This window comes from Cupressus sempervirens, chromosome 5 (assembly GCF_028749045.1).
Source record: "Cupressus sempervirens isolate cs-2001-9-10 chromosome 5, ASM2874904v1, whole genome shotgun sequence".
Classification (NCBI taxonomy): Eukaryota; Viridiplantae; Streptophyta; class Pinopsida; order Cupressales; family Cupressaceae; genus Cupressus; species Cupressus sempervirens.
This window is the reverse complement of record NC_143122.1, coordinates 640,218,170-640,362,348: the sequence shown is the minus strand read 5'-3', so window position 1 is coordinate 640,362,348 and position 144,179 is coordinate 640,218,170. Positions and strand designations below refer to the sequence as shown.

General features: G+C 34.9%; 1 pseudogene; it reads left to right on the top strand.

Annotated features, from left to right (window-relative positions):
• The first annotated feature begins 68,094 nt into the window (after positions 1-68,094).
• On the top strand, positions 68,095-114,568 carry LOC149557536 (polyadenylate-binding protein 2-like; annotated as a pseudogene).
• The last annotated feature ends 29,611 nt before the right edge of the window (positions 114,569-144,179 follow it).

Below are 144,179 nucleotides of genomic sequence, written 5' to 3'. Positions count from 1 at the left end.
GGGTCCTAGGACCACTAGGGACATATTAGAATTTTTCATATAGGTCTAAGGGGGTCATAGGTTGACCTATGACCCCTTTCGACCCATTATATGATGACATATGTCCTTAGGGGTCCTAGGACCCGTAGGGACATATTAAAATCATTAATATGGATCAAAGAGGGTCATAGGTTGACCTATGACCCCCTTCGACCCATTAAATGATGACATATGTTCTTAGGGGTCTTAAGACCCCTTTGGACATATTAGAATCATTTGTATGGGTCAAAGGGAGTCATAGGTTGACCTATACCACCTTCGACACATTACATGATAACATATGTCCCTAGGGGTCCTAAAACCCTTAGGGACATATTAGAATGCTTCATATGGGTCAAACGAGGTCACATGATGACCTATGACCTCCTTTTACCCATTAAATGACAAGATATGTCCCTAGGGGTCCTAGGATCCCTAGGGACATATTTGAATTGTTCTTATGGGTCAAAGGATGACCTATGACCCCCTTCGAACCATTACATGATGACATATGTCCTTAGGGATCCTAGGACCCCTGTGGACATATTAGAATGCTTCATATGGGTCAAACGGGGTCACAGGTTGATCTATGACCCCCTTCGACCCATTAAATGATGACATATGTCCCTAGGGACATATTAAAATTGTTCTTATGGGTCAAATGGGGTCATAGGTTGACTTACAACCCCCTTCCACCAATTACATGACGACATATGTCCCTCAGGGTCCTAGGACCCTAAAGAAGATATTAGAATCATTCTTATGGGTCAAAGGGGGTCATAGGGTGACCTATGACTCCCATCAACCCATTATATGAGGACATATGTCCCTATGGATCCTAAGACACTTAGGGACATATTATTATGCTTCATATGGGTCAAAGGGTTTCATAGGTTGACCTATGACCCCCTTCAACCCATTAAATGATGACATATATCCCTAGGGGTCCTAGCACCCCTAGGGACATATTAGAATCATTCCTATGGGTCAAAGGGGGTCATACATTGACCTATGACCCCCTTCGACCTATTACATGATGACATATGTCCCTAGGACCCCTAGAGACATATTAGAATCATTTTTATGGGTCAAAGGGGGTTATAGGATGACTTATGACCCCATTTGACCCATTAAATGATGACATATGTCCCTAGGTGTCTTAGGACTCCTAGGGACATATTATAATTTTTTTTATGGTTCAAAGGAACCTATGACCCCCTTCGACCCATTAAATGATCACATATATCCCTAAGGGTCCTAGGACCCCTAGAGACATATTAGAACTATTCTTATGGATCGAAGGGAGTCATAGGTTGATCTATGATCCCTTTCGACCCATTACATGATGACATATGTCCCTAGGGGTCCTAAGACGCCAAGGGACATATTAGAATCCTTTTAATAGGTCAAACAGGGTCATAGCATTACCTATGACCCCCTTCGACCCATTACGTAACGACATATGTTCATAGGGGTCCTAGGACCCTTGGGGACATATTAGAATGCTTCATATGGGTCAAAGGAGTTCATAAGTTGATCTATGACCTCGTTCGACCCATTAAATGATAACATATCTTCCTAAGGGTCCTAAGACCCCTTGCGACATATTAGAATCATTATTATGGTTCAAAGGGGGTCATATGTTAACCTATGACACCCTTCACCATATTACATGATCACATATGTCCCTAGGGTCCTAGAAACCCTAGGAACATATTAGATTAATTCATATAGGTCAAAGGGGGTCATAGGTTGACCTCTGACCCCCTTCAACCCATTACATGACAACATATGTCCCTAGGGGTCCTAGTACCCCTACAGACATATTAGAATCATTCTTGTGGGTCAAAGGAGGTCATAGGTTGACTTATGACCCACTTCAACACATTACATGATGACATATGTCCCTAGGGGTCGTAGGACACCTAGGGACATATTAAAATGCTTCATATGGGTCAAAGGGTGTCATAGGTTGACCTATGACCCGCTTAGACCCATTAAATGATGACATATATAGCTAAGGGTCCTAGGACCCCTAGGGACATATTACAATCATTATTATGGATCAAAGGGGGTCATAGGTTGACCAATAAACCCCTCTGACCCATTACATGATGACATATGTCCCTAGGGGTCCTCAGACCCGTAGGGACATATTAGAATACTTCATATGGGTCAAAGGGGGTCATAGGTTGATCTATGACATCATTTGACCCATTAAATGATGACATATCTCCCTAAGGGTCTTAGGACCCCTAGGGACATATTAAAATCATTTTTATGGCTCAAAGGGGGTCATATGTTAACCTATGACACCTTTCGACATATTACATGATGACATATGTCCCTAGAGGTCCTAGGACCGCTAGGAACATATTAAATTTATTCATATGCGTCAAAAGGGGTTATAGGTTGACCTATGACCTCCTTCGACCCATTACATGATGACATATGTCCCTAGGGGTCCTAGGACCCCTAGGAACATATTAGAATCATTCTTATGGGTCAAAGGAGGTCATAGGTTGTCTTATGACCCACTTCGACACATTACATGATGACATATGTTCCTAGGCATCCTAGGACACGTAGGGACATATTAGAATGCTTCATATGGGTCAAAGGGTGACGACATATGTTCCTAGGGGTCCTAGGACACCTAGGGACATATTAGAATGCTTCATATGGGTCAAAGGGTGTCAGAGGTTGACCTATGAACTCGTTCGACCCATTAAATGATGACATATATAGCTAGGGGTCCTAGGACCCCTAGGGACATATTACAATCGTTCTTATGGGTCAAAGGGGGTCATAGGTTGACCTATAACCCCCTCTGACCCATTAAATGATGACATATGTCCCTAGGACCCCTAAGGACATATTAAAATACTTCATATGGGTCAAAGGGGGTCATAGGTTGACCTAAGACCCCCTTCAACCCATTAAATGATAACATATATCCCTAGGGGTCCTAGGACCCTTAGGAACATATTAAAATCTTCAACCCATTAGATGATGACATATGTCCCCAAGGGTTCCAAGATCCCTCGGGACATATTAGAATAATTCATATGGGTTAAAAGGGCTCATAGGTTGACCTATGGGCCCGTTCTACCCATTACATGATGATATATGTCCCCAGGGGTCCTAGGATCCCTAGGGACATATTAATGGTATATATGGGTCAAATGGGGTCCTAATAAGTCCCTAGGGGTCCTAGGGACTTATTAGAATCATTCTTATGGGTCAAAGTGGGTCATAGTTTGACCTATGACCCCCTTGGACACATTACATGACGACATATGTCCCTAGGGGTCCTAGAACCCTTAGGGACATATTAGAATAGTTCTTATGGGTCAAAGGGGCTGATAAGGTGACCTATGACCCCCTTCAACCCATTACATGATGACATATGTCCTAGCGATATATTAGAATCGTTCTTATGGGTGTAAGGGGGTCATAGGTTGACTTATGACTCACTTTGACACATTAAATGATGACATATGTCCCTAAGAATCCTAAGACCCTTAGGGACATATTAGAATGCTTCATATGGGTCAAAGGTTGTCATAGGTTGACCTATGACCTCCTTCAACCCATTAAATGATGACATATGTACATAGCGGTCCTAAGACCCCTAGGGACATAACATAATCATTCTTATGGGTTAAAGGGGGTCATAGGTTGTCCTATGACCCCCTTTGACCCTTTAAATGATGACATATGTCCCTAGCGGTCCTAGGACCCCTAGAGACATATTAGAATCATTCTTATTGGTTCAAGGGGGTCATAGGTTGAACTATGACCCCTATGATCCCCTTCGACATATTACATGATGACATATGTCCCTAAGTGTCCTAGGACCCTTAGGGACATATTAAAATTATTCACATGGGTCAAATGGGGTCCTAAGACCTCTAGGGACATATGTCATTATGTAATGGGTTGAATGGGATCATAAGTCAACCTATGACCCCCTTCGACTCATATCAATGATTTTAATATGTTCCTAGGGGTGCTAGGACTCCTAGGGACATATGTCATCATGTAATAGCTCAAAGGGGGTCATAAGTCAACCTATGATGCCCTTTGACCCATATGAATGATTCTAATATGTCCCTAGGGGTCCTAGGACCCCTAGAGACATATGTCATCATTTAATAGGTCAAAGGGGGTCATACGTTAACCTATGACCCCCTTTGACCCATAAGAATGATTATAATATGTCTTTAGGGGTCTTAAGACCCTTTTGGACATATTTTTTTATGTAATGTATCGAAGGGGGTCATAGGTCAACCTATCGCCCCCTTTGACCCATAGGAAGCATTCTAAAATGTCCCTAAGGGGTTGTATGATTCCTATGGACATATGTCATCATGTAATGGGTTAAAGGACATATGACCCCCTTAGACCTATAAGAACTATTCTAATATTTTTCTAAAGTTTTGAGGACCCTTAGGGACATATGTCATCATGTAATGGGTCGAAGCAGGTCATAGGTCAACCTATGACCACCTTTGACCCATAAGAATGATTTTAATATTTCATCATGTAATGCGTCTAAGGGGTTCATAGGTCAATCTATGGCTCCCTTTGTCCCATAAGAATGATTCTCATATGTCCTTAGGGGTCGTAGGACCCCTAGGAACAAATATTATAATTTAATGGGTCAAAAGGGATCATAAGTCAACCTATGACCCCCTTCGACCCATATGAATGATTCTAATATGTCTCTATGGGTCCTAGGACCCCTAGGGACATATGTCCTCATGTAATGTGTCGAAGGGGATTGCAGGTCAACCTATGACACTCTTTGACCCATAAGAACTATTCTCATATGTCCCTAGGGGTCCTAGGGACATATGTCATCATGTAATTGGTCAAAAGTGTTCAAAGGTCAACCTATGACCCCCTTTGACCCATATGAATAGTTCTAATATGTCCCTAGCGGTCCTAGGACCTCTAGGGACATATGTCATCATTTAATAGGTCGAAGAGGGTTATAGGTCAACCTATGACCTCTTTTGACCCAAATGAATAATTCTAATATGTCCCTAGGGTTCCTAAGAGCCCTAGTGACATATGTCATCATTTAATGGGTCGAATGGGGTCATAGGTGAACCTATGACCCCCTTTTACCCATATGAACAATTCTAATATGTCCCTAGGTGTCCTATGACCCGTAGGGACATATGTCATTATGTAATGGGTCAAAGGGGTTCATAGGTTGACCTATGACCCCATTTGACCCATAAGAATGATTCTAATATGTCCCTAGGTCATATGTCATCATCTAATGGGTTGAAGGGTGTCATAGGTCACCTTATTACGCCCTTTGACCCATAAGAAAGATTCTAATATGTCCCTAGGGGTCCTCGGACCCCTACGAACATATGTCATCATGTAAAGGGTCAAAGGGGGTCATAGGTCAACCTATGACTCCTTTTGACCCATAAGAACAATTCTAATATGTCCCTAAGGTTTCTAAGACCCCTTTGGACATATGTCATTATGTAATTTGTTGAAGGGGGTCATAGGTCAACCTATAACCCCCTTTGACCCATAAGAAGCATTCATATGTCATCATGTAATGGGTCAAAGGGGGTCATAGGTCAACCTATGATCCCCTTTGACCCATATGAACGATTCTAATATGTCTCTAGGGGACCTAAGACTCGTAGGGACATATGTCATCATGTAATGTGTCGAAGGGGGTCATAGGTCAACCTATGATCCTGTTTGACCCATAACAATGATTTTCATATGTCCCTAGGGGTCCTCGCGACATATGTCATCATGTAATATGTCAAAGGGGGTCATAGGTCAACCTATGACCCCCTTTGACCCATATGAACAATTCTAATATGTCCCTAGGTGTCCTAGGACCTCTAGGGACATATGTCATCATTTAATGGGTCGATGCGGATCATATGTCAACCTATGACCCACTTTGATCCATATAAATAATTCTAATATGTCCCTAGGGGTCCTAGGACCCCTAGAGACATATGTTATCATTTAATAGGTTGAAAGGGTTCATAGGTCAACCTATGATCTCCTTTGATCCATATGAACAATTTAGATATGTCCCTACGGGTCCTAGGACCCCTAGAGACACATGTCATCTTTTAATAGGTTGAAGGGGGTCCTAGGCCAACCTATGACCCTCTTTGACTCATATGAACGATTCTAATATGTCCCTAGGGGTCCCAAGACCCCTAGGGACATATGTCGTCATGTAATGTGTCAAAGGGGGTCATAGGTCAATCTATGACCCCCTTCGACCCATAAGAATGATTCTAATATGTCTTAAGGGGTCCTAGGACCTCTAAGGACATATGTCATTATGTAATGGGTCGAAGGGGATCATAAGTCAACTTATGAGCCCCTTCGACCCATATGAATTATTCTAATATGTCCCTATGGATGCTAGGACCCCTAGGGACATATGTCATCATGTAATGGGTCAAAGGGGGTCATAGGTCAATGTATGATGCCCTTTGACCCATATGGACAATTCTAATATGTCCCTAGGGGTCCTAGGATCCCTATGAACATATGTCATATTTAATGGGTCGAAGGGGGTCATAGGTCAACCTATGACCCCCTTTGACCCATAAGAATGATTCTAATATGTTCCTATGGGTCCTAGACCCCTAGGGACATATGTTATCATTTAATGGGTTGAATGGGGTCATAGGTCAACCTATGACCCCCTTTGACCCATAGGAATGATTCTAATATGTCCTTAGGGGTCCTAGGACCCCTAGAGACATATGTCATCATGTAATGCATCGAAGGGGGTCATAGGTCAACCTATGACCTCCTTCGACCCATAAGAACGATTCTAATACGTCACTAGGGGTCCTAGGACCCCTAGGGACATATGTTGTTATGTAATAGGTCAAAGGGGGTCATAGGTCAACCTATGACCCCCTTTGACTCATATATATTAATAATATACATATTAATAACATACACACACACACACACACACGAACACACACATATATATATGGTTATTATATTTAATAAAAATATTATGTTATTATATATATATTAATAACATACTTATATATATATTACGTTATTATATATATATATATATATAATATTATAATACATATTTACATAGTAATATAACAAAAATAATTTATAAATCATAAGCTATAAAATATTATGTTATAATAAATATTACGTTATTATATATATTAATAACATATATATATATATATATATATATATATATATATATATATATAAGGTTATTATATTTAATAAAAATATTACGTTATTATATATCTTTAATATATTATAATACATATTTACATAGTAATATGACAAAAATAATTTATAAATCATAAGCTATAAGTCTTAAATCTAGTTTTCCCTCCAAAATGGATTGGGATTTCAAATTTCTCACCAAAATTCACCTAGCCATATCGGATATCCAATTTCAAATCGGATATCTGATTTGAAATCCGATATCCGATTTCAAATCTGATATTTGATTTGAAATTCGTTATCCGATTAGGCTTGGTATTTACCAAGCCTGTCTAGTCAACCCAAAAGACGTGTTTGAAGAGGGTTTTAGTGATACTCAAACTTCGAGTAGTCGTCTGACAATGTTATTTTGATTGAAAATGAATCAAACGAAAAAAGTTTTTTAATATCGCTCTCAAGATTCCATCAATATAATTTTTGTCAAATTCTGAGATCGATAAGTATTTATTAGTTAATTATCAATGAAGATTATCGTAAAGTGTTGGTTGCCATACTAATTGAAAAACAGCTATCATTTTCAAACGGTATAACATTTTTTAAATCTAAAAGTTGCGTCACATTCTATGCTTCGCTTAGTATAAGAAAAAAAAAAAATTTAAATTTGGTAAAATTTTCTATTAGTTAAGGTGGTCAGACACAGGACTTTTTTTTCTAACAAAGTTTTGGTAGAAAATTCATATTTAATTATTTATTTAGAATAAAAATATTAAAAAATATGCATCACATCCGGGCATGACTCTACTTTTCATATCTATAATTATATTAAAAAAATATTATCATTTGATTTTGATTAAGGTGGTCAGACATACACCTACTTTTTAGTTTTGCCCTGAAATTTTTGTAGTACTGCATTAAAATTCAAACTTTTGACCAATCAATTATTTTTTTTCTCCTAATAAGGCCTAGTAGTTTAGAAACTACATTCAATTTACTATAGATTATTTTCTTACAACTTTTTGATATAAAGTCCATAACCACTTTAAAATTATGTGTCAAGTTGACATAATCCTGATTTTTTGATTTTTCACTGCCACTTAAGGCCATAGTTTGGTACACCATGATCCTACACATACCCAAGATCTAATGAAGAAAAATAGAGACCTGTAATTAGAAAATTCAGTTGCATCTTTTTTAGGTTAATTCATTGTTTCTTTCTAGCCATTGTAGTAGTGATTCCAAATCTCCTAACAGAGTTGGTTTAACAACCATTTTTGTAAATCTTCTAACAAGGGAATAGTTAAATTGAATTGTTCTAAAAACCTCTAGCCAGGCCACTCCTAACAGGGTGATTAAATCCTCTAACGAGGTCACACCTAACAGTGTTTATTGTAACCTTTAACAGGGTTGGTTCCTAATAGGGCTCACTTTAGAAGAGTTATTATACTTGAGTTATAACACATGCCTATTGAGAATCAAACAATAGTACCCAAGTCACAAATAGTTATACTAGGGCATTAGATAGTTGTTCCCATGCACTAGATAATATAACTCAAGAAGGAAGCTAAACTCTCATCGAGCGAAGAAAATATTAAGAATCTAAGATCTAAACCTATATTAGCCAAATATGCTAGAAAGAACCATTCACCTGAACAAATAATTATAGATAGAAGTGTAGAAGTACAAACAAAGAGAAAAAGAAGATAATGTACATATCTAATAGATAATTTTAAGTCTAGATCAATTAAATTTGTATTCAATGATGATTGTTAGATTAATGTTATGAATGAGGAGATTGATCACATTGAGAAGAAGAACACTTTTATTGAGACCTAATCACAAGAAATCAATTGGAACAAAGTGGATTTTCATAAATAAGTTAAATGAGGATGGAGAAGTGGTGAGAAACAAGGCTAGATTAGTTTACAAAGGTTATGTCCGAGAAGAGGGAATTGACTATGGTGAGACTTTTACACCTTTTGTGAGTTTGGAACCAATAAGAACTCTATGGGCTTATGCTACATACAAGAAATTCGAGGTATATCAAATAGATGTTAAATCTATATTTTTGAATGGAATTCCTAAATGGGAAGTCTAGATTGAAAAACCTGAAGGATTTATTGAACGTGGAAAGAAGGATATGGTCATTAAGTTGGAAAAAAAACTATATAGACTAGAACAAGCCCCAAGAGCATGGTACGAAAGGTTACACTCTTATCTGATTAAGATAGGATTTGCTAGAACAAATAAAAATAATAAATTCTATTTGAAAAATGATGCACAAAATATAGTGTTAATTCCTAAAATATTTCTTGATCACACAATATTTGCAGAAAATGATATGTTGAGTAAGTCATTTTCTAATCAAATGAGTACTAAATTTGAGATGTCAATATTTGGAGAGATAAAAAAAATTCATTGGTTTGCAAGTTTGTCAAACACCAAAAGATATTTATGTCACTCAATCCAAGTATATCAAGGAAATCTTGAAAATATTTGGGATGGATGAGTCTAAACCATTTGGTACACCAATGGTGACTAGAGTGAAATTAACAAAGGAAGACACTACTTGTGAGATTGATCAAATATAATACATATCTATGTTAGAAAATTATAATGTGTTATACATGGTAGACCAGATATTACCCTAGTTGTTGGAATTGTTAAAAGGTTTTTATCTAATCCAAGGGAAATACACATAAGTGCTATGAAAAAGATACTCTCTCAAAGGAATTGAAGGTTATGACCTATGGTATAAGTAATAGAATAATATTGATCTTAAAGTCTATATAGATGTTGATTGGGTTGGAAATTTTGATGATAGAAAAAAACACAAGTTGAGGAGCATTATTTTTAGGAGAACAATTGATACATGAATAAGCAATAAACAAAGTTATATTTCACAATCTACTATTGAAGTTGAGTATGACACTATTGCAATCAATTGTTAAAATGTTGTATGGGTCAAACAATTTTTGGAATGAATGCAAGAGGAAGTAACCAACCCTGTCACTATTTATTATAATAAGACAAGTGATATAAATATATCAAAAAAATTGGTGATGCATACAAAGACAAAATACATATCAAGTATCATTACTTGAGGGATCAAGTTCAAGAAGAGAAAGTGAGGCTTGAATATGTAAATTCTAAGGAAAAAATAATATGTATACCAAGACATTACCTAAGGATGCTTTTGATTATCAAAGAGGTAAAATTGGGGTCTTACCCCTATCTAAAATTCACTAGGTGGAGTTGCATGTTGATTCAATTCATGACTAAATTGAAATATCTTGTGGAGTTTATGCAAAAGTGTTTATAGTTTAGGAAGTATTTTCAAAAGTTGTGAAGTTAACTATGATGAATCTAATGTAATCCATAAATGAAATGTACAAAGGTAACTACAAGGTTTTATAAGTTTCATATTAAAATTTATAATGACCTTTGGCATTATTGTCAAAAAGGCAGAAGTGTAACTAAAGAAGAGAATATATTGTATGGGGGAGAATATGATGAAAAGGGAGAATAACTAGATGGAGAGAAGATGCTAAATGGGAGAAGTATGCAAATAAATCTAAAAAAAGATATCATAATCAAAGGGGGATTAATGTTGCAGAGTTTTATTACTGCTGAAGATAAAAATCAAGTATCAGTTTAAAGAACCTAAACTACAAATTTGTGTTGTTAACAATGCATACATTTGACTATCTTATGTAATGTTTTGTATTGTAAAATATTATGCTATGTATTGCCATCAAACCAAAGAGGGAGATTGTTATCCCCAACCAATATTTTAATAGATGTTGAGGAGATTTTTAGGCTATAATACTACTAATGTATGTAAATGACTTATATCAATTGTTATATTATTATTGATGCCAAAGTCTTAATTAGCTAGACATTATGCTAACTTAGAAAAGTACAAGATCATTTGATTGATGAAGAGGATTTGAAGAAAGTATGATGAAGTTAGATTTGATTTTTAAGGTATTCAATTAGTACTTATATGAGTTGGACAAAGATTATGTAATATTGGTTTCATTATTTGATGATCATAGATTATTGTAATGTATTAAAGTTTGCAAGTTTAATTTTGTCACGAGGTTAAGGGACAATGTATTCACTGAGTGGCTACAATGTTTCATGAGAGATTGCAAAAAAGATGAAGAATATAGGCTTACCCAAGTTAGTAATTATTATCCAAGGTATATGTTTCACGAGTAAATATAATGTTTACCAAGTGAAAGCTAGATGAATAGGATTGAGAAATTGGAATATGAGGCTAACTTTTGATAGATATTTGGAAAGTTTGAGAAGGTATAAAGTGAGACTGTTTTTTGCAAGATCAATGATGGAGAATATTCAAGAAGGATATGCCAAAGGAAATTGAAGAAGGATAAGGATGAACACAAAGTTCTATGTAAATTTATATTTTCTATTTGTCTAAGTTCATTGTATGAAGTAATCTAGTTGTAAGCCTAAGATCAATGCTCATTAGCAGAAAAAATGGTTGGAGGATATAAAAGAATTTAGAAATATATTGGAGGAGAAAAAGATAGTTTAAGTTGTTGAGTGAATTTTGAAAGGTTGAGGAAATTATTTCATGTTGCTAGCTAGAAGGGGATCATTGTAGAGTGTTAAAAGTTACTATGAAGAATGAATTTTTTGAAGGAGAAGAAAGAAGTGTTGAGCCAAGTGAAATGAGAAGAGCATATAGAAGAGAAGAAGAAGATTTTGTGGAAGAAAAAATTAGATGAGTGATTAAAAGATGGAGAAGGAACAAGGAAAAACATTTGGACAAGAAAAGGTAGTCTCTATTCAAGTAACAGATCACTTTACATAGTTACTATTTAACTACTATAGTAGAAAATCTTAGAAGCACCGAGTGGACCTAAATATCTATGAAATCCGATATAGTAACATCAACTAGTAGTGTTTGTAGGTCTCTTAAATCATACCACTATTTTTAGTCCTCGATAAGGAGTGATAAAATATAGATGATCTTTTGGTGAAATCCTCTAACAAGGTCACTTTAACAAAGTGTATGAAGCCTATAAAAAGGTAGTATCCTAACATAAATCACTTGAGTGAAATTTTTGGGTTGCCAGTCCCAAGTGGTTTCCTTTAATAGGGTTTCTTCATTAAACATTGGTCATGTCAAAAGTATGTAAATTTTATTTGTGTTACAAGTTGATTTACATGATTTATAGTTTACTGCAACTCAATAATAGCTAGATATCACTAGGTAATTACTAGAAATTTATTAATAATCATTAATGCAAGGAACAAATTGATAATTGTTTAGAAAGAATGTGATGTATGAGTTAAGTTTTATGTTGGATATGTCTACTTAGTGATTGTATGTATAAAAATTATTTTTGTTGATGTTTATGTTTCCTTGATGGTGATGAAAAGTTTGAAGGGAGTGTGAGATAATTGGACATAATTGATTCACCCCCAACCTCTTAGTTATCTAATAGAAAAAACCCAATTATACTAAGGAAGTATGCAAGCATGTCATTTTTAAGGTAATGTTAATTAACTTTAAGATTTTTAAATTTAACTAAATTAAATTGATTAGTCAATTTACCTACGGTTAATAAATTCAAACACATTTATAGTCCTAATGAAATAAGATATAAGGTCTAATATGAACAACCTTGAAAAGAAATAACATAAAACACATTTCTTCTTTAGACACTAAAAATCCAAAATCATGATAGAGAAATGACTATGGATATGAGATTAGGACATAAATCCTAACCATAGAAACTATAGATCTTTAGGTCAGATTGACCTAGTCAACCTTTAGAGGTATATGTTTGACCTAATGATCATGTTCCTAGAAGAAAAGAGTATAGTCAACCTTAGTCCTCTAGATAGATCGTAACAATTGGTTTAATGATCTGAATTGACAATTCTGATAACTTATTCATGCACAAAAGAAAATTTGAGTTTTGTTAGGAGGAATGGGATTTCCTTTGTCAAGACCTTATTCAAGAATTAAATATGAATTAGAATGATATGTACAACATATAAGGAGGCAAGAAAAATTATAAATAATTTACCCTTCTTGGTGAAATTCTTCTCAATAAGGATGTTGCAATGCTTGAATGTTGTTGATGTTGAATATTCCATTGGAACATAGGAAATATCCACAAATTCAATAGATATATAATGAATACTAAATCATGGATCCATGAATGTGTATGTACATAAAGGAAGAATAATATTAATCCCAAAATTTTATCTCCTCCCTTGATGGCCTACAAAATGCTAGATCTTGAAGAAGTAATGCTCATAATGGATCGTTGAATCTTGAGAGCACCTTGAATGCTTAATAAAATTCCTTGAAAACTTTATTATTGCCTTAAATTTTATTTATTAAGTGTCATCCCTACACGTATATATGTCATATGATATAAAAAAGAGGTTCCCAAGCTTCATTATATGTTATTTTCTAGGACCAAAAACAAAGAAACATCACGAGGTGACCAAATTATATAAATTAAACCCTTAAGACAAAATTGGACCTAACACTAAAATAGGTTAGGGTACAAGTGAACCTAGTCAAACTATATGAGTATGAGCTGACTAGGTTACATATTCTATGTATAGGTCAACTTGACCAACCCATACAAGGATTATTTCGAGAGATAATCTTGAGTTCTTGAAAACTACATAGACAAAAAAAAATTGAAAGAGTGGTAGTATTTTTTTTTGGAGAAAAAATTGCATTCATGGACCATAATATTTCTAAAGGGGGGGATCTAATAGTTCTTAAATGATTAGTGATTCCATTTTAATATGGTACAAGATAATAATAAAAATAGAACTCCTAGACCATATTACTTTCTAATTGATTTATTTCAAGAGATGTGTGATGCTCTCCATGAGGGTCTACTGGATATTATACAATAATTATAGGGTGTGTGCACCAAGTTGGTGTACAAAAACATGGAGGCCCCCAAAGAAAAAGATTTTTTTAAGATAGCCTGATTGGGCTTTCAATAACCTAATCGGGTTATTTAAAATTGAAATGTCAACCAGGCTTGGTATGAAGCCTGGCTATTATACTTTTAAAAACTTGATCACGCTATTGAAATTCCAATCAATTTATTAAATAATATAATTCAAAAACTCAGATCAAAACCCAATGAAATTTTTTGAATTATCTAAGTTAATAGCCTGATCAAGTTTTGTAAACTATATATTCTAACTGTTGTGCACGTATGAGGGTATTTTATACCCTAAAACAATAGCAATAGTATGGATTGCTAAGGAGAACACCAAAACCCAAATGGGTTTAGCATAAAAAACTATTTTTGATTGCATTCCCATCCATGGTGCCCTAGAAATGAAGTAAGTCTTCATTCTATTCGTAGTTTATGTATTTTTTAACCAAATTTTATATTGTGGTTTTGTAATTTATAAATTTTGTAATTTTTTTTTAATTTTTTTAATATAGATGCATCAAGGAATCCAAGAAAATGAGGGAGAGAAGAAAGACCACCTCCTACAGAATGAAACCCTCCACCTATCGTGACACAACCACAAAACACTCCACCCATTGTGATACAACCACAAAACACTCCACCCATAGGACCTCATAAACTACCTGCTATAAACCCTCTATGCATACAATTACATCATTTAACTACTATAGAAGAGGACCTCATAAACCACCTCTCACAAAAATAGTGCTAAAATTACTAAAATATTTAATATGTTGTGGCTATCTACACTTTCCCACCACTCAACCCTAGCAAATACACTTAACAAATGACCCAAAATTCAAATGAGGTGTCTAGGGATGTTATGAAATGGGGTACATGGAGGGTAAGTTTCATAGATTTTATGCCAATGGGTTATTATATCAGCAAGTGAAAGATAAAGACATAAACAAAGGTACTATATGTTCTCTTTTCATTAATCCTATATCTAGAAACTCCCTATTACACACAACCAAAAAATTTACTATTCATTGGTGCTCATGCTAGGATGAGATCATGTTTTTGGGATAGGTGGTATGTGGTATTTGACCTACCACGATGTAATAATTATGAAGTGCCTCTATGTTTTTTGAGAAAGCTATAGTGTGAGTTCATCCTTAGTGAAAAGCCAAATTACTTTGACATCCATCAATTCTAGAGTAGAGGGAGAGGCTCTGCATAGGATAGACCTAGGGCTCATAAGGTGGTACCAAAACATCAGAGGATATGTATAGCATGATAAACCATGCCTCATGTTGTGCTCCCATCAATTACAAAGGAGTCTTTTGATTTACAAACTCTTCATGCGGCTGCATCATTGAAAAATGTTATCATTGAGCATGGCTCACAATTAGGTGGTATTCCTTCACCTATGGCACCCTAAGCACCATCAGATTCACCTTTAGGGTTATCACAACATGTAACAGCTCCATCATCATTACCTATGGAACCAAGTTCATTACAATGCAATAGTTCCATCATCATCACCTATAGCACCAAGGTCATCACACACCCTCATCATCACCCATGAAACCTTAGTCATCATAGCCTACAAAAGCTCCATTAGCATAACCTACACCACCAGTGTCATCTCCTCTTGTGTCACCTATGCCACTAGTTTCATCTCAACTTTTGTCACCTGCACCACTAGTGTTATCCTCACTTGTGCCAACTACATCATCATCACATGCATCATTACAATCTTCGAGGCCCAATCAACATTTTTGTTTTAGCTATCAACACATGTGTTATGAGATAGATATGGAGGTGTCTAAGGATGGAGTGTCATCTCATCCATGTGTACATTATGGGCATACTTGTTATTCATATGAAGGTGGGGATTTTAGACTCATCGATAATTTGATGGCGATGGTCTTTGATGGAAAAAATACACAAGTCTATTTGTTTTCTTTTTGACATGATATTATTTCATCACCTACATATTGTACAAGTTTAAAAAAATATTTTATAGATAATTCTAGATTGATATGTGAACAATTTGCAATGTGGGTGTAGGAAGTAGTACGAGAACACCACAGAGTACTCATTCTACTAGAGGTGTGAGGCTAGGAGCAAGAACACCCGAGGTAAATTTTTTTAAATATTTTTAAAAGTATAATAATACATTGGCTTTAAAATATTTTTTCTTAATTGGTATGACACTAACAACCTGTTTATATAACCTCTTCCATCTCCTACCATCATTGAAACCCTCCCATTCATCAAATCCATCCAATTCCCATTCACATCTCTTGCTCCTAGCATTACCCAACCCCATCTAATGAACCTCATGAGTTTTGACATGATATTATTTAATCACCTAAATATTTTAAAAGTAAATATTTATTTTATTTTATAGGGAACTTTAGATTGATATGTTCAAACAATATGCAATGCATGATGCATCAAGCGGTACAAGAACACCACATAGTACTTGTTCTACTAGAGGTGTAGGGCTAGGAGCAAGAACACTCAAGGTAAAGTTTTTTAAATATTCTTATAAGTACAATAATACATTGGATTTTAAATATTGTTTCTTAATTGGTATTCTTATAAGTACAATGATACCTTTCATCTCCTACCATTATTGAAACCCTCCCAAATTTATCAAATCCATCCAATTCCCATCCACATATCTTGCTCCTAGCATACATGAACTCCATATAATGAGCCTAATGATTGTATCTTCCATATACCCATCTACATCAAAGAACCTCCATATCACATAGTGTGTCATCTAGGAGTGTGGATATCATGAATCTCCACTTTTATTTCTTAACAAAGGTGACAAAAGTTCATTTGCATCTACCTTTTCCTTCTCGGTCTCTTTTTTTTCAATTTAGGCCTTGTAGTCTTTTTGAGCCCCAATTTTCCCTATATTTCAACTATCCTTCCAATATCATCCTTCAATTCCTTCCTATGTCGTCTTTCCCTCCTATGATCTTCTTGTTGTTATCATGTCTTCTTTCCACTTACAACATTATGTCATATTTATAACAATACTTTTTACTATTTTATAGGGCTTGTCAAGGGCTAAAATTTCTCAAATTGATGATGTCATGCTTTTTGCCATTCACTTTGGCCTTGAGAACTATGCGGTATCATAGCTTGCACACCTATCAAGTTTAAGACTTGAGTTGAACACATGATGTGTCTTATTGATTCCTCTTATATTAGATTTGTTTCTTCTTTAGGGTACTCCACATAGCTCGAGGTCTGGAGGAAAGAGAAGGAAATCAACAAGAACACCGAAACAAAAAAAGGTATTAAATACATGTCAAGTTTATATTTTGAAATTTATTATGAATGAATGTATATACATGTACTCAATATTGATGAATACATGTTGACTTGTTTGTTGTATATATGTAGAAATAATTTAGTTTTGTAGAGTTGATGAATGCACCTAAGACTGTCAGTGCTGAGGCAATGGAAGAGGTAAAATTTCATATTTTCCTTCTCATAAATTTTAGGTTATAGTATGCATTTGTTCTATATACATATTAAAAAAATGTATTTACAAATGGGCACATGTTATTTTTTCAATTTTATAGTAATTATCAACAATTGTTCTTATTAACATGTGTTATTTATCTTTTACCTATTACAACACTCTTTGAGCCTTTGTGCAAATCATTTCCCATTTCATTTTGTTAGGAGTCCCAAGCATCAAAGATGGGGTCAAACACAAAAAAGGCCAGAGTTATGTATGTAGAGTCTTAGTTGAAGCCATATTGTGATCTCAATTTGTATTGCTTGTGTGTGTGATAGAAATCCCTAATGGCTACTCTATAATTCTAACATTTTATCACTTATCATGTAGGTCGTGCCTCATACTAGCATTGATTCATCAGTGGTTGTACCTCCTATTAGCACAAGAGATCTAGCTTAGGTTGTAGTATGTTTTTTTGTTTATCTACTCTATTTGGAATCCTTAATGCCAACATTTAATCACTTACCATACAGGTTGTGCCTTATACCAACACTAATTCATCAGTGCTTCTACCTCCTGCTAGCATGGAAGATCTAGCTCAGGGTGTAGTCTTCTTTTTTTTGTACTCTATTTGGAATCCCTAATGCCTACTCTACAATTCTAACATTTTATCGCTTACTATGTAGGTTGTGCCTCATACCAACATTGATTCATAAGTGGTTGTACCGCTTGCTAGCACAGGAGATCTAGCTCAGGCTGTAGTATAATTTTTTATTTTTTACTCTAGTTTGAATCCCTAATGCCACTCTATAATGCTAACATTTTATTGCTTAACATACAAGTTCTGCCTCATACCAACACTGCTTCATAAGTGATTGTACCTCTTGCTAACATAGGAGATCTATCTTACGTTATAGTACATTTTTTTTCCTTTTTACTCTATTTGGAATCCCTAATGCCACTCTATAATACTAACATTTTATTGCTTACCATATAGCTTTTTGCCTCATACCAGCACTAATTAATTAGTGGTTATGTTTCCCATGAACAATGATTCATTGATAGTTGTGTCTCCCATCATCACTCTACCTCATCATTTTGTTAGGAGTCCCACCCATCGACGAAGGAGCCCATTAATATTATCATTTAGTCTAGCTATGGGACAAAGGGATGAGGTAATGAACAACTCAAATATCCACAATATAGAACCAAATTTCTAGTTATTTTCATATTACTTATACATAAGATATTTGATAGCATATTTTAATTTTTCTTCTACAAACACCTACTGAGCCACAAACAACACCAAAGAGACTCAATTTTGATGATCTCGCATAGTCATAGATATTGATAGTGATATACATATGTAGTTGTGGTCATCACATGACATTGACACATATTCAACTTTTGTATTGTATATATTTGATATTTGTATTGTGCACATTTGATATTTTTATTATACACATTCTACATTTGTCAAGTATTCGACTCAATTGTATTGTATATATTTGATATTTATATTGCGCACATTTGAAATTTCTATTGTACACACTCGACATTTTTTAGGTATTTGACTTTTGTATTTTACTAATAAGACATAACATCTTTTTTTCACTATATGATTAATATGACATAATATATTATTCATTTTGATATATATTAAACTTGGATTTCCATCCAACTTGTTCAATGTTTGCATAAAAAGTTGTATTTAAGCTTACTTTCTTGCAATTAATCAAACACATAAAGTTCATTATTTTATATGGAAAATGTGACATGTTTACCAAATTCATTATAACATGTAATCATATGTCACTTATTTTGATGTAATAAGACATGAAATGTAAAATATGTGATCATTTTTGTATTTGTGTCAAAGATCATAGCCCAATAGTGCTTAGTTAGGGACACTTCCATTCAGTGTGGTCACTACTATCAGAGGGACATTGTGGCTAAAATGAGGTTGGTCCTAGGCCAAACTTGACGATTTGGTCAGGGGATAAACCATTTGAAATATATAGAACCTTGTTCATTTTAACTAAGCAACATTGCAAATTTTTGCAATAGGTGAAATATAGATGCCAAATCCAAAAAAAAATGAATCTCTAAAAATAGAGATAAGTTGTTATAGGCCTAGATAATGGGATCCTTAAACATCTAACAATTTATCAACACTACACACAAGCTCAAATAAATGCCCAATCAAATATCATAGTTTGATGGTGCCTAGAGACCCTTAGGAATGATTCCATTTGGTGTGGTTGATAACATCAGAGGGACATTGTGGCTGAAATGAGATTGGTCCTAGCCTAAAATTTACCAACCAAAGCTAATGGAGAAGATGATTCGATCCTAGGACCATTAGTTTGAAATATACACAACCTTGCTCATTTTAACTAAGCAACATTGCAACTTTTGGCAATAGGTGAGATACAGATGCCAAATCCAAATAAAGTCAAATATGTAAAAAATAAGATAGGTCGTAGGCCTAGATAACATGATCATGTAGCACTTGATAGTTCATTGATACCTCCCACGAGCTCAAAGAAATGCTCAATCAAATATTACAGCCTAATGGTGCTTAGAGACCCTTAGGGATGCATTTTTTTAGTGTGGTTGATAGAATTGGAGAGACAGTGTTGCTTAAATGAGGTTAGTCCTAGACTAAACTTGAACAACCAAAGGTAACACAGTAGTTATCGATTGCTAGGAAAAGGAAAAATTACTCATTAGGTCCTAAGTTAGTCAAAACTTGCTCAATGAGCCAAAAGTTTCTCGATAGGTTATAAGTTGTTGGGGATGGCTGAATAAGGTGTTAGGTTACTTAATATGTCTTAGGAATCTTAACTAGGGTCCTAGAATAGTCCTAGATGGACCCATTTGACCAAAAGATGTCAAGAGCAAAAATTGCTCAAAAGTTGCAAAGTTGCTTAAGCAACTTTTTCAATTTTTGCAAAAAGTTGCAAATGGAGGTTTTGGAAGTTGTAACTACCCATTCTTGGGTATATGAGTGTGGGGAACAAATTTGGGAAGGATAGAAGGTTTCCAATTAGATTTCACACCTATTGGAGAGATTGAAGGGTGTTGGGTTGGTTGGTTTGAAGGCAACCATAGAGCATGGGGCATCGTTGAATGCATGGATATGGAGATGAGGAAGAGGATTGAGATTTTGGAGTCTAGTCAGGGTATAAAATGATGAAATTGACCACTGATAGGTCTATAGTATTGGTTGAGGGCCTAGAGTTTATTCTTTTGGAAGGAAGAGTAATGTGTTGTTACAAAACAAAACAAAACATTAGCAATCTCCTAAGAAGATTTTGAAAATCCTCCTTTAGCCTCTGCATCATGATCTCCAACACATATACACTCCTCTAGGTCATTTGGTCATTCCCCAACCAAATTTTTCACTTGGTTGTTCATTCTTGACAACTTTTGCAAGAAATCGCAAAAATTGCACTTTTGTAACATTTGCACTTTGTAGCTTTTGAACAACTTTTTTGCACTATTATGCAATTTTGATCTTCTCATACTTTAGATAGCATGGTTGGACGGTTAGTAACCCTTTAGGAATCCTCTTCAATTCTTTGCAAGTTTCTTACCAAAAGTTGCTCAAGCAACTTTTGAAAGTTGCAAAGTTGCACAATGCAACTTCTACATTTTTTTGCAACTTTTCACCAATTTGGTCAAATGACCTTCCTATTATCTCAAACTTAACCATAAACCTTACCTATGGTAAAAACCTAACTCTAACTCTTTGTAGACCCTATTGACCTCATGATGATGTCATTATCATGCCTTGTGCCAATTAGAAGGTTATTTTAAGCCTAAAAGGGGTAACATAGTGTAATAACAAGGACACGGTACAAAACAACACTATCCAAGCTTTGCATATGTTTTAGAGAAGCCAAATGGGTATCCAAATATATAATTTATTTTTTTGGATGTTTTGGAAATTTGGGATGAAATGCAAGAGAACAACCATCTTAATCCATATAAGTTGAAGAGTAAGGATATCATCAAACCCACAAAAAGAATTCAAGAGACAAATTTATAACAAATTTATAATAGTAATGCAAAATATTTACATCACTTATCAGTTTTATATACAAAATCTAGCATCTAAATATGTACATGTTTGACATCTCTTATTGGATATTTATACAAAATATGGCATCTAAATATGCACATGTTACATGTCTTCTCTTTTTTTTATATAAAATTTGGCATCTAAATATGCACATGTGACATCTCTTATTGGATTTTTATTAAAAAAATATGACATATAAATATCCACATGTTACATGTCTTATCAGTTTTATATACAAAATTTGGCATCTAAATATGCACATGTGACATCTCTTATCGAATTTATATATAAAATTTGGCATCTACATATGCACATCACTTGCAAAGTTGCAACATTTTGCACAACATATATACAAAATTTTCAAAATCCATATGTAGAATGATTCAACTATATAGCACACAATCAATCAAGGGAACCTTTTGGATCAACTCTAACCCTTATTGTATCTGATGAAGGGTGTTCCCCTTAATACCATAACACATGTAGAAATAAATAACAACAACAAATGTGAGAACAAAATATGGACTTCTTATTATCACTACAAATGTAGAATTATAGAATTTACAAGTAAAATATGCTAACCCACATGGGCACCTTCATGATAGTAATCTGCATGATAATGTTTCGAACTATCACCCATAGCTATCTTAGACAATATTTGGGTCTTTCTTAAATAGGCAATTTTATGCTAGCTAGGAAGGTTCTCGACATTGAAACTCAATACCTAGGGAAGACAAACCCTAACAATATATAAAGAGTCAACCAAATACGTCTTTGACATTTATTTTGAAAATTTTGGGTATCCCAACTTTAGAAGGCTGTAACTCTCAAACCATTACTCTAATTGGCTATTATAGCCACTTTTTTGAAATTCTAGCTGTTGATCTATAGGCTCAAAATCATGGTAGCACCCTTACGTTGAGTTTTTGGACCTCATCATCGCACTCTATGACATCCAATGGTGAGCCTAAAGATTTTTCTCCAAAAAATTCCATTGAAAATCCGCAATAACTTCTCTAATACTTAAGCTAGAGCAATGAGATTTTTATGGTAGGCTTATAAGTTTAAAATGAACTTACATGTAGAAAATTAGAACATTGTGAGCACGTATGAAAAACTTGCTAATAACAAAAAGTTCCCAAAAATAGTAACCCCCTATCTACTAGTCCTTAGATGCTCTTGCATTAGGCACCTAGGGTAATTTGAGAAGTTACTCTATCACATCTCAGGTGTTCAGAGGAAAAACAAGATGGTTAATCTCCTCCCTTGCTAGCCATGATGAATCCTCTACTATCCTCCCTTTGCATTTGGCCAAGTATTCCTCATAAGTTTTGTTCCTTATAATTTTTCCAACACAACTTTCTAGTATCTCCTTAATCTCCTTTGTAGTTGAACTAGTTGCTAGAATACTCCACCATGCTTCTGCAACTTCATCTCCATCACCTCCTTCATAATACTTTGTCAAATATTAAATATTAAATACCGGTGAAAGATTCAATTCAGCAAGCAACTCCACTTCATAAGCATTTTTAGAATTGTGCCTTTTCACTATCTTGCATGGTCCAAACTTCTTCATCTTCATCTTATTATATGTACCCACTAGAAAAAACTCCTTTCTCAAATGAACCATGAATTCATCTCCAATCTAAGATTCCTTATACCTCCTTTTCACATCTACCTTAGACTTATATTGTGTATTCATCTTTATGATGTGCTTCCTCACCTCCTCATGGATATTCTTCAAATGTTTAGCAAATTATTTTACTTCTATACTAGTAATCTCTCCTTTATCCAACTACATCCACTTAGAAGCATTTATGGGACTACTCTTGCAAACAATTTGGAATGATGATTTACCAGCACTCTGGTTGATAAAATTATTAAATGCAAATTTTACTTGTGGTAAAATCATATCCCATCCTTTTGGCTTGTCTCCAACCAAACACCTCAGTAAATTTTCCAAACTCTTATTCACCACTTTTGTCTATCCATCAATCTATGGATGATGTGATGAACTAAACTTCAAATCTATCTTCAACTTCTTCCACAATGTATGCTAGAAATACCCAAAAAATTTGGTATCTTGATCTGAAATTGTACTCTTTGGAAGACCATACAATCTCACCACTTCTCTGAAAAACAACTCTGCCCCATGAACAACATCACTAGTCTTCTTGCAAGGAATAAAATGTGTCATCTTTGAAAACATGTCAAACACCACAAAAATAGAATCATGCCCACATTGTGTCCTCGGTAATCCAAGAACAAAATCCATGCTGACTTCCTCCCATGACTTCTTTGGTATAGGTAATGGCTGATACAACCTTGTATTTTTCTTCACTCCTTTTTCATCTGACATAATCTAGAACTCTATACAAACTTCTTCACATCTTGTTGCAACTATGGCCAGTAATAATTCTTAGCAACCAGAGCTTTGGTTTTATCTCTGCCAAAATGTCCAACTAATTCTCCACTATGCTTCTCCTTGCTGAGAATCTCTCTCATTGAACTTTTGGGAATGCACAACTAGCTTCCTTTGAACAACATACTATCCTGGATCATGAAATCCAACCACTTCATCCTGTCAAGTGTAACAAGTTATGTACAAGCCTTACATGCTTCACCAAATTTAGGATCATATGGATACAAAGTAGTAAGTTCCTTGAACACAACCACCTCTATCTACATTTCTATCAAGAAAAGTTGTCTTCTACTAAGAGCATCTGCAACTTTGTTAGACTTCCTACTCCTATGTTTCAAAACAAATGTATAACTTTAAAAAAATTCAACCCACTTTAAATGCCTTTGGTTTAATTTTCCTTGACTATTCAAATATTGTAAAGCTTGATGATCAGTATACAAAACAAACTCCTTAGGAAGAAGATAGTGTCTCCACTTCTTCAATGCTTGAACTATAGCATAAAATTATTGATCATAAATAGAATATTTTCTTTTTAAATCATTCAATTTCTCATTGAAAAAAGCAATAGGTCTACCTTCTTGGCTCAAAATAGTTCCTATTGCAATACCACTGGCATCACAATCTACATGAAACACCTTTTTTAAATCTAGAAGTGCTAAACTAGGTTACTCAGCAACTTTCGGTTTCAACAAATTAAAACTCTCTTATCTGCTCCTATAGTCCACTTAAATTCTTTCCTATCCCCTCTCATGGTTTTAGTCAAGGGTCCACAGATACTGCTAAAGCCTCTTTTGAACTTTTTGTAAAAACTAGTCAATCCTTGAAAAGATCTTACCTCTGTCGCACTCCTTGGAGTAGGCCATTCAAGGATAGCGTTCAATTTCTCTAGGTCTTCTTCAGACCTTTTGCTAAGACTACAAATCCTAGGTACACCAACTCCTTCTTTAGAAAATTGCACTTCTTCAAGTTTATCAGCAACTTTTCTTCCCTCAACTTATCAAACACCTTTCGAATATGAATCAGGTGCTCCTCCAATGCCTTGCTATGTAGCCAAACTATAATTTTTATGAATATACATTTATCCAATTCAATATAAATTTCTTATGCACATATATATATTTATCTAACCTAATATTTACCCAATTATTATGTATATATATTTACCTAATTGCAAAATAATTGACATGTAATTTGGACTTAATCTGGTGTCAAGTTGACCCTATCAACTAATCAAATAAAGTTTACTTTCAAGTATTTCCAATGGTATTACAAAAATATATAATATAAATTAGATGTAGATTTAATTATACTTAGAGATAAATTTTTTAATAGTTGAATTTGATAATTAATTTAATCAACACTTTTTGTAAAGTATGCATTTGTACTACAAGGTGTAATGAATTATGAGTGGAAAAATTTAAATGATTAATATTATTTATTAACAATTTAATGAAATATGTCATTTTTAGTTTATGGTTTGGTGGTGCTTATAACAAGTGAAGAGATTTTAAAAGAATGGAGCACTATGCATCACAACCACCAAGCCTTTGAATGCATACCATCTATTTGTGGACACTTTTGAAGTGTCATCTTCACCTTCAAATACAAATCATTTTGTTTCACACCTCACATGAGTATAAAGTTTGAAGATTATAAATCTACATATTTGAAAAAAATAAGAAGTTAAAAGAAAGTTTCAATAATTATATTTTTAAATCTTATTCTTCTACATATACCCATGTATACATTGTTTCCATAATCAATATATGTTATTCCCACATTGATTATTCTTATATGTGGAAGAACTGCCAAGATGTTATGGCTCAAATTAGTTTTTGTATAATATTAAGATTTAAATAATACAATAAAAAATTTTAATAATTTTGAAGTATTATTATATATTTAATTAGTATGTTCTATAATATATAATATATTAAAATAATGAAGAATTTGGTAGATTTTATTAATATTTTAATATAAGAAAAATTTCTTATTTTTTAATAATAAATGAAAAATAGGATCTCATCTCAATTTGGAGTGAAATAGGCTTTCACTTTGGGGTGAAACATGCTTTTGTGCATTTGTCAAGAGTGAGAACCCAAATGTAGGAGCAAAACATAGGTTTATGCCATAGAAAGTATGGAGAAAAACTTGATCCAAATGTAGGGTTGAGCTGAATGCAGAGTTAATAAAGGTTAGCAAGATGTTGCGGTTAACAAGAGAAAAACAGTTACAAGGTACAAGGTACAAGGGTTTTGAATAACCATTTTTGTAATTTTATTTATTTTACAAGGATTTTACATGCTCCCCATATCTTGCCAAATGTATGAAGCACTTATTAATATCTGACACAAAATCATGATAATATCTTGGTAATATGGTGTTGTATGGTGCATTTGTTTCTTATGTTAGAATTTCTTTATAATAACTGAGGGGGGGGGGGGGGGCGTGAATCAGTTATTCAAGGTCCATATGTCCTATTCAAACTTTTCTCTTAATAGAGTGAACTAATCCAAGCATTCATTCTTCCAAACTTTATCTTGTCAAATTAGCAAGTTACTATAAATTAACATGCAAGTACAACACACAAGAAATCAACACATAACATAGTGATTTATGTGGAAATCCAATTTGGAAAAAACCACCAATAACGTGCTACTCAATTCTCACCCTTCTAAAGTGATGCCCTATGAAAGGCCTACCCTATTAAAGGCCTACAACACACACTATTAAATGTGACCTCATTAGAGGATTTAACCACCCTGTTAGAAGTGGGCCTGTTAAAAGGACTTTAGAACATTCACTTGGAATGCCACCGTGTTAAAGGATTTACAAATGGCTATTAGGCCAACCTAATTCCATAGGATTTTTAGATCTAATACAATTGCTAGAGAGTATTAGAAAATCTTGACCTAACTTCAACATACAACTTATCTTGCAAATTTTAGATCACTTCTCAGTTCATATCCTTGCCTAGCCTTCTATCTCTGCAACTCCTGACTGCTTGCCTTTTCTTTCAAGCTTTATCTTTTTGAGTCTCCATACTCAATGTACCAGTGCAATCATCTCTTCATGACCACTCTTATAAGCAGAGCCTCTATGCTCTTCCTTTTCCTAGATGTCTCCTTCTTGACACCCTTTCAATCACTTCATAGATTTTGGCACTTTTGTAGCAACAAGATCAGCAACACTCTGCTTCTTGGTCTATGACTTCTTAAATAGAATTCTTGGAGTTCCTTTTCCTGCTACTAGTGCTCAACACATACTATGTTACTCGGCATTAACTATGTTTTTCCTGATGCTTGGCAGCTAAAGATTACTCAGCACATACTAAAATTTTTTTGATGCTCGACACCTGATCTTTACTTGGCACTTGAAGATCACTCGATATCAACTAAGAATTTTGTTACTTAGATTCAACTGACTTGCTCAACACCTTCTAATAATCAAAGTTAAAGCTTTGCAATCAACCTTGTTACAACTCCTTCCTCCAATTTTCCTAAATGTGACCACCTCTATATCTTTGAGTTTGTCATCAATACATTAGTTGACCATTGTCTTAACTAATTCTTGTACTTTATTACAATATCATAACTCAACCTTTCCCTTAGGTTCTCTTGTTACATCTTGTTGATCAAATCCGCTTCATCAATCAACTAAGTGATAGTGCATGAATCTTGTAAGCAAATATCATCCCTACATATAGCAAGTTTGACATCAATGGTAAAACAATGATTGAAAAAAATCTTTTACAACAATCTCCCTCTTTGATCTTCAAAAAAAATGAGCTTTTCAATCAAATTTCCAACATCTTACATTACTTTCATGGAAGAATTGACTAGTGCTCTGGTATAGTTGTAGCATGTTCCTCAACCTTTGATTTTTGAGTATTCTTGGTAACTCACTAATTTGATGTTGAATCTCCATTCGATATTGGATCCTTTATGTATGCTCTTTCATTGTGATGTTACTTTTACACCATTGAATATCTATAGATGTCAAGAAAATTGCACTTTGTTTTATCAGTTGTAGGACTTTAACAATCACCAAAGGATAAATCAATGATGAGTGAATTTAAACCAAACACTAATTATAGTATGTTTAATTCATTTTGAAATCCCATAATTAATTTTTTAATTTATATATCAATCCTTAGTCTAGTTTAGAAAAATATTCTAATGGATAGAAAAAATACCAATCTCATAGGCTCGTAAGGTTCGATGAAGGTAATCATATCAACAACAATAAAATTTTCCATTTGAGGTAGAATTTTCTCCATCTAACTGGTAATTTTTGCTAATAATATTTGAAGTTGAATTGCCTCACAACTAGTTGAATGAAGAAGCTTCTACATACTCTACCAAGGTAGAAATTAATGCTTCTTATATTATTTTCTTGTTGAACTAGGATATCATACTTGACCTTAACCTGAAAGGAAATATGAAATGCTCTCTCTCATTGGTATCACTTGTTTGGTTGAAATCCACAATATCACGTAGTATTGAATCTCCATCTTTAACATACCTAATTCCATAATAAATTGTATCTTATAAGTTTGGATGAATTTACCATGGCTCGGCAATGAATTAGTTCAATTAGTTCACTTCAAATTGAGTATCATGTCTAGGTTTACCATTTTGTACAAATTTAATTCAAAATCCACACAAATCTAGATTTAGAATCATTAAAGTAGCAAGGGGCTTGCAATTAATTATTTGAAATTTCTTTAGAATATCTACTGCATGCTTCTCAACTTTTTCCTTCTCTTATACATTGACACACTGCAAGATCCCCAAAATAGCATTATGGGGGATATCATTTATGTTAAATTGGATGCCAAATCCACCTTGCACCATCCTATGAGATTCCCACTATTTAATATAAGGATCAAGTTATCCACTTAAAGGATTGAAACTAAAATATCAGGTATATCAAACAGATATTGAAGATAGTGGTTAGGTATATCTTAGATATTATGCATTGTTTAAAGATTAAGAATTCTACAAAGGTTAGTTTATTATTTACATGGTTGAGATGAATGTGAGAAGTTATAACCTATAAAAATTGACTATGTTTAAGAATTGGTTTCTTTTGTGGGTGTAGTGAAGGTGGATATTTCAATGTAATTATGAGTTTTCCCTCCTAACTATCCAAACAACCCACCTTCTTTGTGATTCACATGAAAGATGTGTCACCCTAATGGTTAGATGGTGTTTAATTTTAGTTTTAGATTTATTTTTGTTTGAGGATTTGGTAGAAATAAATTTCATAAACAAACTAAAAAGTACTTGTGATGTAATTTCAATCCTATTTTCCTGTTATTAGTTGCGAGTTTCAATGTGTTGTTACATCAAAACACCAATGCCATGATTGTATGGGGATGTCCACAAATGGTATTGTCTTTCTTAATATGTTGTCTTGTACTTGCAATATATCTAGATGGGTGAGTTTTCATATCAATCATTCATGCACCAAGAGATTATACAAATCGCTATGAGTTGGCGAGTGAACGGTGGTTAGTTGTACACATGGTACATCTTCCTGATCAAATAGTATTAGCTAACTTGAACTTTAGTATATGTAAAGCCTTAAAGGAATAATTTAGTAACTATTTATTATAATTGGAGTCTCATAAATGGATCACAATCATAGGTAGAAATAATCCTTTCGAGCATTATATCAATGTTATCCTAACCAAATGTTATTCTCATTTTATATATTTTACTTCATGTACTAATAAACTAAAATAGAAAATTGCTAATGTTAAAACTGGGGATGTTGGAATAGAAATAGCAAAGACAAATCATATAGGTGTTGCAAAAAATCTCCTATATATGAATTGCGGTTGTAGGCTGGCCATTTTGTCAAACACATCATGTGCTTCCAACATAGAGAATATGGACATGTGTTTTCTTCCCTCCAACGATGGCTTATCATTGAAACCTGCATTTTACCTTGCCTTCGATTCAAAGACTTGGATTTTGAATTCCTCAATGACCTTGAAAATTACTATAGATATTTTGTAGCATTTACCAATATAACTAGGAAGGACTTACCATGTCTCATGTTTGACATTGACTCATTCTTGAATATTGTCAGATGCATATATTGTTGATACGTATAGGTTCACAACATATCGTTATATAAAATTCTATAGTATATTATTTTTTAACCAAATTGTTAGTAAAAAAAATTAAATTGTAACTAATGTACCAAGATACCAATAGTTAAGGTGGCTTTATGGCTAGTAGCTTGAGAATTCTAGTACCAATGTTCTAAAAGTAGTACCTTATCTTGCATCACTAGTGATAGTTAATGAATCGAAGAAACCCTGTTCAAGGGAGCTTACTGCATTCCCTACATCATGGGTTTGTGAATCCAAGTTCTTGCCTTTAATAGGGTGTGTGGATAATGTGTTTGGTGACCACAATCTCATCTTCACACTTCTTCTAGCAATCAAGACAACATGTCTAAATATGAAGTCTAGGTTCATCTTAATATTAGGCTTCTATGTGTCTGAATTGTTTATAGATTGGCTTACAGTATTTTCTCTCTTGTCTTACCAGTACTTGGGAAGGTTTTTTATTCTCTACACAATAGGATTCCTATCTACTTCTCTTGGAAACTATTAGTTAAAGTACTTACCAGAGACTTGGGATCATATAAATAGGGAAAATTGAACCTAGTACAAATGTTAGGGAAATGATGATATTGGAATCACATTTATTGGAAAAGTACCATGCTATTGTGATATTTTATTGATGTGTAGAAGGTGGGCCTTCACACAATTCATAGTCATTATGGATAAGTTCTCAAACTATTTCTGAGATACAACTTCTAACAACAGCTCCCCTTACCAATGTTACTAATCTAACTCAACTTCTTGGTTCAAGTCTTGGATCCAACCAACTAGTCATGCTCCTTCAATCCTTCATGACCTATCGATGATCTATGCTATATACTTTTTCCATGATACTCAAGCCTCCAAACTCACTCCACAAATATCAAACCCTCAACCTCGATCAGGATTGATTTCACTTATTGCACTCCAATGATTTTTTTTCTTCAAAAGGCTCCATGCCTTGACTATTCACATACACTACTAGAATTATCCAATAATAATCTTCACACATTGGATCACTTTCTAGTCTTCCATACTCACTATTATCTAATTTTCAACCTTGATCAAGCCAAGTGCTAATCATCCTTCAATCTGATAACAACTTCAATATTTATTGATTCCATCCATTAAGTATATACCATTCCTAAGACTATATTAAATATTTGATCATTCATTAGGATTATACATTCCCATTAATTCTATACAGACATTATTTCTCCATTCATGGGACTTATACCATACCCAAACCCCTTTGTCCTTATACCATCTCTTTCAACACTTTGACATCATAATGTGACTATCTTCCTATATTAGTACCTTTGCACTAGGTCTATTTGCATGCTTGAGTCCTCACTTCTCTCACTATGAGAGGGCTCTACTTATGTGACATCTAACACTCACCAAACCCAATTAATATTTTTATCTACCCAATCTCACCCCATTGTTCCAATCTCTGTCCTACTATGATAATCATTCTTCATCCACAGAGATAATCACAAACTAGACTCAAACAAGATGTCCCCTACTAATGTGATATCTATGGAAACCTTCACAAACATTGTTCTAGGCATCTTGGTAGGTCTAATGGGTCTATTTTATCATCACTCAAACCCTATTCAACATTATTTTTTCAACTTTGAAAGGAGGTCATACATAACACCAAAGTTGCCTCTTTTACCCAACATGGTTCCTAGGTATTATTCTTCTTGAACTTTCTCTTGGATTTGTGGGATCTTAGTGGAGATTAGATAATGTTTCTAAAACTTTATTTTGATAAAAAATGATCAACTATAACAATCCCAAACTCCTTTTCTTACCTGATGTCAAAAATTGCTTGTTGCTCCTAGTAGCCCTTGGAATTAGTCCTCCAAACAAGGTTTTTGGACTTTAACTTACACACTTCCTTAACTCACCAATATAACTTGAATTAAAGATACTAATTTAGATGGTTTTTAGGATTTATGAGATTCCACTTTTCAACCCTATCTGTACAACAAGAACCAAAATATGAAGGGTTTTGAAGCCTTTCTTGTTTGTATGCAATAAAAGGTTTTGTAGTGAAATTTAAAGGATTCATACAAGATTCAATTTTCATATAATAATACTTGAACATTTCTCCTTCCCCTGCAAAATAAACTTTTTCAAAATCTTTCTCCTTACACATTTACCAGCCATAGTTCTTCAATGCTTTTTAGTCAAATTCATACTAAACTTGCCTAAAGTTTGTTGGAAAAATTCACAAACTAATTTTCACTAATTCCAACCTTTTTCATCTTAATTTAAAGAAATTATACTCTTGTTCCACAAGGTCTCATGATTTTTCAACCATGGAAACAACAGAAAAATTCCATTTACTCAAAACTATCCAGTTATACAATAAAATTGGCAACAATTAGCAACTTTGATGAAATATGTAAAAAAACCTATAAAAGATAATAAAACTAAATGTAGAATAATTGGAAATTGATAGATATAAGTCCTAATCACAAAGAACTTGTGCCACCAATCAAGAAAAATGTGAACAATAGGCAAGAATGCATCAAATTACTAGTGAAACTCAATTTTCTTGAATTCAATTTGCAACAACCTTGTTCTCTATTGTACAAATGCATTTGAAAAGGCTTAAATATGATTTCAAGATAATTATTTAGTTAAGGAAGGTCATAAATAATTCTTATCTCAAGTATACTACCTATTTCCTAAAGTTGCACAAAGTCGCAACATGGCAGTTTTATCAATTTTTGCAATTTTGTAAATTTTGCAAACTTGACAATTTCAATACAACTCTTGGCTTCCTTGCCACCAATGGAGGAAGAAATGAAGTATTATGATGTTTCAAGCGTCATCACATCTCACTCCACCTTATTGCATTCCTAGTGACCATGTTGTGGATGTTTGACCACCTTTGACTACCTAAGAAGCTTAGGATAGTTTAAACCAAGAAAATGCTTTTAAGAAGTAACAAAAACCAATCATCAATGTAAAACCACACATTTAGGTTATTAATATCCTTTATTCCATAATCATGACCCAAATTTGAGTCTTTCAAGCCAAAAATAGGGTGTTCCTACACCACCTACCTTTGTATCACTACGACACACTTATAACACACTAATACTCCATGTTGAACCATGAACTTCCTTCCAAATACTCCTGCATAAACACAACATCATCAAACCCTCATAACACTACTATGTAATAGTTTGAGATAGTGTTTTCTATCTTCTTCCACCCTTCTATGTGTCAAATATTTCATGGTTATTTGCAGTTATTTGGGAATGTTGTACATACCCCTCCTTCCATCAAATAGGATTTGAGGGATTATTACATGTGAATCTCATGGAATCTACATTTGAATGTGCTCACTGTATACCCTAAGAGGGTTTTTATAGTTTTAATTCAAAACAAGATATTTGTAAAAATAGTCAAAAGAAACCAACAATATTGTAAAATGTTCCCTACAACAATGTATATGGGCATTGGTGTTATAAAGTACAAATTCACAAATTCTATCACTTGTTACAAACTACCAATTCTTACCAATCATTTGGAGGCTCATAAATCCAAATTATTGTCTTTGACTAGCTCTTAGGAAAATAAAACCCATGCTTCTATCTTTTCTTTATTGAAGAAAAAAGACCTTACCACCTTTTAAATTCCCTACTACATGGACTTGGTTATTAAACCAAGTGCTCTTCTGGCTAGCGCTTCTATCTTGAAGCCATAAATTAGCTTGGGATGATAACAATGGCATACAACATCGACATCCTAAACAAAGCATTGGTGAACAAGTATCATGCTAAAAAACCACCACTAATACATACTCATACAATCCAATTCTAATCCCTAAAAATAAGATTATCTTGAATTATATAAAGCACACAGACTCTGCTACTATACATATGTGATTTGATTTCTAGGATCTAGGACTATTATAGAGAATGTTAACCAATTACATAAAATTAATTTTAAAGCTTAAATAAGTAAATTAATGTAATTGTAGATAATAAAATATAGAATGAAATGACAGAAAGAGAGATAGAGACAATAGATTTGATTTTGAAGTTCATCTGATTAGGACTACGTCTCCGGGTCCACCTCCAATAGGGGGACCGAACCAATTAAATCCAATAAATCAATACAAGTGATCTATGGCAATTCTTTTCAAGAACATGCAACAAAAATTCCTCTATGTGTAGGAAAAATCACTAAGTCTCTAAATACACAAACTCTCTCTCATCATCTGCATAATTTCTCCCTTAATTTCCATGCCTTCAAAATGGCCCCTAACCCTTCTTTTATACAAAAAAAAATGCCTTAAAATAGGGAAAAACAAAAATATTCAATAATAGGCCCTATAACAATCCCCCCTTCAAAATAAGCCTTTTGGTTAAATTTACAAATTTGTCCTCATACCCCTTTGAGGGTTAGTTTTTAACAAATGCCCTTATTTAGGCAAGGGGGAATCGACTTTGTTTTAACTTTAAATAAAACCTATGCCAATAATGGTTAAAACTATTCACATGGCACGATCGCAATAAATAATTCTAGAAGCAAGCAAGTCAAGGGTTCCAACCACCCCCATAGCCAACTTTTGTCTAAAATTAGCATTGTTAAACTTTAATTAGAATTCTGCATTGTATATGGTTAAAGACTTTTGTTGGTGTAACGACGAGTGCTTAATTTTGTTAACTAGTGGACTGGGGTTCGATTCCCCCAACCACTAGTCACTTTCCCAGTTAGTCCACTAGTGTGATGTAGAACCTGCCACGTGCACTTTTAAACCCGCCAACACTAATGTGGAAGTTGTAACATCATCCAAACATGAAGGTGCCACGTGGCTTCCTTGCCTACATGTGGCACCACTAATTTTTTTTCCTTCCAATGCCAAATCGATGACATGTGTCACCTCCATAATCTACCATGTCACCATGCTAACATCACCTATATGGATAGGCAACATCATCAGTCTTTTTGGTCAACTAACTTTGACTGGACATATCTTTTGTGTACGGAGTCCAATTTTTGATGAAATGAATGTCGTCAGAAAGCTCTCGATGAGACCTTTTATTTGGCACCGACTTTGACCAATTTTAGAAAATTTGAAATTTCACCTTTCTGATGACCTCTAACCCAAGGTTTGACCAAACTTTGACTAGCCATAACTTTTGCATACAGACTCCATTTTCACTTATTTGAATTGCATTGGGTCCAAAATTTTGAATACTTTAAACTAATGTTGATAGTTAGAGTTTTGGAGATACTTCAATTTTGACAAAATATCCCCTAGATCAAGCCTCCCCATTGAGAAGCTTTCGGACCACTGAAAGTTTGGATTACTCGAAAAGCAGGTGAGGGTATAGTTCCCTCACTTTACCAATCTCCATCCATCTTGCCTTGCTTGGATCCATCCCCTTCAATCCCACTCAGAGGTATTCACATGGTCCTCTTCATGAAGTTTTGACATTCCTATCAAGGATGACATCTTCTAGCAATTTTGTCATGTATTCTGGTGAAAGATCATCAATGGAAGGAACTTGAACATTGATGTCTTCATCTAAGATCATTGGAGGCTCATACAACTTCAAATTCTCAACATTGACAACTAATTAAATTTGCATTTATGGAGGAAGATTAAGGCAGAAGGCATTGGTACCAATCTTTTCCAAGATTTCAAAAGGACCATACCTGATAGGCTGTAGCTTCCTTCCTTCACCTTACATTCTTTCCTTAATGATATGTAACCAAACTCTATCACCTACTTGGAACTAATGATCAATGTGATACTTATCATGGCAAGCCTTGTATTTTGCTTGGCTCTACTCCAATTGTGCTTCTACTACCTGATGGATTTCTTGGACCTTCTGGATGAACTTCAAAGCCCTTTCTACATCATGGCATCCATCGATAATGTCATCCTTTCCAAAAGAAAAATCCATTGGTGTTTTTGGGAAGTAACTGAAGCAAGTCTCAAAAGGAGACCTCTTTATAGAAGAGTGCACCCCATGGTTGTAAGCATGTTGCACATAGTGAATACTTTCATCCCACAAGTTAGGATACTTACTGCAATAACTTCTAAGAAAATGAACCACTATCCTATTAACTACCTCTATCTATTCGTTAGTCTATGGATGGAAGGTTGTACTCTTCTTCAGCTTGGTGTCCATGAGTCCCCACAAAGATGACCAAAATTCCCCTAAGAATTGAGAATCTTGATCTGATACAATAGAAGTGGGTAACCCAAAATGAACCCATACATTTTCCAAGTACAAATGAGCTGTTAGTTCAGTAGTGACCTACTTTTTACAAGACATTAAAATACACATTATGCTTAACTGATCAACTACTACATACAAATAATCATGACCCTTCCTAGCCATAGGTAAACCCCCCACAAATTCCATAGACACACTTTTCCATGGATGACATGGTACAGGTAATGGTGTGTACAAACTTAATTTCCTATTACTTGGTTTACTAGTTGCACACATTACACATCCTTTTATATACGCGGTGATAGTTTCTTGCATATGAGGCTAGTAACAATATTTTTGCAATTGAGATAATGTCTTACTTACCCCAAAATGTCCTGTAATCAAAGAGGTGTGTGCTTCACAGATTACATGTGCCTGCTCATCTTTAGGAATGCATAGGTTTCCCAAGTGGTACAACAAATTGTCCTACACATAGTAATCTTTCTCTTCTACATGTTTTCCCTCGATTAAAGTTTCATAGATATCCTTAAATTTCTCATCATTACCATATTGTTCTTGAAAACTTTCATGAACCATTGAACTATTTTGAAGGATTATCAAAGCATTCTTAATAGGAGGCGTAGAGAGCATATCTGCTATTTTGTTATGGGAACCCTTCTTATACTTAATTACCAAATGAAACTGATGTAGAAAACCCATCCACCTAAAGTGCCTACTTTGTTGCAACTTAGATTGTGAGTGCAAATATTGTAGCGGCTGGTGATCAGTGTGGATTACAATTTCCTTTCCCATTAAGTAATGCTTCCACTTTCTAACACTCTAAACTAAAGCATAAAGTTCCTTATCATAAGTAGGATAGTTACTTACTACTCCTGAAAAAGTTTCAAAGTGGTAGTAGATTGGTTTACCTCCTTGCATGAGTATAGCTCCCATGGCAAACCCACTTGCGTCTGTCTCAATCTCAAATGGTTGATGTAAATTAGGTATAGCCAAAAATGGTGTAGTAGTCAACTTTTCCTTTAGAGTTTCGAAAGCTTTCTATTGTGGACCTCCCCATTGAAAAGTTTCCTTGGTACAGGTTAATGCATGCAATGGTGATGCAATATAAGAGAAATTTTCAATGAACTTTCTCCAGTACTGGAATACACCTAAGAAGCTCCTGATTTCTATGACTATACTCGGCTTAGGCCAATTTACAATACATTAGACCTTTGCAGGGTCTACTTTCAATTGACTATTTCCTACGAAATAGCCTAAGTACACTAAGGATGTCTTTGCAAATTTGCATTTAGACATCTTTACATAGAGTTTTTCTTTTCTCAATACATCAAGTAATTTTTTTAAATGAATTAAATGATCATCCCAAGACTTATTGAATACAAGAATATCAGCTAAATAGACTATGACAAAATCATCAATAAAAGGATGAAAGATATCATTCATGACTCTTATGAATGTAGCTGGTGCATTACAAAGCCTAAATGGCATAACCAACCACTCATAAAGTCCTTGTTTTCTCTTAAAAGAAATTTTCCAAATATCACTTTTTGCAATTCTTATTTGAAGATGTCTGCTACGTAAGTCTAGCTTAGTGAAATAAATTTCATGTTTCAACTGATCAAGTAAATCATCAATTCTAGGAAGAGGGTACCTATTCTTTACTATTATCTTGTTCAAAGCCCTATAGTTGATGCACATTCTCCAAGTCCCATCTTTCTTTGGAACCAACACAATAGGAGAACCACAAGGAGAAGTACTAGGATGGATAACTCCTTTCTCCACAAGCTCTTAAACTTGCTTCTTGATTTCTTCATTTTGCCAAACTGATAAATGATACAAGCCAATATTAGGAAGTGGCACATCTGGTTGCAACTAAATTTCATGGTGTATCTCTCTTTTAGGAGGCAATCCCTTTGGTTCCTGAAACAAGTCATCATAGGCAAAAACAACTTTGACCATTTCATCCTTATGTTTTAGACCACATCCCTTAAATGCCTCAGATGTTTCATCTTCTTTGGATTTTACAATCATCAACACAAAATTTTTACTAGAGTTTCCTAACCTTTTCATTTGACCAGCATTAACAAGGGCTATATCAGTCTTTATTTTATGTGCCCATACAATGTATTCAATTTTATCTTTAAACAGATGATACTTATTCTCATGCTAAAAAATCACCACTGATACATACTCATACAATCCAATTCTAATCCCTAAAAATAAGATTAGCTTGAATTATATAAAGCACACAAACTCTGCTACTATACATATTTGATCTGATTTCTAGGATGTAGGACTATTATAGAGAATGTTAACCAATTACATAAAGTTAATTTTAAAGCTTAAATAAGAAAATTAACGTAATTGTAGATAAGAAAATATAGAATGAAATGATAGAAAGAGAGATAGAGAGACAACACATTTGATTTCAGATTTCATCTGGTTAGGACTACATCCCTGGGTCTAGCTCCAATAGGGGACCACTCTAATTAACTCTAATAAATTAATACAAGTGATTTGTGGCAATTCCCTTCAAGCACATGCAACAAAAATTCCTCTATGTGCAGGAAAAATCACTAAGTCTCCAGATACACAAACTTTCTCTCATCATCTACATAATTTCTTCCTTAATTTACATGCCTTCAAAATGGCCCCTAACCCTTCTTTTATACAAAAAAAATGCCTTAAAATAGGGTAAAACAAAAATATTCAATAATAGGCCCTATAACAATCCCCCCTTCAAAATAAGGCTTTTGGTTGAATTTACAAATTTTTCCTCATACCCCTTTGAGGGTTAGTTTTTAACAAATGCCCTTATTTAGGCAAGAGGGAATCAACTTTGTTTTAACTTTAAATAAAACCCATGCCGATAATGGTTAAAGCCACTCACGTGGTGCGATGGCAATAAACAATTTTAGAAGCAAGTAGGTCAGGGGTTCCAACCACCCCTGCACTGGCTTTTGTCTAAAATTAGTGTTGTTAAACTTTAAATAGAATTTTGCGCTGTATACAGTTAAAGACATTCACTGGCATAACAGCCAACGCTTAATTTTGTTAACTAGTGGACTGGGGTTCAATTCCCCTAGTCGCAAGTCACTTGCCTAGTCAATCCGCTAGTGTGACATGGAAAATACACATGCACTTTCAAACCCGCCAATGCTGATGTGGAACCCATCACGTCATCCAAACACAAAGGTACCATGTGGCTTCCTTGCCTACATATGGCACTACCAATTTTTTTGCCTTCCAAAGCCACATCGGTGACACGTGTTGCCTTCATAATCTGCCAAATCGCCATGCTGATGTCACCTATATGGATAGGCCACATCATCAATTTTTTTGGTCAACTGACTTTGATAAGACATATCTTTTGCGTATAAAGTCCAATTCTAACAAAACTAATGTAATCAGAATGCTCTCAACGAGAGCTTTAATTTGGCGTCGACTTTGACCAATTTTGGAAAATTTGAAATTTCACCTTTCTAACAACATCTGGCCCAAGGTTTCACCAAAATTTGACTGGTCATAACTTTTTCATATGGACTCCATTTTCACTCGTTTGAATTGCATTGGGTCCAAAATTTTGAAGACTTTAAACTAATGTTGATTGTTGGAAATTTGGAGATACTTCAATTTTGACAAAAATATCCCCCAGATCATTATGTGATAGTTTTATTTTAGATGATATGTGACAAAGCATAGACTTAGTTTGGTGACATATTCACATAGTCCAATTCTATTCCCTAAAAATAATATTAGTTTGAATATATAAAGCACAAGCTCGACTTATATTCATATGCTATAATTTTAATCTAGATGATATGTGGAATAACATAAAACTTAGTAGTTTCATGAGATTTTTCCAGATAGTTTTCCCTCCATAGCATCATAACTGGTCCAGCTAGGCAATCCTAACATGACACTTAAATAAAGGTGTATCAATTGATAACATAGTTGTCTATTAGTCATTTCTAGCAAAAAAACATTGGTTCCTTGTGCATTTTTTGGTATGGGGTTCTCTATTCTAATATATGAATTAATAGAATACAATATGCCCATTTCATGGCATTTATATATTAATTCAGTATATCCTCTTGCCCTAAGTCACATGCCATATAAAAATGTTCATGCACATTATATATAACACTTTTAGTTGTTCATGATCCATTTTCACAACATCTTATACCATTGTTTTCGAAACAAGTAGAATTAAATGAAATGAAATAGAATACAAAATTCACACACAAAGATTTTCCTTAATCTCAAATCCAAGAATCAACAATATTCAAGCCACAAACTAAACATTTTTTAATAGAAGCAATCCTTGACATCCCATGGTATATGTTGGAAAAGCCAATTGGAACAAGGAACTTAAATAATGTATGCATACCAAGGATATCAAGAATAGATTGGGAAACTGCTAATCTAGACAATCCTAAATATTATTTTTTTTCTACTAGATTTAGGTCTCTTTATCTGATAACCCTTTGAATTTGTATAATTATCTCTAGGAGGCTCTTTTTTAGATTCCATGCCAATGAAAATGACCATTAAGATTGTCTTACTTGTCCACCTAAAACATATAAATTTTGAACTTTTGAAACTGTCTGAATGATCACTATATTGTGTAGATTCCAAAAGGGTAAAGATTCTAACTAGAGAATATAGTTGATATAATATATGATCATCTCATTTTTATTATCTCTCTCTCCATTATCTTCCTCTCTTTTTCAAAACTTTAAATACTATTATGCCTTATATGCTTCTACATTTTGCATATATATCTACAAAGGCATTTGCAACTATAATTATGTACATCCTTCATGCACTACGAATGGGTTCTAAGGGCCATCATAGCCTAGATAAATTTTGGGTCATCTTCCATAGTTAGATTAGAATCCTATACATGCAAACCTACCTAAAAATGAAGTCTAAAACTTTAAAATGAATACCTCTTGTAAAATAGGTCAGAAAGAGCTCCTTGACGAATCATGAATTACCCTAAAGCTAGAGAATCTTATGAAGTGGAAAGGTAGACTAATGAACCTAAATCAAGTTGATTTAACATGCTCATGCTCATGTGGGACACACCTATATGATAAGATTCAAATGCCCTTTTAGAAATCCCTTGCATGTATGTTCCAAACATGGGCTTAGGAAGACCTCCATAAAAATTAAAAATTAAAATGGGGTGCATTTATTTTGTACAATTTCAGGGAAGTGGGAATTGAGAAACATATTTTAGAGTGTGATGTTTAGAAAGACGGCAGGGTCAAATTTGTACCTATCTTAACTACTAGCTCATGATATTCAACAACAAGTAAAATTGAGAAGTTGGAAGGGCTCATTATCAACTTGCATAGAAAAATAATTGATTTAATCAAATTAGCTTGATTCTACAAGCCTTGTAGATATTAAATTTGTTAGAGTAATTATTTTGTTACACTTATTAATTAGATCATCTTGATTTAGTTAATTAAGTTATTTATTACTCTAGTTACTTAAGCTCTCTTGGGTGCATATAATTAATATTTTATATTAATTATAATGTTCAAACCTAGTTTTCTTTCCCTTTAGGGTTTTGTTCACCTTTAATGTTGAACCTTTGTACCTTTTGTTTTTAAAACTTGGAATATAATTTTTCTCTCACATTGTTGAGATTTTCCAAGCTCTACTTTTCCTCTTTTCGTTTCTCCCCAGCAATTTATTTTGCATGCAGGTAATCTTGGGCACAGTGAACTTGGTTTTCATTAACTTCTTCATGGTATTAGAGTGACCCTGCTACTTCTCTATTCAATGATTTTTGAAGCTACGATTCAAAGACATAAACCCTAGTTTATTTGTGCTTTTTTATTCAATTTGGGGGAAGAGAAAACTTTTAGGGCACTTTGGGCCTACACGGATGCTACCATTGGATTTGGAAGGCTATTTGTAGTCAAGATACATATAGAACTTGTCATTTTTGGCTTCTGCACATCTAGGAAAAAAATCTACCCCCCGAGAGGCTGCATGGACACAATTTTCAAGAAAAAAGTTTTAAAAATAAAAAAACTCAAGTTCTTTAGCCACAGCTAGGTGACCACCACCATACCACTACATGAGCACCACTGCTAAGCTCATAGGCCACCATAGTCGACCGCGCCGCCACAGGCCCAGCCACAGCCACCCGTCCACCATCCCTACCAACAGCAACATTGAAGGCCACCACCTCCACTAGCTAGGCACCTATTTCTTCTATTCTAGCACCACCACCTAGAAACCCATCACTGACGTCAAATTCTAGCGGCCTACATTAGCATTTTCTAACACTAACGTCACTTCCCGGTGACACATTATCTTTTTCTAGACGCTGATGTCATCCCTGTTGCTGACCATGCTGACGTCATTTTCTAGCAGGGTGATGTCAAATTCTGGCTGCTAATGTTAGCAAACTAGTGACTAGATTTTTTTGCTAGTGACATCCATTTTATGTCTATATGGCCGTCAAATTTTTTCCTGGGTCTGTATTTTTCATACGAGCTCCTCTTTTGGACCTACAATCAATTTTTTTCCCATAACTTGAGCATACAAAGGTATTTTTTCGATCTGAAAGAAGTGCTAAAAAGCTGATTTAGAGATAGAGACAATGTTGCTAGTTTCATTTCATTTGAGCTCCCATTTTTGGCATCAAATTAGAGGCGTCTATTTCCTCCTTCTCTACATCTAGAATCAAAGTTCTTTTCTCAGTTTTGTGTTTTTCAATAGTTGTTGCTTTAATTTTTGAGGGATATATTTATCCATTGTGGGGGAACCATTTTCTTTTCTATAATTTACTTCAGAATAAGATCCTTTTGCTTCTGTCTTCTTCTCTCAATGTTGGATCCTTCTGTGATTCGGCTCATGTCACATAACTATCACACTTGGAAGACATCGATGACTAGGCTTCTCATGTCAAGAGGCTTATAGTCATGTCTAGATGTCAACCAACCTATTCTTTAGCACCCTTTTGATGTTCTTTAGCATAGAAATAAAATGGATGAAGTAATGGGATTGATTGCACTGAACATCTTAGATAGTCTATTGTTTCACTTGGATGGTTTGACCACTCCACTGGCTATTTGGATTAAATTCCAAACTTTGTTTGGCATAGTGAATGAGTTCAAGGCACTAAAACTTGATGCAAAGTTGACTTCTTTGACACCAGCCAACTTTCCCACTATTGAAGACTTTTTGATGAAGTTCAAATCTCTACGTACAATTTGGTAGGGATTTGGGAAAACCAAAATAGATGATGAATGTATTTTTTTGATACTTTCAAAGTTATGAGGATAGTATCAGATCATCTCTTCCACTTTCTACTCCATTATGGATGCCTTGGGTACCAAACATCAGATGCCCTTATTTGAGACATTTTGTGATTGGTTGACATAGGAACAGGCAACGATCCAATAGGTGGATGCCTCTGGCTCTTCCAGCCAAGCATTGGTTGCTCAAACTTCTCAAGGGAAACCAAAATTGAAAGCCAAACCAAAGAAAGATACATTAAAAACTAATTCCAAACCTTCGGATAACCCTTCCAAGGGTAAATCTTCTTCGAAGTCTACTGAGTCTACCTCCACGACTAAGAAGAAATCAACTGAGACCTATAGTTTTTGTTAAAAGGATGGACATCTCATTTCTAGGTGTTGGAAATGTTTGGAGGCTTTAGAGGAAGCCATGCAGGAGCATCACATTTCAGCTCCTAAGTCTTCATCCCCCCCCTATAGGGAAAGGTCATGCTCTTACTGCATGAGCTATGACTTTTGGGCCTACTTCGATTCTTGATTCTGGTGCCTCAAACCATATGAAAAACATTCAGTAGTTGGTCACCTCACTTGCCCCTTGTCCTACTTCACAGATTTTTGTTGGAAACTCATCATATCTTTTAGTCATGGATTTTGGTTTTGCTACATTAGTTGGGGGCTCTCTTTAGGATATTCTTCTTGTCCCTGACATATTAATGAACCTACTATCTATTTATCATATTTTCCACTCTGGTTCTAGTAGGACAGTTTAGTTCTCACCACATGATGTGGTTATCTAGGACTTACATGATTTTGAGATGATTGTGGCTACTAGGAGTGTTGACTCTACATCTCACCTCTACAGATTTGATGGATTTTAGTCTTCTAATGACACAGGTTCATGTCTTGTTGCACGTGTAGATTTAGTAATCAGACTTTGGCATGAGCATTTCGGCCATGTCAATTACAAATATCTTTAGTAGATGAGTATACAAGCACTTTTTCTTGGGCTTCCCATATCTCCTGCACAAATGGTGTTTGTCAGGGTTGTGCTCTTAGCAAACAACATTGGGATCCTTTTCCACATGGACTAGCCACTAATGCTTTGGCATCATTGGAGTTGATTCATAGTGACCTCATGTCATTTCCCACTCATTTTTCTAGTGCCAGATATGTGCTTACTTTCATTGATGACTTCTCCAGACGTACATGGGTGTACTTTTCAAAGTACAAGTCTAATGTCTTTGACTCTTTCTGAGTCTTTAAGAAATTTGTAGAGAAGAAGTCTGGTCTTTCTATTCGGTAGATATGCATAGATAATGGGGGGGAGTATGTGAACCAACTATTTAGGGATTATTTCTCTAAACATGGTATTCTCCATCAGCTTTGGGTATCCTACACCCCTCAGCAGAATCGTGTGGCTGAGAGAAAGAATAGAACACTTTGGGAGATGGCCAATTGTATGATTTAGTCCAAGTCCATGAATTCATTTTTTTGGGTAGAGGCAGTCAATTGTGGCAACTATTTTTAGAATTAGATGCCTCACAAGATAGTTTGACATATGACTCCTAAGGAGGCTTGGTCTCATGTCAAGCCTAATGTATCTTCATTTTTGAGTTTTTGGAAGTGAAGCATGGGCATTTATACCAAATGCTCAGAGGAGAGCAATGGAGAAAAAGATTTGACACCTTATTTTTGTTGGCTACTACGAGGATGTTAAGGCCTACAATTGTTTGATCCTAATTCTAGAGAGGTCCTATTTTGACATGATGTCCAATTCGATGAGCCACTTCCTGTAGTAGATACCCTACCTCCATAGTCTACTTTACTTACCAACACTCCCTCATCCTTTCCAGTCTCTTTTCTGGATGATGAGGATGATGATCATGTTGATCCCCATTTACCTCCACCACAGGATCCTCCCCAGATGCCTAAATGGGCTCCAGCTATAGTTGAGGCTATAGGATCTCTAGCTAGTGACCCTACCACTTCCTGTCTCACCCATTCACATGTTGTGGGTTTTAGTCTTCTCAGTCATGCTATTTGTATTGATCCTCAAACATTTTCAATAGCGATAGGAAATTCTAAGTGGGACAGTGCAATAGAGGGGGAGTATTCTTCTTTGATGAAGAATCATACTTGGGATTTTTGTTCTCTTCCTAAGCGAAGAAAGGTAGTGCAATGCAAATGGCTATATCGTACTAATTTTTTTGTTGATGGTTCTATTGATAAGTACAAGGCATGTCTTGTTGTGAAGGGTTTTTCATAGGTTGAGGGTATTGATTACACTGAGACATTTTCCCATGTCGCCAAGATGAACTCTATTTTCCTTATCTTATCCCTTGCAGCTTCATAGGGATGGCCCATTTTTCATATGGATGTGAATAGTGCATTCTTGCATGGTGATCTTACTCGAGAGATTTACATAGAGAAGCCTTAGGGATTTGTACGAGATTCCTCCTTGGTTTGTAGACTCTGACACTCATTGCATGGTCTCAAATAGGCCCCTTGAGCTTGGTATGAGAAGATGGACTCCTTTCTACTTTCTACAGGCTTCACACACAGCCATTCCAATCCTACAGTCTACATTTAGCATCTTCAGGCTAAGGTTTTGATCCTTGTGCTATATGTTGATGATCTTCTTCTCACAGGGAGCTTTTCCTCTATGATTAAGGATGTTCAGAGAGCATTGTTGGACTAGTTTGAGATGACTGATCTTGGTCTGCTACACTATTTTCTTGGTCTCTAGATTGTTTAGTCCAGTTTTGGAATCTTTGTTTACCAACAAAAGTATGCTCTTGACATGCTTCGATGCTTTGACATGCTTGATTGCAAACCTACTCCTACACATTTTTAGTTGGGTGTTACTTTGTCTACCTCTTGCACTTCACCTTCAGTGGATCCCACATTATACTAGAATTTGGTTGGAAACTTGTTGTACTTAACACACACTCATCATGATCTCTCCTTTGCAGTGGGTCTTATCTCTTGGTTTTTACATGAGCCTCATGAGAGTCATTGGCAAGCTGCCAATCATATTTTGAGATACATTTTGGGCACATTGATGTATGGAATTAATTATACATCAAGGACACATCACATTGTTGGCTACACTGACTCAGATTGGGTTGGTGATGTTCATGATCAGAAGTCTACTTCTGGCTTTTTTTTCTATCTTAGCTCTGGTCCTATCACATGGTCATGCAAGAAGTAGTAGGCTCACACACTTTCATCTATAGAGACTAAGTATTGAGCCACAATCCTTGCTAGTTAGGAGATTTTATGGCTTCGGTAGTTGATGACTAAGTTTGGTTTCCCTCCTAATTGTCCCATTGTTTTATGGTGCGATAATTAGTGTGCCATTCATATTTCCCAAAACCTAGTGGAGCATCAGTGCACTAAACACATTGAGCTTCATATGTATTTCATTTTTCATCTAATCTAGGATGGGGTTCTCACTTTGGAGTATATTCCCACATATGCCTGGGTTGCGTACATCTTCACCAAGTCATTTGCATCACCTCGCTATCTTCAACTGTGGTCTATGCTTGGGATTATGGAAGTTGTGCTTGGAGGGTCTTCTTGAGGCATTCTTTCCTTCATGTTTTCTTAGCATGTTTGTTCTATCTCTTTTTGGAGAGGGGTTTTTCCCACTGGCATTTCTCCTTTGTCTCTGGTTTACAAAGATTTCCTTGTATTGGGTACCTAATCAGGCCTTGTTGTTGGGACCCATTTCCCTACTTTCATAGCTTTTCTAGGTTAGCTTCCTCCTGAGCTTCACTTAAGGGAGGGTGTTAGAGAAATTATTTTGTTACACTTATTAATTAGATCATCTTGATTTAGTTAATTAAGTTATTTATTACTCTACTTACTTAAGCTCTCTTAGGTGCATATAATTAATATTTTATATTAATTATAATGCACAAACCTAGTTTTCTTTCCCTTTAGGGTTTCATTCACCTTTAAGGTTGAACCTTTGTACTTTTTGTTTTCATAACTTGGAATATAATTTTTCTCTCACATCGCTGAGATTTTCCAAGCTCTGCTTTTCTTCTTTTGGTTTCTCATTAGTAGTTTATTTTGCATGCAGGTAATCTTGGGTACAATGAAGTTGGCTTTCATCGACTTCTTCAAAATTATCTTCTTGATCTTCCTTTTACCGTTCCTTATAGAACTCAACAACCATTTTCATCACTCTAGCCAATTTACAAATATCCTTTTATAGCACCAAAATATTTTGGTCTCTCTGGGTAGCTTTCTTACATTTTTTCATAGCTCCAAAATAGTTTCTCTCTGGCCAGGTTTCCATCATTTTTTTATAGCTCCAAAATATTTTTTCCTATCTTTGGCTAGTTTTCCAACATATCTTCATAGCTCTAGAATATTTTAGATTTATTTTTATTGGGTAAAATTGAGTTTATAGCCTTCTCTAAGCCCATTGACTTTATCATTGAGACCATTATTGGAAGGCCTCAAAGTTTTATACCCCTAGAAAAGGCCCACAACCTTTAAGCATGTTAGCCCAATGGAGGCACTCCAAATTAGTGGTTTAAAAAATGCTAGAATCTTGGTGGATGACACAATGGTATTGTGACTTGACCACTACAATGCATCCTCATCAGCAACTCCAAGTACAAAATAATTATTAGTCAAACAGAGATTTTTTTTCTAATAAGCATTCTACAATTGCAACAAGGTCTATAGGAGTTCAGCACAACCTGTGTATGAGAAACAAAATGTAGATCCACCATATAAAGAATTGGACTACGGATTTTTAAATTTTATCAATTGCCTTAATGATATCTATGTGTATATTTTACATAAATTTTTCAGGTAAACTATATCTAGGTTTTAAATAGAAACCTTCATTATGCTATTTATTTGCATTTTATTTAATTCATCTCTTTTTGTATGGAAAGAATAATAAAAAGTTAGTGGAAAATGTAAATGACTCTATAGGAGCAACATATTTTATTTCCATTCAATTAAATTAGCATATGTTGATCCTTACTATCATATTTTTATTTTGAATGTGTGTTTGATTTAATTTTTAATTGTACCATAAGAATTGGTATCATGTTGATTTGCATTGTGATATGTTTCAAGAAAATAACAACTCTCAAACAAAACTGCTAAACCACATTGCAGAGTGTCATGCTAATCTTCTAAAATTCATAGGTACCAACCTACTGGAGACAATGATGTCTAAAAGTGAGCTCCAACTTAGGAAGAGACACCAACATTTTTTGTAAAAGTTTACCTTCTAGAAGTTTCCTCTTTAATGGATTATGAACATATTTTTCTATAGTAGGGATAACTTTAAGAAACACTATCCCCGAAAAATGTATAAATTCATGGTGAATCTAGCATTACTTTCAGGGGGGGAAATTAATTTCTATTGGTGAATTTTTTTTGATGTCATGAAAAGTTTAATGTTAGATGTGAATTTTCTTTGACTATTACAAAATTTCATAAAATAGAGGCAATTTTGTCCCTTTTTATACAAAGGGTATATATTGTAAATGGCAATTTTTACCATTTGTTAGAAAAAAATTATATTGCATTAGGCGATTTTTCTTGTTTATTGGAAAAAATATATATTTGATTAGGAAATTTTTCCTTTCTATTGAAAAACATATATAATTCATTGGCAAATGTGGTTGGATGACACATATGTGGAATGTCTTATTGCATTTATGATATGGGCGAATCTATTTGAAAAAAACATTCTTTAAATTGTAGACATCCTGCTCAGTGGTTGCCTTTATTAGAAAAGTAGTTGGTTGCCAAAAATGGAACTACCTATGCAAGAGGGATTGTCAAATGAAAATCCTTAAGCCCTATTGTCAACCCAAATTTGTCTATAGAGGAGGATGAGGAACAAAGTGGTCTTTCTACTAGGCTTATTGTAGCTTTGCAAGTTTTCTCTGCTAATCTTAGGAATGTCATCAAAGAGCTCAAAAAGGAGATGGAAAAGGAAAACCTCCAAGTGATGTTTTTTGAAATGGGTCTCAACCCTACTAATTTTGAGGATCAAATTGCAGATGCAATGGAACAAAAAATTTGAAACTTCAATGCTTTTGGGATTTTTCTAAGGATAAAAGAAGTGTTATATGAAGAATCATTAGTTTATCTTTTAAAATATATTATCGAAAGTGTATGATTTTGAAATGTAATGTTATGAAGCTTTGTCACTTGCCTTTTTTAGGGAAACCACAACCGTTATTGGTATACTGTTGTGTGTGTGTGTGTGTGTGTGTGTGAAGATGAAATGTAAAGTAGATACAAAGAATATAATGCAAAGTAAAACCTTTTTTGTTGACATTTGATATTTAAATGGGCATGGTGTTTTTTTGGGCTCTAGTTATTTTATGGGTAATCGTAAATTTACTTCCTAAATTTGTGTGAATCATAATTTCACTTTCTAGTAAGTACTTACTGGTTAGTAGTAGTACACAATACATACTACACATGTCACATGTGACAAGGAATTGATATATGCAGTAATAGATTTGTGGGAAATGTTTCTAATAATATTTCATATCTCCAACATATGTGTGTAACAACTAGCATCTATTTACAAATTATCATTTATCAGATGATAATATATCAATGGTTGAAGGTTTATTTTAGGCCAAATGTCTAGAATGAAGCTTAGACCTTGTTCAAGTCTTTGGAATGGTGACATGTTTCCTTCCAACCTATACCACTTGTAATGGATAGTACATACATGCATTTGTCAATGTTAATAACAATACCTCTTTCATCGGCTTCACACACATAATAATTTTTTGGCACAAACTTTCATTTATCTTGAAGATTTGTGAAGATTTAATAGTTTAAAAAAAATGAACTGGAAGCCAGACGGATAAATATGTAGGGAGTCAGGACCATTTCTCAACCACTCGGCTTATTTATAGGCAATTGAGCTACTTCTTTCGTCATTGCTCATCACATTTTTGGTAGTTAATAGTCTGGTAATAGGTATATACTTTTAGTGCTCATTCAATTCTGGTTTGGTTTACTTGGTGGTGGTCTGGTAGAGTGGTAGGCCTTGCTCTGTAATTAAGATGGCCACTCCAATTCACCTGACATGCAAATTGGAAGAGGAATAGTAGGACTTTTTAGGTAAAGTCCCTAATGAGAACCTCTTGTGAATCTACAATGAGCTTGTTCTTGCTACAACTACTACTATGAACTTAATTATTAATGCTATGAAAATGGTTCTAGGTTTTTAGTTTTTGGAGAATGAGAATAGGTACCGTTTCAACACTGACATTACATCCCATTTTCTAGCCTCTCTACTTGACCTCAGAGTAGCAAGGGTCAACATTTTGCTACTCTTGAGGAAGAATTTTAAAGCAAAATACTTGGGTGATGACATTGATATTGTTGCTCATTTAGAATTAGGGGTGGGGATCCCTTAGGTGGGTGAAATCCATAAGCTTTTGGAACTAGCCAGAATGTGGTCCTACAACCATTTATTTTGGGCTTGACTATTAGGCAGTTAAAGCACCATAAGAAATGGGCATGAATTGGCTTGAATTTTCTTTGAAAATGGTATAACTTGGATGAAGTAACACTCGACAACCCATGGCTAGAAGAATTCACAACCTTAGTCCAATATTGTGCTTTCTATAATGACTAGTACAGTAGTACTAGCATTTTCCCCTAAAGTATAGTTTCACTTTCCATTTTTTTAATTAAATTACAATCACTATACATGCCTCTAGTATCTCTAGACTCTACTTTAGATTATAATTTTTAAGTGAAAATGAATATCAATAAAATTTCTAGAGTTCTATGTAAAATTGTATTTTATTGTTATGCTTACTTATGCAATATTTTTTCTTTGTTAAGAAAAAAAATATAACATTTAACATTGAATTATATTAACTTATTGAGGTTTCACATTGAATAATCAATTTAATCGATAGTTACTTTTACAATCAAATTTAAAGTATCATTGAAAAACTATTTCATTTTTAAAATTAGAAATATTCTAATATATTTAAGAGCTTTGTTACTAATATTATAAAGTTTAAAGGTCATGCCATGATGACGTTTGGATGAACAAAGATCAATGACTTTGGATGATTTTTGGGCCGAATTCAAAAATAGCTGACTACCTTTTCCAAAAGCCCCAAAAAGAAGACACGTGGTAAACATGATCAAATGTGAAATCACTATGCACATAGTAGCACTGTTCATAGATTCCCATCTACTTTCTATTATATATGTTTGTTCATTCAATTTCATTTATATTTTGAACATGTAAACAACATTGTAAATTACTATTAATTACTTCAATTTGATATTCATGTAATGTAGAATAGGCACCATAAATTATCAACAAAATATATTTTTTCTTACAATAGACAATAGTACACTAATATAAATATTTTTTTGAATTTCAATTAATTCAATTAAAAAAATTATTATTATTGCTTAAATATATTCGATAGAAAATTAATATAAAATTATTCACATATTTGTAAAAAATAATAATTTTATAACTGTGTAACAAATGTTTTTTATTTTTGTTAATTAGATGGTATTTTTAATATCTATTCCAAGTAATTATGTATAAATCTTAGTATTTATAGTGCTATTATTTGTGATAATTAAAATTCTCCTATTTTTCTAAGTCAAATGCTAAATTTTATATATGAAAATTAATAATTATAATTTCAACTTTATAGAAAAAGATCAATTCTATCAACCATACCCATGAAAAAATATTTCTATCATATGAGACTCTTTAAAAATAAATAAATATCAAATATTATTTTATTATCTACAATTAAAAAAAATTATATGTATCCACAAAAAAAAAATATTCTACTTTTGAAAATTGAAATTATTTTATTTGCCTTCTTCTTTTACAAAAGCTTCATTTATGTACAGATTGTCATTATCAATAGTTAAACTATGTATATATATTTAAGCTATGAGTATGTGGCAATTTGGTTTTTATTTATTAGGGTTGATAGGTAATTTACATTATATTTCTAATCTAGGATTTGATCATTTATTCTTATTAATAGAATTTGTAGACTGTTATATAATTTTTCCAAGATTTAACAATTAAAATAATTAGAAATCTTCTTCTTTCATATTCATATGAACAAATGCCTCCTTTTGGCTAATCGTTGAGTGTATATAAATGCACAACTGCTAGTTATAATTTAATATGATGATGCAAGTGTTAATATAATAAAGGGGATGCCAGTGATTCCACCATTACCATTGGATGAGAAAGGATCAATGGCTTGAGATGTATTTCGGGCCGATTTGGGCAGCACTCAAATCATTTTTCCAAATCACTCCGAAGAGAAGACATGTGGCATACACATAATACCAGTGACTATTTGATAATCATTTTCACATGGAGGGTGGATATCATACTAACACACAAGACAAGGAATCAAGCCAACCATTGTTCAATAAACTTAGATCAATGACTCCAAATGAATTTCAAGAAAATGTAAGCAACAGTTGACTTATATTCATATATTCCCTAAGAAGAGGACATGTGGCATACTTGACATAATATCTATTACAGCATCTACATCCTTTACAATGATACACATCATTTGATCAATAAAGATCAAATGGCCCTAATCATATTCTGGGCTGATTTTGGCTAGAGTATTCTTGCTTTCAAAAATGTCATGGAAAGAAGACATGTGCCATATAGGAATGGGGTCAGAAAGAAGACAATGTGGCGCTGATGTAGACCATGGTGTTAGAAATACTTTAGAATAATAGGGGGGGTGATTCAATTATTCAAGGTCTAAATGTCTTGATAAAATTGTTTACTTACTATAGTGAGCCCATTTAACTAAACATGCATCCAAGCTAGACTTTGTACTTAGCAAGTTACTAAAAATCAACATGCAAAAATAATACACGAAATATCAACACATAACATAGTGATTTACATGGAAACCTAATTTGCGAAAAACCACCAATAACATGCTACTCAATTCTTACTCTTCTAAAGTGATGCCCTATGAAAGGCTTGCCCTGTTAAAGGCTACATCACACTGTTAAACGTGACCTGGTTAAAGGATTTCAACCACCTTGTTAGAAGTGGGCCTAGTTAGAGGACTTTAGAACATTCACTTGGAATGCCACCCTATTAAAGGATTTATAAATGGTTGATAAACCAACCTAAGTCCATAGGATTTTACCCTAACTATTACAATTTTTAGAGAGTAACAATAATGGCTTTTTACTTGATACAACTCACAACTCAACTTGTAGATTTCAGATCTCAGTTCAACTCTCAAATTTGCCTAGCTTTCAATCTTTGTAGCTCTAATAGCTTATCCTCTTTTCAAGCTTCATCTCCTTGAGTCTCCATGCTCGATATACCAATGTAATCTCCTATATGACCACTTATCGAAGCAAAGTCTCTGTACTTTGTTCCTTCCTCCTCGATGCCTTCTCCTTGACACTCTTCAACAACTTTACAATTTGGCAACCCATCATCTCTTGCTTCTTGGCCTATGACTCCTTAAATAGAAGTCTAGAATATTTTTCTCACTCTTAATCTTCTTTCTTTTAATTTTAGATTGAATGGATTAGGTAGGATTCAATGAATCTACCCCATATCATGTTCCTTCTAGAAACATCATGAAAGATCCTCCTGAATTCACCTAAAAATGGTTTACCTAAAATTTTGTGCCTCCAACTCATCATCCTTATCCTCCATCTGTTCACAAAATTCAAGGTAATAGACTTGTTAGCTCAGATCTGTTGAATCTTTGACTTTTTAAATAATGCAATAGTTTGACACTATTGAAATCCCGGTGCTCAACACATACAATGTTACTCAACACCAACTATGTTTTACTGATGCTCGACACCTACTATGGATTTTCTTGACATCAATTAAGTTTTATGATGCTCAACACGTATTACTTTTCTCGACACCTAAACTTTCTCGACTCCTTTTTTTTCACTTGAAACACACTAGATTTTGCATTTTCTCAGCACTAACTAAAAATCTACTCGGCATGAACTAGCTTTCTCGACACCCACTAATGAACTTAGTCAAACTTTGCAGATAGCTTTGTTACAACTTATCCTTCTAGAGTTTCTAAGTGTGGCCAACCTCTGTATCTTCAAGTGTATTGTCAATACATGTCATTTTACTATTGTTTTAATTGATCCTTGTACTTCATTACAAAACCATAACTCGACCTTTCCTTTAGGTTCTTTTGTTACATCTTATTGATTAAATCCACTTCATCAATCAACTAAGTGATAGTACTTTGATCTTATAAGCAATTGTCATTCTAGTAAATAGTAGGTTTGACATCAGTGACAAAACAATGATTGAAAACATTCTTTAGATCAACAATCTACCTATTTGCAAACAATCTCTCTTCTTCAATAATGATCTTTTCAATTAGATTTCCTACAATCTCCCTCTTTGGCATTGATGGAAAACCAATTTGATCAACCAAGTTATCAAAATGCTAACTAAGTTAAAACAATAAGTTAAATGCCAAAAATAAATTGTGTTACCATTTTTATTTTCATCAGCTTTCACATCTTCCTCTTTGTTGATACGTTGTCTTCGTGTTTTGGTCTACTCCCTCTCTGATCTGCTATACTGATCTCTTTACTTCTTCTTCTCCTTCTTAACTTATGTTTCCTTACTCCTTCCTTTCTGCTATTTCTCTGCTAATTTTCCCTTTACATATCTGATCAATTTTTTTTCTTCCTCTTAATTGCTATTTCTCCCTCTTACTTTTTGTTCCTTTTATCATTTGCTATTTCTTCCTCTGTAGATCAGTTATGCTAATTCTCCCTTTGTCCATTTGCTCTAGTGGATTTGATCAGTTTTTGTTATTTCTCCCTCTTTGACAATAATGCCAAAGACATACTATTTCACCATCTCATCATGCAAGTGTAGCATTTGCAAGAACTTCAATTTCTCCCTCTATCACCTTGCTTGTCACTTGTTTGGAATTACAATACTTTGATTACTTCAGGAAAAATCCTAAAGTAAGTATCCTCTGCATCAATTTGTAACATTTCAATAGTCAACTTATTTGATGCAGGGCGATCTTTGTTGTTGCTTAAACAACCTTGGATAAGGGTATCACCCCTAACTTACCTCTAAGATATTCAAATGCATCTTTAGGTAATGCTTTTGTGAAGATGTCAACAATTTGCTCCTTTGAACTAACATATTTCATCTTCACTTTCTTGTCTTCCACCAATCCTCTCACATAGTGATACTTAAATGCAATGCACTTTGTTTTAGCCTCCATCACAGGATTCTTTGATATGTTGATGGCACTTGTGTTATCACAATAGAGTATCACAAGTTTAGTTATCTCTTCCTTCATACCTTGCAACAGATGTTTGATCCATACAATATTAATATAGTTGATAGCAGTAGCAACATATTCAACTTTTGTTGTGGATTGTGAGGTACAACTTTTATTTTTGCTGGTCCAAGTGTCTAATCTTTTACCTAAGAAAAGTGATCCTCCACTTATGCTTTCTCTATCATCAATATTACCTCCCCAATCTACATCAGTGTACGCTTTCAATTCAAAAAATTTAGTCCTCTTGTAATATAATCCAAAGTCATATGTTCCTTTTAGGTACCTCAATTTTTTTTTTATTGCCATAAGATGATTTTATCTTGGATTTATAGAAAATATTTCCACTATTCCTATTACCATCATTCTGATTAGCATAATCATCATTTTTGGATAACTTATGTCCTATTACCATTGGCGTACTAATTGGTTTTGAGTCTTCTAAACCCAATGTCTTGAGTATCTCCTTGATATATTTTGATTGGGTTATAAATATGCCATGCTTTAGTTGATGTACTTGCAATCCAACAAAGAATTTGATTTCTCCAAACATTGACATCTCAAACTCATGTTTCATCTGATTAGAAATTTTTTTGCATAGGGCATCTTTTCCTCCAAATATTATATCATCAACAAAGATTTTAGATATCAAAATGTCTTTACCTTTTTCTACCTTGATATAAAGGTTGTTGTTGTCAATTTTTCTATCAAATCCTATCTTTACAAGATATTTTTACAGTCTCTCATACCATGCTCTAGGTGCTTGGTTCAAACCATAGAGTGCTTTATGTAGTTTACAAACCATATCCTTGTTGTTTTCATCAAAAAATCCCTCTGGTTGTTCTATGAAGACTTCCTCTTCTAGTATACCATTTAGAAAAGTAGACTTTACATCCATTTGGTAGACTTTAAAACCTTTGTAGCTAGCATATGCAAGTAGTGTTCTCACTCTTTCCATCCTTGCAACAGGGGAAAATGTTTCCCCATAGTCCAGTCCTTCTTCTTGTGCATAACCTTTGCAAACTAATCTATCCTTATTTCTTGTGATCTCACCATTCTCATCTATCTTGTTCCTAAATACCCATTTGGTACCAATCACGTTCTTATAAGCTAGTCTTCAAACTAAGGTCCAAGTTGTGTTCTTTTCCATCTGATCTATCTCTTCTTCCATAGCTTTATTCCAATTATCATCTTGCAGTGTGTCTTTTGTTATTTTGGGCTCAATCTTTCTTAGCAAACATGATTAATACCTTAGTATATTCCTTGTAATTGGTCTAGCTTCCTTGTCTCCAATGATTTGCTCTGCAGGGTGATGTCTTCTCATATACTTGGATAGTCTTTGTGTTTTCCTTCTTTCCATGTTTGATATTTTAGCTTTAGAGTCACTATGCACATCTCTTTCTAGTATTTCATCATCTCTCTCATGTGTATTGATTTTAGAATCAGAATGTGTGTTATCTTCATTCTACAACTCAGCTTCTGAATGTAGCTCGATATTCAATGGCTGTGACTTGGCTGATACTAAAACTTGTTGTTGATTCCCAACTTGATTGGTAGCTTCTTCTTCAGTAGGCATTCCTTCATAGAAATATACAAAGGATCTATACTCTTTTGGTTTCTTGATTTCATCAACCTAGGATTTTGCATACTGATCAAAGTTTACATTTGCACTATCCACAATCTTGTTAGTGTTAATATTTAGACACTTATATGTTTTACTTCTAGTGGAGTATCCAAGGAATATGCCTTTATCACTCTTTGAGTCAAACTTACCTTTTCTAGAATCTTTAAGAATATAGCATTTATGACCAAACACTTTGAAATTTTTTACATTGGTTGAGTGACCATACCATAATTCAAAAGGTGTTGCATTTGTACCTTTCTTGACTTGAACTCTATTCAGGGTGTAGATACCAATATTAACAACTTGTCTCCAGTACTTTAGAGCAACATTTTTCTCCATCATTAGTGTTCTAGCATACTCTATCATTGATCTATTTCTTCTCTCTACAATGCCATTCCGTGGGGAAGTTCTAGGTGTTGATGTTTGTCTTTTGATTCCTTTGTCATTGCAAAATGTCTCAAACTCTTTTTATGTGAACTCTCCTCCTCTGTCTGATCTTAGGTACTTCAGACTCTTTGCAGTTTCTTTCTCAACCTTGGCCAAATACCACAAAAATTTGAAATGCATCAGATTTTTGTTTTAAGAACATGGCAGTCATCATCCTAGAGTAGTCATCCACAAACAACATTATGTATCTATCTCCTTGGTAGCTTTGCACTTCTCTTGAGCCACATAAATCTTTATGGACTAGCTCTAATACTTCTTTGGAGGTGTAGGTTTTGCTTTTGAAACTTGACTTAGTCATATTTCCTAGTTAACATTGTTTTCACATTGTATTTTTAGGCTTCTTTAGTTTAGGCAATCCTCTGACTTTCTTCATTTTGCTGATATTAATCAGATTATCAAAGTTAACATGACATAACCTTTTATGCCATAGCCACACATCATCAGGTTTTAAAATAAGATAGGTTGCATCTTCCATATCTAGATAAAATAGGTTACTCCTAGTTTGGTCTCCTTTTCCTATCAAATTTCCATCAGTGTCATAGATTTTGGCGGTTTTGTTTTTAAATTCTACTTTGCAACCTATATTGCCTAGTTGTGACACACTCAATAGATTGTAGTTCAATCCTTCAACATAATATGCATTATCACATAAAATTTTCTCTATAAGTTTAATAGAACCTTTTCCTTTGATTAGAAATCGAGCATCATTTTCAAATCTAACATTATTTCCATCATATTGAGTAAAGGTAATAAACTTACTTTTATCTCCTATAATGTGATGTGAGCATCCACTATCTATTATCCACCTATCATTTTTGTTCACATAGGTTACCAATGTTGTTGCCTCATCTTCATCTGATTCATCCTTCATGGCTACATAGACTACCTCATCATCATTTTCATCAAAATATTCTTCTTCAACAATGTAGCACTTTTTTCTTTTGTCTTTGTAAACTCTGCTATCATCTTCTCTTATGTTCTTGTTCTTGTTGCCTTCTTTGTAATTCTTTATTTGTGTGCATCTTGTAGCAATATGTCCTACTTCATTGCAATTAAAACATATGATAGGAAACTTAACTTTGAATTTATCTTTTCTTATGTGAAATCTTCTTGCCATAAATGCTTCTAATTGTTCCACATCTTCTTCATTTGTACTACTATCACTGGTTGCATATTTTGTCTTTTTCTTCTTCTTCTTTTGTTTCACTTCCTCAGCATCTTTTATTGATACCTTGGCCTTGAAAGTAGATTCAAGATTCTTAGGTTTGTAGTTATCGAAGTTGGATAACTCAAATGCAGTAAGTCTTCATACTATACCTTCAAAAGTTAGTGTGTTTCCTAGTATGCATCTTAACTCTTGTATGGTTGAAACTCTAATAGCATAGATGGGGAGCAAGGTTCTTAAGAATTTTATATCGACATTATCATCTTCTAAATGACCACCCAAACTTCTTATTGCACTTACTACTTCTTTCATTCTAGAGGCATATTGAGCAATGTTCTCACCTTCCTCCATTTTCATGTCATCAAACTTTCCTCTAAGGTTTTCTCTTTTTTCTCTTTGAATATTTTGATCTCCTCCATAAATATTAATCAAGACTTTCCAAATTTTGAATGTAGAGTCAAATACCTTGATGTCATCAAATTCAGCATAGTTGAGGGTAGAGGCAATCTCCAACATTGCTTGATTGTGTTCCTTCTTTTTCTTCATATCTTCTACAATGGGTATAGTTGGATCAACATGTTCTACTTCAATTGAAGTTTGTTCATGATCACTTATTGATCCAAGGTGCAACTTCATTAGACTTTGCCATGATGTTAAGTTATCTCTAGTAAGCTTGGGAACTTCTCTCTTGGACATATTGATCTTCCTACTTCTAGTACTTTCAAACTAAATCAACATATGGCTCTGATACCAATTGTTAGAAATGATTTAGAATAACTTAGAGGGGGGGTGAATCAATTATTCAAGGTCTAAAAGTCCTGACAAAGCCTTTTACTTACTATAATGAGCCCATTTAACTAAACATGCATCCAAGATTAACACATGAAAGATCAACACATAACATAGTGATTTACATGGAAATCCAATTTGGGAAAAACCACCAGTAACATGCTACTCAATTCTCACTCTTCTGAAGTGATGCCCTATGAAAGGCCTACCCTGTTAAAGGCTACAACACACTGTTAAATGTGACCTGGTTAAATGATTTCAACCATCCTTTTAGAAGTGGGTCTAGTTAGAGGACTTTAGAACATTCACTTGGAATGCCACTCTATTAAAGGATTTACAAATGGTTTTTAAACCAACCTAAGTCCATAGGATTTTATCCTAACTGGTATACTTGTTAGAGAGTAACAATAAGGTCTTTTGACCTTATACAACTCTTAACTCAACTTGTAGATTTCAAATCTTAGTTTAGCTCTCAAATTTTCCTGGCTTTCAATCTTTGTAGCTCTATAGTTTTTTCTCCTTTCAAGCTTTGTCTCCTTGAGTCTCCATACTTGATATACCAGTGCAATCTCCTATATGACCACTTATCAAAGCAGAGTCTCTGTACTCTATTCCTTCCTCCTTGATGCCTTCTCCTTGACACCCTTCAACAACTTTACAATTTGGAAACCTAGGATCACTTGCTTCTTAGCCTATGACTCCTTAAATAGAAGTTTCAAATACTTTTCCCACTCTTAAACTTCTTGATTTTAATTTTAGATTGAATGGATTAGGTAGGATTCAATGAATCTACCCCATATCTTGTTCCTTCTAGAAACATCATGAAAAATCCTCCTAAATTTGCCTAAAAATGGTTTACCTAAAATCCTATGCCTCTAGCTCATCATCATTATCCTCCATTTGGTTCACAAAATTCAAGCTAATAGACTTGTCAGCTCAGATCTGGCGAAACTTTGACTTTTCAAATAATGCAATAGCTTGGCACTATTGAAATTATGGTGCTCGGCACATACTGTGATACTCTGCACCAACTATGTTTTATTGATGCTCAGCACCTATTATGGATTCATTCAGCATCAACTAAGTTTTTTGATGCTCAACACCTATTACTTTTCTTGACACCTAAACTTTCTTGGCTCCTTTTGTTTCACTCGACACACACTAGATTTTGCATTTACTCAGCACTAACTAAAAAATTTCTCAGCATGAACTAGCTTTCTTGGCACCCACTAATGAACTTAGACAAGCTTTACAAACAACTTTGTTACAACTTATCCTTCTAGAGTTTCTAAGTGTGTCCAACCTTTGTATCTTCAAGTGTATTGTCAATATATCATTTTATCATTGTCTTAACTGATCCTTGTACTTCATTACAAAACCATAACTCAACCTTTTCTTTAGGTGCTTTTGTTACATCTTATTGGTTAAATTCTCTTCACCAATCAACTAAGTGATAATAATTGGATCTTATAAGCAATTTTCATTCCAACAAATAGCATGCTTGACATTAGTGACAAAAAAATGATTGAAAACATTCTTTAAATCAACAATCTACCTATTTGCAAACAATCTCTCTTCTTCAGAAATGATCTTTTCAATCAGATTTCCAACACATGGTGTAGTAATGAGACATATAAAGATCAACAAGTAACATTTTTGGAGCATCAAAGATTGATGGCTCAAGATTTATTAAGGGCCAAATTTGGCTACCTTCAATTTTGTTTCAAAATTTCCCCTAAAAAGAAGTCTTTTAGAAAGAAGTCTTCATAAATTAGAAATAACTATTAGTTTTAATCCTAAATTATAGTATAATGGTTGTACATTTATGGTTTCACGAATAATTATGATAGCAGTTGTCCACTATACAATGTACATTAGAATTAATATCGAACACATGCTTGAGTAATTTTATTTTATGCATACCGTAAGGTTTAGTTTTCATTATTCAAAATTGGATTTTTTCTATGTGCACAAATTATCAATCCAAGGAACAAGATTGAGTAAAAGCATTGGAGCTAGGAGCATCAAAAACCTTGTCTTCTTTGACAACTTGCAACATCTCAGAAAATAGTTATCAACTACAGTTTCAACTTTTTGGGTAAGAAATAAGATCCTGATTCCTAAACACATTTTTTACTAATAGTCAAGTAACTAGAGTTGGCTGTAAAATTCATGGTTTAATTTCCAATTTATCATGCATTGTAAGACTAAATTATTTACTTTTTAGGAGCTATTTATCTTGAAAAGTAAAAAATTACAAATACAATTTAGGGTTTAAATATTATTCATGTCTAAAATTGTAATTTTTTTTTGTGTATAGTTCTATAAATTTTTTAGTAATGATGAAAACATACAAAAGGAGTCACACTAGCAGTGGAACTGCAACCCAAAAGAAAATACAGGGGACCCAGAAACTAGTTTTTGACATGTACAAACTTGTTGAAACACTAGGTTTTACTAATCAATTCCATGATATTTTGGATCTTGTTATATGTGGAAGGTGTACTAAGGAAATTAGATATGAAATTAAAGATAAGTGGAATGATCCACAAAAAGAATCAAAATATATTAAATCGAACACCATGATAGGGACTATTGTAAACAAAGTTGCAATGTGGACTGGTGGAATTGCCTGCCTGGGGTTCCCTCAAGTATTCTGTTGTCCAGAATTTATAATAGTTTGTGCTAAAAATTGTGATGAAAATAGAAAGGCAATTGTAAATCAAAAAACATAGGAGGTAAATTTGTCTATCATGCAAAGTGAATTTGGTAGACTATTGGACCTAGGGTTTTAAGAACAAAATACAACCCACATTGAGCTGGAAAAACTGGTAGAAACATATGACAAGTTAGGTTTGGACTAAAAACATTATTATATCAGAGGATTAGTAGACGCATTCAATCTGCCTCATGATCATAAACCTCCTTATGAAATGGATTTTTTTGTAGTGGGTTCAAGATATTGTATCTCAGCTATCAATGTGTTTAAGTTTAGAAAGTAACAAGAAAGTGGGTGCCAGCATTTTGGAAATGATTTTTAATATTTATTGTCTAAAAAAACCTATAAGATATAATTATATTGGTCACATTATGCATCACATGAATGAACAATTGTTGATGATTAAAAGAGGGGTAGACTCACTGTCATAGAAGACATTTAGATACATGACCTACTTGTGTTATCTTCTATTATCAAAGCATCATCAAATTTTTGAAACAAACATGTTTTAGCTTAATTTTTGTAAACCAATATTTGAATGGACAACTATTATTAGGATGGGTGATCTGTAAGGGAACTACAACCACTTTGTAGACTTATTTTTGGTACTACTTTATCATAAAATTACAGGCACTTCAATGCCTAGATTGCCTGTATCTTGTAAATGATTAATTCAACTAAGAAGTCAAATTCAATTGGTTGACTAGTACTTTATGGAAGAGTGTACTATATTAAAATTTTATAGTTTAGTTGTAGAACCCTAAAAACTTCCTATAGATGTGATAGAGAGGGTATTTGTGTTTGAATATGTATGGCAGATGGAAAGCACAAATGTATTGTTTCATGGTTAGCAAAAGAAAACCATTTTTCCTTCCTTGCCTGTCAGATGCAGAGGGTTCACATTTAAGAGGAGAGCATTAAATGTGGTACAATAATTGTTCACCATTTTTAAATTTGATGTTTCCAGGCACTATTAGTATGACCCACTAAACATAATTGGTACAAAGCTTGTATAGAATGGGAACTCCGCAAGAAAATGTCAACATGAGAATGTGTCATTGATTAGAAGATTTAAAATATGGACTCATGGGAAGAGGTCAAAATAGAGATGGAAAAATGCTCTAGTGAAAAAATATTTCAATACATGAATTGTCAACACAAATTAAAGAATTGTAGAGGTAGAAAGAAAAAGTGTATCCCATGAGATCCTACAATTTCTAATAAAAAATGAATCATCCAAGTAAAAAAGTCTTCCAAACACCATAAATCATGATTGTGCGGCTGCAAAGTGGTGCTGATAAAAAATTAATGCATTTTTGGGAGATGAAGAAGAATCTCAGCTAACAAAACACCTCTATAGATTTTAAAGACTTTGTTGAGGATGAAACATTTAGAAAACTATGGGATAATGAGCATCTAGATGCAGCAGTAGCACAATGTGATGCAGCTAATGAAGGCAATGAGTATGAGGTTTGTAAGGATCCTTCATCCATAGCCATAGGCACTACCACTGGTTCCACTGAATCCATTGCTCCAAGTAGTGGTATATTTGATTCAATATCAAATGGATAATATGTTGTAGTTAATTAGCAGACAAGGGAAAAATATGGCATAGGGGAAAATATGATAGAAAAAATGGGTTATCCAAGTGATGGTGGGCTGGGCATAATAGGTCAAGAAAATTGGTATCCACTCCCAATACTAGATGTACAAAAATGTGGTCATAAAATAAACGTTGGAGATGAGTTAGATGATCCATTAGGTTCAAAAAATGGTGAACCTAATCAATTTTTTGTCCCAGGTGGATATATAACCTCCCAAGTTTCTTCCTTTGGAAAAGGTACGATGCAACAGAAATTTGACAAGATCGTTGCCCCTAGAGTTGAAGGTCACTATGCAAAGAAGCAAAAGGTTTCAGATACTAATACTAATAAAATGTCAGTCTCAACTCCCTCAACACAAAACCTTCAAAAGAATCCAAAAACACTACTTATTAGTGGCAATGGGGTAGGATTAGGAAGGGGTGATGTAATTATTATTGATAATCCTCAAAATTCAATTATTACAACCTCAGGAATTGGTGGAGACAAGTACAATGTTGCAAGTGCTCTTTCACCTTTCAAGCATCAAATTGTATCAGTAGACCCAAATTTTGAATTCAATAATTATGTATCAAAATTTCAAGAAACCACAAAGATGAATAGAAAAATAACAAGGCTTTTAAGAAGGATGTTCTTGTGGTGGTTTGATCTCAAAAACTTGCATTGAGTAGGATATTTCCAACATATAATACCAATAAAGAAATGATGGAGTTTATGATTTTTTATCCCCCATAGCTAGATAATAATCCACAAGAGAGTGACATAAATACATTAGATTTTCATGGTAGCACAGTATCTATGGATTTCTCCAAAGTACAAAATGTGGACAAAGTTAATGTAGCAAAAAAGACCAACTGTGTGGTCTAGAGTTCACTGTTCAAGGTGGAGAGAGAGAAAAAAGGGCTAGAGAAGGTAATTGAAAAGTTAAAAGTAGACCTAACAAATACAAAGGAAAAGGAGAAAGCAACAGATAGCAGGTGCACAAAAATCGAGAAAAGGATTACAAGTGCTTCCTTTCAAGGACCAAGTGCACAGCCTCAGCCAAAAAATATGGAGGTAGAAATAAAAATTCTAAAGGGACAATTGGAAGAAAGCAATAAAAAGCTATCTGATGTAAATGTGGAGAGAGAAGCACAACTCAAGATTTCGAAGGAATAATTGGAACAAAGCAGTAAGAAACTCAGTGATACTCTAAACCATGTTAATATGGAAGTCGATGAAAAACTCAAAGAACTCGAGGAAAAATTACAAGAAACAAATAAAAAACTTGACAATGAAAGACCATCTATAGTAGATACTTTCATAAAGTTGGAGTCTACTGGACATACAATTAGTAACATAAATAAGGAATTGGACAATGAGAAGGAAAAAGCAAAATAATGGGAAGAGAAAGCAAAGGAAATAAAGAAACGAACTAAAAATTAGTTGTCACAAATGGTGCAAGAGGTACAAAAGGCTAATAAAACAATCAAAACCTTAGAGAACAATTTTTCTGAGTCACATGAAAAAATTAAAAGTCAATCAAGCTAATTAAAGAAAAAATTTGGGGGGAAATTATGGAAAATAGCGATAGGTTGTGTGATTGGTTTGAATTGCATCAAAGTTTTTGAGTTGTTTATGGGAGTACCAAAGAGCAGATTGAGAAGAACAAGGACCTTTTTAAGCTTGAGAAGACTGCAAGATAGATTATACACATAATCAACACACATAGTGATAGGTATTTGGTCAGCCAAGGAGTTCATGACCATGTTAGTGTATCAGTAAAGACATCAACTATCATTCAAAAATGTCAAAGTATAAGGGAAGGAGAGGAATATTTGAACTCAATTAGGAGAAAACTCACAAATATGGATGATAGAGAAAAATTAATGATAAGTCTTGGTTTTCCTACTCCTTGCTCTAGTAATTCATCAGTGATATTCATTGGCAGGGAAGCTTACCAAAAAGAGTCGGAGACCAAAATGGTGTCTGAAGTAGTCAAGTGTTATAAAGCACCAGGGAACTTGGTTTATATTTTTTTTTTCATCTTTTTTTTTACCTACTTAGGCTATAATAAACAAACCTTGGATGAGAATTCCATGGTTTTCAAAGAAAGACACCATTTTGTATGCTTAAGGCACTTTATGCAATTTATAAGCAAAAGTTGCTTATTAGGTAAATTTGGGTTTTTTAATGTTTTTGGTCAATAAATCCTAGGACTAGTTGTTTTTAGTTTGTTTTATGTATTTTGGATTCTTTTCCAATTCCTAGAGGTGGAATCAAGTGAAAAATGTAAAAAATACACTTTTTGTGCAACGTTGCACTGTTGAAAGTTGTAAAAGTTGATCAAATTTGCAGCTTACTAGGAAAAGGTTTTATAACTATTAAAATATTCATTGTAACCATTAAAATAGGCATAGGATATATATATATATATATATATATATATATATATATATATATATATACCTCATTTTTGAGGTCTAGAGGGCATTAATGTACAGATTCAAAGAAGTTGCAAAGAAAGAAATTTAGTTTTGGAGTCATTTTTACTGTTATTTGCATGTTGCATGAACTATATAGACTATTAGACTAGATATGATGAATTTTTGATATAGAGCTTTGAATCATATTTCTTTTGCTTCTGGTCTCATCATGCTACAAGTTTTTTAACTCAACTTATTGCATTTTTAGTGAAACTAGGTTTTTAGGACAACATTTTGGTGCACACAGGAAAAATGGGCCTCTAATTGCAATTTCATGACATCTTGGGAAATGGTAGTTAGTAGGGTCCTTTTGAATATTCTAGCATTTTAAAATTGGAGGATGTGTTTTGTGATTTTTTCCAATCAAGGCCTAGGTCAAGTACCATGAAGGATTTGACCTCTTGTAGTGTGTTGATTTGTGAATGGTAGGAGTTTGGGACTTGGTGAAGGGTTGAGCATTTGGAAATAAGTTATTTTAGTTTTTCTAATAATTCTTGAGTATTTATTTCATTTCCATGTCCCTATTTCTTACTAGTTTCTTTGTAAACCAAGCCTAACTTGATCACTTAGGTCTATGTTGCTTTGTGAAGGAAAGGGAATGTTGGAGTAGGACTAGAACTTGATGCTTTGGGGTTTGAAGTAACTTTGAAAATGGTATTCAAAATCATAATTTATTTTGGTTCTTTTTTGAAATTTTGTGAAGTTAGATCCAAAAAATCCATTTTAGGAGGGCTAAAAGGGGCTCACAGGGCTACTAGGCCAAATCGGGGTTTGAGGCTTTGTGCAAGTGTATGATTCAAACCAGTGGTATAGTCTATGGTAAATAGGTGACCTAAGATAATTTAACCTCTTATAACCCTTGGGAAAAACTTATAGGTTTTTTTCCTAGTATTGACCTACTTCTGGGAGATTGGTGCAAACCCCATAAAGTGGGCAAGTTTGGTTCTTTGTCCTTGGATTCTTGGTGAAGTTGGAGAAAGGTTAAATATTTGATAGGTAGTTGGTTGATTTCAAGAGTGGGAAGCCCATTTGAAGCTTCTTAGTTGTGCTCTCTGCATCAGGTGGTATCAGAGCCACTAAGTATCTTTTAGGAAAGAAAAATGGTACACAAAGAAGATATCCCTTTGAGGATAACCAACATTGAGTTGGAAAAAATAGTGAAAGAACAAATGGATGAGAGCAGGATAGTCAGAGAGGAAAATAGAGCAATAAGAAGAGAAATTGATAAGTTGAAAGGGCAAGTACAGAGAGGAGACCATGAGGAATTTGAAGAAGAAGGAGAAGAAGGAGAAGGAGATAAATTACCTAACATGCTTGAAGAATATAAGATCATGGTAGCAGCTCTACAAAGGGTAGGAAGAAAATACAAAGGGGATTTACCTATGTTTGATGGAAAGCTAGAACCCAAGGCATGCATGGAATGGTTGGAGGCTCTTGAAAACCATTTTGAAGCAGAGGAGATACCTGCAAATAAGAGGGTGGAAGTGGAAAAATCCAAGTTGAAGGGACAAGCTCTAAGTTGGTGGAACTTTCTCCAAAATGAAAGGGTAGAAAAGGAGAAGTAACCAATTTCCACATGGAAGAGGATGATGTCATAAATCATGAAGCAATTTTTTCTAGCAGACTATGAAGTGATGCTCTACAAATGGCTGCATAATCTCAAGAAAAAGGACATGGATGTAAGTGCTTATACTCAAGAATTTCATACTTTGTCTCTTAGAGCTAAGTTGTAAGATATTAAAAAGAAAAAGCTCGCATGGTATATTATTGGGCTTAGATATACTATACAAGATGAACTAACCTTGGGACATTAGAATCAATCCACAAATGTTATCAGCCTGCTCTCAGGATTGAGGAAAAACAAAAAAGAAAAGGTCAAGATTGAGGAAACTACCCAAGAAACTAAGGGGAAGCTAGCAGCAATCAAGGGGCTGAGAATTATAGCAATAGTAGAGGTTCCTTTAGAGGAAGGAGACCTAATAAAAGATGTAGATTTGGTGGAAAGGGAATAATTTTTTTAATAAGAAGGTGTCACAATTGCAATCAAGGGGGTCACCAATCTTTTAGGTGTCTAGAGAAGCAAGGATCAGTGAGCAGCCTAAGTGAAAGAAGAATTAATTTGCTACAAGATGAAGATGTACAAAGTACAAGTTCTCATGCTAAGAAAACAGATCCAAAGATAGGAGAGTGCCTCATGCTGAAAATAACTATCTTGAAGGTACCCACTGATAAGGAGCCACCACAAAGAAGGTCATTTTTTAGAACCACATGCAAGGTAAGCGGTAAATTTTGTAAAGTTATTGTTGATGCTGGTTCAACTGATAATTTTTCATCTAAGGAGATGGTAAAAAAGTTAGGATTGCAAACAATACCTCATCCTTACTCCCATTGAGTGTCTTAGTTGAACAAGGAGTAGCATTCCTTGATTAGGGAACAAGTATGGGTAGAATTCTAGATTGGGAGTATGAAGATAAAATTTTATGTGATGTGACTGAAATGGATGCTTGCCATTAACTTTTAAGGAGGCCTTGGTAGTATGATGTAGATGCTAGGCATGATGGGAAACAAAACATTTATAGCATAACCAAGGGTGGAGAAACCTATACTATGAGGCCACTCCCTAATGATGGAAGCCATAGGGTGACTAGTGTCATGATGGTAGGAGGTAAAGATTTTTTGCAAACCATTAAAGAGGAGAAAATACCATGTTTTTTCATCATGGTCAAACCTAAGAAAGAAGTTAAAGTTATGCCCCAAGCCAAGAGCATGGAACATCAAGTAGAACCTAGAGAGGTCAAGTTGTTGGAACAATATAAGAGTGTTGTTGCAAGTAGGGAACTAGAATGTTTGCCACCAAAAAGGGAGATAAGCCATTTTATAGACTTGATACCTGGTGCTTCATTACCTAATAAGGTAGCCTACAAGCTTACCCCTAAACAAAATGCAAAATTAGCAAGACAAATTGAAGAATTGTTGGCTAAGGGCTTCATAAGGAAGAGTGTTAGTCCTTGTGTTGTACCTATTGTACTAGCTCCTAAAAAGGAAGGTACATGGAGCCTATGTATAGATTCTAGATCCATTAACAAGATAACTATCAAATATAGGTTCCCCATGTCATGAATTCAAGATCTTTTGGATTGTCTCACAGGTGCAAGTCACTATTCAAAGATGGACTTAAAGAGTGGTTACCATCAAATCAGGATAAGGGAAGGTGATGAATGGAAAATAGCCTTCAAGACAAATGAGGGACTATATGAATGGTCTATGATGCCATTTGGGCTATCTAATGTACCTATCACATTTATGAGACTTATGAATGAAGTCTTAAAGCCTTTTATTAATAGATTTTGTGTTGTTTATCTGGATGACATTCTTGTTTTTAGCAAGAGTAGGCAGGCGCACCTAAGGCATTTGGAGTTAGTCCTTGAAAAGTTACATAAGGAGCAATTGAAGATAAATTTGAAGAAGTGTTCATTTTTTCAAGAAGAGTTGGTGTTCCTTGGTTTCATCATTTCCAAAAATTAGTTAAAGATGGATCCAACCAAGGTAGAAGCAATTCTGAATTGGCCTACATATAGGACAACCACTCAGCTAAAAGGTTTTCATGGTCTTGCAAGTTTTTATAGAAAAATTTTCAAGAACTTTAGTAGTGCTTGTGCCCCCATGATTGATACTATAAAAGGGGGGAGAAAATGTAAATTTGTATGGACTAATGAGGTAGATAAGTCATTTTCATATCTTAAGAGGAGAGTTGCAGAGCAAACAATCTTAGCATTGCCTAATTTTTGCAAGGTGTTCACAGTGGAGTGTGATGCTAGTAACAAGGAAATAGGAGTGGTAAGTCAAGAAAGGAGGCCTATAGCCTTCTTTATTGAAAAGCTAAATGAAGCTAAACAAAAGTTTTCAACTTATGATTTAGAAATGTATGGTTTTTTTTAGTCCTTGAGAAAGTGGAGGCATTATCTCTTGCCCACAAATTTATCATTTTTACTGATAATCATGCTCTTAGCTTCTTGAATAGATAAGAAAATTTGAACCACGGGCACATGAAGTAGATGTAGTTCATCCATGCTTACACTTTCTCCATAAAACAAAAGAAGGGGATAGCAAACAAAGTTAAAAATTCCCTTAGTAGGAGGAATTTGACAACAAAAGAAATTCAAGTGAGTAGTATTGGTATTGAAACCATGAAGAACATGTGTGTAGTAGATGAAGACTTCAAGGAGGCATATGAGGTTTTTCAAACAATGAATGAAAGGTATCATACTGATCTTTCTTAGTTTATATTACAAAATGGATTATTATTCAAAGGTAATCAACTTTGTGTACCTAAAGGATTAGTTAGGGAGAACATTGTCAAAGAGAAACATTGTGAGAGTCTTGCAAGACACTTTGGAATTAATAAGACTTTAGAGTAGGTTAGAAGATTTTTCTATTGGTTAAAGATGTAGGCAAATATTAGGAAGTTTGTAAAATGCTACATTATTTGTCAAAAGGCTGAAGGGAGATCATCAAATGTTGGACTATATACTCTTTTACCTATACCCACTAAGCCATGGGACTCCATCAACATGGACCTTGTCATAGGGTTACCTAGGACTAAAAGTGGATTTGATAGCATATTATTGTTGCTGACAGGTTCTCTAAGATGGTTCACTTTCTACCTTGTAAAAAAACTCATGATGCTTCTTATATAGTAGGTATCTTCTTTAAGGAAGTTGTTAGACTCCATGGATTACCATTGAACATTGTGTTAGATTGGGATTCTAAATTTTTTGGACATTTCTGGAGAACATTATGGAAGAGGTTCGGCACACAACTATCATTTTCTTTAGCATACCATCCCCAATCAGATGGCCAAACTAAAGTTATCAATGGGTCATTGGCTAACCTACTGAGATGTCTAACCAAAGAACATGGAGTTGCTTGTGTTGTTGTTCTTCCACATCTTGAATTCTCATATAATGATTTAGTGAATAGAATTATAGGTTTAACTCCATTTTAGATTGTATATGGAGTCCATCCAAGAGGATTTTGGGAGTTGAGAGACTTGGGAGAAAGTCACAAGAGGAGTGCACAAGCAGAAGGTTTTGTAGAGGTTATGAATGATATCCATAAAGAAGTTAAGGATAAGTTGGACCTTTCAGCAAGCAAGTGCAAGGAACATGTTGATAAGAAGAGAAGGGACTTACATTTTTAGGTAGGGGATCTAGTAATGATTCACCTAAGGAAGGAGAGAATGCAAGGGGAGAAGTATACTAAGTTAATGATGAAGAAGAGAGGACCATTCAAAATTGTGAAGAAATGTGGCAACAATGCCTATCACATTGAATTACTTACTAATTTATGGATCTCTCCTATCTTTAATGTGGAAAATATCTATGCATTCAAGGCTCCAAAGGATAATGGGGAAGTTGATGTAGTGCAGCAGCTCAAGAAGAATTAGATTTACTACAAGAACTACCACATGTGCCTAAACCTACCATTGAAGCCATTTTTGGAAAAAGGAATACACAAAAGAAAAGGAGGAAATGATATTATGAAGATAAACTAATAGAGGATGCAAGTTTACTTTCATAGAATGACATCATCAAGATTGGGAGCAGACTTGAGGACATTTACACTCAGGAGACTTGAGTTTCTTTTCACCTAGGGAGTATGGTGCAGAGCACCAATGAAATTGGTTTATATTTTAGTTTTCATGTTTCTTTTTACCTATTTAGGCTAGAATAAATAAACCTTGGATGAAGAATCCATGGTTGTCAAAGAAAGACACCATTTTGTATGCTTAAGGCACTTTATGCAATTCATAAACAAAAGATGCTCATTAGGAAAATTTGGGTTTTATTAAATGTTTTTGGTCAAGAAAGCCTAGGATTAGGTTTTTTTAGTTGGTTTTAGGTATGTTGGAACCTTTTCCAAGTCCTAGAAGTGGAATCAAGTAAAAAATGTAAAAATTGCAATTTTTGTGCAAAGTTGCATTATTGAAAGTCATAAAAGTTGCTCGAATTTGCAACTTAGTGGGAAAAGGGTTATAACTATTAAAATATTGTTTGTAACCATTAAAATAGATAGGATATATATATATATATATATATATATATATATATATATATATATATATATATATATATATATATATATACCTCATTTTTGAGGTCTGGAGGGCATTAATGTATAGATTGGAAGAAGATGCAATGTTGTCTTCACACTAAATGAACTGTACAAACTATCAAACAAGATCTGATGGGTGTTTGAGATAGATCTTTGAATCAGATTTCTTTTTCTTTTGGTCTCATCATTCCACATGTTTTCTAACTCAAGTTATTGTATTTTTAGTGAAACTAGGTTTTTAGGACAACATTTTGGTGCACATAGGAAAGATGGGCCTGTAATTGCAATTTCCTTAGTTGGAATTTCATGCACACTTTGGAAATGGTAGTTAGTATGGTCCTTTTGAATATCCCATGGTTTCAAAATTGGAGGATGTGTTTTGTGATTTTTCCAATCAAACTCTAGGTTAAGTACCATGAAGGATTTGACCTCTTGTAGTGTGTTGATTTGTGAATGGCAAGAATTTGGGACATGGTGAAGTGTTGAGAATTTTTGAAATGAGTTATTTTAGTGTTTTTGATCATTCTTGAGCATTTATTTTGTTTCCATGACCTTGTTTCCTATAGTTTCTTTGTAAACCAAGCCTAACTTGATCACTTAGGTCTATATTGCTTTGTGAAGGAAAGGGAATGTTGGAGTGGGGCTAGAACTTGATGCTTTGGGTTTTGAAGTAACTTTGAAAAGGCTATTAAAAAATCTAATTTTTTTGGGTCTTTCTTGTAACTTTGTGAAGTTAGATCCAAAAAGCCATTTTAGGAGGGCTAAAAGGGGCTCATAGGGCTACTAGGCCAAATCGAGATTTGAGGCTTTGTGCAAGCCTATGATTTAAACTAGTGGTCTAGTCTATGGTAAATAGGTTCCTTAAGATCATTTAACCTCTTATAACCCTTCAGACAAACTTCTAGGGTGTTTTCCTAGTATTGACCTAGTTATGGGAGATTGGTTCTTTGTCCTTGGATTCTTGGTGAAGTTGAAAAGTGTGTTTCTTTGATCCATTGGAGGATTGGAGTGTGCTGAAGCCTTGTAATAAGGTTAAATATTTGATAGCTAGCTGGTTGATTTTAAGAGTCGGAAGCCCATTTGAAGGTTCTTAGTTTTGCTCTCTACGTCATCAAGTTTCATCAGGATTCAATTCCTAAAGGCATTTTGAATTGCATCAAACTAGTGGAAAATTTGAATGAACTATTGGATGTAGCATTTCTTTCAAGTAAATCTTCCAAATATAGAAGTCTCACAAAGTTAAAGGTCATCTACTATAACATAACAAATGTTAAAACACCAAATGAAGCAAACTTCAACATCCTAAAAAAGCTGACTGAATCTTTAGTCATATCATAAGACATCCATCACACATCAGAGTATGTATAATGTGACACTTGGAAAATGATTTTAATCATATATGTTTTGTTTAATATATTTCAATTTGTAATTATTTGATATGATTTTTAAGTTTGAACTTTATTTCTTAAATAGGATAAATGTAGCCGAATTAAAATATTATTTTTCTTACCAAGTAGAGGCCTATCAAATGAAAAGGAAAAAAAAGTAATTGATACTAAATTTGATGATAGTCTAAGAGTCTAAGACTCTTCCCATGAGACAAAATGACTTGAAGTTGTTGTTTCTCCCTTATTTCTATATTTTTATAGAAGGGAATTCTATTAGAAATGCTTTAGAATAATTGGTGTGGGCTGAATTAGTTATTCAAGGTCCAACATATCCAATTCAAACTTTTTCACTAAGTTTAGTGAGCCCATTCAACCATTCATTCATCCAAGCATTAACTTTCCTAATTAGCAAGTTACTGTAAATCAACATGCAAGCATAACACATAAAAGATCAACACATAACACAGTGATTTACATGGAAACCCAATTTGGGAAAAACCACCAGTAACATGCTACTCAATTCTCACTCTTCTAAAGTGATTCCCTATGAAAGGCCTACCCTGTTAAAGGCTTACAACACACTATTAAATGAGACCTTGTTAGAGGATTTATCCACCATATTAGAAGTGGGCCTGGTTAGAGGATTTTAGAACATTTACTTGGAATGCCACCCTATTAAAGGATTTGCAAATTACTATTAAACCAACCTAAGTCCAAAGGATTTCCATATCTAATACAATTGTTAGAGATTATTAAAAAATATTTGACCTGATTACAACATACAACTTAACTTGCAGATCTCAGATCACTTCTCTGCTCATACCATTGTTTGGCTTTTAGTATCTGCAACCCTTGATAGCTTGCACTCCTTTCAAGCTTAGTCTCCTTGAGTCTCCATTCTCAATGTACTAGTGCAACCATCTCTTCTTGACCACTTGTAGAAGCAGAGCCTCTGTGCTCTTCCTTTTCCTAAATGCCTTTGCCTTGACACCCTTACAACCACTTCTTAATTTAGCACTTCAGCAGTAGTAGCATTAGCAACATTTGCTTCTTGGTCTATGACTCCTTAAATAGAAGTCTTGGAGTTCCTTTCCCACTCGATTCTTCCTTCCTTTAATTTCAATTCATATGGATTAGGTAGGATTCATTATATCTAACCCATACTTTGTTTCCTCTAGAAACTTTTTTAATAATCCTTTGAATTCACCCAAAAATGGTTTACATGGAATTCTATGCCACCAGCTCATCATCCTTATCCTCCAACTAGTTCACAAAATTCAAGGCAACCACTTTGTCAACTTAGATTTGGTGAATCTTTGTCATTTAAAATAATGTAGTAGCTCGGCACTATTGAAATACTGGTGTTTGGCACCAACTGTGTTTTTACTGTTGCTCAGCACATGAAGTTCACTCGGCACCAACTAAGGTTTTCTAATACTCAGCACCTGATACTTTTCTCTACACTTGAACTTCACTCAGCACCTAAAGATCACTTGGAACACACTAAAATTTCCTTTTTCTCAGCTCCAATTGAAAATTTTCTTAGCTTCAACTGAGAATTTTCTCTACTTCAACTAGCTTGCTCGGCACCCACTAATGAACTTAGTTTAAGCTTTGTAGTCAACCTTGTTAAAACTTATACTTCTAATGTTTCTAAGTGTGACCAACCTCTATATCTTTGACTAAGTTATTAATGCATCATTTAACCATTGTCTTAACTAATCCTTGCACTTCATTACAACATCATAACTCAACCTTTCCCTTAGTTACTCTTGTTACATCTTGTTGATCAAATCCTCTTCATCAATCAACTAAGTGATAGTACTTGGATCTTATAAGAAAATTTCATTCCTATAAATAGTAGGTTTGACATCAATGACAAAACAAATGATTGAAAACATTCTATAAATAAGATTCTCCCTCTTTGGTCTTTAGTCTTCTTCTCACAATGATCTTTTCAATCAAATTTCCAACATTCTCCCTCTTTGGCATTGATGGCTAACCAAACTGATCAACCATTAGACTAAACTATTTAAGCAACTGCTAACTAGGTTAGAATAGTAAGTCAAATGCCAAAAAGTAAATTGTGTCTCACATCTCCCTCTACTATACTAATTGCTTCATTTCTACTTCTCCGTCTTAGCTATTACATCCTCTTCATTTCTTTTCTCCCTCTGTATGCATTACTCATTATATTTATGTTCAGCTTCTTCATCTTATCTTGTCAACTATTGATCATTTCTGTCTACTTCTCCCTCTATCTTAATTTGATCAGTTTCTACACTTTCTCCCTCATGTTGTTGATTAGTTTCAAGTTTACTTCTCCCTCTTTGACATCAATGCCAAAGACATACTATTTTAGCATCTTTAATATACAAGTGTAGCATTTGTAGGTTCATTCAATTTCTCCCTCTATCACTTTGCTTCTGACTTATTTGTCACTTCTACACTTTGATTACTTTAGGCATGAATCCTAAAGAAAACATCCTCTACATCAATGTGTAAAATCTTCAACACTTAGCTCATTTGATGTAGGGAAGTCTTTCTTATTCTTAAGTAGCCTTGGCTAGGGGTATAACCCCTAACTTACCTCTAAGATACTCAAAAGCATCTTTAGGTATTGCTTTTGTAAAGATGTCAATAATTTTTTCCTTTGAGCTTACATATTCCATCTTCACTTGTTTGTCTTCCACCAATTCTCTTACATAATGATACTTGATTGTAATATGCTTGGTTTTAGCTTGCATTATAGGATTCTTTGATATGTTGATAGCACTCGTATTATCAAAAAAGTTATCATAGGCTTATTCACCTCTTCCTTCACACCTTGCAACAAATGTTTGATCCATACAATATTGGTGCAGTTGATAGCAGCTGCAACATATTCAACTTCTATAGTGGACTATGAGGTAAAACTTTGCTTTTTGTTGGTCCATGTAATCAATCTTTTCCCCATAAAAGTGTTCCTCCACTGGTGCTTTTTCTGTCATCAATGTTACCTCCCCAATCTACATCAGTGTAGGCTCTTAGCTCAAACTTTTCACTTCTCTTGTAATACAAACCAAAGTTATTAGTTCCTTTTAGGTACCTCAATTTTCTCTTTACTACCATCAGGTGATTTTCTCTTGGATTTGTAGAAAATCTTGCCACTATTCCAATAACTAATGCAATGTCTGGCCTACTATGTACAACATACTACAACTTTCCAATCATTGATCTATACAATGTCTGATTCACTTCAACAAACTCATCAACCTTTAATAGCTTATGTCCAGTTGCCATTGGTGTGTTGAATGGTTTTGAGTCCTCTAGTCTAACTGTCCTGAGTATCTCCTTGATGAATTTGGATTGAGTCACAAATATGCCATGCTTCAATTGATGTACTTCTAATACAACAAAGAATTTGATTTCTCCAAACACTGCCATCTCAAATTCATGCTTCATTTGATCAGCAAAATCTTTTCATAGAATATATTTTCCTCCAAATATTATATCATCAACAAAGATTTTTGATATCAAATGTCTTTACCTTTTTCAGCCTTGATATACAAGTTGTTGTTGTCATCTATTCTCTCAAATCCAATCTTCACAAGATATTTGTGTAGTCTCTCATACCATGCTCTAGGTTCTTGCTTCAAACCATAAAGTGCTTATTGCAATTTGCAGACCATATCCTTATTTTTGTCATCAACAAAACCCTTAGGTTGTTCTATAGACTTCCTCTTCTAGTATATACCATTCTAGAAAAGAAGACTTGACATCCATCTAGTAGAATTTGAAACCTTTGTGTGCAACATATGCAAGCAGTCTTCTTACTCCTTCTTCTTGTGCATATCCTTTGCAAACTAGTCTGGCTTTGTTTCTTGTTACCTCACCATTCTCACCAAGTCTTTTCCTGAACACCCATTTGGTACCAATTACATTCTTGTTAGCTGGTCTAGGAACTAGGGTCTAGGTTTTGTTCTTCTAAATTTGATCTATCTCCTCTTCCATAGCTTTATTCTAGTCATCATCTTGTAGTGCATCCTTCACTATTTTGGGTTTAACTTTTCTCAACAAACATGATTCATTTCTAAGTCTATTCCTTGTCATTGGTCTAGCATCCTTATCACCAATGATTTGATCTATAGGGTGATGTCTTCTCACATACTTGGCTAATCTTGGTTTTATCCTTCTTTCCATGTTTGATCCTTTAGCTTCAATCATTTTGTCCTTCTTCATTTGGTACTTCATCATTTCTTTCATGTATACTATTTTCAAATTCAAATTGTACATTTTCTACATTATGCAACTCAGCTTTTGAATGTAGCTCGACATTCACTAGTTCTGACTCAGCTGATACTAAAATTTGTTGTTGATTCCCAACTTTATTTGCAGCACTATCTTCAAAAGTCATTCCTTTGTAGAAGTATACAAATGATCTTTAATTCTTTGATTTCTTAGTTCCATCAACCTAAACTTTTGGATGCTTATCAAAATTTACATTTGCACTCTCCACAATCTTATTAGTGTTAGTATTCAAACACTTATATGCCTTACTTCTAGTGGACTATCCAAGTAATATGCCTTCATCACTCTTTGCATCAAACATACCATTTCTAGTGTCTTTAAGAATATAGCATTTACAACCAAAGACTTTGAAATGTTTAACATTAGGTGAGTCACCATACCACAATTCAAAAGGTGTTGCATTTGTACCTTTCTTGACTTGGACTCTAGTCAAGGGAATGTAAACAGTAGTACTTACAACTTTTCTCTAGTACTTTATAGCAACATTTTTCTCCATCATCAAGGTTCTAACACAATCTATCACTAATCTATTTCTTCTTTTAGAAATACTATTCTATGGTGGAGTTCTTGGTGTTGATGTTTGCCTTTTGATACCTTTATCATTGCAGAATGTCGCAAATTCTTTTGATGTAAACTCACCTCCTCTATCTGATGTTAGGCATTTTAGACTCCTTGTTTCCTTCTCAACTCTGGCCACATACCACTTAAACATTTGAAATTTATTATATTTTTGCTTCAAAAACATAGCAGGCATCATCCTTGAATAGTCATCTACAAATAGCATTATGTATATATCTCCTCAGTAGCTTTGCACTTCTATTGGACCACATAAGTTTGTATGGACTAGCTCTAGCACTTCTTTGGAAGTGTATGTTTTTCTTTTGAAGCTAGACTTAGTCATCTTCCCTAGTTGACATTGTTTGCACATTGTGTTTTTAGGTTTCTTCAATTTGGGCAACCCTTTCACTTTATTCTTTTTGCTGATGCTAATCAAATTATCAAAGTTAATATGATACATTTTTTTATGCCACAACCATACATCATAAAGTCTAAAAAAAGACAAGTTACATCTTCCATATCTAGGTAAAACAAGTTACTCCTAGTTTTTTCACCTTTTCCTATTAGATTTACATCAGTGTCATAGATCTTGGCATTTTTGTTTCCAAACTCTACTTTGCAGCCTACATTGCCTAACTGGGATACACTCAACAAGTTCTAGTTCAATCCTTCAACATAGTATGCATTATCACATGAAATTTTCTCTGTGATTTTAATTGAGGCTTTTCCTCTGATTTGACATGGAGCATCATTACCAAATCTAACACTATTCTCATCATATTGAGTAAAGGTAATGAACTTACTTTTATCTCCTATCATGTGACGTGAGCATCCACTGTCTATTATCCACTTTCTATTCTTATTCACATAGGTAACCAATGTTGTTGCTTCATCTTCATCTTTATCTGATTCATCCTTCATGCCCACATAGACTACTTCATCATCATTATCATCAAAATCTTCTTCAACAATGTAACATCTTTTGTCTTTTTCTTTGTAATCTCTGCTATCATCTTCTCTCTTGTTCCTGTACTTGTTTCCTTCTTTGTAATTCTTCATCTATGTACATCTAGCAGCAATATGACCTACTTCATTGCAATTGAAAGATATGATAGGGAGCTTACCTTTGAATTTTCCTTTGCCTCTATGGAATCTCCTAGCCAATAGTGCTTCTAGTTGTTCCACATCTTCATCTTTGCTATTATCACTGGATGCATATTTTCCTTTTCTTCTCTTCTTTCTTAATGTCTCCTTCTCAATGTATTTTATTGGCATCTTGGCCTTGAAGGTAGATTCAAGGTTCTCAAGTCTGTAGTTGCCAAAGTTGGATAACTCAAATGCAGTAAGTCTTCCCACTATTCCTTCAAAGGTTGGTGTGTTCCCTTGTACACACCTGAGCTCTTGGATGACTAAAACTCTAATAGCATAGATAGGAAGTAGAGTTCTTGAGTATTTGTTGTTAACAATTTATTATTCCAATTGACCACCTAGACTTCTTATTACACTTACCACTTCTTTTAGTCTAGCAACATATTGAACAATATCTTCACCTTCATCCATTTTCATGTCATCAAACTTTCCTCTGAGCCTTTCTGTCTTTTCTCTCTGGACATTCTAATATCCTTCATGGATATTTTTTAGGGCTTTCCACATCTTGAATGCTGTATCACAATCTTTGATGTCATCATATTCTACATAGCTGAGTGTTGAGGCAATCTCCAACATTGCTTGATTGTGCTCCTCCCTTTTGGTCAAATCATCTATAGTAAGAGGTCCAACTAGGTTTACATGTTCTGTTCCAATTGATGTTTGTGCATAGTCACCTATTGATCTAAGGTACAATTTCATCAAACTTTATCATGTAGCAAAGTTGTCTTTGTTAAACTTGGGAACTTCCCTCTTGGACATCTTGATCTTCCTGCTTCTAGTACCTTGAAACTAAATCAGCAAATGGCTCTAATACCAATTGTTAGAAATGCTTTAGAATAACTGAGAAGGGGGGTGAATCAATTATTCAAGGTCCAACATGTCTAATTCAAACATTTTCACTAAGTGTAGTGAGCCCATTCAACCATTCATTCATCCAAGCATTAACTTTCCTAATCAGCAAGTTACTATAAATCAACATGCAAGCATAACACATAAAAGCAACATATAACAAAGTGATTTATGTGGAAACCCAATTTGCGAAAAACCATTAGTAACATGCTACTCCATTTTCATTATTTTGAAGTGATGCCCTATGAAAGGCGTGTCTAGTTAAAGGCTTACAACACACTATTAAATGTGACCTTGTTAGAGGATTTATCCACCCTATTAGAAGTGGGCCTGGTTAGAGGACTTTAGAACATTCACTTGGAATGCCACCTTGTTAAAGGATTTACAAATGGCTATTAAACCAACCTAAGTCTATACGATTTCCATAACTAATACAATTGTTAGAGAGTATTTTGAAATCTTTGACTTGATTACAACATACAACTTAACTTGCAAATCTTAGCTCATACCATTGCCTAGCTTTCAGTCTCTACAACCCTTGATAGCTTGCCCTCCTTTCAAGCATAGTCTCCTTGAGTCTCCATGTTCAATGTACCAGTGCAACCATCTCTTCTTGACCACTTGTAGAAGTAGATCCTTAGTGTTCTTCCTTCTCCTAGATGTCTTCACCTTGACACCCTTACAACCACTTCTCAATTTAGCACTTCAGCAGCAGCAGCATCAACAACATTTGCTTCCTAGTCTATGACTCCTTAAATAGAAGTCTTGGAGTTCCTTTCCCACTTGATTCTTGTTTCCTTTAATTTCAATTCGTATGGATTAGGTAGGATTCATTTTATTTAACCCATATTTTGTTTCCTCTAAAAACTTCTTGAATAATTATTTGAATTCACCCAAAAATGGTTTACATAGAATTTTGTGCCACCAACACATCATCCTTATCCTCCAACTAGTTCACAAAATTCAAGGCAACCACTTTGTCAGCTTGGATTTGGTGAATCTTCATCATTTAAAATAATGCAACAACATAGTACTATTGAAATACTAGTGTTTGATAGATACTATGTTTCTCAGCATCAATTGTGGTTTTACTGATGCTTAGCACATAAAGTTCACTCGGCACCAACTAAGATTTTCTAATGCTCGACACCTTATGCTTTTCTTGGCACTTGAACTTCACTCGGCACCTGAAGATCACTTGACACACACTAGAATTTCCTTTTTCTCTGCTCCAACTAAGAATTTACTCAGCTTCAACTGAGAATTTGCTTAGCTTCAATTGCTTGCTCGACACCCACTAATGAACTTTTAGCAGTTAACCTTGTTACAACTTATACTTCTAATGTTTCTAAGTTTGACCAACCTCTATATCTTTGAATAAGTTATCAATACATAATTTAACCATTGTCTTAACTAATCCTTGCACTTCATTAAAACATCATAACTCAACCTTTCCCTTAGGTACTCTTGTTACATCTTGTTGATCAAATCATTTTCATCAATCAACTAAGTGACAATACTTGGATCTTATAAGAAAATGTCATTCCTATAAATAGCAAGTTTGACATCAATGACAAAAAAATGATTGAAAACATTATGTAAAAAACATTCTCCCTCTTTGATCTTCAATCTTCTTCTCACAATGATCTTTTCAATCAGATTTCCAACAAATCCAAGGTCATTTGCTAAATGTTATAGTTGTAAATTTAGTACTTTTAACTCATGATTATGAAATTGGGCATTCAAATTTAACTTTTTCAAATTGAAATCATTCAATTTTATCATTTGATTTTCTATGTTTTCACAAAAATCATCAAGGATTGTCATTGTACCATAACAACGTATCATATGAGAATAATAATGCAATTAAAAAACAATGGTATAGTAATGGTAAAATTTGACTGAATCTTGATTCATGAATCATGTCATAAGCTAACTTAAAATGTACTTGTTTTGACATTAGATATTTTAAAATTGGTATAAGTTATTATGCATGATAGATGAATCATGATTAGATTCAGATAATAATTCAGAATTGACACACCATACCCTAACTATTAAACTTGCCACATCATCCCATCATTTGATTCTTTTGATTCCTCGGCATCAAGTTCAAATAGTCCATCATGCTCCATGTTTTCTCCAATAGGCATAGCTTCATCATCCTGATAGTAATCTTCAACTTCAACATGAATTCTACTACTACCAGTAGTAGCACCACTACTTAAGTTACTAATCTCATTGTTTGAAACATTGCCCAAACCTCTTCTTTGGCATTTCTTTGTCCATATATTTAATGCCCTTTCATAAGGAAAAGTATTGATTTCATATTTGGATGTATACAACCTCAGACAATTTTCCAAATTCTTATCTAGTTTATTTCTTAACTTTGATTTTAGGAACCCCAAAGCACTAAAAACTCTCTCATCCTCCATAGACCCCAATATCATGGTCAAACATAATTTAGCAAGCTTGAAAAATTTTGATATTAAATCTCACAACACTTCACTCTAAGCTAGAGTTGTCCAAAGTTTGGTTACTGATTCTTCTTCTTTGGGGTTCTGCATAAGATCATATTGTTCCATCATTGTATAGGAAAAATGATACGATTTCTCTCTCAAGTGAGATTCATCTAAGACTCCATTTATAATCACCCCATTGATTTCTTTTCTTTTGCAAAATTGATCTATCAAAACTATTAACTTATCTCAAAAATCTTTAGCACTTCTTAAAATCTAGTAATGGGGAAACACAAGACACATTGATTCAAGCAATTTGTGTCAAGGTAATCTTTCTCTAATTTTTGAGGAAAGATTATAAGAAATATCCTTCACAGAATTCATTATAGACTCAACATTCTATTCAAACACTTCCTTTGTAATAGTTTATTTTTGTTACGTGGGTTCCTTTCCTTTTCTCATGGATATAGGCCTTTCATAGTAGTGCATTGGTATCTCAACACCCCATATATTGGCACATAATTGCCTCTTTGCATCAATCTTTTAAAAGTTATCAGGATTATCCAAATATGTGATTCTCATCCACCCTAAAATTTTTTCATCCATAGAAAATGAATTTGAATTTCTATAGAGATTATTGAGGACCACACATGTCATTTTACGTAGTGCATTATATTCTGCAATATACATATATCTTTTTTGGATCTTCACTATATTTCACGTTTCCTCTAGCATGGGGAGAACAATTTCTAATGTTAAGAGTGTCTCTACATTACTTAACCTTTCAAGAAAATCACCATATTTCTGTTGACCAACCTAATTTTTGTGAGTTGATTCCATTGTACCAAGCAACAATAGATATTCAAAAAAACTCGATGAGCTGGTCCATCCAAAGAGATCCATTTGGTATCATTATCCTTAAGCAATTTTTTCCCATTAGTTAGGTCCTTAGCAAACTATTGAAATTCACTCAATCATTTAGGACTTTGACAAAATTTCCTATAGATTTCCTTGATTAAAACTTCAATTCAATCTATTTGTGGAGAGTTGCTAACAACTCCAAAAGCTAGATTCATTCTATGGACCATGCAATGAATGACAACAATGTAAGGTGCAACAAATTCTTTTAACTTTGTAACAAGACCATTCTTGTGGCCTTGCATTACTGAAGCTCCATCTACTCCAACACACACCAGCTTTTTGACATTTTTTATTTCACCTATACTTCCATATTCAATTAGGAATCTCTTTACTAGTTCAAATATTTTTTCTATTGTTGAATTATCCTTCATTTTAACAATAGTTAGTAGATTGGGTTTGTGGACAAAATTGTATATAGTATAAACATGTGTGTATACCTAGGAAGTATTTTCTATTGTTGTCACCTCATCTAAAGATAATGCAATCAAATTTGACTCTTTAATTTTTTCTTTGATATCTTCCTTTTCAACCTCAGCAAGACAACTTGCCAATTCCCATCCAATATTTACTAACTAGTGACTCCTCACACAATAACAAACTTTTTCAAAGTGTAATAAAGTACTCAATGATGAGTAGTCTATCATGGCATGCCCTTTTCTTAAAATATAGAAGACAACACTTAACTAAAGAACTTTACCCATTTCATGAACTCGTGTTGCTTTTCCAATAAGAGATTCCATGGAGCCCTTTACTTCAGTAGGCTTCATCTATATTTTCTCCTAAAATTCAAAGATTTTTGCATTCTTAATATGTTGACATTTCTCCTTAGTTTTCCATATTCTAATTGATTTTTCCACTCCATCTATGATTTGCTTCTCATAAACTTTACCCATATGCTTTTCTATGGTGTCAATTTTTAGCTGCAACTTTTTTTCCTTTTTATTTATCCTTGAGCATATCATACATCTACATTCTACTAGAGGCTCACCTTCTTTTGGATTGCATATAGGTTTAATGAATGGATACTTTGAGGCCCAGTCTATTTGAAAATTCCTAATTGATACATCCCAATGTCGATTTCTATTGGATTTCACACTAGTTTTTGCATTGTATTTCCTTTTTCCCTTCCCTGGTCGTGCACCATCACCATCTTTGGTATTATCATCCAAGTCTATTATATTATTTTGGCTATTGATCTATAGATATTGGCTACTCTGGCTATTTACCTAAATATCTTCTTCAAGTTCATCATGATCAGAGATATCAAGTTTGCCAACTTCTTCAATATGTGCCAGTGGAACTGGTAGCGGCTATGATTGGGAATCTTGTAAATGCACTTGTGATGATGTTGCTTCCTAATTTTTGCCACCAAAATATTATGCCAAGGTGTGAGTGCACTTGGTTGGCCTTTCTTGACTTTTTCCACATGTAGGACTCTTACCCTTGTTCATGTTCGACATCTCTTAAGAAATATAGGCTGCCATAAAATTCAAGTTATTCAAAAATTTACAATCGACTATAGTCTATTACATATATTTATCTAAATAGTATTCATTGGTTGTTACAAGACCTACACTAAAAATAATAGATGTTCTAAGTCTCCCTGGTTACTATATTGGTTCCAATTGATAAATGACCACTAACAGTCTAACTTGTATCTACTACATATAAGAATGAACTAAAACTATATAGAACAGATAGATAGGGGTTTGAGTTACTTACCTTTGGCTAAAACACAATTTTCGCACTCGTGGCTCACTTGACAATGATCTCGGCAGTATCAAAAATTGAGACTTCACAACTGAATACTAATTGGAATTGAGACAACGTACTTATCTATGAATGTATTTATACCACTCTTTTTTGGTGAAATCCCTAAGAATATTGTAGGGTGTACCAAATATTTGATGAATCCCACATAAGAAAAAATTGTATTCTAGAATTTATATGGAAAATATGGTTTTTCCATTAAATATCCTTGCATAATATAGATGGCAAAATTGAATTTGTGAGCACACACATCTGTATATTTGGGTGGTGAATGTTGTCCTCTCCTAAAACATTTTTTAAAACCAAGCGCAAATTGAGGCTGTCCAAAATATCTTGTGGGAAATCACAAGAAAAACTATTTAATTTTTCGTGTGCCAAAAATATTTATGATTGGCTATTTCATTTTGAAATGTGATCCAATGACATAAATCCTCTAGTGATGGGCCTAGGGGTTTGACTTATATTTGGTAAAATTGGGGCAACATGTCAACCTGCATATGTGTAAAAAAATTTCCAAATCGATGTTGGTCATTGGGAAACAATCAACATTTTGAAATTATTCACCACTATAGTGAACCCTGTTCTATACTCCATTCTTAATAAAATCTCAGCTCCAACTTTGAAAGAAACACCAACTTGTTCTTTTAGGAGACACCAACATTATCTGCAAAAGTTTACCTTCTAGAGGTTGCCTCTTTCTACACTCCACACTTAACAAAATCTCCTCTACTTTGATTCAAATGATAAATAATTTCTCACTCTATACTTCCAAAATAACTTCACCATTCTATACCCTGTTTGGTGTCAAAATTAATTGTATAAAACACATGGGTCAATGCTTCAATAGTAAACCATAATAATAAAATTCCTTGAATGGGCCTCCCATTACACCTCTTTCATAATAATAAAATTCCACAAATTGACCTTCAATCACCTATTTCAAAATGATAGAATTTCATGAATTAGCATGTAATTAAAGCCAATATAATAAACAATCTCTTAAAATTTGGCATCCACAACTATTTAGAGACGTACATTTTCATAGTTCATGTTGATATGCTTGAAATATCCTATAGTAAACTATATTTACACTCTCTATTACATTATCCTAATGATGGATCATAGAGTATGATCCAAGACGTAGATTCAAAAATATAAATACAGTTAAAGTTGAGAAGCCTTCCAACATATCAATAACCTTTTTTGTCAATCATAATATTTCCAACAATCTCACTATGGTATCAATGACCATATTTACAAAAATCTTCCTACTTGAACAAAGTAGACTTTAAAATCAAGGACACATCTCTAAAAGTTGCATCTTAGATGTGTAGTTAAACTTGAGGAAAATCATAATTTTATTAAAACAAATTGAATCTATGATGAGTGATATAAACATGATTAAACCAATCCACAATTGAGTGTGATTCCAAGAAATTGTAGTCACATTTAACAATTGCATTATGTTCATAATTATAAAATGGTATAAGGCATGAAAGAAGTATTGTGGGTTTGGTTCTATCTCTAAATCCTTATAAACACTAATGTCATGGATTTTCTCACAAAATTTAATCAGATCATTTTACAATGTCATGTTAAACAATAGTGCCTTTTAAAATTAGTCTTTAATTTACAGAGCAATTTTTTCTAATATTTTTTTTATAACAATTAGTTTGCATTAGTATGTTTTCAAATCTATAGATAATATGTATTGTATCCCTCACTTGTGACATTTCTGCAATCTTCAGGGTGGAGCATAGGTGCAACAGATGTTGTGCTATGTTGTAGAAGAGGCACCAGAAGAAGCAGAAAATAGATGAACATTTAAGTAAACCTCTATTGTTTTGTGTGTTTCTCCTACCATGAAGTATACTTATTTCCCTTTACTTACTTGACATAAAATATATTAATTTTAATATATATTATCTTTATTTAAGAAATTTTTGAGTTTGTTCATTTATAGGTTCCCATTCATTGCTTGTGAAATATTTAGTTGTGATATTGATGTTATACTGACGACTCTTGTAGAGGATGAGGAGGTTGGTTTCTCTTTGTATTTTTGGATACATTCTCTTACGATCTCGTTGCTACGCAATATGAGAAAGGTGACATGGTTTAGATAAAATCCTTCATTATTATATTGTAATACTATTTGAACTTTGAAGAAGTGATAAAGGATCTTTGCAATCAAAAGTCAAAGTTATTTAAAAATTTTAACATAAACTTTTAGATTTTAGCTCTTCATTTATTTATTTATTTTGGTGAATAATATAGTTAGTTTTAACTATGAAAATAATTGATGTCATGCTTAAATGATTTCTCCTATGAGAAGGAATTTTCTATAGTTGGTTGTTGTTGCCCAATTATAGAACATGTCATTGTGAGATACTAAATAATTTATTAGTTAGGTTTTAAATTTGATCTTGGCTATCTTCTGAATATGATTATTCATGTCATAGGAATTAGTGTATGTTGCTTTCCCAAATAATCTAGAGAAGAAAAGGATTTCAAAAATATTTTAAACAATGTGTAGAGCACATGTTTTGCCAAGATGGTCTTTACTTGTAAACCTTAGTGCAACACAAAAATAGGCACTCAATGTTGGAACTTGGTATTACCCTCACAAAAGTGGTTAATAGAGATAAGATATACATACTTTATGGCTTACCATACCATTTTCTTTATGGCTTACATTTTGTATTTTTTTCTTCACCTTCTACTCAATTATTGATTGTGCAATCCACCATGGTCCCAGGAAATTTACCAAAGAGGGAGTTGACTAGAATAGTATGAAAGATGGATTATTGATATCCTTTTTTACAAAAATGAAAGTTACCACACCAGTTGTTTAATACATTTGAAAACCATCTTGAATGACATTATTGGAGATTTTTTTATGCGAAGAGCAAGGGTTTCAACTCCCCATTTCAAAAATCCAACTTGAAGCCCATCAATGTCACTAGACTTACCACTTGATAGTTTATTTATTTCCCTTTTTACATCATCCATCATGAAGAGCTCTACTGGTGTGTTCACTATGGGAGGAGAATTTTTCTCATTTATCCACTCAAAAAGAAGCTTTGTGTATTCTATCCATTGGATAACTCTAATATTGTTCTTAGTTTGTTTTCTCCTCTTTTCAAGTTCCTTCTAGAAATTTTTGAAATTGTGTTTTTCAAGAGATATTGACTCCTTACATTTGTATACTCTTCTTTTTTGCTTTTATTTTCTGTATTTCTTGTTTTCTTTGCTCAAACTATTGTCCTTTTATAAATATCCTTGCTTACTTACAATCTTTGTCATACCACAAGTTTTCTAGAAAAGTATTTGCAACCCTCTTTCTTCTGCAACATCTTTTGTAAGTGCCTAATGCCTTGTGTGTTATAGGAATTAGAAAAGCACTATAAGCATGACCATCCTCCTTATTGATCTTTTCATTTGCTAAGGAATTATTTATCTCATGAAATTTTGGCTTAAGAGAGGCATTGAAGATGTCCCTATTTTCCTAATCTTAGTAGTTATTTTCTTTTGCATTTAGGGGTCATGACTATTGTGTGGCTACCTGGAGCCAAGTCCAACCAATTGCAAAATTTTGATTAAGATTAACATAGGAAAAGCCCAAGACCACAAACAGAGAACAAATGAACCTAAAATATGGTACACAACAACCTAAATGGAAAACAAAATACGTCTCACAAGGGGAGAGACAAGTAACAATGAAAACAAACTAAAAATTCTTTTGGCTAGAGCATGGAACCCAAAGAAGCCCACAAGTTTTGAGGAACAACAACGGCCAACAATAGAATCTCAAGGGGGTCTGAAACTCATCAACATCCAAGGCATCTAGATAGGGGGAGGGTAGAGAGTCAAAGGCATTACAAACTCAGTCAAAGCACTCTCAAGTACATTTGCAAGTTTTCTCTTTGACCTTACAAGGGGATTCTTTTCTCACATCAACCTTAACAAAGTAGACTCCACAATTACATTAATAGGGGAAGTTTTACTACTTGTTTTAACTTTTCCATCATTTAGAAATGGAAATTGCCTAAAACTCCAACAAAGGGTTTTGTCGGCATGTGCCCATCATTGAAACTCTGAATTTGCATTCAATAGTCATAAAATATTTATAAGATTTGGTACCTTTCAGGAGTTACTTTGAGGCATAATACTAACCTTAAAGGTATCATATGTATTAACCTGCCTAGGAGTTGCATCTTGATTTCCTCCATTAAGGTGTGTTGCATCATAGGAATGAATGTGGTAATTTACCTAATTTGAATATATCACATGTCTCTTAAGGTTTAAATTGGCATCTTTGCTTTGAATGACTCAATTACTATTTTATAGATCCATAACCAAAGCTTTTATGTATCTATTACTAAATGTTTATTATTGTAATTAACAACATACTTTCTAATGGTTAGTCACTTGATTTTTCATGTTATTAATCTCCAAAAATTGGTAACCAAGTTCCTTTCCTTGAGAACACTTAACTGCATTGATCTTTGTAGTTTGATTGTGATTTATGATAAGTTAAATAAAACTAGGTATTTTTCGCATTTGTAACTAGTCGTGCTCTGGAGATTTTAAATTATACTAGTGTTAATGATAAGCCAATGAGAATAATATTTTCCCATCATGATCAAAGCATTTGAAAGAGTAGCTCTGTAAACATCTTCATCAAGGTGAATATGTTACATCAAATTTTTAGCCTAGACTGCAAATTTTTGTTGATTTTTTTTGTTATGACATAATAGTTGAAGATTTGTGTGTTAATCTTAAAGTTATTTTTTTGTAGAATCTTGACAAAAGTATAGATAATAGAGGATTGTATGATGCATTCTCTACTTTTGGGACCAATCTTTCTTGCAAAGTGGCTACAAATAACAATGGGTAGTCCAAAGTTTATGGTTTTGTCCAATATGAGCAAGAAGGGGCAACACATAGTGCCATTGAATAATTGAATGAATTTTTTCTTAATGGAAAGTAGGTCTGTGTTGGCTTGTTTATGAGACAAAAATAAAGAGAGCAATCAATGGGTACTTCCAAGTTTAGCAATATTTTTTGTGAAAAATTTGTCTGACATGTCTACATATGAAGACTTGCAAAATGTTTTTGGTAAATTTGGCCCCATCACTAGTGTAGTTGTTATGAGGGATGTGGATGGAAAATCCAAAGGCTTTGGATTTGTTAATTTTAAAAATGTAGATGATGCAACTAATGTTGTTGATAGTTTAAATGGAGAAACTTTTAATGATGATAAGGAATGGTATGTTGGAAGGGCATAGAAAAAGGCTCAAAGGGAGGTAGAATTAAAAACCAAGTTTGAACAAGAGAAGAAGGCAAAAATGGAAAAAAAATTAGGGTGCTTTTGTATCTGAAAACTCTGGATGATTCCATTGATGATGAAAAGATAAGAGATTTATTTTCAAATTTTGGCACCATAACATCTTGCAAGGTATGTCTTCTCATGACTATGATATTGTTAGCGTTCTACTCATTTTACCATTTTCTCGTGGATTAAATTGTGCTTAAATTTAGATCTTATAGCTTCTCATGGAAAAATATTCTACTTATTTGTGTATTTAATTTCTTAACATCATGCCACTATTTTTAGGTTATAAGGGATCCCCAAGGTCAGAGCAGGGGATCTGGGTTTGTGTCTTTTTCTTCTCCAGAAGAAGCCATGCATGTTGTAAGATGTTATTTATTATCATGTTAGATGTTCTTTTTGAATTCATAGTATCTAACTAGATTTTCCTATTTTCTATCCACTAGAGCAAGGCATGGTTTTGAATGTGATACATTTGTCATGAATTGTAGGTTGTTGAGATGAGTGGAAAGATGGCTGGAAGGAAACCCCTTTATGTTGCATTGGCTCAACAAAAAATAGAAAGAAAGTTGAGATTGCAAGTATGTAGAGTTTCAAGATGGCCATATTAATTTTCTAGACCCACAAAAGATTCAAGTGCTTGCGAACAATTAAATGCTTGATCCGTTGTCATGTTAGGCTCGTTTTTCTCGAGAGAGCTCCTATTGGAGTTACTCCTGCAATACTAACTAGTTTTACACCATACCATCTTGTTTCTCCAAGGTTCACCCCATAGCAACTATTCTATGGGTAGGGTCCTCATGAACTAATTCCTCCATAGGTTAGTAAATGGGATGGGTTACTTTAATTTTGATTCATAGGGAGTTGCTTTGGATAGAAATTCCTTGAATCTTGTAATTCCTTGGAACCTGTAGATTTTGGTTACCAACAATAGTTGCTACCTACAATTCAGCTTGGAATGGCATAGATTCAAAATTTTATGCTACCATTTCAATTATAGAGGTAAAGCCAACAAGGAAAAAGAATGAGTGGTACACAACAAATTCAATAATAGGTACTTGGTGCATTTGTATTGTTGATCTTAGAATGGTCTTGACAATTGAGTGTCAACACACTTAAACTATTCGCTAAGTTCATGTCGTGTTGCAATAGGTGTTGAGTCAAAAAGATAGTAAGTACCGAGTCATTTGGCTACCGAGCAAACAGACAGTTCTAAGCAAGCATATGTGTCGAGAGAATAATTGATGCTGAGCATATTTAGGTGCTAGGCCAGATAGAACTTTAGTATGTGTCGAGCAAAATTTTTATCAAGTGTCGAGTAACACAAAATCAACATATGAGTTTGTGCCTTCATAGAGTAAGATGTAAACCATTTTGGATGCCAACTAATGGATAGATCTCAAAGATTAGAGATAATATTGAATCTATTTGATTCCCTATGTAATCAACATGAAACCAATCAGAAAAATGGAATGCAAAAGAGGCAAAAAGGATGAATCTCAATAGTGGATTCATACCTAACCCTAAGTCATGAAAATCTTTTAAGGATGTCGAAGCCCCATAATTCAATAGAGTGAATAGAGTGTGAGTGAGCGAAGAATAGAAGGAACAAGGGGTGAAGTGATAAGAGGACATACAAGGTGACTTAGTAGATTTCAAGATTAGTTAGAAGAATGGAGTACTAGTACTTCAAATAGCTTTATATTAGAACAACAAGGATTAGATTGGATTTAATAGTGATCCAAAATCAACAATAGTAGATTGCAATTGATTAGGTTAAATATTCTACTATACTTTCTAACAATTGTATTAGTAGAATAAAATCCTATGGAGATAGGTTGGTTTAATAGCCATTGTATAAATCCTTTAACAGGGTGACATTTCACGTGAATGTTTTGTAAATCCTTTAGACAAGGACACTTTTAACATGGTGTAAGAGCCTTTAGTAGGGCATGACTCTCACAGGGCAGACCATGGCTCATGGTCAAAAATTATAACCTTCATAAGTAACATTATTGCTGCAATGATAAGTTGTGGGTGTCATCTCCACCCCAGTTTTACCTTCTCATTTTGGAGGGTTTCTGGATGACCAAATCTGGTGTCAACTATTTTCATGCATGCTTTTACTTTCATGTTATTTAATTATGTTACATGCATGAATTGATTTAAGTTAAAAAAAATTAATGGTTAAAGCTTGATTCTTTTGATTCACCCCCCCCCCCTCTCACAATTGGTATCAGAGCTAAGTTCTCATCAGGAGAAGTTTTACAACTTGGAGAAAAGATCTGGACATGGAGGTCTACAAGTTTGGAAAGAGTATAGAGAACTAGGAGATTGAAATACATCTCATTCTACATTCTTTGGAAGAAGCTAGGGAAGAAGTGAGGAAATCCCTAAAAAGAAGAAAAGACATCAAGCCATAGCTGAAAATGATACCCAATACAAGGATATTAATGCCACGAAAGTATTCAAAAATGGAGACTCAGAGGAATTTGATGCACCAATTGCACACCTAATGGAGAAAAATAGAGCTCAAGTAGAAGAGATCAGAATTCTCAAGATTGAGCAGGAAGTACAAGCCATGATGCTATGTGAAATAACTAAATAGAAGAAAAGAGCCATTGAGGATAAGGTCATGATAGAATATGATGAGAGGAACTTAGCCAATAGACTAGAGGAGAAGTCAACTAAGCTTGCTAGAGTTTCCAACATGCAGCTAGATACCCTAAGCTAAATGATGAATGCACATCATGAGTTAAATGTCAAAGACATTGAAATCTCCACCCTAAACTTGCAGAATGAACAATTGCAAAATGATTTGAGGAATAGAACCATTAGGACACCAAGATTTCAAGGACACTACTAAAACTACACGAAGTATGGACATAGAGCCTTTGAATGTAGATCCAAGCCTATGTGGTCACCAAACAAATCAGCAAAGTAATGAACACCGCTACAATTGGGACTACAACACTAGGCAGAGCTATCACTATTGTCAAGAGTATGGATACATTCCTAAGAACTACATATGAACACACTTTAGTAGTAACTATAATATATGGTTGAGTCAAACCACTTGTTTCAATTTCCTAAAGACTAGTCACATTAGCAAGTATTGCCCAACTAGGTCAAAGGCACCCAACTCTGAGTTGAACAAAGAAAAAAGGAAAGTAGATGTTGAATACATCAAAGGAGAGAAGAATAAGACATGGAAGAGAAATGATGGAAGCAACTCATCAAATGGAGGGATCACTTCACCCAAAGGGTCAACTGGCATACTTCATCAAACTAAGTAGAAGAAGGTATGTGGGACTGATATTTAAATGCTTTATCATACATCAATTCCTAGAATGAGTTAGTACTAAAAAGGATAGATCAACATGAAAAAAGATGTAAGGTTAAATCTTCAAAGTTTTCATCCTACTACCGAGTATAACAAGTTACCTTCAGTTGAAGAGTAAAATCATAGTGTGTGCCAAGTTGTCAACCAAGACTAGTTGGAGTCAAGTGAGTAGTTGTTGTCGAGTAAAATTATGTTAGTTGATGCCAAGTAAGGGTAATCCCTATAAATACCAAGTGAAGAGGAATTCACATTGACATCGAGTAAAGAAATAAATTGTATACAAGCCGAATGTCCAGTTGTATATGCACTAAGCATTTAATAATATGTATTGAAGGGTATAAAGTCAATTTTTTAATCATTTTTTATCACAAAAATCATAAAGCAAAGAGTGAAGAAGTGATTTTAAGAAAGGATGAAGCATTCAAGTAGATTCTAACAATGGTTCAAAGTGATTCATCGATTCAAGGTATTTACTCAAGTGTCAAGCTACACTATTTTGAAATTATTAAACCCTAGTTTGCAAAAATGGCTTCTAGCTCGAAAAACCCTAAAGACAAGGAGCCCTTCAAAGTCCAGTTATTTAGAAAAGATGTTAAACAACCAAATTTTAGGCTAATCCCAAAGGTGGCATATAAGAATAACCCTAGTGGTGCATTATCCATCATCCCGCCAAAAGTTGTTATGGTCCAAGATGTCAGAAAGTGCTACAATTACAAAGTTGGAAGTATAGGTGATATGGATATTCATGAAACCTACAATAAATTGTGTAATAATGGCATATTGAAGGAGGAATTCAATATTGTTGAAAGGAAGAGACTTACTCATGCCCTAGATTTCCCTATGGTCTTCAAGACAAAGTGGATTAGGCCAATATTGAGTAGAATTCAAAATGGTTGCTTGTGGTTGGAAGGTGGACTTGTCAAAATAACAAAAAGAATCATCCATAGAGTCATAGGTTACCACCCCATAGATCAACCAAAGACTCTAAGAAATGACTCCAAGGAGGTCATTGAGAGAAACACTGGTGCACAATGGAATAAGAGGGGTATGACAATAGAAACAATCAGAGACCCACTCATAGATTTTGCTATTAGAGTCATCTCACACAAATTCTATCAATCAAGTAGATTGAATAGTGTGCCTTGCATTGCAATAGATGTAGGTTACAAAATTGTTAAGAAAGATCATACATATGAACTAGCAGAGCTATAATTACAACAAATAATGGAGAATTTGGGAGCAATAAGAAGATCAAAAAGTGCTCAATGTAAGTTTGGGTCAATTCTGATATGTACATTCTTTTATGTTCAGAATGAATTTCCTTCTTTTGGCAAGATTAGTTGGAAGACAAATATGTCAATAGCAGTACAAATTAATGAGTATATAGAGAAGATGGGAGCAAACTTTGAAACCACCATGACAAGCTATTTCAAAGACTTCAAAAGTTCTATGAAGTAAAGGCTTAGAATACTAGTTTCCCTTATAGAGAAACACATCAATGACATTTTCTTTTTAGTTGTTATTGATTACACTTAAATCCAAGTAGCAGTATCAAGAATTAGATGGCTAAGGCCACTTAGATATGAGATAAACATAGATGAGGCCTCAACAGTAATCATAGTATTGCTTGCAAAATAAATTGACAAAAGTACAAAACCCTTTGGCACTTATGATGTAACTAAGTCAAAAGTGGAAATGGAACTAAAAACTGCATCCACAATAAAGAAGAAAGACAAATTGGTCAAGAAACTTAAGGCCATATTTGGAGAAGGGACAATAGAAGGAGAACATGATGATGAAGAAGAAGATGAAGAAGAAGAAGGAGAAGAGGGCCAAGGGCCACTTGCCTTGACACAAGGCATGGGAGAAGATGAAGAGGAAGAAGGTGCCAAGGAGGAACAAGCCAAGGAAGCACCAAAAAAACCAAAGCCTAAGAAAAGAAAGGCAACCACAAATCCAATAGTAAAGTCAAAGAAATAGAAGGTTTCTCAGCCAAGCCCTACAAAGCCCACTACAAGAGCAAGCACAAGGGCTACCACTCAAAAGGCCAAGGACCAAGCCCAAGAAAAGAAGAAGGCAACTGAGAAACACGTCTAGAAAAGAAAAGACTAAGAAGAAAATATGTTTCTCAACCTAACTTAGATGAAGAGAGAACAGAGTCAGAAGACACAAGCTAATTTAGAGTGGTAAGTCATGCATTAAAATATTATTTAGAAAACATTTGTGACAATGTTAAAGATAATGCTAACTTAAATGGCTTGAAGAATATTGAATTCAATAATTTAAGTAGAAATGAGTAGAACGTGGTTGAAGAATTAGTTTATACCACGATGGCCAAGTTCAAGACCACCCCACTTGAACTTGACAATTCAATACCAAAAGATTTGTATTCTATTATTGAAAATAAATGGATTATTTCCTAAACATGGAGAAAGAAATAAGAGAGTCTACATTGGCTTGAGTTATGCCAGAGCTAACAAAAGGTCAAATAACCAAGGCTAGCAAGAAGCATGGGAGAAAATTTGCACCCAAATGTAGAGCCTTCAGCATTCTTCAAAACAAGATTGAAGATGTTGTTAAGAAGTCCACTCAAATTTAGAAGTTAATATATGGGATCACAATAGTTAAACTAGGAGAAATAGATCCTCTTGAAGGAAATAATGATTAGGAAGAGGAGGAGAATGAAAAAGAAGAAGAAACAAAGAAAGAGAAAAGAGACAAGACAGTGGAGGAGACAAAACAAAAAATAGATAAATTGGCAACTATTGAGGAGCAGAAAATAGAACAGTGTTCCAGACACACAACTTCCACCCTTGAGCCCTCCACATGACACCTCTACACCTAAAGAAATAATAAATATAAAGGATGTTCCTAAAACATCTAGCCAGAACATAAACCCATTCACTACAGAGGATCTCAAGAAGATCCTTGACCAATCAACTCTACAAGCCAAGTTGTGTGACAACCTAGTTTTGGTTAGTGTGGAAGAGTTGCAAAAAGTTGTAGCTGACTTGACAAGGGATAAGGTGAATCTAAAATAACCACCTTCTAACATCCCTACAGCTACAAGTGGACAACCTATAGAGAAAATAAGTATACACACATCTACTAATGTTGATTCCGCAGTTAAAGTCTTGATGATTGAGCACAAGACTTAGAATATAGAAGAGAAAGAGCCTATAAAAGATCAAACAAGGTAGATAGGCACTTCTGTCTCTACAAAACAAGAACAAGGTGCATCCCAAATAATTGTGATTGACAAAGATAAATCAAAAGAGGACAAAGAAATTCCAAAAGAAAAGGAGCTAGAGGTAATTCAAACTTTAGAAAATTTGCCAACCACTATAACTCCTACAATGCTTCAAAAGCTGAGCATTGATGCCATGCTATTACAAATCACTACACCAAGTTTGAGCTCCATAAGAGTAGCAAGGGTACTTCATTATGGAGACCCAACATTGGACAAAGAAATAGTCATTCCCAAATATGATTATGACAATATTACTCTTGAACAAATTAACCTAATGCAAGAGGCATTAGAGAGGAAAAAGAAGCAATAGATACTTAGAAATGAGTATAAACAGAAGCAAGCACTACATGAGATCAAGGACATCTTCTTAGATGCCTTTAGCCTACAATCACCTGATGAAACAGTGCCCATTATGGAGAAACTTTTAGAAATAGTGGACTGGGTGCAAAGTGAAGATCATGATACCAATGCAAAACTAATGGAGTGGTCAGAAAAGAAGTTTCAAGCAATGGTGAATGAAAGAATATCTAGTGAGATAGCACTTTCACAAGTAGAACTGACTAAGAAAATAGATAAAGTGAAGGAATTACTTGAGACTATATTCTCTTTATACTCAAAATTGTGTGATCCTTCCATTTTCACATAGGAAACTAGCCAGAGAATAATGAGCTTGGAAAGGAACTTGAAGATATCTAGCATGCAACTGCCAAAAGATCCAGCTCAAAGTGAGAAGCATTTTCATACAATGCTTCACACACAGAAAGAACTAGTTGTACTAACAGTAGATGAGGCTAATACAAGAGCCAAATTAGTTTAGATTCAATCCACCCTAACCCCTCACATGGAAATTTTACAAAAAGAACTATCTTATGTAGAAAATGCATTAAGGAAATATCCAAATCTTTCTATATTAGATGGTTTGGTTCACTTTGTAGCAAAGATAGCTATCCAAATTAAATCCCTAGAAGTTGCACTACACAACTAGGATACTGCTCATAGGATTGTAATGGAAGTAAACAAAACCTTCTGGTACAAATACTCAGTTGGAGTATAGCCCTTTGACATAAGTAAAATAGAGGAAGATTAGAAATTGTCAAGCTAGAAGGAGACTTAATTTGCAAAGGATACATGTGAAAGGGGGAGTCAAAAAAACTAGAGAAAAGAGTAGACAAAAAGAGAGAGTGAACAAAAAAAGCACAGAAATAGAGCACATTAGATAAAGAGCATCAGAATGTATTAGCATGAAATAAATCTGCTATGAGAAGTTTTGGATATAGTAAAGGCACATCAACTCAAGGGGAGTTAAAAATTTTGAGGTATATAGTCCTTCACAAAATTTTGAACAAATTTTGAAATTTTGTATATATGTCAAACTAAAGTTATATTATACTTAAGGGAGTTAAAACATCATGTATAGTTAAGTGTCTTTGACACTCATGTCAAAGGGGGAGATTGTTGATCTTAGAATGGTCTTGACAATTAAGTGTTAATACACTTAAACTATTTGTTAAGTTCATGTTGAGTTGTAATAGGTGCCAAGTCAAAAAGATAGTAAGTGTTGAGTCATTCAGGTGTCAAACAAACACACAGTGCTAAGTGAGTATGTGTGTCGAGTGAATAATTGATGCCGAGCATATTCAAGTTTCGAGCCAGACGGAACTTTAGTATGTGTAGAGCAATAATTTTATCAAGTGTTGAGTAACATAGAAACAACATATGAGTTTGTGCCTTCATAGACTAAGATGTAAACTATTTTGCATGCCAGCTAATGGATAGATCTCGAAGATTATAGATAATATTGAATCTATTTGATTCCATGTGTAATCAACATGCAACCAATTAGAAAAATGGAATGCTAAAGAGGCAAAAAGGATGAATCTCAGCTATAGATTCATACCTAACCCTAAGTCATGAAAACCTTTTAAGGGGGTCAAAGCCCCATAATTCAATAGAGTGAATAGAGTGTGAGTGAGCAAAGAATAGAAGGAACAAGGGGTGAAGTGATAAGAGGACATATAAGGTGACTTAGCAGATTGCAAGATTAGTTAGAAGAATCTAGAGTATCAATACTTCAAATAGTTTTATATCAAATCAGCAAGGATCAGATTGGATTGAATAGTGATCTGAAATCAGCAATAGTAGATTGCAAGTGATGAAGTCAAACATTCTACTATACTTTCTAACAATTGTATTAGCAAAATGAAATCCTATGGAGATAGGTTGGTTTAACAACCATTGTATAAATCATTTAACAGGGTGACATTCCAAGCGAATATTTTGCAAATCCTTTAGAAATGTACACTTTTAACAGGGTGTAAGAGCCTTTAATAGGGCAGGCCTCTCATAGGGTAGACCATGGCTCATGGTCAAACATTGTAATGTTGATAAGTTACATTATTGCTACAGTGATAAGTTGTGGGTGTCATCCCCACGCCATTTTTACCTTCTCATTTTGGAGGGTTTCTGGGTGATCAAATTTGGTGTCAACTATTTCCATGCATTCTTTTACTTTCATGCTATTTAATTATGTTACATGCATGAATTTATTTAAGTTAAAAAAATTTAATGGTTAAAGCTTGATACTTCTAATTCACCCCCCCTCCTCTCAGAAGTATACTTCCCACTTGTAAATTCCAACATGTATTTCCCATACTTGATAAAATATTTATAACTCATGGTACTTTTTTTCTAATCATGTGGGGAATGTAAAATGGATAGCTTAGAATACTCTCAAGATGTAGAAGCTTGACCTGAGAAACCAAACTTTGTCAAATCTCACTGCCATCCAACCTTTATTGGTGTAGCTTGGACTATTGCAAATTCACCATCTTCTAAAGTAAGGCCAACACATCTTGAGCCCATCATTAGCATGGAAATTGCTCTACTACACTACTAGATCATTGTCTAGCTATCTTAGTGATTTCTATTCTTATGTGATGTTTTATTCGGATTTATTTGCATATTTTTTAGTAAACACTTATTGGCTCAATTTTTTGGATAATGTTTCACAAGAACTCAACTCCTGGGATTAAATGACATAGTTTGAGATTTTTATCCTTGCCCATCTCAAGACTTTTTTTTATACAAACTTTATAGAGCCTAGTACTTTGTTTTGTGAATGTTTTTAACTAATTTTCAAGAAGCTAGTGCACTAAGAACATCATTATTTTGCATTATTTAGTGTTGTATAAATAGTCTAACTGTATTTCAATGTTACATTTAAGTTTTAAGAAATTTTTATTTGTTTGTACTGATAATATTATTCAATTGCATTATTAGTGTTAATGTCTAACTTTGTAGAAATTGTTAGAGGTGGCTAACCGCAAAAATGAGGCACAAGCAAACTTTCTTGTATTAATAGTTACATGGATGGTATGCATTATGAAGATTTTAGTGTGTGCTTTTTTTGGCTCATCTGTTTATCACTTGTGGTTTTTTATCTATTAGTGGAGTGTCATGTCAGTGGCTAGTGCAGAGTGTCATTAAGGCAATGACATTGTATCTCGTATAGAGTGTCTATTTTTGGATGACACACTTGAAGTAATCTTCTAACCACTACATGCACTTCTACATTATTATTAACAAGTTGGACACCATTTTAAAATTTAAAATCCATTACCACAATTCAGTTTTCTTCTGGCTGATTTATGTTTGACAAACTGGGATTATTTTTTGAAATAAAATGAGCCTTTAAACTGTCAGCTTGATTGGATGTTGCCTTGTTGCCCCCATTTCAAGAAATATAGGTCCATAACCTTTTTGGGTACTATATTGAGAATGAAATGAAACAAATAATAATTTATTATGTATTCTTTAAGGGTCCTAGCTCAATGGAAGAGCACTTGATTTACAAGCAGGAGGATGGTGGTTTGATTCCATCATGCCCTATTATGACCAAGCACACTATCAAATATGTGACTAAATATGCTATTGAATATGCTACTATATATGTGACCAAATATACTATTAAATATGCTACTAAATACACTACCAAATATGTGAGTAAATATACTAAATATGTGATTAAATATGCTACTAAATATACCACTAAATATGTGACTAAATTAACTATCAAATATGCAACTAAATATGTGATTAAATGTACTATTAAATATACCACTAAATATGTGACTAAAGAGATGATCAAAATCAGTGATCAAATAAGTGGCTAAAATTGTTTAATAGTAAATTTAGTAGCGTTAAATAATTGGATATTACGCGATTAATTTTAGTCACATATATATAAATTTTAGTGGTCTTTTTGGTCACTTATTGTTGTTTTTGTACTAGTGACAAGATAGAAAGAGGAAGGAGTAGTACTATTCATTTCTATTATTTTGCAAGGAATAATACATAGATCATTTGGATAGTGGGTTCATTGATCTTTCCTTTGAAGTTATCTGGGCAATGAGTCCAACTATCTTCGACAACTCCTAACAGAGTTGGCATAGCTTCTAACATAGTTGGAATCTCCTAACATGGATTCAAAGTCTCCTAACAAGGAATAATATGTACTAAATTTTGTTATTGACTCCAACAAGGTCCATCCTCTAACAAGGAATATTTATATTTGTACATCATCTTGTGGGTACCATCTCCACCAGCATTTTCGCTCTGATCAAGGGTTTCCCTAGTTAACATATCTAGTGTTATTGTGCACAAGTATCTTGTTGTGGTTTCTAATTATAGTGCTCATATGGTTAAAGTTTAATAAGGTTGATAGTTGTGATATTAATTGGATAACGGACCCCCCCACCTCCCCCCCTCTTAGTTATATTGGTGGACTATATATTCTAACAATTGGTATCAGAGCCTCAGGTCCTTGAAGAGGAAGCTTAACAACTTTGGGATATCAGTGGCAAGTCACTTCATAAAAGATAGTCCTAAGTCTGATGGAGGAAATCTTGACACCTAGAAGATGGAGCTTCTTGGTGAGACATCAAAAAAGTGTATAGAACTGAGAATTGAGTTCCAAGATCTAGAATCCTTTTATTTCATAAAAAAGGAATAGTGACACACGTAAAGATAGATCTAGATCTAAAGAAGACAAGAAGATCAAGGAAGGTATTGATCTGCTTATGAAAAGGGAGCCAAAAGGTATGAAATTTTTTGTTTGTTGGACATGTAAAGAGTTTGGTCATTTTTCATCCACATGTCCTGAGAGAGTAAGGAAAGATAGAAATAATTCATTGTCTAATGAAGATGAAGAATTTAAAACAAGTATGGAAATACTTTTGAATGATTTTGACGATAAAGTTAATGAGCTTGAATTGGTTAAGAAAAATGAAGTAATAGAAGAGATATCTTTGGTAACTATTATCTATCCAAAGGCTAACCAAGAGAATGTCGAAGTTATCATTGAGACTAACAATAATTTGTAGAATGGGAATTAGATTGAAGAGCATATATCTAAGCCTAGTGCATAAGAAAGAGTTGAGTTGACAACTCCTAATAGAAGTATATCAAAGAATCATCCTCCTAAACGATTCATTGGGAGCAGAAACAGTAATCAAGTAAATGAATAAGTATGTAAATTATGTTTGATATCTCAAGTTGAACCAAAGAGTGCAGATGAAGCTTTTAAAGATGATCATTGGATTCAAGCAATGAAAGAAGAACTAGATTAGATTGTGAAGAATGAAACATGGGATTTAGTTCCTAGACCTAAAGACAAGAATGTGATAGGAACCAAATGGGTATTCAGAAAAAGAATGAATGAAAAAGGTGAAGTTGAGAGAAACAAGGCCAAGCTTGTATGCAAAGGTTACTCACAACAAGAAGGCATAAACTATGAGAAGACATATGTCCCCTTAGCTAGAATGGAAGTAGTAAGAATGTTCTTGGCTTATTTAATGAATAAGAAGTTCAAAGTATATCAGATGGATGTTAAATCAACTTTCCTGAATGGAGAACTTGAAGAAGAGGAATATATTGAGTATCTTAAAAGTTTTCCTCTAAAAGAAGACAAAGATATGATTTTCAAACTAAAGAAAGGTCTATATGGACTGAAGCAAGAACCTAGAACCTGGTATGCAAGGTTGGACAATTATTTGGAAAAACTTGGATTTTCTAAAGGTACAACAAATAGGAACTTGCATTTGAAATAAATTGAGAATGGTTTGTTGATAATAGTAATATTTTTTGATGACATAATATTTGGAGGTAATGATGAAGCAATTGATAAGTTTTCTGAAGAAATGAAGAATGAGTTTGAGGTGAGTAGGATAGGAGAAATGAAGTTTTTCCTAGGGTTGTAGATTTTATAGAATTGTGATGGTATTTTCATTTCACAAGCCAAGTACTCCAGAGACTTGTTGAAGAGATTTGGATTGGAAAGTTATAAGCTTGTTGGTACACCTATGATAATTGGTCACAAGTTATACAGAAAAGATGAGACACCTACAGTTGAGTAGAAGACATACAGATCGATGATTGGAGGTTTGTAATATCTAACTCACGCTAGACTAGATATAGCAAATGCAATTGGGATTATAGCTAGATTTCAAGATCATCTAAAAGAGCATCATTATGTAGTAGTAAAGAAGATATTTAGATATTTGGAAGGAATATTTGACTATGGAATTTGGTATCATAGATCGAGTGATTTCACTCTATGTGCATATACTGATGTGGATTGGGCAGACAGTATGGATGATAGAAAAAGAACCAGTGGTGGAGCATTTTTCTTGAAGGAAGATTGGTGTCTTGGTTGAGCAAGAAACAAGATTGTATCTCACATAGTATAATAGAAGAAGAGTACATAGTAGAAAAAAATAACTATAATCAAGTTATGTGGATGAAGCAGATGCTAAAAAATATTGGAATTGAATATACAAAACCTATTATCATATACTATGGTAACACAAGTACTGTAAGTATGTCTAAGGATCATGTGTTGCATTCTAAGACTAAGCATATATCTATAAAGTATCATGTCTTAAGAGAGAAGACAACAAAAAATGAGATTAGATTGGAATATGTGAGTACTAAAAATCATATTATAGATATCTTCATGAACCCCTTACCTAAAGATACATTTGAGTACTTGAGAGGTATGATTGGGCTTATGCCCTTGCCTACTTCTAAGTAGATGATGTAGAGAGTGCATCAGTCCAATGGTACATAGCACTATTGTTAGACTAGACTGAATGTTGATGCTTCCCATATGGGGGAGTATCTATTATGAGTTGATTCATTCATGAGGACTCTTGGTATTTGGTATTTGGTATTTGGTATTTGGTATGACCCATCCCAGTACTACTCTAGCCTGAGTGTGCTTAACTACAAAGTTTCCTCTATGGTTAAACCCAAAGCTTGCAACCCCATTTGCAAAACCTTCACCAAGTGTTGTGCCTTATGAACCATTCATTAGAAAGCTCCTTAAGCTCATCAATTGAAAAGTAGGAGACAATTTATATAGCAAGTCAAATTGTGATATTGCTATGAGGATTTAATTGTGTGATTTTTGAGTCAAACTCATTGACTCATATTTCATGAGTAGTGATTCAACATGAATCCATCTCTTGTGAGACTAAATGGAACACTTAGCATTCATTGGATCTAGGTGATGCTCATAGGGGTGAAGCACCGAGACTCCCTCGGAGGTCACCCATCCCAGTACTACTCCAACCTGAGTGCACTTAACTATGGAATTTCCTCCATGATTAAACCAAAGCTTGCAACCCCATTTGCAAAACTTTCACCAAGTGTTATGCCTTATGAACCATTCATTAGAAAGCCCCTTATCTTATTATAATTAATTGGGAAGGCCTCAAGGCCAAATCGTGGAATTATTTTGAAGATATGGTATAAAGGAAAGATATTTTCCTTGTTTGAAATGTGTATTGAAAAGTGGCAATCATTGTATTGAGTGCAAAGTGCAAAAAGGAGTAGAGTGTTTGGTAAATGTGAGTAAGAAATCCAAGGGATTACTAGATGTGAGATTTGTGATCTAGGTACAAGATCAAAAGGAACAGAAGTCTGCTTGATAGGACCCACCCCCCTCTCTCTTAGTTATATTGGACTATATATTCTAACAATCTTCTTGGTAGGGAAATTTGTTATTGATTTTCTATATAGGGAATTCTAAGGAATATTCCCTTGATTATTTTAAAAGATTATAATAGGCAGAGGGGATTTTATTTCATTCCCATACAAATTCCAAAAGAAAAATGTACATCTATAGGATTGTTTGTCAATGTATGTTAATAATATGTGTTTTGCTAGGCTTATTTTCTTTACCTTAGTGTATTGTATCATTAAATTTGGTTTGATATTTAGTTTTGATGTTAATTCTAACTTTCTAATGGATGTACCAAGTTGTTAGTTCTATTGAATCCACTTGAAACATAGATTATAATTTGGAAATTTAAGAATTTTTTCATGCTAATTATAACCTACAACAATTAATCAGTCTCACATTTTACATTTTGTAGGATCATCTACGAACTCTACTAAATTTATCTTTCCTCCTACAATGTAACTTTAAATGAGATTCAAACTCAAGGACTATGAACAAAACCTTTGGCTGCTTATCAAGGAAAGTGGTAATAAAATGGAATAGGTTACCTCCAGTATCTATGCTACTACTGCAAGTCTAGGAAAGTGTACCAATGAAGAAATTATGTCGCCAGGGGGTCCTAGTAAGATAACTAGGTAGAGTTCTAGGAAGAGGGCTATGGAGGCGACTGGTGGATTGGTTGCTGATTCCATTCAAGGAAATATAGACATTGGTAAAGAGGTGGTCAAAATGATCAAAGAGTTGCAATAGAAACATTGACTGGTCTTTCATCTCTAGTTTTAGTTCTTGTCTTGGTTTTATTTACTAGTCCTAGTAAATTGTTTCTATTTTTGGTAGTGTTATCTAGTTTTTATCAGTTGTTTAAACTAGGTTCCAGGTCCTTGTAAAACCCAAGTTTAGTTTATGGATATTTGTTGTGGTTTTAGGTCCTTATAAAACCTAATTTTGATATTGTTTAAATAGTAGGTTTCAGGTCCTTATAAAACCTACTTGCGCTTCATGTTTAATCTTTTCTATTTTTGTTAAAGGGTTTTGGGGTCCCTTCAAAACCTATTTTTATTGATATCTAAAACTTTAAATGAGATTACTCATTAACTTGATTTATCATCGAAATCTTTTACATGATCAAACATATTTGAAATGTACTTTTCTTATATTACTTCATAGTTCAAACAATGATCATGATTCACATATGCTTAACCATTCCTATGAACATTGACTATAGGAACTATCTATTTGGAATTATTTTCTCTATATACCAATTATATCATCAAGATATTCAACTCTACATCTCACTACATATGAATGCACATGACTAAACATTCATACCTTTTACATCTCCACAAAATCGCAATTTACTAACATGAAATTATACATCACAATAATTTAAGCAAGATGGAGATTCCTCCATTACAAATGGAATACACAAATGACAAGTTGTCTCCTTCATGTTGCATCCACACAATGAACAACTCCAAGCTTCACCTAGGACTTAATTTTCATTTAAGAAAGAACCATGAAGGCTCAGCTCCCATCCTAAGCCTCCATGGGGCCACCATTAAGCTAGGGGAACCAAGACTCAAACAGATTATAATCAAGCAAGCTCACTAATGCAATAACAACATAACCCTTTGGTAATTGGTATATCCAAATTCACTATGCACATGTGCTTAGACCCATGAGTGTGTCTTTGCATTTAGGAATTCGTAGTGATTGGGAAAAATATTAACTAAATACTTATTTATGGGATAGGTGGATTTAATTTAGTTTATTTACCGACTAATTTATTGTAGTTGGATTCCAATTTAATTGGAATTGTTTGGTTTAATTTGGGAAAGGGGCCAATTGGTTATTAAATTATTTAAAAAACATTAATTCATAAGTCACTTTGGACAAGCATTTGTATTGGCAAATGAGAACTTTATTTCTTACTTCTCACCTATTAATTTCACATGTCAAGAGAAAAATGCTAAAAACCTCTTTGGGCTGAAATGATGATTTGTTCATTGCAGAAGTTTGGCTTGGTGGATCTTCATGAGATTAATCTCATTGGATTTGTATCAAGATTGCTCTACTTTGTGAAAGGTTTCAACTGATTGGGTGCAGCATTCATTTATTTCTCTCGATGCTTGATTTTTGTGAAACATGTGAGGTAGGTCTTTCAATTTTTATGTTTTTATAGCTCATTTTAACTAATTCTTTCAATCATAACATGTTAGGAAGTTGATAAATAGTGCTCTCCTTCATTTTTATGCAATTTCATTAACCAGTTGGATGGGTGTGAGCATTTTACCTTTTCAACATGTGGATTCATAAGTTTTCATGTTGTTGTGCTACTGGATTTTCACAAAGTGTCTAGGTCCAATATTTTATTTGAAAAGTGTGATGTTCTATGGATTTAGACCAATGGGTTTTAATTTTACCTTTTTATTGATATTTTATTTATTAGTTTTTTTAACATTGTCTCATCTTGTGTGTCATATATTTTTTGCCCATTTCTCTGTTTGGCTTAATTAGAGTTTTGATCTTGTAGTCATTACCTCAATGATTAGGATTATGGAATTAGAATGGTTATAGGGCATTGTTGGATATGGTTTCTAAGTCTATTATGTGAATTATATTGGACCTTTGGTCTCATGACCTTATTATAGAGTTGGGATTTTAGTTTCATTGTTATCTAAGAAGTTTGAATTTTGAGCTTTTTATTCTTGCCTTAATTTGCATACCACCCATGTTTTGTTGGGATTTTGGTGGCATTTGTCTTGATTGTATTCCATGTTATCTTTCTTGTTATTCTTTTATTTCATAAACATTTGAATTTGTGTCAAATCCATACTCCTAGATTTAGGTAAGTTGAGTGAGTTCATGATACTTGGTAATTTATTTCTTATTAGGACTCATGATGAACCCATACTCCTGACTTGATGCTTGGATAAGTGAGTTCATTGCACTTGTATCATTGTTGCATTCCAATATTCAACCCTTGCATTAGTTCTATTGATTATATTTGTGAATATAGGTGAGCCCACATATGAGATTATGTGTGTATGCGTGTGTATGATGAGATTTGCAAGATCCTAACCCTTGAATGTAGGATGGTTGATAGATTGTTCATTTGGGGGTTGGTTTAGGAACTTGCATTTCCTATGGGCACCCATCATGTGATGAGCATGGGTATATAGGGTAGATGTATGGAGTGGTTTCTCTTATGTACTCCAACCTAGAAATGAACAACAAGGTAAGTTAAAGAGGTTTAAATAAGTGATAACAAAATTAATGAATGGGTAATAAAACTTATTGATAAGTGAACACCTATATGTATTTGATGCATTGGTGCGAGGGTACGAAGTCTGTATGTCTGTAGTCTTATGTAAAAGTAGTTTCACAAGCATGACATGTGGCCTCATGTGGGATTTGATCCATGCCAAGTATGTTACCTCCATAGAGGGGTTGATCCATATCACATTGAACTTGTATTTCTTGATGCCAATCGACCTACACTCCACTAGAGTCCCTAAATAGTTATCCTATATTGGGTTTGACTAGTGACTTGATGTACTGCACTTCCTTCATGATCATATAGATGTTGGTATCATACTATTGGATACAATTGTTAATTTTGTATTGTCTTTGATGTTACACAAATGTCATATCAGTCATCAGACAGAGTCTACCGAGCTCAGATGATCAACAAAGCAATTTACAGTGTCTATCGAACATTCTTAAAACATTACTCAATAAAGTCAGTTCTTACCGAGCTCACTCGGGCATCAAAGGATTTTGTAACAAGAAGTTAGTATTAACTGAGCTCCCAAGGTCAACAAAAAAAAGTTAATATTCACTGAGCTCACTCGGGCCTCAAAGGATTTTGTAACAGAAAGTTAGTATTAACCGAGCACCCAAGGTTAACAAAGAAAAGTTAACATCTACCGAGCTCACTCGATTATCAAAGGAAATGTGGTAGAGAGTTAGCTTCTATCGAGCTCACAAGGTCAGCAAAGGAAGGTCAGTGCTAATCGAGTTCACTCAATCTCCAAAGGATTTTTGTAGGGTTTGCAGTGTTTACCGAGCCTCACTTGGTTAACACTAGAAAACCATTCTGGAGTAGTGGTCATCGAGCTGGGTCGGTCAATGAAGTATTTAATTGTTTTGGTATTAAGTTTAATTATTTCATGCAGCCGACTAATGTAATGATTTTTTCAGTTGTTGTAACTTATATTTGAGCCAACTTGATAATATGGAAGGTATATATTTAGATGTTCAAGTTGTGAATTAAAGTGAGAGAGAAATATATGGAGATGGAATAAGCGAATATTGAGTGAATTCTGATGAAGTATTAGATATCCTGGAGGAGCTGCAAAGTTGTATTCAATCAGTAAGGATCCAATGAAGCCGAACAGAGATCTGTAATCAGAAAAAGATAAGTTGCATATCATTCAGGTCACCTCATTGTTGCTTTCTAATCATTGTAACAATGAATCTAGAATCTCTTAACAGAGTTGGTTTAACAGCCATTTTGTAAATCCTATAACAAGGTGACAGTTCAGTTGAATTGTTTGTGTGGTAACTGATTCACCCCTCCCCTCTCAGTTACTTCATCATACTTAATTTGTGTGTGTGTGTGTGTGTGTGTGTTATCCATGGGTGATTATCTTATATGATTGTGGTCAAGTCATTATCTCCTTCAACACAATGAGAGTGGGCTATCGATACCACGTAGTTGGGAGGCATAACTACCTTTACCATTGTTGGGGACTAGTGTTTAGAGATGGTCTTCTTATAGTCTTGAGGCCAGAGTTGATGTTCACTTGGTGCTTCGATGTATCTGGAGCATATTTCCTCGTGATTTATGTTCTACCTTGGATGTATTGATATCGTGTTTTAGATGATACTTAGTGTATTTACTTGTTGCATTCATTTATCATGATGTGAGATATTATTTCTTATTTGATGTTGCTTACTATTGCTATGGATTAGCAATGTGATTGATAAACTTCTATTATGACATTGGATGTTCATGTTTCATTGATGGTTTGTTTTATGGTTATTGGTAAGATAGAACTCATAAGGTAACACCAAAAATCTTGTTTTCCAATTGATATATTTCATGCTTGAGGGTATGGTTAGGATCCTTGAGGCTTCATGATGCCATTATGGTTGGGAGGAAACAAGCAAGATTGATTTAGTTCAATTGCATTTTATCCTTGTTCTTTCCCTTCTTTGCGATGTTGCACATATACACATTTTTATGAGGATGTTTATTATCATGGATTAGAGTAGTATGATATTATTTGAGGTTTCTTGGTCCTTTTTATGCTTATTGATGCTCTCAAGTGTTTGCTCCTTGACTTTGGTGGTTCCTGTACTTCCTGGTGTGGACGTTCTAACCCTTTTCATCTCCTTAGTTTTTCAATTCTCATTTTTAGATTGTGTGACCTTCGAAAAACAAAGTTGGATGATACTAGTAAATATTTCCCCACAATACTGAGAAATATCACGTAGCTATTATGAGAAATATCACCTAGCTAATATGAGAAATATTGCGTGGTTGAGAAGTATCTCCTAGCACTACTAAGAAATGTCACCTAGAATCTCTTGTGAAACCTATAAGTCCAAACATAGGTGCTTCTTGACTTGTTTGGTGGATATGGTAGTTGATTTGGATACCTTTTTTGGTGTTCTTGCTCCCTAGTCTTTGATAGTTTGATTATGGGAAGCATAGGATTCATATGTCACTTTTAAACATCCTCTTAATGTTGTTAATGGTAAATTGAACTTGTATGGTTTAATCACATAGGAAATTTGGATTTGGGCTTTAAAATGAACCTCAAATTTGATGTTAGATTAGATCTTGAGATGAACCTTGTATGATTAATTCATGTAGGTGGATATGGATGCACATGTAAGTGATGAACACTTGGGGATCTTTTGTCATTTAATTATTTATCTTCCATTGTGAACTCTTTTATGTTTGTAGTTGTATATATCTATTATTTGTCTTTATTAAAAAATAGTCTTCTTCTTTGTTTATCCCTTTTTTAGGATCTCCAGGGGGGATTTCACCTAATAGAAAATTTGATGGCATCAGGTGTTTGGGAGGAGTTGAAGTCCTCAAACCTGTCAAGTTTTTTAACATTAGGACATTAAAATCTAATCTAAATGCTAGCTTTTTCAGAGATTGGTTGTAGGTTTTCAAACCCCTAAGATGTCTTTGTTCACACATTTCTATTCGAGTTTCCAAGAATGCTTGACAATTGTAATATGTGGACTTGGTTGTTGAATGAGTTTTAGATACACGTTGACATGTTGAAAGCTTTGATCTGGAAGGGTGAGAATAGTTTTAGGGCTTGTGATTGACATTTTGTGAAGAATAGGAAATTAGGCCTATTGTAAGGTGAATGGCCATCCTAAACAACTTGCCTCCTCATCAAAATCTACATCAACAAATGCAAACAACTATTATAGCCATGTCGATCTTGCGAGTTGAGTCTCGTCATTCACACAATTGATTTTGATTACATCTCAATACAAGTGTATTAGTTTTGAATAGTTATCTTTTAATTAATTTTTTTTATTAAGGAAAATGGCCATGTTGATATGACAAACTCTACTAGTTGGATCTTTTATAATAATTTGAATTTAATTAATATATGATATTTAAATAATATTTTTAAATGAATTTCTTTTGGAGATATCTAACACTTTGAAAAGGTTACAATATTTATGACAAATGAGTTGATGATTAGTATACTGAAGTAGATCTTGTTTTGAAAATGATTGCTCTTCCCTTTGCATCACAATAGTTAGATTGATTATCAATCCTACAAGTTGGTTGCTTGTTTTTTAACAATGTTTAAAGGAATGTGAGTTGAAGGTGGGTTGTACAAGAGATTGAAGTTGAGACATCTATGTTGTCCCTTGTCTTTTCTATGTTCGTGAGGAAGCCAAGAAATATATTTAGATTCTTTCCTTCATTTATTAAGTGCAAGTACTACTATATTACCCAACACACAAAAAATGAGAATATTTGTACTTTAGTGAATTTCATTTTCATAATCTTCACTACATGTATTATTCTAAATAGCATATTGTCTCAAAAATACTAAGGAAAATCATGAAAGGTTATCTCATAGACTAATTGTGGAAGCTATAGTATACATTACTTTAGTAAAAGAACATGGGGAACTTGCAAGGTAAATCTCAATTGCTTGTTTATGTTTGTTGAGCCATATTGTTAATTATTATGACTTTTGAATTTGATTTTCACAATCTTTGATTTTATCTTCTAATATATCACTAAACATATATTTCTAGGGCCTAATCTTTGCACTTCCTTTAAGTAGAAGTGCCAATATAACTTATTTTCTTATTTATCTCATTTGTCTTTTCAATAGTTTTTTAAGAAAAGCGTTATGAAAATATTTGATTTCTTTTATACATTTAAAATTTATTGTTGAAATAAATATAATAATTAGTTAATCAAAATATTATAATTTGATAGTTTTTTTGCTTGCTTTTCATATAATATAAAAATGAAGAAAACTTAATTTATTATATCAAATGAAATAATATGCTCAAAATTTTATTACTAAACATTTAAATATTTTTTATATTTAGAATTACTGTCAAATATTTTTTTAGTAAAAATTATTGATAAATATATTTTATTTAAAAAAATCAATTAAAATAAATAAATCATATCTTATATAAGTTGCAAACAAGACTGAACTAATTATAAGCATATAAAGAAAGACGATTATAAAAGCATGATAAACACACACCAGCTCTTTCCAAACTGGAACTCAAGGCTAACGGTCTTGTTTTTCGCTTTTTGCTTTTTAGTTTTTTAATATTGTCTTGATGTAAAAGCTTGATTCCAATCGCATCTACCTATTTATGAGCCATTCATGTCGAAATTAGGGCAGATTGTAGTTTCGGGGGTTTGTTTGTCATTCGAATTTTTCGTCTTCTGATGTAGGTTTTGTTTCTGGCATGGTATCATTTGGTGCCTGGAGTGAGAAGCAGTGAAAGTGGGCATCGTTTAATTCAATCTTTTGTTAAGAAAAACTTTGTGGGTAATGCCAATGTGGGTACTGTAGTTTGGATAATGGAGTCTCCACCTCTAACGATAATGATAAGCTACATGGGTATTCACCATTATGAAAACAAAAGAGCTCCTCATTTCAACGGAACAGTTTAAGGCGCAGATTCATTGGACTCCAAGTACACTATCCCCTGCAACACTTATTTCTCATAGTTTATTTCTCCACCAAACTTTCACGTCTGCGCTCCCTCTTTACGAGGATGTTTTGTTTTCTATGCCCCATTGTGAGAAAAGTAGATTAAAAATCAAACTCACAACTTAACTTAAAAACAATTCATACTCGACACTTAAAAAAAAACTGCTCGGCACATGAAGGTGCCGAGTGCCAGATAGCTCAGCACTTGCTCGGTGCCGAGTGACAGGCAAGAGGTGCCGAGTGAGCTCGGCACAAGAAGAACTCGGCACACAATAATTGCTCGGCACCAATGGATGTCGAGTGAGCTCGGCTCCAACTGAGAAAGAAGATGTCGAGTGCTCTGTTTCAAACTTAAGAAATATACCTTAAGAAATATTTCAACGTGAATGCATTCACCATTAAAACCAGACAGCCAAAGCTTAAAGCTTTCAACCAAACTTGTTAAATCCAATGAATAGAAGATGAAGAACAATGGATTAAGTATGTTGCTTGCTTTCTATTCAACTGAGATTTAAACTATTACAAATCTGGGAGCATTCGGCTTCAACCAGAAAAACTTATATTTACCCTAAAACTTCAAACGACTTCAATACTTCAAACTTTAAAGTTGCAGCTCTAATGGCTGCATACAAAAACGCCTGGAGCAATCACTACTTCACAGGTCGAATCCAATGAACAATAAACTTACAGAATGATCAGAGAGAAGACGTGCAACTGCAGGCACGAAATAAAACAAGCTTCTTTCTCTGCACTCTGACAACTGGATCTGCTGATCTTCTTCCACTGCTCTTCTCTGCAACTTCTTTTGATCTGCTTGATCTATTCTCAATGGAATGAATGAATCATTCCCTTTGTCTTCTAACCTAAAATGGTTTTCCCTCTCATTTCCAAATTCGAAAATCTCACCTACCAAAATGAATGCCTGTCGTCCATGAATGCCTGCAGTGACCTAACAGGGTAGATGGGCGTGGGGCTCGAGGACAACCTGCAGGCGTTGACATTTATTTCCAACACTCCCCTTTTGTCCTGAGACCCACAAACAAGGATCAATGTTGATCCAAATCAACTACACCAAGACTCTGTCTTAGGTGCACAAAAGTTCCAATGCCTAATGACTTGGTAAAGATGTATGCTAGTTGCTACTCAGATTTGCAAAATTTCATCTTGATATCCCCATTCTCCACCAACTCTCTGATGAAGTGATATATGATCTCTATATGTTTGCTTCTCTCATGGAAGACTGGATTCTTAAACAATGCAATTGATGAGATGTTGTCACAATAAATTGTGGTTCCATCCTCTTGCCTTTCATTCAATTCTGTCAAGATCCTCCTTAACCAAATAGCCTGACATGCTGCTGCATTTGCTGCTATATATTCAGCCTCTGCTGTAGATTGAGCAACAATAGGTTGCTTCTTGGATGCCTATGAAATTGCACCCGATCCTATATGAAACATGTATCCGGAAGTGCTCTTCCTATCATCTATACTTCCAGCCCAATCACTATCAGTGTAACCAACTAATTTGAATTCATCATTTGCAGTATACAAAATCCCAAATCCCTTGGTACCTTTCACATACTTTAGGATCCTTTTTCCCGCTTGCCACTGGGAATCCTTTGGGGTTTCCATAAATCTGGAAATCAGACTTACTGCATGCATTAGGTCTGGCCGAGTTGCTGTCAAATACATTAGACTTCCAACCATACTCTTGTATAGTGTTGGATCCACTCTCTTACTAGAGTCTCCCTTGCTCAACTTCAGACCTATTGTTGTTGGTGTGGGGGTTGCCTTACTATTCTACATTTTGAATCTCTCCAAGATCTGACCTGCATACTTTTCTTGAGAGATGAAGATGCCATCATGCATTTGTTTTACTTCTATCCCTAAAAAGTATTTCAAGAGACCTAGGTCTGTCATTTCAAATTCACTTTTCATGGCTTCTTTGAACTCACCAATTAGAGCCTTGTCATTTCCAGCAAAAATCAAATCATCTACATACAAGACAACAATCAATACATTACCATTTGCTGCCTTGATGTAAAGAGTGGGCTCGCCATTGCTTTTGCTAAAGCCATTACTCATCAAATATGAGTCAATCCTACTGTAGCATGTCCGTGGAGCTTGCATGAGCCCATAAAGAGCTCTCTTCAATCTATATACTTTGTTCTCTTCACCTGCAACTTCATAATCAGGTGGCTACTCCACATACACTTCTTCTTTCAATACACCATTTAGGAAGGCGGACTTCACATCCATTTGGAATACCTTCCACTTGTGCTGAGCTGCAATTGCTATGACAGTACGCACGGTTTCCATTCTTGCAACCGGGGCATAGGTCTCTTCATAGTCTCTGCCATACTGCTGTTTGTAGCCCTTGACTACCAGCCTTGCCTTATGCCTATCAATCTTGCCTTCAGCATTGCATTTGGTCTTATAGACCCATTTCACTCCAATCACTTGCTTCTTTGGAGGCAATTCAGTTAGCTCCCATGTCTCATTCCTTTCTATGCAATCTATTTCCTCATCCATGGCATTACACCATTTCTTCTCCTTAATAGCTTTCTCAAAATATATTGGATCACTATGAGAAAATAATGCAAAATTAACACTCTCATCATAATCTTCATACCTTTTATCTTGGTATATCTCCCTGGTAACAGGGAGGAGAGTGTGGGATTAGAATCTTCATTGCTGCTGCATTGCCGACTAGGTCGGTCTTCACTGGTACTCGACACTAACACTCGGTCATGCCTAGAGGAGCTCAGCACTGTCTGAATATGCTTGCCTTTTCTTCTATCTGCTCCTTCTTCTTTCTGTTCATCAACATCTTCTTCACTCATAATTGGCACTTTACTAGAAGTGCCCGGTGACTCGTCAGTTGAACCATACCAAGACTGATTTTCAAGAAATTTCACATCTCTTGAAAGCATCATCTTGTTGTTCAATGGGTCGTATAATTTGTATGCCTTTGATTCTGGGTTATGCCCTGTGAAAATGCATTTCACACCTTTGTCATCAAATTTATGCCTTTGCTCTTTAGGCACATGTGCATATGCGACACATCCAAACACCCTTAGGTGTTCAACTGTCCATCTTCGTGACCATGCTTCCATTGAAATTCTATCACGAACTGCCTTTGTAGGACACCTATTAATTAGGTAAACTGCTGTTGCCATAGCCTCTCCCCAAAATTCAGTTGAGAGACCTTTCTCTTTCATCATGCTCCTTGCCATTTCAACAATGGTCATGTTCTTTCTTTCAGCCACTTCATTCTGTTGTGGTGTATAGCTAGCTGTGAGCTCTTTCTTAATGCCATGTTTCCTGCAGAAGTTTATAAAAGAATTGGAGGTATATTCCCCTCCTCTATATGATCTTAGGACCTTGATATAGTGTCCACATTCTCTTTCAGCTTGGGCTTTAAATTCTACAAATTTTTCAAATGCTTCAGATTTATTCTTTAAAAAATACGCCCATGTCCTACGACTGAAATCATCAATGAATGTCATAAAATATGTACGCTTCCCAATGGAAGTAACTTGCATAGGACCGACTAGGTTAGTATGCACTAATTCTAATGGATATCTAGCCCTCCTAGAATTTCTAGAATTAAAAAGAAGCCTATGTTGCTTACCCAAAATACAAGCCTCACACTTGTCACAAGAATTTTCTACATGTGGCAAACCTTCTACCATTCTTTTATTTGACAATAAATTTAAACCAGCATAGCCAAGATGACCATACCTGAGGTGCCATAGCCATGAGGGGTCTTCAATCACACTCCTTAGAGTTGATTGTGTGGGAGGTGCAACACAAACTTGAGATGAGAAACATGTCTCAATCCTCAAGGGAAACATTCTGTTCTTGGTCATTTGAACTGTTGCAAGTAGGTTCTTGCTCCCATCCTTTTCTTGAATGACACACATGTCATTCTCCATCAACACTTTGTATCCATTTTGAATGAGCTGACCAATGCTCATATAATTGTGCTTCATACCAGGGGCGAAATACACATTTTGTATTTCCCTTTTCTCACCTTTCTTGGTGCGGACCATAATAGATCCTTTGCCCACAACTGGTAGGGTTCCATTATTACCCATCTTAATCTCTGATTTGAAACTCTTGTCAATGAATGAAAACAAGGTTTCATTACCACTCATGTGGTTGCTACATCCATTGTCAAGGTACCAAACCTCAAGGCTTCCTTCTTCACCAACATTACACATGATGAAGGCGGTGTTTTCACTTCCCATATTCACATCAACCACATTTGCTTGTCCTAATTGATCTTTCTGCTTCTTCTAGCATTCATTTGCATAATGCCCATATTTATGACAGTAGTAGCATTCTACATTACTCTTATTTGAGTTGTAGTTTTTCTTACCTCCTCTTGAAGTATTTTGTGAGCTACTTGCTCCATCTGCTCTTCCTGAGCTTTCTGCTGCAACATTTCTTTGTCCTCCATTTCCCCGACCTCTACCTCTGGAGTTTCTGCCTGAGCCATTTCTTCCTCTCCCCCTTCCTCTTGGATTTGATTGAGCCTTGAATGCTTGGTCTTGGGTAGAAGAAGATGTGGATCTATTGATCCTATACTCATGGGTTTGAAGAGAACCCATCAACTCATCCATTGTCAAAACAGTGAGGTCTTTTGCCTCTTCTATGGTCATGACCAAATGGTCATATTTATGAGGTAAACTCCTCAATATCTTCTCCACTATCCTCTGCTTTTGATAGTCTTCTCCATTTGACTTCAGTTGGTTAATCACATTGGAGGTTCTTGAACTGAAGTCTGCAACTGTGAAGAACCTCCTTATAGCAATATCGTGAGAATGCTCGAAATAACAGAATACAAAGTGATAGCAAAACTCAGAATGAATCTACTGATCGCAGGCCACTTCGAGGGGGTAACCTCCTTTGAGCAAGCTCAATACAATAAATTCGTCCGTGCCCATCAAGGGCCTCAACCTATTCTTATATACTGGGTACGATCTAGAAAAGTAATACTACCTATGCATGTGGGATAATAAAATATACTCACGGGACGACTTACAAAGCATATGCGTCCAACAACACTACTCTAACAAAATAAACAGAAGGAACACACAGGTTCCTAACATCCCCTCTCCCTTAGAAAAAAGCTTTGTCCTCAAAGCTTAAGGTGTGGAAATTGTTGTTGAATCTGAAGAAGGGGTTCCCAGGTAGCATCCTCTAGTTGCATGCCATGCCACTGAATCAAAACCTCAGAGATGGAGCGAGAGCGAAGCTGGCGAGTGCGCTGGTCAATGATTGCCACCGGCTCCAGGATAATGGATCCTTCCGTATCCATTTCAGGGAGATTAGTTTGTGCTCTGACAGTGGTACCCAGAGCTTTCTTTAGACAAGAAACATGAAAGACTGGATGAATGCGGGAAGAAGGAGGAAGTTCCAGTTTATAAGAAACTGAACCAATCTTCTGCAGAACCTTATAAGGCCCATAAAATTTTGGGGCCAGCTTATGACGCCCTTTCAGCTTTAGGGAGGATTGTTTGTATGGCTGTAGACGAAGAAAAACCATATCCCCAACTTGAAATGAGCGCTCAGAACGGCGTTGATCTGCTTGCTGTTTCATCCGATTACGGGCCATGTGAAGATTATCCTGTAAGGTACGAAGAATCTGATCCCTGCTGCGAAGAACTATGTCAACTGCCTGGACTGGTGAGCTGTTGGGAGTGTAGGGAAGGAGCACTGGAGGTGCCTAACCATAGACTGCTTCATATGGAGTCATTTTAGAGGCAGTGTGGTAAGAGGTATTGTACCACCATTCAGCTAAAGGGAACCACTTGGCCCACTGATGTTGCTGTTCGGAAGTGAAGCAACGAATATAAGTTTCCAAGCATTTATTGACAATTTCAGTTTGACCATCAGTTTGTGGGTGATAGCCCGAACTCATCTTCAGTTTGGTGCCAATTTTCTGAAACAGTTCAGTCCAAAAATGACTGGTAAAAGTTGCATCACGATCAGAGACAATGGAAGAAGGGAGTCCATGAAGACGAAATATCTGGTCCATGAAGATTTGTGCAACAGAGGAGGCAGTATAGGGGTGGCTGAGGGCACAAAAATGACTATATTTTGAGAGACGATCAACCACAACCAAGATCACTGTCTTGCCACCGGATTTAGGAAGCCCTTCAATGAAATCCATAGAAATATCAGTCCAAATCCGTGTAGGGATGGGCAATGGTTCGAGCAAGCCAGGAAGGAGGGTCGTTTCACCCTTGTGGCGTTGGCAAGTATCACATTCAGCCACCATCTGTTGAATCGTCTGTTTCATCCCTTTCCAAAAGAAGTTTCTCCTTGCGCGCTCATAAGTTTTGAGGAAGCCTGAGTGCCCTGCTGAAGGAGAAGCATGGAGTTCATAAAAAATAGCCTGATGTAGAGCTGGGTTCTGAGGAAGCACTAGCCGACCCTTGAATCGAAGAGAAGCACCATCCCAAGAGTAATGTGGTATAGCAGAAGGATTATTGGCTAGCTGGTGAATGATTTGAGATAAAGAAGAGTCACTGTCATAGCCCTGCTGAACAGATGCTAACCAATTGGGAATGGGCATAGAAATAGCGGAAAGGGAAGCTTGATTATCAAATGTGCGAGAAAGAGCATCTGCCACAATATTCTCCTTACCCTTCTTGTAGGTGATCTCATAATCATACCCCATGAGTTTGCTGACCCATTTCTGTTGTGTAGGAGAGGATACCCGTTGTTCCAGGAAGTATTTCAGACTTTGGTGATCGATTCTGATGCAAAAATGACTCCCTAAGAGGTATGGCCGCCACTTCTGTACAGCATGCAAAATAGCCATCATTTCTTTTTCATAAGTAGAGAGGGCTAGATTTTTACCAGAGAGGGCTTTGCTAGTGAACGCAATAGGATGGTCATCTTGCAGGAGAACAGCACCCAATCCATTGCCGCAAGCATCACTCTCAATAGTGAAGGGTTTGGAAAAATCTGGCATCGCGAGAACAGGTGTACTGCACATAGCCTGTTTCAGTTGTTCAAATGCAGTCTCAGCAACAGGGGTCCAGGAGAAGGGATCCTTTTTTAACAGAGCTGTCAATGGTGCTGCAATTTTCCCGTAATCTTTGACAAACTTGCGGTAGTAGCCAGTCAACCCCAAAAAACCCCGAAGGCTCTTGAGAGTTTTAGGATGCGGCCAAGTTTTCATGGCATCTATTTTTGTAGGATCCACCCGCACTCCATGGTGTGCAACAATATGCCCGAGATACTCCACTTCCTCCTGGCCAAACACACATTTAGATAGTTTTGCATAGAGTTGATGATCAGAGAGAAGTTGCAAGACAAGCTCCAGATGATGGAGATGCTCAGCCCAAGTTTTGCTATATATGAGGATATCATCAAAGAAGACCAGAATGAATTTCCGGAGGTATGGTCGAAATATGTTATTCATCACTGCCTGAAATGTTGAAGGAGCATTCGTGAGGCCAAAGGGCATGACTAAAAATTCATAGTGACCATCATGTGTGCGGAAGGCAGTTTTAGGTATATCCTCCTCATTAACCCGAATTTGATGATACCCAGAACGAAGATCTAACTTGGAGAAAAAATGAGCCCCATGAAGTTCATCAAGAAGTTCATCAACAACTGGAATGGGAAACTTGTCCTTTATAGTGAGATGATTAAGTGCTCGGAAATCAATGCAGAGTCGCCATGACCCATCTTTTTTGCGAACAAGCAGAACTGGAGAAGAAAAGGAACTGGTACTAGGGCGAATAATACCTTGCTTCAGTAAGTCACGGACAAGTATCTCGATTTCGGTCTTCTGATGAAATGGGTAGCGGTAGGGCCTGATGTTGGGCGGAACACTCCCAGGAAGGAGCTGAATACGGTGGTCCTCTGGACGAGAAGGAGGTAATCCCACAGGTTCAGCAAATATACCAGAATACTTGTCCAAAATGTGTTGGAGATCGGCAGGAGTGCTAGAGACTGTTGATGGCTGCATCTGAATGGAATGGAGCTGAGCGATGACACCATGTGAATTCTTCTTAAGAAGTTTTTCCATACGGTGTGAACTGATGATGCTGAGAGACCCTGGTTGTAAGCCTTTCAAAGTGTGTTGGTGCCCCTCGGCTGAAAACTGCATCCAAAGTTCAGCAAAATCCCAGAGAATGGGGCCAAGAGTGCGTAACCATTGGGCACCCAAAACCACATCACAGCCACCTAAGGGTAAGGCAAACATGTCAGAGCGCATGTTATAATCTCCAATAGAGAGACGCACATTGCGACATTTCCCTTTACAAGGTAAAGTGCCCCCATTGGCAATCATGACTTCAAAGCTAGAGCAGGGATGGATAAAGCAATCAGCCTGTTTGGCTATTCGTGGATCAATGAAGTTATGAGTGCTACCAAAATCAATGAGTATAGTAAGAGGGATCTTCTTGAAGAAACCCTGGACCCGCATGGTTTGTGGAGTAGTGACTCCTGCCAAAGCATGGACAGATATCTCTGGTGGAGCTTCTGGTGAAGGAGGTTCAGGCTGGTGAGGCTCAACCTCATCATCCACTGTTTCCTGAGCATCTACATATTCTTCCAGTTCCGGTGGAGAATCCACATCCAAGAGATAGAGCTTTTGCTGAACACATCTATGGCCCCGAGACCATTTCTCATCACAATTATAACAAAGCCCTTTGTCTCGCCTAACTCGCATCTCTGTTTCAGACAAGTGCTTGATCGGAGTAGTTCTGGGAGCTGGTATGACTGGAGGGTTGTGAGAACCTGTATTTCTGAATGGAACAAAATTAGATCTGGAGCGTTGTAGAGCACTAATCTTGTCTTCCGCTAACTTAGCCAACCCAAGGGCTTCCATCATTGTAGTAGGTCGAAACATTTTGACTTCTGAGCGAAGTGCATCCTTCAGACCACTGACAAAACAACTACGGAAGAATTCATCAGACAAGCCCTCTGTGTGATTAGCTAATTTTTCAAACTCTGTCTGGTATTCTCTTACAGTGCCTGTTTGACGCAGTTTAGTGAGTGCTCCTGTGAAATCATCAAAGGAACTAGGGCCAAAGCGCTCCAAAATGAGGGTGCACAATTCTCTCCACGTTGGGCCTACATTAGCCTTGATGTACCAACGGAACCATTGAAGAGCTTCATGTTCCAAATGAAAAGAGGCAAGGGGGACTTTGTGGTTATCCAAAGTATTATGCAAGCTGAAATACTGCTCTGCCCTATAGATCCATCCAGTCGGATCAGAACCATCGAAGCGTGGAAAATCAAGCTTTGGTCCACGGAAATTGCCAGAAGAGGACCCAGTATCTCCTGAATGGTTTCGGCTCATGGCTGACTGCTGAAAGTTAAGACCCAGAATTTTGTCATCCAGATCTTGAAGTTTGGTTTTGAGGGATGCAATTTCCTCTTCCCTGATTTTTGCTCCTGTACGCGTAACAACCATAAAACAAGGTTTTTTTTTTTTTTTTTTTTTTTTTTTTTTTTTTTTTTTTTTGAACAGTCAACTTAGAAAAATTCACTCACAGACAGAACAACTGAAAAGAGTTATTGCAATAACAAGAGATATTAGAAGTGAGAGGAACCTGAAGGCCATGACAGAAAAAAAATTTGATGTAATTTCCACCCAGCGAGCCCAAGAGAGTGCTCTGATACCAGATGTGAAGAACCTCCTTATAGCAATATCGTGAGAATGCTCGAAATAACAGAATACAAAGTGATAGCAGAACTCAGAATGAATCTACTGATCGCAGGCCACTTCGAGGGGGTAACCTCCTTTGAGCAAGCTCAATACAATAAATTCGTCCGTGCCCATCAAGGGCCTCAACCTATTCTTATATACTGGGTACGATCTAGAAAAGTAATACTACCTATGCATGTGGGATAATAAAATATACTCACGGGACGACTTACAAAGCATATGCGTCCAACAACACTACTCTAACAAAATAAACAGAAGGAACACACAGGTTCCTAACAGCAACTGATTCATTCTCCTTCATTTGAAGGTTCTCAAACTCCCTCCTTATGTTTTGTAGCTTTACAGTACGGACTTTATCAGTCCCCTTGAAGTTCATCTCAAGGATATCCCATGCTTCGTTTGCATAATTTGCTGCTGCAATCTTTGGGAATACAGTCTCTATCATTGTTGCTTCAATCAAACTCAATGCCTTAGCATCCTTCCTCCTTGACTCTTTCAAATGAGTCTTCTGTGCATTTGTGAGGGCAACATACTGAGTTGGATCAGTCACATCATTGAATCCATTAACTACAAACTCTGACAAATCATTTGCAACCATAATGATTTTCATCTTCTTTGCAAATGTATCATAATTCTGTCCATTAAATGATGGTGGTTGCTGCCATATCTTTCCTGCATCTCCCGTCATGTCAAATATCCAAAAAAAAAACAAATGCCCTAACTCACTGTGGATGTGGGGCATCAAAGCTCTGATACCATGTGAGAAAAGTAGATTAAAAATCAAACTCACAACTTAACCTAAAAACAATTCATACTCGGCACCTTAAAAAAAATTGCTCGGCACATGAAGGTGTCGAGTGCCAGTTTTACTCGGCACATGAAGGTGTCGAGTGCCAGTTTTACTCGGCACATGAAGGTGCCGAGTGCCAGATAGCTCGGCATTTACTCGGTGCCAAGTGACAGGCAAGAGGTGCCGAGTGAGCTTGGCACAAGAAGAACTCGGCACACAATAATTGCTCGGCACCAATGGATGCCGAGTGAGCTCGGTTCCAACTGAGAAAGAAGATGCCAAGTGCTCTGTTTCAAACTTAAGAAATATAACTTAGGAAATATTTCAACGTGAATGCATTCACCATTAAAACCAGAGAGCCAAAGCTTAAAGATTTCAACCAAACTTGTTAAATCCAATGAATAGAAGATGAAGAACAATGGATTAAGTATGCTGCTTGCTTTCTATTCAACTGAGATTTAAACTATTACAAATCTGGGAGCATTCAGCTTCAACCAGAAAAACTTATATTTACCCTAAAACTTCAAATGACTTCAATACTTCAAACTTTAAAGTTGCAGCTCTAATGGCTGCATACAAAAATGCCTGAAGCAATCACTGCTTCACAGGTCGAATCCAATGAACAATAAACTTACAGAATGATCAGAGAGAAGACGTGCAACTGCAGGTACGAAATAAAACAAGCTTCTTTCTCTGCACTCTGACGACTGGATCTGCTGATCTTCTTCCACTGCTCTTCTCTGCAACTTCGTTTGATCTACTTGATCTGTTCTCAATGGAATGAATGAATCATTCCCTTTGTCTTCTAACCTAAAATGGTTTTCCCTCTCATTTCCAAATTTGAAAATCTCACCTACCAAAATGAATGCCTTCCGTCCATGAATGTCTGCGGTGACCTGATAGAGTAGATGGGCGTGGGGCTCGAGGACAACCTGCAGGCGTTGACATTTATTTCCAACACCCATTTCGTATTTCTGCTTGAGTTTTGCATTTTTGCTTTTTAATTTTTCATAGTATCTTATTTTCTGTGGGAAAGGGGCGGAAGGCAACAATGAGGACAACAAAGCTTCTTTGCCAGTGGTTGGAGTTGCAACGAAGCATAACACAATCATATCAAAAGTTCACAATTTTCTGTTCTTTCTTTCATGATATTGTGTTCTTAATTTCCGTAACTAGAAGATTCAGAAGATTTATATTATGGGTTTTATAGCATGCCTATATTTGTTTTGTATTGTCCTTCCTTGCATGGTTTGTGTCATCTAAACTATGAGGATTTATTTACTTAGGCTCAATGTTCTTCTTATATGTCGGTGCTCAAAACTTTACAAAGTGCTTATTTCATTTTAGACTTTATGTGTGTGTTCTCTGTCATTGAATGCTATTATTTATGTGATAATAGGCACATTTTAACCTTGTTTTGGCAGTCCTATATTTTCCCGTGTCTTTATTTTGACCTTGGGCTCATACTGCTTATATTCCTCCCAATAATTGGTTTGGTTCGAGACGACTCACTTGTTCTTCATACTCTGCCTTAAAAGCTTATTCCAGACCTAATACTTACTATATTGTTTGTTTAAATCCTCTTGCTGTGTTTATTAGTTTGATATGTACTCTTTAACCATAAACGCCATGCCCATTGTTATTTTAGATCAAGATGATTCACTTGATCATTCCCTCCATTAAATCCCCATAAATGATTCACCGGTTCATATTTTACATTAAATGCCTTGTCTTCATACATAGAGCTCATATTGTTTAGAACTTAATGCATAAATGCATGTGCTATAGTCTAAACAGAGGATGAAATTTCCAAGCTCTATGTTGTGTTGTTTCAAAATTGTTTGAGCTATACTTGTAAGAATTCCATGCTTCTTACATGATATTCAATCTTTCTTGTGTCCGTACATCGTATTTTTATCATAAGCTCCCACACAATTTCAATTGGTTTTTAGTCTTCTTTGAAAAATTCAATATCTAGAATCTGGAGTGAAAATTCTATTACATACTGCTGTTCAATAAATGAGATTTAGTTTATAACTACAATTGACCACTGCAATGTTAGGTGAGGATGATTGATGAGAAAGAAAATGATTCTTTAATTGTTGTTTCTCAAATAATTTGCTTTAATAGATTTTTTTAATTTTTTAACTCCTTATTTTTCTTTTCTATGAAGTTTCCCTGGCTTTCCTAAGCAGTTCCCCAAATGCAGAACTCATTTCTATCTTTGATAAACATCATCCTCTATTCAGTCGTTCTTTTAGGTAAATCAGTTCCACTTTCTAAGGTCTAAGAGTTGCTAAAAAAAAGTGCAATCCTATTTTTGCTATTTTCAATTTACATGAATTAAACATGGTTTAAACCATCATAAAAACATTTGATTTCAGAGGTGGCTCTTAGATTGATTAAGATGATAGGATCACGTTTGTTAAGATCAGCTTTCGCACACTTCACTTCCACAATTATAATGCATCTTTTTACAATAAGAAATCTCATAGTTTGGTTTTTTCCCCCACTTGCAAGGCCTTGCATCCATGCTAAAATGTTTGAATTATACTTAGAGTCTTTTAAGTGTTTTGGAGATGGCCAGTTGTTAATTGCTCTCATTTTCCTCCATATGTAGTTCTCAATCTTCTCAAATTTTGCAGTCTGCTAGTCTATTTCCTTTAATGGATGCTTCTAGGATCCTCTTTATTCTTGGAAACACCTTTCAATTTTTATGCTTTAATCTCACCTGTATTGTTATTCGAAAACTTCATCTTTCAATTTGTCTTCTCTCGATTTGTCTTGCTTGACCTCTTAGCTTTAATCCCTTTCTTTATAATAGCCTGCCATATTTTTATCCTTAAAAATATCATCTTCTATGTAGTAGTCTATTATTTCGCCTAACGTAGGTCCACTAAATCCAGATTCAGATTTGTAGATCTTCAAAATTTCAATTCTATTCCATTCCTGTAGACACCAATCGATAAAATCCTCTATTCAAGGGGGGAGAACTTACCATTCCTATCTGATTTCTGAACCGTGTCATTTCTGATTCGCTTTAGCTCTTAGTAAATCCAAATGCAAAGTGACCATCTAAAATCCCAGAACTAATCACTTTCTAGGGTATGATTCACTTGATCATACCCTCCATTAAATCCCCTCTTTTATTAAATCAAAGAAGATTATGTTCAGTTTAAACACCATCCCCGCTCTCTTATTAGATAAAAATAATCTAGAGCATATAATACTGCTCAGAATGTAAACCTTGTTTGACTCCAGTCTAAGAACGGAGAATATTTCTCTGTAATATGCTTGTAATATTTGAAAGGGATGTGTATAATAGCCCTGCTAATATGGGATCCTCAATGAAATTAAGATGATATGGGATCCTCCTGCAACTGTGAAAAAACACACCCAATTGTTAAGCTTGAAGGAAAATTCTTTGAACAAGTTACAACTATATAAAGCCCACTGGCAATCTTAGCAAGAAGTACATCAAATCTATAATGATACACACAAGATCCAGAACGCTACAAAATATTGTTAGGAATTTATGTATTTGTTTATAATTGCCAGCCATATCAGAAATTTATTAAAAATATGTCTTATTTTGAAGCATAGAACAAACTCCAACTTAAAAATCTTGTTCATGCAACTATTGCAAAACAAAAGTTTCAAAAATTTCCTTCTGAGGTTATTTAACTTTTGTTAAAAATCATCCTTCCCATCTAGAGGGAAAGAAAAAATACCATATCTTGATTCAGTGTACCAGGCTAGCATGTTGCACATGATTCCAGAGTTGCTCATTATTATCTGTCACAGTCTGCGGATTACCCACATATGTGAGAGATTCACAACTTAATTCATTTGAGATGATCTCTTCAATACGCCCAAAACTTCTCAAATCTTACACTATTGAATCTTTACTTTTATGTTTTCTTTATTTTAGTCTTAAGAGTTAGTATAAGCAATTCTTATCTGGCTCTGACTGCATATATTTTTTCTTATTTTTTTCTAGATGTATCTGGTAGGCTAGGAGTCGGTAGATTAAAAGTGGGATTTTGGTAAGTTCTACTACCTTCCATAATATAGGTACATGTAAAAATGAAATGAAGATTTGATTAATTAATACATATTATATTGCAAAGAAAAATATTCTCATTGATGGTGCTCTGGTGGACCATATGCTAGTCAATCTACATTCTTTGGTTAAAATAATTTTTTTCATTGGTTTGTCTGAATATTATTTATCTTGGTTTTAAAATCAAATCCGAAGGTTATACATGATAACGTTCAGCTCATCTGTTTTATGGCTCTTGTCTAGAAATTATTTCAGCACTTGTTTGAACCGTTATAGATTCACAACAGAGGAAAATGCTTACAGCTAAACACAGATTTTATTTTATTAAAAAAAATTCGATGGAATTGAAATAAATAATTTACAATAGCCACTACCAGATCAATACTTAGATCACTCCATTACCAACTAAATAATTTATAGTGTGAAATAGTAGTTTTATGATTGCTTTGATGTTGAATTTTATTTACCTATGACTGTCCAGCTATTTATATGGAAAACAACATTATATGAATAAGTAGGAGATAATTTCCACAAGAAGTCAAATTGTGATATTGCTAGTAGGATTTAACTGTGCGATTTTGAGTTAATTGTGCACTTAACTACGGAGTTTCCTCCATGGTTAAACCCAAAGCTTGCAATCCCATTTGCAAAACCTTCACCAATTATTGTGCCTTATGAACCATTCATTAGAAAGCCCCTTAAGCTCATCTATTGATAAGTAGGGGATAATTTCCACAACAAGTCAACTTGTGATATTGCTATTAGGATTTAATTGTGTGATTTTAAGTCAAACTCATTGACCCATGTTTCATGAGTAGTGATTGAACATGAATTCATCTCTCGTGAGAATAAATGGAACACTTAAGATCACAATGGTCAAATCCTACAGTTAAATCCTAATAGCAATATCACAATTATATGAATATTTTATGTGTGCGCTAAAAGAGCAATTTCACATTAATATGATAATATCAAAGTTTAGACAATGGAATTAGATATTTAAATTAAAATAGATTTATTTCTTTTATATTAATGTTACTTCTGTCATGTTTTATTTATTAGTGGTATTATTTTTTTGATCATGTTACATAGTTTTGATTTTTGTTATCATTTTATGTTTTTTATTTAACAATAGGCTATATAACTATGTAATAATCATATTCTTTTAATTTGAACAAGTTGTAATTTAATTGAAAGGGAGAGAGAAGGGGAAGCAGGGGGGGGAAGAGAGGGAGGGAATGAGCGAGGGGTGAGGGAGGTAGAGTGGGAGATGGAGGGAGGGGGAGAGAGGGAAGGGGAAGATGGAGGGAGGGAGGGAGAGGGAAGGGCGAGATAAGGAGGGAGTGAGGGAGAGGGAAGGGGAGCAGGTGGGAGGGACGGAGAGGGAAGGGGCGGGGTGAGGGGAGAGAGAAGGCGGGGGTGAGAGGGGGGGGGGAGAATGGTGGAGAGAGAGTGGTAGAGAGAGGGATGGACTGCGAGGGAGAGGGGGATAGGAAGGGAGTGAGAGAAAGAGAGAGGGAGAGGGAGGGGAAGAGAAGGGGGAGAGAATGCAAGAGAGGGTGAGGGGAGGGGGAGGAGGAGGGTGAGAGGGAGAGGGAGAGGGAGAGGGAGGTAGAAAGAGGGATGGTGAGGAAGAGATGGGGTAAGGGAGGGAGAAGGAGTGTGAAGGAGAAAAGGGGATATGGACGGAGATGGAGTGTAAAGGGGTAGAGAGGGATATAGGGAGAGGGAGAGGGAGGGGGGTAAGTAGAGGGAGAGGGAGAGGGAGAGAGAGGGAAGGAGTGTGAGGGGAAGAGAGTTAGAAGGGGATAGGGAAGGAGAGTGAAGGGAGAGGGAAAGAAGGTAAGAGAAGGTGAGGGGAGGGGAGCGAGAGAGATGGATAGAGAAGGAAGGAGGGAGGGAATGAGCGAGAGAGAGGAGGAGAGAGTGTGAGGGAGGGAAGGGGATACAGAGGGAGAGGGAGTGTGGAGGGGTAGAGTGAAAGAGGGAGGGACATAGGGACAAGGGTAGGATAGGGGGAGAGGGACAAAAAGAGAGAAGAGGAGACATAGGGTAGGAGAGGGGGGATAGGGCAAGAGAGGGGCATAGAAGATAAAAGAGGATAAGAAGAGGGGGAGCAGAGGAGGGAGAGGGAGGGAGAGGGAGAGGGAAAGGAGTGTTAGGAAGAGAAGGGGTTAGAGTGAGAGAGTGTGTGAAGGAGATAAGGGGATAAGGAGGGAGAGGGAGTGTAAGGGGTAGAGAGAGAGAGAGGGGTAAAGGGAGGGAGGGAGAGAGAGGGGTAGAGGGATGGAGAGGGGCTAGGGTTAGAGAGAGGGAGAGGGAAATTTTGAGTGTTAGGAAGAGAAGGGAGTAGAGAGAGAGGGAGTGTGAAGAAGACTAGGGGATAAGGAGGGAGATGGAGTGTAAGGGGTAGAGAGAGAGGGGAAGGGGCATAGGGAGAAGGGGAGAGGGGGAAAGAGGGATCATGAGGGAGAGGAAGGGGTAGGGAGGGAGAGAAAAGAGAAAAGGGGTAGGGAGTTAGATTGGGTGGGGCATGGAGAGAGGGAAACAAAGTGAGAGAGAGCAAGAGAAGGGATGGGCGAGATGGCAAGGGTGAGAGGAAGGATAGAGGGGGGGATGAGAGATAAGTGAGGAGAAGGGGAGGGTTAGAGAGGGTGAGGGAGAAAAAAGAGGAGAGAGGGGGAAGGGGAGAATAAGGGAGAGGGAGAGTGAGGGAGATGGATGAAGAGTAGAAGAGAGGGTGAGAGATAGGAGGTGGATAAGATGATAGGGAGAGGGAGAGAGGAGGGGGAGAGGGAGAGGGAGATGGAGGGAGAGTAGGAGAGGAAGATAGAAGGTTGTGGAAGGGAAGCGAGAGAGAGAGAGAGAGAGAGAGAGAGAGAGAGAGAGAGAGAGAGAGAGAGAGAGAGAGAGAGAAGGTTGAAGAGAAGTGTTGAATAAGGGGAGCGAAAGAGAATGGTAGGGAAAAAGAGTAAGAGAGAAGTAAAGAGGAGGGGTAAGGAGGTGGAAGTGTAGGGAGAGGGAGAAGGAGGGTAACAGAGGAAGGGAAGAGGAGAGGGAGACAGAAGGGGAAGAGGGAAGGAGGTGGAAGTGTAGGGAGAGGGAGGGTAACAAAGCTGGAAGTGGAGGGAGAGGGAGAGGGAGGTAATAGAGGAAGGGGTGGGAAGGGGGAGAGGGAAGGAGGTTGAGTGAGAGGAGGGCAAGGAGGAGATAAGGGGAGAGGGAGATGATCAAAGGGAGTGGAGTAGGGGAGGGGAGGGATGGAGAGTAGAAGATAGGGTGAGATTGGTGGATGGAGCTTAGAATAGTGGGATAGCAAGAGGGAAGAAGGGGTCAAGAAGTGGGGGGGGGTGGTAAGGTGAAGAAGAATAAGGAGGAGGGATAGTCAAAGGGGGAGTGTATGGAGGAGGGAGGAGAGGGGGAGATAGAGAGGAGGATATGTACGAGGGCCAAAAAGGGAGATAAAGTGATAAATAAGGGAGGGAGGGAGGGAGGGAGAGAGAGAGAGAGAGAGAGAGAGAGAGAGAGAGAGAGAGAGAGAGAGAGAGAGAGAGAGGGATGGGGGAACCAGAGAGGGATAAAGAGTATGGGAAATAGGGGAGGGAGGCATGATAGGAGGGTGAAATAAAGAGGCCGAGGGAAATGGGGAGTGAGAAGAGAGAGAGGGAAAGGGAGGGAAGAAAGGAAGGGTGCAAATGAGAGGGGGGAGTAGGTGGAGGGAGAGGGAGGCAGAGAGGAGAGGGAGAGAGAGGAAGAGAGTGAGTGTGGGGGGTGGGGGGCGAGATGAGGGAGGGGAGAGTGAGTGATAAAGGGGAGTGGGGTGTTCGTATGTTTGTGATTACACTAAAAGCTCAAGCTATCAATGAAAGTCCCAAACACTAGACTTACCCAGATCCATGAGAGGCAATTGAGCCATGTCGCGAATCCCCGAAGGAGGTCATTGACCACCAAGTCAACAATCTCCCCTTTAGCACTGAGGGTTCCAGACTGACGAAATTAAGGAGAACTCATGAGATTCACCTGTGACCCAAGGCTCTGATAGCAATTGTTGGTATGTCTGTTGTTGCACCAAAAGCTCGAGCTATTAATGAACGTCACAAACACTAGACTTACCCAAATCTACAAGAGGTAGTTAAGCCATGTTGCTTGTAATGCCTACCCCTACTTGACTTTTCAGTTGTATTGTTGGATTCTTTTAGGCTATTTTTTTTATTGTGTTTTATGATTATCAGTACTTGGTTGTCATATTAGATTAAATGTATTTCATATTTAGTTGATATATATGTTGAGTTACTTAGTTATTTCAGGTGTTTATGATTGTTTTGGTGACGATATATGTATGTTCAGTTAGTGATTTCAGTTGTTTCATGATGGATTATTTATGTTTTTACTATGGATACTTACCCCATACTTGCATGTGTATGGTGTGTGTCTATGTTCTCTTTAAGTTTGACATTTTTAATGTGGTTGAGAAAGGGAGTCTAGTCACCTGCTAGTCGGGACCTACATGATGCACCATTTTTCACCATTGTGTATTTAGTTTAGAATTTGTGTTTCTACATGCATGGATTTTATGTAGATTGCAGGCATTGGGTATCGACTTCCCTAAATTGCTAGGATGAGCGTACCTTATTGCAGTATTTCAATGGTATAAGTGGGGAGATAATTCTCGAGTCTAAATCCTAAACCCTAAGCCAATTGTCCTAGAAAGTAGGACATGTATCTGAGTTAGTTTACCCATTTGTATTTGTCAAATAACGTGAATTCATGATTTTGACCACCAAGTCAACAATCTCCCCCTTAGCACCAACTGAGGGTTTCAGACCAACGGAATAAAGGAGACCTCCTGAGATTTGCCCGTGACCCAAGGCTTTGATAACAATTGTTGGTATGTTTGTTGTTGTGCCAAAAGCTTGAGCTATCAATGAACGTCATAAACACTAGACTTACCTAGATCTACAAGAGGTAGTTAAGCCATGTCGCCTGTAATGCCTACCCCTACTTGACCTTTTTGTTGTATTGTTGGATTCTTTTAGGCTAGCTTTTTTATTGCATTGTATGATTATTGGTACTTGGTTACCAAATTAGATTAAATGTATTTCATATTCAGTTGATATATGTGTTGAGTTACTTAGTTATTTCAGGTGTTTATGATTGTTTTGATGATGATATATGTATGTTCAGTTAGTGATTTTAGTGATTTCATGATGGATTTTATGTGTTTACTATGGATACTTACCCGACACTTGCATGTATATGGTGTGCGTGTATGTTTTCTTTATGTTTGATGTTTCTAATGTGGTTGAGGGAGTCATAGTCACTTGGTAGTCGGGACCTACATGATGCACCATTTTTCACCATTGTCTGTTTAGTTTAGAATATGTGTTTGTACATGCATAGATTTTATGCTGATTGTAGGTACTGGGCATTGACTTTCCTAAATTGTCAGGATGAGCATACCATATTGCAATATTTAAATGGTATAAGTGGGGAGATAATTCTTGAGTCTGAATCCTAAACCCTAAGCCAATTGTCTTAGAAAGTAGGACATGTACATCTGAGTTAGTTTACCCATTTGAATTTGTCAAGTAATATGAATTTGTAATTTTGATCCTGGAATTTGATATTGTCCTTTATTTTCAGTTGAGTTGTCATTTTTGGTTTTGTGGGTCTATTGTGATTCTCTGTTATAATTAAATCAAATTAAAAGATAATTTAATGAGGTAATTTAATGAAAATTTTATAAAGAAATTCAATATTTAATTATATTTAATTAATTGAGAAATTAATTACATATAAAGAATTAAATTTAAGAGATCTTATTAAAGTTCTATTTTTGATGTATTTATATTTATTTAATTTAATGATAATTATTTAGGAGATTTTTTTTAATAATAAACTCTAATAATGTTATTAGTTAAGTTAATAGATATATTATTAAAAATGTATCGTGAATTAATTAAATAAAAGAATAGAACATTAATATAAAGTTATGGTTCTAATTTATGCGTAAATATATTTACTTTATTTAATAATTATTATTTAGGAATTTTATTCCAAATAATAAAATCTAAATAATATTATTAGTTGAATTAATAAATATTCTATTAAAAGTGTGTCGTGATTTAATAAGAGAGAGTGAGCAATTATTTAATAAAGTTTATTTTAATTAAATTGCATAATGTGTATACATGAAATTAAAATATAATAAATTAAATTAAAGAGAGAAAGCTAATTAATTTAATAAAGATATTTTAATTAAATATCTAAAAGTTTGTATTAATTTATAGAGTTTTTTAATAAACTAATGATAACTAAAAGTATGATCTTACAAAAAAAAACACTCTAATGGTGAATTCCAATGAATATGTGAGAAGTGTAGAGTAGAATATCAATTCTTGGGTTAAAATCGCTAAAAATTTTAAATACGCGTAAAAAACAAGGCATAGAGCATCATTGTAGAGAAAATCAAACTTCGAGGTTAAACTATCTAATAAATTCTCGACTTTGGATAAAGCAGAAGGTAGCACCAAACATAAACGCCAGTTTGCCCATTAGCAAAGAGATCTAAATCAGAAAACAAAGTCCACCAAATTGGCACAGAAAGATTCTTCATACCATGTTGCAGAATTGCAATTCCATCAACACCCAAAGGTGTTCTTCACTTTAGACAGTTTGGAGGAGCAAATTAGGGTTTTCCATCTCACGAGGTATGCTCAACCCAATTTCAGGAAGTCAAATCTCCATATCAACAAACCTACTAGGGCAGAATCATCTCCATTGGTCTCTCCTCCCAAAAGTGGCATTGATTACCATGATGGCTCAGATCAGCATGACTCATATGTCCCTTTGCATTGTCATCGTGACTATTCATTTTTTAGGGCTTCCAAAAACACTAAGGACTCACTTAATTCACAAAATGCTCTCAAAGATGAGGCACCTTCCATCCCCCTTCTTGGGGATGAAATTCAAGATGCTTGGAATCACTGCAAAAAATTTGGAATCTATGCAATTTGGTGTGGACCTAAAGAAGATTTGATATTCCTCACGAACTAGTTAGACAAAAATTGTGGATCATAAGTAAGTATATATTATCACTCAGATAATGTTCTTTATTTACAATGTAGCAATATAAATGTCAAAAACCAATTTACTAATGTATCAGATTGTTTCTTTAATGGGCATATAGTTAAATTTAATAATTGGCTTCCTAATCTCAATTTAGATAATCTAGATTTCTTGTGTCCGATCTTGTTTAATATTCCGTCTATGCCTCCAGAGCTAAATCACATAGAGATTCTTAAATCTCTAGGGTTTGGTCTGGGAGAACTATTAGGCATAAATGCTTCATATCAATTTGATAATAATGTTAAATTGCTCATAAAGACAAAATACAATCAACTAATTCAGGGGTTAAGGAAAGTTGTAACCAAAAGAGCTTCATACGTTTCCTTTATTCATCAATTTGAGAGATTTTAGAAATTATTAAGATTGAGAAGGACAAAGAAATAAACTTCGAAACCATTCTACTCACCTCCAATCTACATGATTTATTTCCAAAGTTCTATGAATAGAGGATGAAATCGAGGGTTCAAGAATGTATATTGGACCCCTCTAATATGGAGTATGAGCATTGCAAGACTCAAACAGATCTCCAAAGTGGTAGAAAGGCTATAATTGAAAGCAATTTAGAACCCAGGAAGAGACTCAAATCTATAGTTGTGGTTGAATAGAACACGAAGTCAGATTCCTCAATTGGCAAGGATGGTACAGGTAAAAGGAAAAAGAAAGATAAACAAGATTCTACCAAGATCCTCATAGAACAAGGTTCATCTCACAATAAGGATAAGGCAGCTAAAGAGGAAAAGATACATAAACAAGCATATATCAATATCATCAAAGAATAAGGTATTTTATTAAATGACAGCAATGAAATAGTGACAAGTGGGGAATTGCATGTGAAATTCTAGGAACATTTAGACAAGACTGCAGGGGATCTGTGTAGATAGTAGTTGGTGAACAATTTGGACAACACAACCTCCAAATACATGAAAATTGGCTCTATAATCAATGCAGATATAGTCAATTTGTTGCACATTAGGCAACAAAACAAGGATTCAAAAGTTTCTCAAGATATCAATATTGTGGATATAGAAAATTTTATGTTATTCGGAGCTAAAATAGACTTAAAGGTGTCCTATATTCCATCAAAGGATTCACCCATAATGAATCAATCTCAAATGCCAGAAACCCTAGAATCTACACAGAGTAAAGAAGGCTCTACTAAGTCCTCCAAATTTTGGCAAACTCCATCAAAGAACAAAAGTTTTCCATTTTACTCTAGCAGTGTATACTAATAAGGTTGAGTCTCATAAGGTGGAAAGTTCCTTATCAAGAGAGATGCAAGATGTTCTAAATAAAGAAGGTAAGATGGAGGAGGACTTAAATGAATTGAATACAAAAGATGAGGATCTTGATCAGCTAACAGATGCACTAGTTCAAGTATTCTATTCTGAAGACTCTGATAATAGTACAGAGGAAGTGAAGGTTGCATTGATACAAAGAATTATCAAATTAGGTGGTCCTAATTATTCCAGTGAAGACTTAAGAAGAGATCTAATGTGTATAGAGGCAAAGGATAATGCTAAGAAATAGAGTGAGACTAGAGGTTCGAGTCTTAAGGGCACAGATAATGGGAACAACTTGGAAAATATGATAGGTAAGGAGAATGAAGTGGATTCCCAACCTTGCTTAATTAATCAAATTATTAAGGAACTGGAACATGAAGATGGAAAGGTTAGAGATGATGAGAAGAAGATAAACAATTTCAATTCAAAAAAATTATTAGAGAACCTTGGAATCTAGAAGAATCAAGTAGGTTTGAGTTCTCCCAACTATGGTAGAACAAAGGGTAAAAGAGGCAGAAGATTACTTAAGGATTTGAGGGAGGCAAAAGGACTTAGTAGAGAATAGCAAAAAATTGATCAACTTCTTAACATAGGGAAGGAGAAGAGCCTTCCCAAAGAGCCATGAAGAGAACTATGTGGAATGCTAGGGGACTAAACACCCCTAGCAAAAAAAGGTTAGTAAAGAAATTTCTTAAAACCTTTGATTCAGAAATTATAATTGTTCAGGAAACTAAATTAAGTAAAGATGAGTGTACAAAATTAGTCAAAATGTTAGGTATTTGGAATTCTATTTTTCAAGAATCTCTTGGTGCATCTAGAGGTCTAGGAGTTCTTTGGAATCCTAGGAAGGTTTCATTAAGGTGTTTGCATTGTAGCTCCAATTGGATTAGTATCAATGTCAAAAGTCTCTCGTCTAATTTGCAATTTATTCTTATTAACATATATGGCTCTAATAGCTATATTGATAAAAAAAAATGTTTGGGATGAAATCAATCATTTTATTTCTAACTTCAAGGACCAATCCTTTGTGTTAGGAGGAGATTTCAATACCATTGTAGATCTTGATGAAAAAATAGGTGGTATTCACCACCTTTCTCAATCATCCTTGATCTTTAAAGATTGGATTGTAAAACATGATATGATCGATGTTCCCATTAATAATGGGACTTTTACGTGGAATAATAGAAGAAAAGATTCTGCATATATCGCAAAAAAGTTGGATAGGTTTTTCATCACAAGCAATTTGGATGAAAGTAACATTAACTTTCAATCTTCTATTTTGCCTATCATTGGGTCAGACCATTTCCCGGTGCGTATAGAACTTTCAAAACCTTCTAAGCCCATTAGGTACCCCTTTAAATGCGAAAAAATGTGGTTCTCAGACCCCAAATTTATTGAAAATATTAAAACATGGTGGGGTTCTAAGATGTTTGATTTTGTTTCCAAACTTAAAATGTTAAAAGAACACATTGTAAGATGGAATAAAGAACATTTTAATAATATCTTCAAAGAAAAATTGGAGATGGAAAACCAATTTCAAAATCTTAATCTAGAAATTATTAAGAATGGAATGAATAGAGACAGTTATTTGCTAGAAAAAGATCTTTTGGGCAAACAAGAGTCTATTCTATCCAAGGTGGAAATTCTTTGGCGTTAGAAATAGAGGGAGAGATGGTTGAATGAAGGGGATTGAAATGCAATTTTTTTTCATAATTCAACTTTATTTAATAGATCTAAAAATAAGATTGCCAGCATTAAAAACCATCTGGGTTCTCAGGTTGAGAAGCCAAGTGAAATTGTTGAAACTTTCGTAACTCATTTTAAAGAAATCCTAAACAACTTTGATGGGTCAAATAAAGCAGCACAAGATCAGCTACTTAAATTTATACCCAAATTAAATTCAGATGATGATAATAAGTTTTTAGATAAACTTATAACCTTGGAAGAGGTAAAGTTAGTTGTTTTACATATGAATCCTGGCAAAACTCCAAGACCTGATGGTTTTTAGGCTTTCTTCTTTCAGAAGTGTTCGGACATAATTGGGATCGATTTATGGAAGGCCATTGAAGCTTCAAGAAATGGAGGAGCTTTTCTATCCAAAATTAACTTTACCTTCGTTACTTTGATCCCCAAAAAAAATAACCTGGAATGTGCCAGAGATTTCAAGCCTATCGCCTTATGCAACATGATTTATAATTTTTTTTCCAAAATTATGGCAAATAGGCTAAAGGAATTTTTACCAAAGTTGATCTCTAAGGAACAAATTGGATTTGTTCCTAGTAGATCTATTCTTGACGGCATTATTACCATTCAAGAAATGATTCATTTAGTTGGCAAGAGTAAAGAACCATGCATGTTTATAAAATTAGACATCCAAAAAGTGTACGATATGGTCGATTGGAGATTTTTATGTAAAGTTCTCGAAGCTTATGGATTAACCTTATTTTTAAATTTATTTCCACTACTAAGATTTCTATTTTGATCAATAGAACACCCGAAGGTTGCTTTGAAATCTCAAGGGGTATTCATCAAGGTGCTCCTTTATCTCCTTCGCTCTTCATCATTATGGCCAAAGCCTTTGGGAGAGCATTATCAAATGCTCATCAAAATCAAGTTATTTTAGGTATTACTATTACCAGGAATTTACCTAATATCACGCATCAACAATATGTGGATGATACGATTCTTCCTGGCAAAAGCAATATATCTGAAGCCTCAGGCTTTAAATCAATCATAAAATTGTATATGAGGGCTTTCGGGCAAAAAGTAAATGAGGCCAAATCTGAGATTTTCTTTTTGAATATGAAAAAAGAAATAGAAGACAAGATTTACGAGTTCATGGGGTATAAAAGAGGTCAATTCCCATATAAATACCTGGGAATTGCATTGGAAAAGGGGTCCAAATCTTGTAAGGTGTGGCAAAACACTATGGAAAAATTGGACAATAGAATTGGAAGTTGGAAAAATAAATGGCTCTCTAAAGCAGGAAAGGTTACTAAAATCAACTCTATTCTATCAGCCATTCCTATATATCCTCTTTCTTGCTTTCCTCTTTCTAAGAGTCAACGTCTCAAATTTGAAACTAAACTTAGGAATTTTCTATGGAAGGACTGTGAAGAGGATAAAAAATTAGTGTTCATCAAATGGGAAAATATTTGCAAACCTAAGGAAATGGAGGTCTTGGTATCAATAATCTTGAATGAAAAAATGAAGCCTTAGGAGCAAAATTAATATGGTGCCCGTATAATGAAAGAGATAAAAAATGGGCTAAAATTTTGTATAAAAAATATCTTAATGTTGAGGATCTTGTTTCTATCTTCAGAATAAGAAATCCTCCTAGGGGCTCCAAAAGCTGAAATTTTATGCTGAAATGTTGTGATCTCATTGACAAGTTTCTTTCTTGGGACGTTGGTTTAGGAGATAAGGCCTTATTCTAGGAAGATTCCTAGGATGGCCAACCTCCTATAGTTTCCAATGCATTCCTATAGAATTTAAAGCACTTGTTAACGACTCTCTGGGGGAACAAAGTTAGTGACTGTAGAACTAAAATCACACTGAATGGGACTGATTATTGGGTATGGAAATCGATGGAAGGATTGGGTGCGGATCTGGAAGAAGATGAAGCTTTTAATAAGATACTAGCTGATAGGCCCATCAAGCAATCAAAGATGAAAGATGAACTTATTTGGGTGATAGCTAATGATGGCAAGAACAGAGATAAAGATGGATACAAAGCTTTATTACAATCCCAAACTTGGGACAGGGTCAATATCCCACTCAAGCTTTGTTGGGATATGGCATATCTTCCTAAGGCAGGGTTCTTCCTATGGTTAGCATTCCAAAATAGGATTCCGACAGCTAATAGGCTTTGTAAATTTAGGATTCAAGGTCACTCTAGATGCATCCTATGCAAACAAAACTCTAAAGACATGAAACACTTATTATATAAATGTCCTTTCTTGCAAAAATATTTGGAGTGGCTTAGATCTAAATTGGAATGACATTCGCCATTTCCTCATTCCTTTCAGGACTTTCTTAGAGGCTGGCCTTCTACTCTAGGTAAGGGTGTTTATAGTGAGATCTAGAATATATGTCCATCAATTGTATCTTGGGAAATTTGGAAGGAGAGAAATAGGCACATATTCCAAGATTTGGAATTTAAGTTTGAGGAGTTGATCCTTAAAATTGAGGCTAGCATCGTGGAGGTTACTAATTCGCATTTCAAAAAGTGCCCAAAAGAAGAAGGTTCCTTCTCTCACTAGGATGGTATCATAAAAAAAAATTGGGCTAATTTAATTAACCCCCCTCTTGTATATTTAAAAAAAAGTAAAGTAGATAGAGCCAATTGCATTTGGTCCCCACCTCCAGAGGGTTGGTTCAAACTGAATTTTGATGGGGCCACCCGAGGTAATCTTGACATAGCAAGTATAGGTTGCATTATCAATAATGACTCAAGAAAATAGATAACAAAAAAAGCTATGGCCATTAGGCCTACTTCTAAAAATTTAGTTGAATTAGAAGCGTTGAAAATGGGGTTGCAATTATGCTCTGAGGTTGGGGTGTCAAAAGTTGTAATTGAGGGTGATTCTTAGATCATTCTAAACACAATCAGGACACGTTCCACTCCCAACTAGACCCTTAGTTCCAGACTTGATGAAGTCCTAGCTCTTCTTGACGGTTTTGAGGATAATCTAATTCAACATATTTATCATGAACATAATTATAAAGTAGATTATCTTGCAAATAAGGGTGCAGGTGGTGACTACATTCACCTAGTTAAAGATTCAGTTGTATCCAATGTCTAGTAGCGCTAGGGGTGGTTTTGCTTTTCCTTTATATTGTGTCCCTTCATTTACAATTTAAATTATAGTATTTTATTATTTGGCTTGGCTAAGATTGGTGCATTATGTTTGCTATGCAAGTTTTTGTTAGTTTCCCTTCTAAGTATATCTTTGTCCCTCATTAATCATCTCAGAGTTTGGGTCTATCTTTAATGATAGGTTTTAACTCGTTTGTGTCATAATATGAGTCCAGGTTGTCCATCCCTCTTTCTGTTGATATTTACGTGTGCAGGTCGGATGTTAGTATCATTATTTAGGGTTTGTTTACCCTCATTTATTTTTCTAGAGATGTCCTAATCAATAGTTTAGGCTTTTGTCTTTATCAGCGGAGATGGAAACCAATGTTTTGGTGTTTCGCTCCAAAGAGGATCAGACAATGACCTTTTGGGGAAGTGTTACACTAGAACGTCGAAATAGGATTTTGAATCCCTTAGATGGCATGTCATGAATTGCAGTGGCTAGGGTGATTGGAGAAGGAATCTTCAACTACAAGTATACCTAGTGGATGAATAGTAGCATCATAGGATTGTTTATAGGCTGCTTGGCTAGAGCCAAGGTCAATCATGACAAAATCATTCAACTCTGTTGTGACCTATTCCAGCCTACATGGAGAAAGGGATTGGAGTAGGCGGTCAAGAGTATAGACAAAAAAATTTGTATCTCGCTTCTTGAGAGATACATGGCTCATCCCCCAGGCTCCCCTGATTTGGACATGGCCTATCATCATCCTTCCCTTATTATTCAAGAGAGTCTCACATTCTATACTCAATGGCCAAAAATGGAGGTTACCATTAGGTTTCTCTTGCACTAGAGGGGCATTGTGATAGAAACCAACAAAGAGTGGCTCACAAACTACCTCAAAGTCTACAATTCATACATTCATCTTGGGGTTTCATTTGAGAATCTAGAGGCCCTGATATTCTACACTCCCATTACTGACAAGACCAATAGGTTCAAGGAAAATTTTGAACTCCCTTCAACTTTCAAGTTGAGAACCCTAATGATATATTGGAAGTGATCATGGTGTTCCCTAGGGAGAGTTTTATGTAAATGCCTTAGTCTTGTGGTCAACTTTTGGTCTTTGTTTAGTCTCCCAACTTTTGGTCCTTGTTTTGTAAATATCAACTCTGGCTCTGTGTTTCCCTTTTTGTCCTTTGTTCTCTGTTTCAGGTGACATGTCTTTATATGTATATAGTATTGTAATGAACTCATATGTAATGGACAATTGGTATTAATATATATTGAAGTAGGTTTTATTGTATTAATGGTATGGATTTGTTTGCATTCGGTATAATGGTTTCCATGGTCTATGTTTAGCTTATGCGGTGAATTCATTATGCAAAAATTGACTTGTTATTTCAATAATAGGATTAGCTTAATCTCTACATTACTATGTCTTTAGTTCTAGATTTATCTCTCTAATAAATTCCTATGATTGTGAATGGCTCTATGTGGTTTTCGAGGGAGCTTCTCCAATTTATCTTCAGCTTTTCAAAATTCTGCATGTATGTGATTCATTTAGCTTGGACTTATAGCTAATGATATTTTCAAAATGATGGAATGGCTCTTGGCATTTTGATTAGGCTGATTCTCTTTTATTCATTCCGATTAGGTAAGATGCATTCTCAATTTTGTCTCTATTGTTTGTTCCTTTAATTTAATTTAGGAGATTTATTACTTCCATTCACTTTTGAAACCATGAACATCTGGATTCCTCAAGGTATATGACAGAGGCTTTACTTATTGTAAAGATAGAGATTCATTTTTATT